Source organism: Triticum aestivum, chromosome 6D (assembly GCF_018294505.1).
Source record: "Triticum aestivum cultivar Chinese Spring chromosome 6D, IWGSC CS RefSeq v2.1, whole genome shotgun sequence".
NCBI classification, from domain to species: domain Eukaryota; kingdom Viridiplantae; phylum Streptophyta; class Magnoliopsida; order Poales; family Poaceae; genus Triticum; species Triticum aestivum.
In genome coordinates this window covers 45,393,745-45,537,067 of record NC_057811.1, presented here as the reverse complement: position 1 = coordinate 45,537,067, position 143,323 = coordinate 45,393,745, and the positions used below count along the sequence as shown (strand labels likewise).

The following is a 143,323-nucleotide window of genomic DNA, read 5'->3' as shown; positions in this document are numbered from 1 at the left end:
GTCGGGACCACAGGTGAACGACTTGGAGCGCGGTGGCTCGCCAGTTGCCACAGATCGAGTAGCCACGTTTAAAATATCGTTTTTTTAGCGGGGTTAAGAGTTCCGATTTTCAATGGCGCATTATTAGTAGTAAGTAGTTTTTAGAACGATTGGTATGGAGCGAAAATGGAATTCATAGTACTACGTACCTCCTTGGCGTATGGTTGTATGTTTTTTTGCGATGGAGGTTGTATGGGTTTATGTTGCGAGAGGTTGAACCTGGTAGTTCTAGGGCAAATACTATGGTTTAGATTTAGATGCTGGTTTTCAGTAATGAAAATCGGAAGGGGAAACTCTTCTTTGATTAAAAAAACTACTACCTCCACTCTGGTTTACTAGTCCCCATCGTACTTTGGGTCAAAGTTTGTCCACGAATTTTACTTGTAAAATGTGAATGGAAAACGAGATTTTGTTATACCCAAATAAAAAAAGACTGGAGGGAGTGATTGCTCTGACACGGACGCGACCTCTCATACCGCAGGCATTGAACCGGCGCGCCGGCCAAGAGGGCCGCACTCGCTGCAGGCCCGGCTGAGCACGCCTCCTCGCCGCGTGCAACCAGCTTAAGACTGCCCCGCCTGCCTTCATTGAATCCGCGCGTGTGCCGGCAACACGTCCTTCCGCGAGCCGGCAGGCATTTTAGAACACAAAAAATGACTAAAATATAATTAATTTACGCATGGTCTTGACTTGTTGTGCTCGCACTGGTAGCAGGAACTAGTAGAGGATTTTCTTTATTTATAACTCTCCTCACATTTTTTTGGCTTTGAAGTGAATCATGGTTGTGGACATTATGTATGAATGTGCAGATATCTGTGAACATGAGTTTGATGTGGAAGTTGAACTTGGAACGTCGGGCTTGCGCGTGAACTATACCATGTCCAATGCTTCGTCTGTTATTGTTTGGAAAGTAATTGTTGTTATTACATGACCCGGAAAAAAAACATTTTGTGCCACATCAGTAGATGCACGGACATCACAACAGGCATGCTGACTGGATAAACATTTGAACCTAGCTATTATGAAGGAAATTTTGTATTGACAACAGTTTTAGATAGCAGGAGACGCCTAGCCTGCTCTGCCTCTGCTAGCTTATTTCTGCCTTCTTCCATCTCTTCTTTGGCTTGGGTGAAGAGAGCATCTGATTGCTCTTTTCGCTTCTTCAGGAACTCAGCTACATTCTCAAGGGCTGCTGCACGCTTTCTTTCAGCCTTTACTAATGCCACGAGGACACGAACAGCTGACGACTTCACCTGGCTTGTGTGTAATCCAGTATCATCTCGGAATTTGCACCTTGTGTCTAATACAGCATCATTAGGGAACTGGCACCTTGTGTGTAATCCAGCCTCATTTTGGAAACATGATCTCGAGGTTGACCATACTTCCCTCCTCGCAGGAACTGCATCCTGACATGAAGTTAATTCTTTTTTAGATCAATACTCAGAGCAACCTAGATCCATTTAGTAGAAGCCAGATAAACAGAACTCAAAAGGAAAAAAATAAAAACAGACTACAAGGTGAGAACAACCACTTCCTACATCAAGCTAAAAACGAAAGCATTAGGACGATTAAGACTCTTCTTATTACACATCGAAGAACACCACGCTGAAGAGAAACAGAAACTACAACATATACACATCGAAGAACACGAGGCTACACGAAAGTAATTGAAAGGGTGTTACTTACCAAAGCTCGTTTTACAGGTTCGGTGCAGCTCCTCTTTAACTTGCCACGCTCCTTGAAGATGTCCCGAATATCCCGTGTTTGGTCTTCATTGCTCCTCTGCATGTTCGCACTCGTTGTTTTAAAATCTCAACATGGCAAGAAAAATATACTACTAGTAATACTCGCGCATCTTGTGGGCAACATTAAAGCACTCGTCTGCCATGTTAGAGCATCTCCAACAGAATCGCAACGCGCGGCGCTTTAAAAAAGCGTTTACAGTGCTGAGATCGAGAAGTAGATACTAGAGAGTAGAGGATAGTTCTCAGCATAGATAGATAAAAAAAAGATAATTACACTACTCCTCGTCGTCCGACTCCTCCTCGGTGATGTCCTCCTCCGACGTCTGACTGTAGGCGTGAAGATACCGATCGTCGTCGGATTCCCAGGGCGACGCTGCTCCTAGCCTCATGTTGAATAGAGCGTCCGCTTTTCGCCTACGCTTGTCCTCGCGACAGGCGGCTCGCTCCGCCCTCCTCTTATCCCTCTCCGCCCTCCTTTGCGCGTAGAACTCGCGCTCTTTGATGATGTCCTGCGGGAAGTGTTGGCGCCACAGCGCCATGGCTTCCTCGTCCATCTCGGCGATGTCGAGACGGTGCTCCCGCCTCCGTTTGTCGCGACGATCCTCGTCGGTGCTAAGCCGCAGCAGAGGCGCGAGCTCCTGCGCCCGCTCCCGCGTCGGCACGTTGGGGAAGTTCAATGTTCTATGAGGCCACCGGAGGTGCCACACCGCCGCGTCGTACGCGCGGGCGGCCTCATTGGCGGTGTCGAAATTGCCGAGGCCGAGGCGCATCCCGCAGAACCGGATCTCGGCGGAGAAGCCGCCGGAGGGGCGCGCGCGGACGCCGCGGTATCCCCAAGTTTCCCGGTGACGTGGCGGCATGGTGGCGCGGCGGCGGTGAGGCGAAAAAGAGCAGGGAGAGAGCGGTGGCGAGGCACAGAGCGGGGAGAGAGCAGTGGCAAGGCACAGAGCGGTGGGAGGGCGTTGGATTTTATAAAGCGCGCCGGACGCCGCGTGCCAAAACTAGCGCACGCCCGGCCGCTTTTTCCCGCGCGCGCGATCCTTTCCCGACGTCTCTACTATCTCTACTCTCTTCTCTACTGTTATATTTATTTTATATTTTATATTTAATATTTATCTCTACTTCCTTTACTGTCTACTTTTTTTTCTCTATACTTTTTTTCTTGCAATATAGGCCGTCCGATTTATATCTGACAGATAGGAAGGAAACAAATGAGAATTTTGCAAAAAGATACCCATACACCTCTCCAGATTTGCAAATAAGGCCTTCCCTCGTTCATCCTTTTCTCCCACAAGATAAACTACTCATACAAATGCATCTTGATGCATGCAACGCATGGGCATCTTGCTAGTTCTAAAAACCTTTCCATCATTTGCCACACTACTGGTTGCAGATGAAAAACCTACCCAAGCACAGCGCGATACAGGAGCGACGCACAATTACAAGCTGATATTCTGTTGGACAATGGAGGCTATAACCAATTACTTTTACGGGAACAATAGCACCCAGGAAATTTGAAGGGTAGGTATGAACAAAATTGGAACTGCACATGTACTGCTAAGTGAATCAATACACACATTACCAATCGAGGAGCAGAACGATGGTCGCGGCGGCCTCTGTGAGTCATGGTCGGCAACGGGAGTCAGTTCATTGTCCACGACAGTGGTACTTCTGCGCTTGGCGTCGGCTTCCGGGAAGCAGATCCGAGACCGTGGAAGACAATGCCGGGGAAGAGGCTCCGTGTACGACGACGACGGTGGACCGGCTCCAGTGCAGCGTACGAGGTCGTCGATGAGGCAGATGCGCTGCGGTGGATGAGTGCGCCGATGTAAAGGGGAGGAGCACGAAGGCTGCGGTGCCGTGGAGAAGTCTATTTTGCGGTGGGGATAGAAAATGGGGAGTATTCAGGCGTACTACTCTGGGTGCCGGGGTGGGGTTGGCTGGGTAGGGTGAACCTGAAGTTACGAAACCAGCCCCCTACCAAGCGTCATCCGTAGGCCTGTTCCGAAGGCTATGATGGTAACTTCCCACTGCTCGAATCAGGGTCGCGGGAGATTTTCCCGCCGACCTCAAAATTTTGTGACACTGGACTCCCCGTGTGGCGTGTTGAGTGATTCGGCTAAGCAACTAGCGAGTAGTAGTAGTAAACTCTGCATATTAGGTTTGACCAAAGTCAAACTTCCTAAAGTTTGACCAAGTTTATAGAAAAATATAAACATTTACCATAACAAATATGTATGATGTGAAAGTACATTCAATAATGAATCTAATGGTATTTATTTGTTATTGTATATGTTAATATTTTTTGTTATAAGCTTTCTGAGAGTTTACAAAACTTGACTTTGACCAATGCTAATACACGGACTTAAATAAAAACGGGGGGAGTACACATTTGTTTTCTTAGTTTGTAGTGAACTAATCATTTGTTGAAATTGTGAAATAAATATATTAGGCTATTGACTTCGAATGTAATGGTCTACACAATTCAATAGTTACAATTATTGTCGAATCCCAAGATGTATACAAGGTCTATAGTACTTCACAACATGCTCAAACTCACATACACACACACACAAAGTAAACTAGAAGACCGTTCTCTCATGTATACACAACGTATCGGCATCTGTCTATGTCTCACTCATGCATGATCATTTGCACATTCACACCTCTCTATGTCTGTATCACACGCACACCGTCTCCACATTGCCCTTCCGCCACAACACACATATGGACACATACACACGTTCTCTCTCAGTCACACACACAAAATCAGTATTAAAAAAACTAGGGCGCACCTAAAACGTCCAAATCCAAATAAACACGAACTGGAGCTAAATTCAAATATATGGAAATATTGCAGCGTCAAGAACTTTCACAGGAAAAAAAGTTGAGTAATATTCGAGGATTGTTTTCACACACACAAAAAGGTTCGGTGGATGTCCTTCGAGCGCGACACGGTGACGCACCGTTCGATCGACCGCGCGGCCGCAGTTCACGCGCTTGCACAGGATTCCGTATCGTGGCTGTGGTACTAACTAATAAAAGCGCTGCCTAAGTCTAATGTTTACGTGTACTAGTACGGTTTTCTTTTAAGTTTGACCAACCTTATATATAAAACTAAAGTAAGCTCCCACACGCGCACTCAACAATATGCCGCCGCCGCCGTTGCGCATGCCGGCGCCCGCCTGCTCCGGCCAACAATTTCTCGCCCATCACCGCCGTGTCGCCGCCATCCCTGTGCCATGAAGTCGAAGGCTCGCCCGCTCACGTCGTCTGCAGTCCCTCCTCGCGATGCCGCCGCGCTGCCAAGCACGCGAGTAGCTGGTGGAGCCGCGTCTATGCACGCAGTGTACGAAGAGGAGGACAAGCGCGTGCTCCAGCACGCCGGCGAGGAGGAACTAGCGTGTCATTGTCGTCTTCGCCCGCGCGGAGGAGCCGCGCATGGTGGCTGTCGCGGCAGAAGCCGGTCGCGCGCGCGTCGTGCCTGCAAACCGGGTGCGGACACGGAATCTACCTTCGAGACCCTAAATGCCACGAGGATCCTGCAATCTGAAGGAGCAATTTGGGTCAGTCGACTCATGTGAGCCGTTTGATGCAACATGGATGGCTAGAAGGGCTTCTTCCACCTCTTCTGCCGTCTTCTTCCTTCGCTCCGTCGAACTTCTTTCACAAATTGACTGACCCAAATTATACTACTAGTACGAACGTATTAAGTACAGTAGGAACACGAAGATACGAGCAGTAGTACCAACTGCAAGAAGAACAGTAGTAAGACATAGTACTAGTACTAATGTACGTACTAAAGAGTTCAAATAACGAGAAAGAACATAAACATAGTTCTGTTGGGGCCTCAGCACAACACACGCTTGAAAATAAACTAAGCAACTAGTCGGCTTGACACTGCAGTAGAACTAGCTTGAGCGACGGCACTGCCACCTACTCGGAGTCCGAGTCCACGTCCTCGACTTTGTCCTCGTGCCTCTTCCTCTTCCTCTTCGCCGACGCTTCTTTGCTTGAACCGGACACTGGGCTGTGCTTCTTCATCTAACCCTTGTAGATATTTAAACAAAGGTAGGCATCCATTGCTGCGTACAGGATGTGATCTTCATCTAATGTCTTCGACTCCCATGCATGATGAAACTCATGATGAGGTTTCTTCAGTTTAGCGTACGAAGGATCAATCATGGCTGTTGCCAGGGTCAGCATTGAAGGTTGAGAGGAGGACACCAGGCTTGCCTTCTGGAGATCGAAGGGCTGGCCTACAACGAGACCTATCCGACGCAGGACATCCCTATCGTTCTTAAAGCCTACAGTAACGAATTTCACTCTTTTGCCCTTGAGGAAGTTCTTAAAATCCTGGCACTCAACGTCGGCATGCCATATGTGGTAGACCAAGCAAACGTTATGTACGCAAACCTGGATCACGGCGGGCTTCTTCCTCTCTTCGTCCTTTAGATCCTTCTCTCGTCCCAGGACTGTGGTGTACTCAACATCTAGCCTAGCGACCCACTCATCCGTTGAACTGTTGAACATGCGTAGGAAGCGAGCAAGCCATGCTTTCACCGTCTCAGATCCACGTGTGTAGATGACGATGAACTGATTGCCGGTGATGGCTCTAACCTGGTACTCAGCGGCGACCATGGAGATTTGGGAGGCCATGGATTTTGGAGGAGGGTTCGGAGAAGTTGAACTGTTGTACCCCGCAAAAAAATTTGGGAGCGAACTAATGTGAAAGGACGGGACGACTGGGAGCGAACTGTTGTAAGGTAGAAGACAGGGACGAGTAGGGCGTGCGAACGGCGTGGGGTTGCTGGCTTGCCCGATGGATAAACGGCTGCAAGCCCCCAAAGAGTTCTCGAGAACTATGCGGGACCCACTAGATGTCATGTCTACTAGACCCATATCGTAGGCCAGACGGTATAGCTTCTGCATGTTCGCACGCCATGCCGGCGCATGGATGTAACTTCACTTAATTTCGTCAAACGTCGCGCCTCCCATGACCTTCGCCTCCCTCGCGCGGTCGCGCCCTTTGAGACTTCGACCGGCTATAAATGAGCAAATTTTTTTGCCTGTTTTTAGACAAGCAATTTTTTTGCCTACTCCGCATGCATGATACTCCCTCTGGTCATTTTTACTCGCGTCAACCGTTTGCAAAGTGTTTGACCAAATTTATACTTTTTTTGAACACCACCTTATATTAATTAACCAGCCACACCAGTACACTCATTCGATACAATATTCACCACACAGGGCGGTACGTTATTTACAAGAATACCATCTAATCTATTGTCAAAGCTATACTTAGCGATTAAGTGTGCCACCTTATTGGCCGAACGGCTAATCTTTGACAATTGAAGATTGTTGATCAACTTCAAGATGCTCAACGCTTTCATCTTCAGGCCACGCATAGCAGACCTGTCATAGTCCCCCGATGCAAGAGACGCTACCACAAAAGCGCAATCAGTCTCTAAAATTACAGGATTATGAAGAGAAATACCTATGTAGAGACCGGCAATGCAAGCCCTAAGCTCCGCTTCCTCCATGCTTTGACAGGCATCAATGAAATCCCACGACCAAATTTATACTAAAAATATCAATATCGACACTACTGATTATAATGAGTATAAGAGAGAGATGATTATAGTAACATAGGTAGATACAGTAACATAATAAATGTGATGCTACTATGTGTCATGCATGGCAATAAATGAGACCACCTATGATACTATGCACTATAGAGGTAGTAACATAGATTAGTAACATATGCATGTTACTAGTCTAAGTTACTCCCCACTATGACCAGCCTTAGAGTACCACTACCTCCCTTCTAGTTTAAAGGGCTCGATTCAAAATTTTCACCTACTCTTAGCAAGATAGTAGAGGCGGTGGAATAGTTTTTGAAGTATGCAAAAGTACTCAACTAGTGTTGTCGTTCTTCAAAAAAAATGTGTTTACCAATGCATGCATGAACACTAGTTACTCTAACCCCCCTCTCTTCTTTAATTCTTTGCCACATCAGCATGTTTGCTATTCCCGTGTGCATGATACCAGCTAAGATACCACCATTATGGCCAGCCTTAATCATCGCATGCAATAATTTAGTGCACCTTGAAATATGAACATGTGTGGGGCGTGTATGTTTTTAATGACTTGAGACTATACCTATCCCGGCATGCAAGATGACTTATTATGCACCGTTCCCCATACCTGCAGGAAGCCCGTTCGTCTCCAAATATTTTCCTCTCCATGCGTGGAAACAATATGCCTGCCAAACTCTCCTTCTCCCTCCGGCGGTCCCACCACTCCACCCCGTGTGAAAAAATCTGCATGCATGACTCTCCTCCCCCCACGCTCGTCCAATCCGTTGTGACCAGCAATATTTCCACCCCTTCTCTCCCCCGTAATTTACTCCAACAAATATGCCCACATAGCTGTTACTTAACTGCAGGTGCATTGGGTCACTGACATATGGGCCCAACAGGGGTCTGGCCCACATGTCAGTGACGCAACTGGACCTGCAGTTAAGTCAGTGTAGCTCAGTCCATATCTTACGTAGGTGTGCCATTGCTCGCTATAAATACTGCGCCTCCCACAACATCGCTATCTCCTCCCCCTAACGTTCACGTTCATCGCTATCTCCTCCCCCTCCCTCTCACGTCGACCACCATGGCATCGCCCCTCCCAAGCCCTAGGAGCCCCTCGCTGCACCGCGCGGACGGTCACGCGTCGCCGTTCCGTTCCTCGCCGCCACTAGTCGAGGAGGACGCGTCGGTGTTCCGCTCCTCGCCGCTACGCGACGCGTCGCCGTTCCGTTCCTCGCCGCCACTAGTCGAGGAGGACGCGTCGGTGTTCCGCTCCTCGCCGCGAATCGACGCGTCGCCATTCCGTTCCTCGCCGCCACTAGTCGAGGAGGACACATCGGCGTTCCGCTCCTCGCCGCGACACGTCGAGGTGGACGCGTCGGCGTTCCCAATCTCGCCAGCATGCGCGCCGGAGGACGCGTCGGCTCCCCGCTACGAGGAGAACGTCGCGCCGCCCGCTGAGCCCCCCAGCCTTGAGGAGCTTTGGAATGAAATGGATGTCGCCTTGTGGGAGGCTTTGCCTCCAGCAGAGCGCACCAAAATAGAGGCGGAGAAGAAGGCCAAGGAAGAGAAGCGCACCGTGGAACAAGCTGCCTGGGAGGCCTATGTCGCGTCCGAGAGAGTCAGGCAATTGGCTCTTTGGCAGAAGGCTCGTGCGAGGGCCATGACGGCGGCGGAGGACGCCCGTGTCGACGCCCTGAGTGCAGTCGGGCCCAAGCGCCTCATCTACGCTTGGCGGTACGTGGACCGGGTGCACGCTTCTAGCGAGGAGGAGTACCTATTGGCGCCGGATCACCACACCGGTGAGATCGCGCTCGCCCGCCGGCAAGCCGCCAATCAGCACCTCGCGAGTTGCGAGGCTGAGGAAGAGGCGTTGTGTCGGCGCGCTGGGAAACGGCCGCGCACCAGGGCACTCGTGGCGCGCCGCAAGCGCTCCTGCGAGCGCCGTGGCTTTTAGGAGGAGTATAATTTTTGTTTCGTAAGGCGATGTCATTAGTTTTGGGACGCAAATGATAAATCCCGAACGTTCAGGAATTTTTAGCGTCCTTAATTAAGTATGTAAAAGGGAAAGTTTGGAAACCTTGTGTATTCGTACGCATTTTGCAAGTATGTGCATATAGCACAAACTTTACTATATACTATCGCACTACACGTCTCTCTCGATATATGCTTGCAGACTGTGCTACTCCCTCCGTCCAGGTCAATAAGTCATCTTTGGTTGTGCACCGTGACCAAGAAGGAGGGAAGACTTATACACCTAGACGGAGGGAGTACTACTATTACTTATGTACGTGCAAATGCACGTTTTAACATTACGATGCGGTTTTTGTAAAAGTAGAAAAACAGCACTAGTCAAGCTTGTGAAACGATTCAATGCAAAACAAATGCAAAAATGCTCGTTTGATTGTTTACTTTTAGCTTCCTTCTCTGTGGTTATTTCTCTGTCGTACTTTGTACGGAGTATCTCACTGGTTGGAAAGGCATGCAAATTCCCAAACCGCTTCCTACACCCTGTATCGAATTTTTTGCCTAACAAGTTGTGCCGTGCAATTGGAATTCCAACTTGAGTACTACTACTAGTAGGAGTACCAGGGGCCAGTTCTTTTAGGCTTCTAGATTAGTAATCCCATAAGAGCAAGTACAATAGAGCTGAGTCAGCAGGCTATAAGAAATAAACTAGTATATTTCTGCTTAGTAGGAGGAAAGAGAAGAGGAGAGAGAAGGTAAGCGGGCTCATCGTGAAGAGCCAGCTCTAGCACGTGCTCCTAGGCACTTTGTGAGAATGAGAAATGGCCACATAATAAAAAAGTAGTACACTCTTTTGATCTATTAGGGCATGTACAATGGTATACAGTCAGCTGTCTGTAACATATGACACGTAGGAACATAAACTACATGGAAGAAAGATAATAGGAAAAACCAGGGAGTCCGTCTGCAGAAATAACGACGGTCTGTTGCCGTGCAAATCGCTACTTACCGACGATCGCTACTTACCGACGATCTTTTTCCCGTTGTATGGAGCGCGTCACATGTCGTGGGATCGTGGGCCTCGTGGCCGGTAGCAAACTAGCAGAATACAAGTCGTGGGCCTCGTGACTGGTTAACAAACTAACAAAAACAATGGGATTTAAGTTGGATAACGTAATTTTGTAGCCGCTGGGTGTTTATTTCTTGTTCCAGCCGCTAGTGTTATAGATAGACAAAAGACACCCTATTGTAGAAGATGTCTGTAGTTTTGTCTATAAGTGACGTGGAGTAATATTATAGACAGCGGTTGTCTGAACTGTTGTACATGCCCTTATTGTACATGTTGGCTATAAGATGGGTTGTAGATGACATGGCACTGGCTTATAGCCAGCAGCTGGCTATACTATTAACCATGCTCTAACTACTACCTCCGTCCTGGTTTATTGGTCCCCATTGTAATCTGTGTCAAATTTTGATCATAAATTTAACTAATGAAATGTTAGTGCATGTCACATGCACTACTCCATCCGTCTAGGTGAGTAAGTCATCTTAGGCTGTGCACCATGACCAAGGAGGAGGAGAAAATGAGAAACGTTAATGTTTATTTGCTAATTAATAGTATTGTATGCAATGAACTAACCACTGCATGTCGTGTTTGATATCTCAAGTCATTAAAAGCATGCACACTCTTTATCTCTTATTGGTTGATATGTCAAGAAACAAGAAACGAGGTAGAAGTTAATGCACCGCGTCTAAGTGTTTTGGGATTATTTGGTTTTCGTAAGATGACTTACACACCTAGACGGAGGGATTACAATGGTGAGGAATAAACCAGTTAAATCTTTGGTCAAAATTTAGCACAAATTACAATGGTGAGGAATAAACCAGGACAGAGTAGTAGTTTATAAGCCCAAATAAATGAGTGAGGCGCCTTATTGTTACTCTCCACTGTGACTAGTCTTGTGGGAAAATCTGGGGAAGCCGCCAAAAGAACTGGCCCTAGGAGCAGTAGCTAGGGATCGAGTGTGCGAGATGAACCGGAGAAAGTAAATGCAGAGAGATGAAATGCAAAAAAGACGGAGGGATGTGATGGTTGCTTGTCCGTTTATTTTACCAGGCCACTTATTACTGGGAGTGGTTGGGTTTTGTGATATGACGGCTTTACTGCTGCGCCACGAGCGGGGTGAGAGGTGAGACTCCCGTGCAGCGCCGCCCTCTACACTTGTACTACATCGGTCGTGGTTTATTAGTCCCCCATTGAATTTGACTAAAGATTTAACTGACAAAATGTTAGTGCATGTCAACAAAAACTATATCGTTGGATTCGTATTTGAACATAGTTTTGAATGATATAATTTTAGGTATCATGCATCAGCATTTATCGTACTATATATAATGTTAGTTCAATTTTTGGTCGTACTAATCTATAGTAGTAAGGTGCCCGTGCGTTGCACCGAAGAGTGAAATGCATTGATCGGGGAGTTGTTTATTTTGACAAAGGATGTGGGGGTCATCTCATGTGTAACGGGTATCGATAGGTTTCTTCGGATATTATTTCATCTCTAGAGCTCACAAACATCCGGGTGAAATAGATAAAAAGGTATCTTTTGTAAACAAAAGCGTTGAACTGTTCAACCTGCATCCAAAACTTGTGAAGAAATAACACTTATTGTGCTTTGCAAGAAATGATTTTTAAGAATTAGTTTTTGAGTATCGATTGTTATACATGTTGGCTACAGATGACATGGCACTTTCTTATAGTCAACAGTTGGCTATACTATTAAGTAATATTAACCATGCCCTTATACACCTAGACGGAGGGATTAAATCAGGATGACTTGCAAGCGGACAAAGGAGATGTAAGAAATGGTTCATCGTAAGTCTTTCACCAGTACTGTAGTAAAAATTCATACATAGAAGATTCTAGACTAAACCATAAACGGATACACTTTTATTCATGCGCGATACTCCAATAGAGCAAGATCCTGCATGGAAGTCTCCACATGCTTAGACAGCGGATTACATTGAGCGAAGACTAATGATCAACATTTAACTTGATAATGCGTACTTCCAGGTGAACCTCCTTGGAGTCCCCGTGCACCGCGTCGGCGGGTAAAGGAGGCCATGGGTTTTCCAAGTCCACATTGGCGGGATAGTCCTAGCTCCCCAGAGTCCAAGTCCGTTCGATGAGGCCGGTGTCGCCGCCCACGCGACCCAGAGGGGTAGTAACACTGACCACGCACCCGTACATCGGCCTCGTGTCAGTGTCAGCGTCAGCGGCGTCGCCCCTGATGCACATTACAGAGACGGGGCGGCGGCCTGCGCGGGCCTCGCCGGTGCCCACGATCAAGAGGAAGACACTGCCGTCCTCCTCCGAGACTAGCAGGCGGCGGTGATCCTCCAGCGACTCCGGCATGGTGAACGGGTAGCACGTCTCGTACTTGATGTTCTCCGCCAAGGGCCAGCAGTGACCGTTGCACGCATCCGTGAGGTGATGCACCATGTCCGCTGGCGAGCCACAAAACGGCATCGGGCACTCATAGAAGTGGACGAAGGGCTCCTTGGAGGCATCGACCAGGCCGTCCATGAAACGGGAGTGGCTGTAGGGGACGTTGCGCCAGTTGAATATATGAGCAAGTTACTACGAGATTTAATCCGAATAAGCACAAAATAAATCATGACGGCTATAACAGAGATGAAACTAATCATGTGGACTAGCATAGTAGTAGGATACAGAGTAGAAACATGAATTCTACCACGATTTCGAACAGGAAGGACAGAAACACATACGGTGCAACGGGAGCAGCACCGTTGGCGTTGAGGTTGTCGCCCATGTCCAAACACCACGTAGACACGGTCTTTGAGGACGGTTCGTAGTCGTTCCACGCTCGGGCATTGAAGTTTGTAACTATTTTAGATTAGAATATACTACTCCTCCGGTGCTAGTAGTAGAGCAGAGTCCTACTCTACTACTCTACTCAAGCAAGTTAGGGCATAGCACTGTAGGGAGTACCAGTACTGTGATCACTCAAGCAAGTTGTCTGGCATCGACATGACCCTACGCTGCTGGTATGTGTCTCGTAAGTCAAGCGGCGTGCTGTAGTCATCATCACCTGTCCACTTCCCGCAGCACATATTCACTTCTCCATCTTTGTCCGCACATAATCTCGTCCAATCTTCCATCCCCACTAACAATGGCAGAACCGAGCAGCGTCCGCCGAAAGAGTGGCTGGAATTCGCTCCCCACAGAGGTAATCAAGCTCATTGTTTCGCGTGTGGACAATCTCAGTACCATGCCGCTCGCCGCGTGCTCGTCGGGGCTGTACCGTTTACTCAAAGCCCTCAGGCCGGAGCTTTTTAAGCCAGCTCCTTGCTTGCTGATGCCGCCTGATCTTCAGAAATGGCGTGTCACGCAGCATAACGATCGTAGGGTGGCGAGCATCAACCCCCTTGACTGCGATCCGATCCCCGTCAGCCTCAACTACATTAACGGTATGTACTGGGTCGGCATGAACACGTCTTGGATGGTGCTCATCGACGGTCGCGGCAGCTGGATGCTCGTGGAGGTCTACACCCGGCGATTGATCCCCCTTCCTTCGATTAACACTGCACTGCTTTGGCACCGCGGCCCAGAATACTCGGAATCTTACAGTAGCCAACATGATACCAAGTTTGATTTCCTCAAGGTTGTAATCTGCCAAGTGCCCACAAGATCTGCGAATTATAAAGACTTCGAGCTAATTGCGTTCTTCAACCGCGGTCTCGCCTATCTGAAAGGTCACTGCGGTAAGTGGATAAATCTGCACGTCCATCGCAGGATCATACATCCTCCATGGTTCTCTGATGCCATTGAACACAAGGGCTTCATTTACGCTGTCGACTCCTTCTATGGCTGGACGTATTGCTGGCCTACTCCAGTCATCGCTACAAACGGCTGTTACAGCAGTATGTTACTTTCCTATGATATCATGATGGCTTGCTTATATTACTGTCAATATTTGCTGAAAAAATATTCATGCTCATAACATGTTGTTCTTAAGATTGACTAAATCAAGAGCCCTTTTTTATTTGACTCCAACTTGATATGATGTTGTAGGCCGCCTGGTGTCCCTACCCTTCCAAATCCCAGAACCTTTCAAAGAAAAGCGGCATGGCAGTTGCAGGTGGTTCCTGGCTCGATCAGACGACGGCGAAAGATTGATGATCGTTCGCACGTACCGGACGTGTTGTTTCGCGGAATACAATCACAGTCACTGCAAGGTCTTTGAGCAGGATCCCAGCTTCTCTGGGCCTTCGGGAATTTTTGACTGGAGGCTGGTAAGTAGCCTTGCTACACGCTCTCTGTTTGTCGGACTAAATTATCCGATTAACCAGGAGATAACCGACGGCAAGGATCATGATGGCAGCGCGGTTTCGTTCATCAGGCAAAACTGTGTGTACACAGCGTACCATGCGTCTCTGCATGCACCATACCCTGATATGTGCCGCCACGCTCTGCAGCCCAAAGTAGGAGAGAGGGTCGCAAGTATCAGACTTCGACCTGCTGGCTGGAGTTTCCCCCGTCAGGCACCCATCTGGTTCAAGCCGTCAGCCAATCTTCATAGCTTAATAAATAGTAACATCTAACTGAGCCAGTTAGTTAGATGCGTACACTTGGTGTAGTAGGATCTTTATTTAGTTTGATGCATACACTTGTTCTTTTTTGGTAGCCCTTTTGTAATGATGGCTGATGTTTGGTTTGGAAGAGAGAGCTACGTCTTCACTCTTCTGGTCTGCTTACTGCTTCTGTTGCACCCCCAGCCCTGGTTGTTGCTGCTGCTGTTTTCAATGTACAATCAGTAGTATATTTCGTCTGTTGGTTGAATAAATGTGTTGTTAGAATGACAAACACAATGTTTTGGAAGTCGTTGCACGGTTCGATCCTTCAGTGCCCCGTACCGTACGTAGCGCATACTATTTTCCGTACGGAACACATTTTCCACTTGTTGATAACATGCAGCCCACTGATGAAGGCCCAATAGAGAAGCTCATAATTAACTGGAAGGGAGGCTGTCACATGAATCCGGCCCAGGTACATGCTCATGGTCCCCTAAACATAAATAAGTAAATAAATAAATAAAGCTAAATGCTCATGCACCAGTTCTTTGGCAAAATAGGTAGCCCAGTATTTCTTTTTGAAGAATATCCAAGCTAGGCCTATTTGTTTTCTCCGAATTACTGGGCTGCAAATCTTTCAAGACGAGGAGGGATGCATTCTGGCCTGGCTTAAGAGTATGGTCAATGTCTGTTAAAAGTAATATCAAAAGGAGTTGAAAATTCTAAAAAAATTATAGCAAATGGGATATAAGTTTCTTTTTTTGTTTTTGTTCTTCACTGATATCTTATACGTATTTCATTGGATTTAACATGACATAGTACTAATTTATTTTTAAATTTATTTTAGTATGGCTATTAATTTTTGGATTAAGAATATTTCGTTCCCAGCAAAAATTTCCGACTTTTCAAAATTTTCCACATATTTAGTTAATTTTTTGACCCTGGTACTGACCAGAAAATGGCCAGCAATTCTAAAAATGAAAAACGGGCTGCAATAAATTCCATATGAATTAGAAAATGAGTAAAAATTATAAAAATAATAGCAAATGGGTTATACACGCCACAGATTTCGAGGCTGACTTGTTTACGCAAGGCTTTGTGAGTGAACACACGATTTTAGCAGCAGTGACTGTTGGATGTCCATCCAACGGCCGACGTGCTTCTTCAATCTCTGATCTTCCTGCTCTAGCCGCCTAAACTAGCGCCGGCGGGACTGCCTGCTCCCTCCTCTTGTGGCCCACTGTGATGCCGCGCAGGCTTCCCCGGCCCACCCTACTCCCTCCGCTGGCCTGGCCGCACACAATCAGCTGCCTCCTTATTACGCGAAAAAAAATGATTCCTCCCACTGACATCTGGGGAGCACCGGTTGGGAGGCTGACCTGTGGGCCTACTAAGTTGACGCGTACGCAGGGCTTGTCAACTTAGTCAACAAACGATTCTAGCAGCAGTAACCGTTGGATTTGAATCGAACGGTCCTGCTGCTTCTTCAATCGCTGCTCTTCTTGCACCAGCCGCCCAAACCAGCGTCAGGGAGACCGCCTGCTCCTGCCTCCAGTGGCCCTGTGCTGCCGTTGAGGCCTCATCGCCCCCTACTACTCCCACCGCTAGCCAGGCCCTACGGCGACGGCAGCCTCACACCGCAGCTGAACCAATGAACCCTCGTACTCCTCTCCGCGTGGGCATCCACTGCCGCGTCTTCCCCGGCTCCGCATCGTCCACTTCCTAGGCCTCGCCGTCGTCCACCGCCTTGGTGCTCTCGGCGCGGCATGATCAACGACATTCCATCGGAAGAGTACTGTACGTCGAGAGGCTGACAGCTGGGTCCACGGCCATAGCCCAGTTTTTTTGTGATTTGCCAAGTAAGTCGCTTTGTCAGGCCTGTTGGGCTGCAAATCTTTCGAGACAAGGAGAGCTTTCATTCGGCTGGCCAAGAAAATGACCCATCAGTAATGAGAAATGGGCTGTACATTTTTAAAACACATCAAACCGGCAATTAGTTTCAAATATCTTTTTTTTTCATTTCGAGATTTTAAATTACATTAATTTTTATGCGTGGAGAATTTGTTGGATTTTATATTGACATACATTTATTTTTAAAATCAGTTTGAATGTGAGTCGAAATTTCGGGATTAAAAATAGTTTGGACCGCACCGAAATATGCAAAATTTCGTATAATTTTTTAACCGTGGCCACAATATGGCCTGTAATGCTAACAAAAAGAATATGGGCTCCAAAAAAACCTTAATAATTAGCAAATGGGCTGTAAATTATTAGAAATAATGGCAGATGGGATGTATGCTGTTTTCCACAGATTTGAGGCTTTTCTAAAAAAAAGGTTGACGCACAAGCACTGACTGTTGGATGTCCATCCAACGGCCGTCGTGCTTCTTCAATCTCTGCTCTTCCTGCTCCAGCCGCTCAAACAAGCGCCGGTGGGACTGCCTGCTCCCTCCTTCCCGCGGCCGGCTCTGCTGCCGCGCAGGCCTCACCGCCCCACCGTACTCCCATCGCTGGCCTAGCCATCCCTCTACTCACCCACACCTACTGTTATTCTTCGGCGACGGCAGACGAACCAATAAACCCTCGTACAGTCGTACTCCCCTCCACGTGGGAAACAACTGCCAAGTTTTCCCTGCCTCCGTGTCGTTCCCTTCCTAGGCCTCGCCGTCGTCCACCGCCCTGGTGCTCTCGGCGCGGCCTGGTCAACGTGGTGAACGACCGACACGCATCTGAAGTGGACTGTACGTGGAGACGCCGACAGCTGGGTCCACGGCCGCACGCAAGGAAATGCCTCCTTATTACGCGCAAAATAATGATTCCTCCACCTGACATCAGGGACCCACCGAAAGGGCCTCTGTATTTCGCGAAAAAACGTTACCGCCACTGACAGCTCGGACCCACCAGCTATATCTTCGCACGCAAGGAAGTGCCTCCTTATTACGCACACAAAAATGAATACTCCCCCTGTTAGCTGGGACCCAGTATAGTGGCAGGCTGACTTGTGGGCCTACTAAGTTGACGGGGACGGAGGGCTTTGTCAACTTAGTCAATATGCACGATTCTAGCTCCAGTGACCGTACGATGTCCATCCAACGGCCGTAGTGCTTCTTCAACCTCTGGTCTTCTTGCTCCAGCCGCCCAAAGCAGTGCCGGTCGTGCCGCATGCTCCTGCTTCCCGTGGCCGGCTGTGCTGCCGCGGAGGCCTCACCGCCCCCTACTATTCCCACCGCTGGCCAGGCCCTGCGGCGACGGCAGCCTCACACCGCAGCCGAACCAGTGAACCCTCGTACTCCTCTCCGCGCGGGCTTCCACTACCGCGTCTTCCCCGGCTCCCCGTCGTCCCCTTCCTAGGCCTCACCGTCGTCCACCGCCCTGGTGCTCTCGACGTGGTGTGGTCAACGTGGTCAAGGAACGACTTTCATCGGACGTGGACTGTACGTGGAGAGGCTGACAGCTGGGTCCACAGCCGCAGCAAGGAAGTGCCTCCTTATTACGCGGAAAATAATTATTCCTCCACCAGACAGCTGAGACCCACTGGACGGGTCACTATATTTCGTGAAAAAAACGTTTCCCCCTGACTGCTGGGACCCACCAGCTACATCTTCGCACGCAAGGAAGTGCGTCCGGGAAAAAAAAACCATTCGCCCCCTGACTGCTGGGACCCACTAGCTACATCTTCGCAGGCAAGGAAGTGCCTGACAGTCAGGACCCACCTGGTCGAAGCGTACGTAGCGTTGTCATTCTGGTCGCGAACGTGTACGTACATATATACTGCTGGATGTAGAGGCGCGCACGTGTTGTAGTAGAGTTGCGTACGTGTCGTAGTAGAGGCGCGCACGTAGCATGTACACGTACGTACAGCGGCCAGGGTGCGAGAAAGAAAATACGGCCACGTATGTGTACATACGGGCGGGGTCTCGAACGCCTACTCGCGCATACGTACGGTCAGGGCTCGTGTACATGACTGGGTCGGAACGGAGAAACAGCGTCGTCGTCGTGTTCATGGGGAGCCAACCGGCTGGGTCGGAACGGAATGCGTCGTCATGTTCATCGGGAGAACTTGGACGGAACAGCCGATGGAAACGAGGTCTGGCGTACCGCAGAACGGAGGAAACGACCTTGTATTTGACCGGCCACGTTTGAAACAGGATCCTGTTCATTGGGAGGGGTCTGGCGTATCGCAAAACGGAGGAAACGGACCTCCTACGGTCGAAACGGGGGTCCTGTTGATCGGGAGGGGTGTGGCGTACCGCAAAACGGAGGAAACGGACTTGTGTTGGAGCACTACGGTCGAAACGGGGGTCCTGTTCATCGGGAGGGGCGTGGTGTACCGCAAAACGGGACTCCACGGGATACTGTTCATCTCCACCGTCGACCCCCTCCAACCTCCACGGGCTACTGTTCATCCACCGTCGACCTCCTCCAGCCTCCATCTGCGACTGTTCATCCACGGGCTCCTGTTCATCCAGCCTCCACCACGCGCTACTCCACCGGCTACTGTTCAACCAGCCCTCTCCACGGGCTCCTGTTCAACCACCCCACCACGGGCTACTGTTCATCCAGCCCTCCACCATCTACTGTTCATTCTGCCCTCCACGGGGTGGTCCTGTTCATCCTGCCCTCCACGGGGTCCTGTTCATCCAGCCCCAACCGGCTTGATCGATCGGGGTCCTGTTCATCCAGAGGCAACACCACAGGGTCCTGTTCATCCACCCCCACTGGGAATTGTTCATCCGAACCCCCCATCAACGCTCATTGTTCATCCAGAGGCAGCATCGATCGGCTTCAGTTAGCAGCAGTAGCGAAGGAATCGCTTGATCGGGTTCAGTTAACAGCCATCGATCGATCGCTCCGGTTCAGTAACGCGTAGCCTGCAGTGCAATCGCTCGGGTTCAGTTAGAGCCCAACGCCTCGCTCGGGTTCAGTTAGAGCCAACGCCTCGCACACACGCGCGTACGTGTACGAGAGAAACGCGCATCGCTCGGCCCCCGACCTCCCACCGTAACCTGGAACTCCCCGAAATTTTCCTCGCCCTCGCTTCTACCAAGTTTTTTCCATCATGGACGGCCCAAAGAATGTCATGCAGCTGCGTCTCCGGCCCGCCCAGGACGAAAAGCCCATTTTCTGTCATGATTTTTTGTCATAGAAGTAGGAGCCCACCACATCTATGATGATACCGGGTTTTGTCACAATTATCGTCATAGAAGTGTCATATGTATGACAGAAAAAAAAATTCGTTCGGCCCAAAATGTCATGGATGTGTCTTCTTTTTGTAGTGAGAGGTAAAGATTTATATATGGGAAGTCATATTTTGGGTTCCGGAAAAAGATGCAGTTTTTTTGGTATTGTACCGAGAAGCTTCTAGAAGGTTCCGGAGGATTCCGGAGGGGTCCGGAAGTCCACAAGTGGTTCCACCACGACCCAAGGGCTAGCATGGGATGTGGGGAGGCGCCCTGGCCTTATTGGGCTAGGCGCACCAAGTCTTCAAAATCCCATGTGGCTAGAGAAGGCAAAAAAGGAAGGAGTCCTAGTAGGAATAGGTTTGGACTTGGAGTCCAAGTCCTCTCCCCCTTAGCTGCGCCCTAGGGCTTGGAGGGGTTGTTTACCATGCCCCTCCACCTATATATAGAGGGGAGGGGTGCCCCAAGAGAACACACCAAGCCCTTGGCGCCCCTCTCTCTCTCCCGTTACTCCGTAGTTCCACCGCCTCGTCCCGGCGACGCTTACCGAAGCGCTGTCGGTGTTCCATCACCACCATGCCGTCGTGTTGGTTGTGATCCCATCTACTTCTCCTCTCCCGCTTGCTGGATCAAGAAGGAGGAGACGTCATCGAGCCGCACGTGTGCTAAACTTGGAGGTGTCGTCCGTTCGGCACTAGTTCGGTTGGATTGTGATCGGATCACGAAGAGTACGAGTACATTAACCGCATGGTAAACGCTTCCGCTTAATGGTCTACGAGGGTACGTAGACATACTCTCCCCTCTCGTTGCTATGCATCTCCTAGATAGATCTTGCGTGAGCGTAGGATTTTTTTTAAAATTGCATGCTACGTTTCCCAACAGTAGGCCCAAATATGTATCAGATAAAGCTTCTGTCACAATATTCAACTCTCTGCAAATACTCTCCCTGGTATGGACATTAGTATTCGGACTGAAGTATATACTTGATTTTGCATTACTGATCAGCTGCCCCGAACTAGTGCAGTAGGTCTCCAGAACTCTTTTTAAAGTACCTGCATTATGAGGATCAGCCTTCATAAGAATCCAAGAGTCGTCTGCAAATAACAAATGTGAGATTGGGGGGGCATTCCTACACACCCGCACCCCATCTGGTCCACCAATTTCCTATTCAAGAGCAAGCAGACTTGAGAGGCCCTCAGAACACAATAAGAATAAATAAGGTGATATGGGATCACCCTGCCTCAAGCCTATGGTAGGACAAAACTCATCAGTTTCGGTGTTATTAAATCTGACTCTGTAAGTTACCGAGGACACACACTCCATGATGAGCTCCACCCATTGTGCATGAAACCCCATCTGCAACATTATCCTTTCCAAAAAGCCCCGTTCAACACGGTCATAAGCTTTATTCATATCCAACTTCACCGCACAGAGTCCATTTGATCCATGTGTTTTTTTCTTGATTGCATGAAAACATTCATAAGCTACCAACAGGTTGTCAGTGATTAATCTGCCCGGTACGAAGGCACTTTGTGTTGGAGAATAATCTCAGAGAGAATCCGCTTAAGTCTATTTGCAATCATCTTTGAGATGATTTTATAGACCACGTTACAAAGAATTATTGGTCTGTATTGCGTTATTACCTCAGGGGTGTTTACCTTAGGTATGAGAGTCACGTCCGTTGAGTTCCATCCTGTAGGAATCTTTCTATTACGTATAGCATTCAGTACCTCATCTGTCAACTCCTCTCCCACAATGTGCCAGAATCTTTTGAAGAAAATAGCATGAAGTCTATCAGGGTCAGGGGCCTTCAAATCACCTATTTGAAACAAAGCCTTTCATACCTCTTCCCTGGTATACTCGGCCAAAAGCATGTTATTCATATCACTAGTCACCACAGGTTTTACAGAATTCAGCAAGCCCTGGTCTACCTCCCCCATATCTGATGTAAAGAGACCCTAGAAATAATCACGAATCAACGGCTTCAGGTTGTCATTTCCTTCTACCCAAGTATTACTACTGCTTTTTAGCTTTTTAATTAAGTTCTTCCGTCTACGAGCTGAAGCAGATTGATGGAAATAAGCAGTGTTACGGTCTCCTCGCCGAAGCCAGCTAACTTGGCCTCTCTGCATCCAGTAGATTTCATCTTGCTCGAGCACGTTTTCTATAAATAGAGACAACTCCTTCTGCTGCATACGTACGTCAGGTGTCAGGCTTGCCCTCGATAGCAGCTCGAGCTCCCTCTGTGCCTTCCTGAGCCTCGAGCGAGGCTCCTTCAGTCAATTGAAGACTTAGCGTGGAGATTAGTGGAAAGTTTTCTTTTAATTTTTTCATTCTGCGTTTTGCCATCTTGGCCTTCCTTTTTGTTTGTGCAGAAGATTGTTCAGACTGAATAAACAAAGATATTCTTCACTGGCTCACGTTTACATATCAGAGTACAAGTAAAGATCTCACATTAATCTGTAAATGCCTTCTGTATTTTCTTCGTGAGATGTACTATTCTCCACCAAATCTGCACTGCATACGTATCATGCATGGGTACTCGCACCATTTCTCAGTTCTTGGCGGTGTTTATCTTTCTAAAATATACTACTCCATCCGTTCATAAATATAAGATGTTTAGGATATTTCAATTTGGACTACATACAGACTGAAATCAGTGAACAAAGACACTAAAACCTGTCTATACAAAAGAATGTATCTATATACATTGGATTCACAAAAAATTAGAACATCTTATATTTGTGAATGAAAGGAGTATTAAGCAATACGGTTTTTGATTACAAATGCACAAAGGTGGTTTCTTGATACGCACGCACTTTGCGCGGTGTCTCTCTCATGGACATGCTGGTGTCGTACAAAGTAATTATCTCTCAACTCCATTGCTGAAATGTCAGGAGATTATTGGTGTTTTTATCTCGTTGATAGATGGGTCTTGATACATTGGCAAGTTCATGGTGTCGAGTTCTTTTTTTTTTGTTCTCGCAGTTTGTACATTTGTCCCCGTGTTCGGTGACTGAATGTGATGGCGAAGGAGGGGGTTGTGGGTTCTTCTTCATGGCGGCACAGCAGGAGTGAAAGCCAGCAACGTCCTGCCCTTGTGAGTGTGGTCTTCGAAGTTAGGACTGTGGCCACGAGCCGGTGGCTGCTCCTTTGGATGGTTGTGCGGGGATGTTTGGTCAGAGGTGATTCGAATGAAAAATTTGCTCGCATCAACGCCTAAGGGCATCATTGTCTACTTGTAAGCATTGGTCTTTGGATGAAAGCTTTGGATAAGGCTTGCCGGATCAGACGATGGCATCGTGTCCCACAACGACACCTTGCTAGCCAAGAAAGACATGCATCCTTTGTGCATTGCCCAGGCTGTTGGCATGATGACTTATGTGGAAATAAGAATCATGGCATGCGACATCACCAATGGCTTTTGTAGTCGACTACGAGAGGTGTTTGATGGGTTCATGTGCTATGTTTTCATTTCCATAACAGTGGAATTAGAGTCGTGGCATCGTCCAGGCGATGATAGGTTGCAAGAATCAGATTGACACAAGCCGTGCACATTCTTCCTTTGGAGCTCCTCTTCAAAATTGAAATTATCTATTTCTAGCATGTGGTCGAGCGGCCATGCCTTGGTCACGTCGCATTCGTAGTGGGGTAGTGAAGCGACCATGCCTTTGCGCAAATTTGTTTGCTTCTTACGCATACTTGGCTCTTCGACCAAGAAGGCATAAAGGTAGGAAGGTTGACCACTATATAAAGTGCGTATGTGTTTGTCCGTCGTGAAGTTAGGACCGCTGGTCCATGTTGAGATAGGTGACGACAATGGCATTAGTGGCGGCTCCTTTTAGTTTTCTTCTATCTATGTGTCAGACTTTGTGATGACGTGGCTATGCCGGTCTAGGATACCCTAAATTTTTTTTGGATTACTATTGAATGGTTGTGCGTACATTTTTAGGGGAGTTGTTCCCTACAGCAGTTGACAAATAAATCTGAAACCGCGTAAGAAAATCAATCATAAAAGTAAGAAGAAGAATCTGGGTATGCTGATTGTGTGTAGTGGGCTTTCTTTTAGCTGTGAGCTCTCGTGGGCTCTCTCTCGCCCGACCAAAAAGAAAGAATAGGAGTAGGTCACTCCACATCGTGGGCCGCTGCTTCGACTCCCCCACCACCATTCCCCCCATGAGCCGTGACGAGATGAGCCGCCGCCGGTGCCGCCGCTGGACGACGACAACCTTCTCTCCGAGATCCTCCTCCGCCTCCCGCCGGATCCGTCCTCCCTCCCTCGCGCCTCCCTCGTCTCCAAGCGCTGGCTCGGCCTTATCTCCGACCCCGGCTTCTCCGCCCGCTTCCGCCTCCACCACCGCGGCAACCCTCCTCTCCTCGGTTTCTTCGACCCCTTCTACTTCCTACCTACAATGGATCCCCCCAATCGTGTCCCGAATGGCCGCTTCTCCTTGTGCCCAGACGGTGAAGATTGGGGCGGCATCTTCATGCCCATGGGATCCCGCCATGGCCTCCTACTCATCTTCCACCTTTCGCGGAAGCTGCTCCTGGTGTCGGTCCCCTTCAACGTCGACCAGCACCGCCTTGCCGTTCCCCCGGGGTTCGATTTGGAGAAGGCCCCGGTCAGCGGGGCGGTGTTTCGTGCGCCCGGAGACATCCGACACTTCCAGGTGGTGTTGGTAACCACAGAGACAGACGAGCAACAGCATACACGGGTCATCGCCCGTGTTTACTCGTCGGAGACTGGAGGATGGGGCGATTGCATCTCAACACCACTTCCATCCAAACTTCCCACCAAGAGTCGTGTGGACTTTACTATCGGTGTGCTAGTTGGGCATTGCCTTTATTGGTTGCTCAATGACAGGTCGGCAACCTCTGACATTTTGGATGGCATCCTTGAGTTTGATTTGGAGAGGCAGATCCTAGCTGTGAAGCCGGTGCCAGTGGATATTCCCAAGAAAAACATGTGCCAATTCCAGGTTATGCGGGCAGAGGGTGGCGGCCTTGGCATTCTCTTTCTGTCAAATTTCAGTGCCCAGTTATGGAAGATGGCGACTGATTCTGATGGCGTTGCTTCATGGGTTCTGGGAAGAACCGTTGAACTGGACAAACTACTTTCCCTGAATACAGAAGAGGGAGAGTCCCTAGTTATACAAGGGTTTGCTGAATACAATAATGTGGTGTTCCTACGGACACACACCAACCTCTTCACGATCCAGCTCGAGTCACTGCAGTTCAAGAAAATTTTCAGACCCAACATCATGACTCGCTATCATCCGTTCGAAAGTGTCTATGCTGCAGGTAATATATGCCTTTACACTGTAGGTATTAAAAGATAATATCTTTAATTGGTTGATTGAATGTTATTCACATACTTTCGCGTTAAGCTAAAAAGTTGAAGTAGTTCCATATAAATCATTTCTTTTTGCTGCTGGATGATCTTCTCAACATATAGCGATGGAGTCTTCTTTTTGGATGTTTGTGTGGTGGCGTTCTTTGTGATGGTTATGATTTGGCACGGATATATTTTTACTGTAGCTAACCAGTTCTGCTTTTCTGGAGAGGTGATTCCGGTTGAGCATCTCCTTTGTCAAAAAGCAAAATAACATTTAGCATTGCTGTTTTCTTTAGCTATTCGCATGCTCTTGTTATGGAATTATATGGTTTGAGTCAGAGGTGTCAAATTCATTATCTGTTTACTCTCCTGTAATCCTAGAATAAAAACATGTCAAAAAGGTCAGCAGTTCTTTGTATACTAATCAAACTAAATTTTATTGTTGGCTGCCTATTGGCATATTCAAGAACTGTATAATGCTAGTATTAGTGTATAGCTGCAGTGCAAATACTTTTCAAGATGAGATAGATAACGGCTGGCAACTACTTTTCAAGATGAGATAGATAACGGCTGGCAACTGAAGACAACTACATGAAAAAAAAACTACCTTGAACCAAATGAAATGTCAAATAGGTAGATCAGTTGGCACATTTTGATGCTTTCATTCATTCAGCAGTGTTATTATTGGTCTTGCTAATCTTAAAATCCACAATAACGATTTGGTTTGTTGTTTTAAAAGCACTTGCCCTGCCAGTGGCAAGGTAGAACAATAATAAATTGAGTTTATTTCATCTTTACTGGTTAAATATATTTAAATATATGAATAGTATGATCCCTTTTATTGATAGATTTTATTAGTATGGGTATATTTTATTTTATCTGCTATGGCATGGGGCGAGCTTAAGCATAATATTAGGTAACTTCTCACTTCAGGTCAGCTAATAGTCTGAGTGTGCATATTCTTCATTTTTATGGCACCAGTGAGTATATATTGTTCTGAGAATATTCTGTTTATTTGATAGTTGATGGGTTTTTGTTTATCTACTCGCCATGATGTATCAAACCTGAGTGTTTTCTCAAACTACATATGTGAGTTTATCCAAATATCTCATCGATGCCCCCTTGTATCATTTGATATGACTGGTAGTATTAGTGCATGGCTGCAGTTCAAATGTTTCTGAATATGAGATACATAATGGTTGCAATGTCCCCTTGTAGGCACGGGCATTGGTGGTGGACATGATGGAGCTGAACTTTTGCGCAATACATAAGATGATTGGTCAGATGGATATGCTATTGTGATGTATTAACGAGTAAGTAAGCTTATCTTAAAATAGTAGCAGAATGAAATAATCCCCTTCTTTTGTTTCATTGATAATTTCTGTTTACTTTTACTGTTTGCAACATTGCATTTTCTATTTTTGTGGCTACGAATCGATGAGATCCAAGTATGATTTCTATGTTATACCCTGTACACAATGAATTGATACCCAACAATAACTGAGCATTTGGCTTTGAACTTCGTCTATTAGCTCGGGCCTATATAAATTGCCATTCCACACTGTTGTTCATTGGATTGTTATAATACCTAGTGCTCACTTGCAATTATTGAACAATCTCAGCCTTGTAGGCAGTTTGCTTCAATATTTTATTAAAATATCTTTGTTTGTCACTCTAACTCACATATTTCATCTTGCCATAATATTTTTTTAGTTGTTGATATTTTCTTGAGTTATGCACTGTCAATTGTATGATCGAAGAGTCCACATTCATCGAGGTTTTTATCCAATAACATTAAAGGGCTAGTGTGGTCGTCTGCCACTTGATAAATAAGGAAACAAATAATCCATGGTATGCGTGACAAATCTAATAAAATACAATAATCTTCTTAAGGAAATAGATTTTAATGATCTTACTTGATAAATCTGATTATTTTCAGTGTATAAAATTTACTTTTGCTCGTCCTCACTAATTATTTGAGATTGAAAACATGCAAAACATTAAAACCAAAACTTACAAATACAATTTCGAGATTGTATCAACTTATAATATTATCATTGTAGTCACCTTCAGTTTGCAACTGAATTTTACATATGGCCATATGGGATCTAAATCCAAAGTTAGAACTCTACGTGAAGGTTTTATGCTTTCATTTTTTCAGAATAAATAAATAAATATGAATATGTATAGGTTTTTAAATTTCATTTTATGCTTATAGGCACATCTCTTCTAATTTCTAAAACATTAGAAGATCCTTTCAAATCTGGAGCAGAAATATTTAAATTTCCGCCTCATATTTGATTGCAAATTGGAACTTAGTCATCACCCTTATCAATGGACTTGAAGAACAAAGGCCTATGTCCGCTGTAAAAAGCAACATTAGAGGAATCATTAAAAATAGAAATCACATCAAGCCCTACTGGAAAAGTAGCTGCACTATCAGATGAGTTCGCTTCAGAAATGAGAACTCAAAATTATATCATGTGGTGGCCAATAAAGCCTACCGAAGAAATCTCATTCCATCTCTTGCTGACCGTCAGGGATCCTCAACCAATGGTGATGAACTCAATGCATCTATCCTGGAAAACGTTGGGTAACATAGTGTCTGTCTCGGCCAACCCCCACATGTTATTTAATATTTATGAGATTGTACAAGAGGTTGAGGATATTGGTTACCTCTCGACCCCCCTTCTCTGGATAGTGAGTTGATAATGTGGTCAAGCAAATCCCCTTGGACATTTACGGTGGCCCTGACACAACTTTAACGACCTGTCCATCAATATATGTTCTCTGGTCATCAAAGAGTATCTTTACAACCAGTGTGATGATTGTTAGGAACCTGCCATCCTTCATACCAAGTCAAATGATACTATACTTGGACCTTTAGGAATTTACCAACCCTATTACCTCCAAATGGATATGGAACCTGCCATTATTGACTCTTTAGATGTATTAAATGTAATCTACTATACATGGCAGTCATCATTGGAGAGTGTTGGATTTGAGGAGGAGCGTACCAGGAGCAGCAGTGGCAATGTCTCGTGTGTGTGGCGGCTCTGAGACACAGAGCATGGACGGACTCCTCTCCCTTAGGTTAGATAGCCACTATGGGCCTGGGCCACTTGGCCCAGCAATGCATGGGCCATGAGCCCCTCATCCAACAGTCCCCCTCAAGAGGGGTGATAATCATTCCCATCTTGTCACATGCTAGATTGCATTCTTTAGTTCCCAATCCTTTAGTCAAACAGTCTGCAATCTATTGTCCCAGAACTCACATGCTCAATCTTGATGAACCCAGTGTCAAGCTTTTCTTTGATGAAGAATCTTTCTATTTCCACATGCTTGGTTCTACCATGCTGCACTGGATTGTGTGCTATGTTGATTGCTGATTTGTTATCTCACCACACGTTCATACAACTAGTCTTCAATATCTTCAATTCTTCTAATAAATTTTTGGTCCACAACATTCCACTCAGTCCCTTAAACATAGCTCTGTATTCAGCCTCTGCAGTTGATTTGGAAACAACAGGTTGTTTCTTGCTTCCCCAAGATACTAGATTTCTTCCTACAAAGACACAATAGCGTAAAGTTGATCTCCTGTCATCCAGGCAGCTAGCCCAATCAACATCACAATAACCATCTACAACAAGGTGTCCATAACTATTGAACAACAATCCTTTCCCAGGAGTACCTTTCAAGTATCTCAAGATTCTATGTACCGCCTCGAGATGTCCACTTCTAGGCTCATGCACAAGTACAACAACCTCCCAACTAATCTTTGATATCTCTACTTATTCACTGGCTCTCCTGATTGAGCTGTCACTTTGTGGTTTTGATTAATTGGAGTTGATGCTGCCCGACATCCTAGCATCCCTACATCGCTTAGGAGATCTAAAGTATACTTCCTCTGAGATATCGCAATCCCCTTGGTAGACATGGCCACTTCTATGCCCAGGAAGTATTTGAGTCCGCCCAGATCTTTGACTTAAAAGGCCTTACCCAAACACTCTTTCAGTCTTGCTATTTCTTCTTTGTCATCCCCTGTGATAATAATATCATTGACATATATGGCAAGTATAGTGATTTTCCCTTCTTTATGTCTGTAGAACAGTGTATGATCACAGTTAGACTGCCCATACCCCATACTACATACAACACGTCTGAACTTGTCGAACCATGCTCTCGGAGACTGTTTCAGACCATAAAGAGATTTCTTTAGCCTGCATACCTTGCCAACAGTCTCAGACATAGAGAACCCCGGTGGGATCTCCATGTAGACCTCCTCCTTTAGGTCCCCATGCAAGAAAGCATTCTTCACATCCAGTTGATGTACGGACCACCCAAAATTCGCTGCACAGGAGATGAGGATCCTCACAGTGTTCATCTTTGCTACTGGAGCAAAGGTCTCATCATAGTCAATGTTGTAGGTCTGGCTGTACCCCGTTGCCACAAGCCTTGCTTTGTACCTTTCAATATTCCCTTTTGCATTCTGCTTCACAGTGTATACCCACTTGCAGCTGGCTGCCTTCTTTCCTCTTGGAAGAGGTGTTAGTACCCATGTCTTGTTCATACTTAGTGCCTCCAGCTCCTCTATCATAGCTACTCGCCACATTGGATCTACTTTTGCTGCCTTCCAATCAGTTGGAAGAGACACCAGCTGAAGAGAAGCAACAAATGCTTTGTGGGTTGGAGATAATGCTTCATAGGAAACATAATTTCCAATATCATTGGCATCGAACCCATACTTTGGCGCTGGTATCCTTGCTTTTGCTCGAGTACCTTTTCTGAAAGCAATTGGCAAAGCCCTTTGTGTCAGATGAGCTTGCATTGCTTCCTTGCTGCTCCTCCTGCATCTTTATTGGTTCCTCCCCTGAACATGATGTTGTCGTCTTGAATATACTTGAGGATTACTCTCCTCATTCACCTTCTGCCACCTATGAGAAGCATCACCTTGCTTCCATGAGTACACCTTTAGTTGATCCTCTTGGTCTGCCGTCCACCTTGGTACACAACCGATCTAGGTGGGAGCACCGCCTGCCTAACTCAGCACCCCACCAATCACAATCGGTCCTTCACTCTGTGGTGTTATCATTTTCTGGGGTTGCTGCTCTCTTCGCTGTACCGGAATATCACCCTCAATTGGTTGCTGCAGCACTGAATCGGCACCACCACCACTCTCCCCGTCTCGACCTATCACAGTAGACTGGGTACGGTCAAGACTTTCAAATAATCCACTAAGATAGGTTTTTCCACCATAAAATGGTTCGGATTCCTTGAAGGTGACATCCATGCTCACAAAGGTCCTTCGTTCAGAAGGACTCCAACACTTGTAGCTGCGCTGCCCAGAAGAGTACCCTGTGAAGGTACACTTGACGGCCCGTGGATCCAGTTTCCCCACAGATGGCCTGTGATCCTTGACAAAGCAGACACAACCAAACAACTTGGGAGGAACCACAAAATCATTCCTTCCTAGAAGTAACTCAGAAGGTGACTTCATACCTGAGGGAGTCCTGGATTAGGGGGTCCTCGGCCTGCCGGCCTATCTCTCGTGGGCCGGACAGCTGGGCCGCATTGGCAGTGCTAAGAGGTCGAACTACGAGACCGATTCGTATCCGGACAAGAGTTTTTCGATGCCTTGGTGTGTCCTCCAAGTCAAGCTAAGAAGAATCGACATGTTTATCCTCTCCTTGTAACCGACCATGTGTAACCCTAGTACCCCTGGTGTCTATATAAATCGGAGGGTTTAGTCCGTAGAGGCGAGAACAACAACCATCATCCTACTAGTCTAGGGTTTAGTTCATCTGATCTCGTGGTAGATCGACTCTGTACATCCTATACACATTAATATAATCAAGCAGGATGTAGGGTTTTACGTCTTAGAGAGGGCCCGAACCTGGGTAAACACCGTGTTCTTCGTCCCCTATTCCTCATTGATCCAAGATCCATAGCTCGGGACCCCCTATTCGAGATCCGCCGGTTTTGACACCGACATTGGTGCTTTCATTGAGAGTTCTGCTGTTGGATCGCTGAAGGATCGATGGCTCACCTAATCATCAGAGATGGCATCAACACCGGGGACATCTTCGTCCTCGGGCAACTTTTCGCGTTCGGCAGCATTGTTCTGCACGCTGACTCGACCGGTCATCTCGACCAGGTCGACAGTTTCGCTCCTGAGCACCAGATTAGGTTTGGTAACTTAGGATGTGTTTGGTAGTACTCTGCTCCTTCGCGAGGGAGCGGAGCGGGCGGAGCGCCCATTTTGCCGCTCGCCAAAATTGTACATTTTGCCGCTCGCCAAAATTGTACTGGAGGCCGCTCCGCTCCGCTGCGGAGTTACGGAGCGGAGAGTTTCCGAACGGCCCCTTAGAGTACGTCGCCGACGCTCGGGGTGATATGATCTTCACTGGCTTCTCAGCCTTACCTGGGACACCCACGGATCCCGAAGTGTCGACTTTGGTACCTCTCCCCGATCCGATCTTCGGATCAACTCTTTTGCATCCAGCTTTCCGCCCTGACGCGAGTGTCGTGTCGGAAGACCAGGAGTCAACCCTGGCCGGACTCAACCTTCTCACCGCGGATCTGGCTTCGAGCCTTGGCACGAGTATGGCGTCCGAAGACCAGGAGTCACTCCCGGCCGGACTCGCCCCTTGCCTCACCGCCACACCGGAGGTAGACTCCGAAGAAATTTCATACACCAATTCGGCTAGTCTCGCCCTGTTAAACGAGGCACTAGACCGGATCGAGTTGATGACTATCTTGGATGGCCCATCCTCGGCCTACGCTTAGCAGGGCCTTGAGGCAGGCCACATGGAATTTTGCGTCCCACCCACCACCCACTTAGTAGCCACTGTCGAAGATTTAACCGCATGTTGGACTACGCCTCTAAGGAGGCCGATGACATGGACGACGACAACGAAGCCATGGCCCACGCTGACACCGCCCCTCCGGCCGATGGATGGCCACCTCAATCTATGACGTTTACATGGTGGACACCCCCATGGACAACGGTGTCGGTGTACAAAAGTAGGGTCTCTTCTTTTGACCCCTTTACTTGTGCACGGGCAGTCAGAGCCGCGCGCCGCGGCCACACTTAGCAGGGCAGAGGTGGGAGGCCGGAAGGAAGTCGGAGCGCGAGACGGTCAAAGCAACGCCAAGACCAGAAACACGGGAGAGCAAAAGGGCGAGGTGGACTCCCTCGGCAAGACCCTTGTCGGGGCGGCCTCCGCGGCCCCGGCAAGAGCCTTGCCGGGGCAACTTGCCTGATGCCAGCAGAGCAGGCCACCCTTGAGCCTGTGGTTTCCAACACCAACCGACCAACTACATTGGAACGAGGGCTCGGGAGGCGCCTCTGTGGTGGCATGCAGATCTTCGTCAAGATCATGAACACACAAGATCAGATGAGGACCAGAAGACGGCGACCCTCGGCGGGATCCTTGCCGAGGAGATCTACAAGACCCCCGGCAAGCGCCTTGCCGGGACGACTGCGACGCCACGGCAAGATCCTTGCCGGGCCCTCGGCAAGACCCTTTCCGAGGGCATCAGCGGGGCCACTGCCAGGCCCGCACCAGCCAAGACTCCACTGCCGTCCCCAAGCAGCTATTGGCAACGCCCTTACTCTGTTTCGAGTCCGCTCAACAGCTTAAGCGGCCGCGTCGAGAACGGCACGATAGCCTTCCGCAATTGGCAACGCTCTCGATTCTGACTCGAGTCAAGCACACCCGGCAGGCCATTGGGGATCCGTCCCCGAGGCGCCGCCCTGGGTTTACGCGCCGGCAAGCCTACCCGATTAACGTAGGGTGAACATACAAAGGAGAAATTGAACAGGAAAATAACATGCGCTGATTCAAAAGTACTGCAGAGTTATATTACATCACTTGTTGCCGCAGTTCTAACTAGAGATAAAAATTGTCTTGGTTGTGAACCTTCAGCAACGAGAAGAAACGGGGTGCCTAGTCCCGGCGCTGGCCCTCTACCCTCTGGATTCTATCGATGCTGCTGATGACGGGCTCGATACGCTCCCTGAGCGGCGCGAGGTCCACATCCTCTGGCAAGCTCTCCAGCGTAGCGTCGAAGTCGAGGTTGGGATTCTAGTACGCCACCTTGGTGAGAACCTTGGTCATGGCACCCCGGCAAAGCCTCCGGGCCTCATTGGCCAGGACAGTCGCTCTGGTGGAGCGGAAATGCTCCAGGGCTCCAAGAACACCCTCGAAGAACAGGTCAGCCTGGCGTTGGAGGTCGTGCTGCGATCCTGGACGTACCTCACATTTGGCATACCCATGGTGGCCAGCTGCGTGGTGATCCTGCCGGCGACGTCCTCGAGGCGGCTGATCCAGCGATTCTGCCCTCCACAAAATCCTTGTGGTTGGCGGCTTCGTTCTTCCGCTGCAGCTTCTCGGCCTCCAGATCCTTGGCCAGGGTCTCCTCCCGAGCCTTGGCCTCTGAGAGCATCTCCTCAAGGCCCTCCAGCTTCAGCTTCAGGTCCTTGATGGAGTCGTTGGCCTTGGAAAGTTGCTCAGCCTTGCCAAGGACTGCGCCCTGCGCCTCCGCCAGGGCACCGTTGAGCGTGTCCTTCTCCTTGGCCAGCTTCTGGGTCTGGTCCTTCAGCCCGTCCCGCTCCACCTCCAGCTCCTTCACCCTGTCGGCGTGAGCCAGAGCCTGGGCATCGAGTGCCTCCTTGTGCCTCTGCTCCAGCTCTTGGTCTGCTGCACGACGAGCTTCTCCACCTCCTCATCCTTGCCACGGAGCGTTGCGGCAAGCTTCTCCTCACGCGCGGCAAGATCCACCTCCTGGGAGTTCAGCGCGGCCTGGTGCTGGGTTTGAGCGGCCTCGGCTGCGGCGGCCAAGTTCTCTACCGTCTCCTGGGCCTTCTCGATGTCGGCTCGCTTCATGGTGAGCTCTACGTCGCGCTTGGCCAGGTCACCCTGGGCGACCTTCAGCTCCTCACAAGCCTGGCGGAACCAAGTCTGCGTCTCGGCGACGCGCACCTTGAGGTCCGCCTCCGCCTTGTCCACCGTTGCCATCCTGGACTTGGCCTTGTCCAGGCGGGCGCGGTGGAGCGCCTGGAGCTTCCGAAAATGGGCGCCCATGGCCTGGAGAAGCCGCTCCTCCTGAGAACCGTCGCCACCGGTGCTCGGTTCGTCAACAACCTCGAGCCCGACGGCGGTAAGCACCTCTTCGTCGAACACCTCTCCCTCGACGGGCGCCCTGGAGCTCGACGACCCTGGGAGGTGGATGAAAAGGTCGTCGTTCACCCTCAGATACCTGCCGGAGCCAGAGGCAGCGGAGGAGGAAGGTTGGTCATCAACCACCTCCTCCTCGGCAGCGGCCTTGCCGGCCTCCTCGGCAGTAGCCTTGCCGGGCTCCCCGGCAGGCCCCTTGGCGTCGTCGTCAGCAGCGCCCTTGGCGGCCTCCACCTCGGCGGCCTTGGCGACATCCTCGATGACGGTGTCTATGTCGTCCTGGTCCGCCGACGGGGGATCTGGATACCAGGAAGGGGGATGAGGCGAAGCCAAGACCAAGATTCAGAAAGAACAGAAAAAGAACAGGGACGGAAGGCGAGTGACTTACCCGTGCCGGGCTGGGAAGCAGAGGTCCCCTCCCCGCCAACATTTGGCGCCGAGGCGAAGCCACCAGCGCCCGGGTTCTCCTCCGTGTGCATGGGCTCGGTGCTTGGCGCCCTTGCCGGGGACGCCCCTCGGGGCGGCGTAGTCAATGGGGGCGGCGTGTTGGGGGTAGCCCTCTGTGGCTCCTCCTGCTGCTGTCCTCCTCCTGCAGCCACAACAAGGTCAGCACCAAGAGATCGTGCCCCCAACACACGTCGACGAGGGGTGAATGGTGAACTTATGCTGGGGGCTGTGCCGGGGGCTGCTGTCCGGGCTGCTCAACACCACCAGCGGTGTACCGGAAATCCCTGCCGGGGGCTGGCTGCTCGCCGAAGCCCTGGCCCTCTTCACCCTCTGGGCCAGTGTTTCCGCATCCCTGCAAAGATGAAGACGAATCAAGATAAGTGGCACGGTCGGGGGGACGGAGATGACAGAAAGGGACAAGATACTTACTCGTCCTCCACCTCCTCTGCTGCTTTCCTCTTCCTCCTTGGGCTGAGGGACCCGAAGTCAAAGGTGACCTCCGCATCGACGTCTGCCGGAGGAGGGGAGGAGGGCGGAGTCTGGGCGCGCTTGGATGAAGAGGAGGCAGATACTTTCTCCTTCGCCACCGCGGCCTTCACCGATTTCTTCGCAGCCGCGGCCCTCGTTTGGCGCGTGGACGCCTCCTGAGCTTGCCAGGGCTGCCTGACCCTGCCGGGCCGAACCGGCTCGCCAGAGGTGACCCGCCGCAGGACCCGCCCTCTCCTCGTAGCCGGAGGGTCGACAGCCTCGGCCTCCTCCTCCGACGACTCGTCGACCACATCTTCGACAAGAGGGGCCCCGGTGCCGGCGCTGCTGGCCTCCCCAGCGGACTCCGCCCACTGAAGCTCCTTCTCCTCCGCGGCCGCCGTAGCCTCGTCCTCTACACCGCCAGCACTGCCGGCCTGCCTGGCAAGCTCCGCCTCCACCACCCTGGCGGCGATATAGTCCAGCTCTGCCTTAGTGGTGTCCTGGATAAGCAGCGGCTCGTTGCGGACGTATATCTCCGCCAAGCCGTCAAAGAACTCCCGCACATGCTCCTCCGGCGGCGGGGCCCAATTTTGGACGGGACCATGCGCGTTGCAGTCCGGCATCATGGCAATGATGTCGGTCTGGCACGAGTTGTTGCTCAGCGGGACCACCCCCGCCGGCAACCCAAACAAGGGCCCCTTGACGACCTTGCCGGCCTTCACAGCCTTGCCGAACCTCTCGGCCCAGCCCTCGCGGTTCACGTCGAGCTGAAAGATCCGCTAGCAGAAGTGAGCGTGCCCCATCACCGTGAAGTTGTGATTGAGGCCGGGGCGAAGCCTCATGATGTCAGCCGCGTTCTGGAAAAGCCAGGCCGGCCTCCCCTTGTTGTGCAGAGGAGAGATTCGGCGGCGGAGGAAATCCGCCCCAATCATCTCCAGGGTAAGCCCGGCAACGGTGAGGCGGTGGATCCTGGTGGTGGCGATCTCGAGCTTGTCGTCCTGGGCGTCGACGTCGCCCCAGTCGTTCCTGCAGACCGGCGGCGCCTGGCGGACCCGGCAGAACTCTTGTGGATCGTCCTCCTCAATCCAGCACCACCGGCCCCGCCATTCTTCCCACCTCTCCTTCTGGGCGCCCTCCGGGTACGTCCCTTGGGACCTTGGGATCCAGGTGATGCAGCCAGAAATGGCGCCTCCCTTCTGGATGCGAGGATAAAAATAATGGCGGAAGAGCGCCGTGTTGGGAAGAACTCGGCGAAGCCCTCACAGAGGTGGGCGAACAGAGCCATGCACGCCACGGCGTTTGGAGTAAAATCCAGAAGGTGGAAGCCAAATGTATGCATGATATCATTGAAGAAATCGGAGAAAGGGGGGCAAAGGCCGCAGGAAAAGTAATCGACGAAGAATGGGTACCGATTCGGGGCGGCCTCGGTGCAATTGGCGGGGATGACACGCGTGGCTGGATGCCCCGGCGTCTCCCTCCCCCCCGTCTTGCACCCCCATAGGGGCTTGAAGCAGTCCCGGAGCTAGAACACGTCGACCGTCAAGGGGAAGTAGGCGAGCTGCGTCCGCCGCGCCGCCAACTTGCTCTCCGGCGGCTCGCTCGTCCCGACATCCTTGGCCACTCCCTTGCCTCTGCTAGTCTTGGGTGCCATGGCGGCTGCGGGGAGCAAGGGATAGGAGACAGCGAAGGCACAGCGGCGGCGAGCAAAGGCGAAAGCTTGGGAAGGAAGGAGAAGGGGACGGCAGTTCCGATATTGGAGAAGATGCAGGGGGTAAATGAGCAGCGCGCCCGCAGTTATTCCTTTTTACGGGGAAGGCGCGGGCCGCCTCTTTTCCCATTAACTGCGATGTGACGCATGCGTGCGGGAACCGCCCCACGCATGACCTCCACATCATGCACGACCCTCCACGTCGCGCGTTCAACGCGGGTCCTGGGGAAGCGCAACGGACGAAACAGTTACTGCGGTAAAATCTGCCCCACCTGCCCGCGCACCGTTCTAGGCCTGGCCCAACAACGTGTCGCGCTTATGTGTGGCCCAGGCCCGGGGGCTCCTGTCGGTGTACAAAAGTAGGGGCTCTTCTTTTGACCCCTTTACTTGTGCACGGGCAGTCAGAGCCGCGTGCCGCGGCCACACTTAGCAGGGCAGAGGAGGGAGGCCGGAAGGAAGCCGGAGCGCAAGACGGTCAAGGCAACGCCAAGACCAGAAACACGGGAGAGCAAAAGGGCGAGGTGGACTCCCCCGGCAAGACCCTTGCCGGGGCGGCCTCCGCGGCCCCGGCAAGAGCCTTGCCGGGGCAACTTGCCTGATGCCAGCAGAGCAGGCCACCCTTGAGCCCGTGGTTTCCAACACCAGCCGACCAACTACATTGGAACCAGGGCTCGGGAGGCGCCTCTGTGGTGGCATGCAGATCTTCGTCAAGATCATGAACACACAAGATCAGATGAGGATCAGAAGACGGCGACCCTCGGCGGGATCCTAGCCGAGGAGATCCACAAGACCCCCGGCAAGCGCCTTGCTGGGACGACTGCGACGCCACGCCAAGATCCTTGCTGGGCCCCCGGCAAGACCCTTGCCGAGGGCATCAGCGGGGCCACTGCCAGGCCCGCACCAGCCAACACTCCACCGCCGTCCCCAAGCAGCTGCTAGCTCAACCAGCTGGGCAGGCACCTGCGTGGCGACGGGCAGTCTCTACACCAACTCAGCAAGCACCTGCATGGTGGCATGCAGATCTTCGTGAAGGCTCCACCACCGCGCCACCTCAGCAGCTTGCCTACCTACATGGCACCGCACGCATCGCTGGCCTGGGCGCGTGTCGAAGCGAGGCGGAGCGGCGACGGACGGGACGGGCCTCGTTCCCGTCTCCGATAAAGCTAATGGACACCTAAGTAGCGCATTTAATGCGCTTTGTCCCGTAACGCCGGGTGGTAAGCTCGCGCGCTGTACACCTTTCCACCTCTTGTGTGCCACTGTGGCGACCCCTTTTGCCTATAAAAGGAGGCCCGAGGCGACCAGGAAAGGGATTTTTGCTTTTTTGGGCAAGTTACACCCCGTAGCTAGCTCAAGAACACATGAACACTCAATACATCCACCAAAGCAGGACTAGGGTATTACGCATCCTCGCGGCCCGAACCTGGGTAAACGATCCGTGTGCTTCCTGTTAGACCTGCTCTTGTCACAACCTCGCGCCCGCCAACCGTAGAAGGGATTCCAGTGATCCCATAGGTGTCGTTTCCCCGACAAACGGGGATGGCGCTAATAACAGGGATGTCACACCCAGAAGAGATAGTAACAAGCCCGGTGAGGGGCCCCCCAAATGCCGGAAACAACGCCGACGATCCAAGTGGCGTCGAGGCAGGGAAAGCAACATGGGTACTGGAGAGGACGACACCCCGGACAATATGGAAGACCTCGGTGACCCCGCCCCTAAGCACCAGCCTGATGGCTCGGAGGGACATGGGGTCAGTATAACTCGGAGGACCTTAATGATTCCGAAGATAGCAACTACATGCCTCTCTCCGAAGAGGAGGTCAGCCTTGGAGCTAAAGATTTTATCGTTCCAGAAGATCCATTGGACCAAGAACGGTTCAAACAGCAGCTCATAGCCACTGCGCGAAGCTTGAAGAAGCAGCAACAGCTGAAGGCCGAACCAAATACTCTCAATGATAGATGGACAAAAGTCCTGGCAGCCGAGGAGGGGTACGGCTACCAACAACAAACTAAAAGCTACCCAAAGCGGAAGCTGTTGCCACAATTCGACGACGAGGCCCTTGTGCTCGCACCACCAAGATATACACAGGCAAACCAGCTTGACCGCCCCCTCGAGTAAGGGATAGGCCGGCTGGAGAGACCGAACACCCACCCGCTCCCACTCGCCGTAAAGGCAAGGAGGCTGCACAGTCGGAATACCAATACGATCTCCGTCACGGCCTTGCCATTAGAGCAGGACGGACAAGATCCATCTATGGATCTCGAGATTATGCCCCGGCTGGAAGGGACGGATACCAAACTTGGCGCGACCGAAACGATAGATTTTGGGAGCAGCACCGAGCCGACATGGCAGCCGATCTCCGGCGCGATGCAGCCCGGATCAGGGGCGCCGCTCACCCGATGTGCTTCACGGATGAGGTGATGCTGCATCAGTTCCTTGAAGGGTTTAAATCCGTAAACATCGAACAATACGAAGGGACTGCAGACCTGGCCATGTGGATTGAGGATTTTCTTCTCCACATTTGTATGGCTCGTGGAGACGACCTCCACGCCATAAAATACTTGCCATTAAAACTTAAGGGACTAGCCAGGCATTGGCTGAACAGCCTCCCCGAAAACTCCATAGGATGTTGGGAAGAGCTCGAGAATGCTTTCCGAGCTAACTTTCAGGGCACTTATGTCCGGCCTCCAGATGCCGATGACCTGAGCCATGTGGTCCAGTAGCCCGGGAGTCAGCCGGCAATTTTGGAATCGGTTTTTGACCAAAAAGAACCAGATCGTCGACTGCCCAGACGCCGAAGCTATAGCTGCGTTCAAACATAGTATCCGGGACGAATGGCTTGCATGCCAACTCGGCCAAGATAAGCCGAGGACGATGTCGGCACTTACCTCTCTCATGACCTGCTTTTGCGCGGGAGAGGATAGCTGGTTGGCGAGGAGAAGCACCAACCCCGAAGACCCCGAGACCTCGGAAGTCCAGGACGAAAACGGGAAGCCACAACGCAACCGAAACAAGTGCCGCCACAATGGCAATGAAGCCGAAGATACGACAGTAAATGCCGGATTTGCAATCCCAAATTGGGACCGCGGAAGAAACCCTCTAAAAGGAACCAGGATGGACCAACCAAGTTGGACACAATTCTGGACAGGCCTTGCCAGATCCACGACACGTCTGACAAACCCGCCAACCACACCAACCGCAACTGTTGGGTGATCAAACATGCCGGTAAGCTCACAGCCGAAGACGCAGGCAAGAGCCCCCGCATCAAGGACGATGAGGAGCCTCGCAGGCCGAACAACGGGGGCCAGAAAAAATTCCCTCCCGAGGTAAAGTCGGTGAATATGATCTACGTCACCCATATACCCAAGAAGGAGCGGAAATGTGCGCTTCGGCATGTCTATGCTGTAGAGCCTGTAGCCCCGAAATTTAACCCATGGTCGGCATGCCCGATCACCTTCGACCGCAAGGACCATCCGACTAGTATCCATCATTGAGGATCGGCGGCCTTGGTCCTCGACCCCATTATCGATGGGTATCACCTCACTAGAGTCCTCATGGACGGGGGCAGTAGCCTCAATCTGATTTATGCAGATACAGTGAGGAAAATGGGCGTTGACCCGTCAAGAATCAAACCCGGTAATACTACCTTCAAGGGGGTAATCCCTGTTGGAAATATGCCCTAGAGGCAATAATAAAGTGGTTATTATTATATTTCCTTAATCGTGATAAAGGTATATTATTCATGCTATAATTGTATTGATCGAAAACTTAAATACATGTGTGAATACAGAAACAAATACCAAGTCCCTAGTAAGCCTCTACTACATTAGCTCGTTGATCAAAAGATGGTCAAGGTTTCCTGACCATAGACATGAGTTGTCGTTAGATAATGGGATCACATCATTAGGAGAATGATGTGATGGACAAGACCCATCTGTTAGCATAGCATATGATCGTTCAGTTTATTGCTACTGTTTTGTTAATGTCAAATACATGTTCCTTCGATCATGAGATCATGCAACTCCCGGACTCCAGAGGGATGCCTTGTGTGTATCAAACGTCACTTCGTAACTTGGTGATCATAAAGGTGCTCTACAGGTATCTCCAAAGGTGTCTGTTGAGTTGGCATGGATCGAGATTGGGATTTGTCATTCCGTATGACCGAAAGGTATCTCTGGGCCCTCTCGGTAATACAGCATCACTAGAAGCTTGCAAGCAAAGTGACTAAGGAGTTACTCCCTCCGTTCCAAAATAGATGACTCAACTTTGTACTAACTTTAGTACAAAGTTAGTACAAACTTGGGTCATCTATTTTGGAACGGAGGGAGTAGTTACAAGATGATGTATTACGGAACAAGTAAAGAGACTTACCAGTAACGAGATTGAACTAGGTATGGAGATACCGATGATCTAATCTCGGGCAAGTAACATATCGACGAACAAAGGGAACTACGTATGTTGTCATAAAGGTTCGACCGATAAAAACTCTTCGTAGAATATGTAGGAACCAATATGGACATCCAGGTCTTGCTATTGGTTATTGACCAGAGAAGCGTCTGGGTCGTGTCTACATCATTCTCGAACCCGTAGGGTCCGCATGCTTAACGTTCGTTGATGATATAGTACTATATGAGTTATGTATGTTGGTGACCGAATATTGTTTGGAGTCCCGGATGAGATCACGGACATGACGAGGAGCTCTGGAATGGTCCGGAGGTAAAGATTGATATATAGGATGATAGTATTCGGTCTCCGGAAGGGTTCCGGAATACACCGGATAATTATCGAATCACCGGAAGGGGTTCCGGAAGGCCATGGGGAGTTGTTGGGCCTAACATGCCAAAAGGAGGGGCGCACACCAGCCCACAAGGGGCTAGTGCGCCCCACCTCCTGGCCGCCGGCCCTAGGAAGGAAGGAGGGGCTGGCCCCCTCCTGCCTTTCTCCACGCAATGAAGAAGGAAGGGGAGGCGCCCTAGGGGCCGCCGACTCCCCTTTCCTTCCCCCATGCGCCAAGTATGGAAAGGGGGGTGCCTTGGCAGGCGCCCTAGGCAGCCGTCGGCCCCCTTGAGGCGTGCCCTAGGCTGCTTCCCCTCCCCCTCCCCCTCCACCTATATATATGAGAGGAGGGGAGGGGGTGCCACACACCACGATTCACGAAGCCGTGTGCCGGCGCCCCTTCTCCCTCTAGTTCATCCTCCGCTCTAAAATCGTTGTGCTTAGCGAAGCCCTGCGGAAATAGTTTCACCACCTCCGTCACGACGCCGTCGTGTTGCCGGAACTCATCTAATACTTCGCCCCTCTTGCTGGATCAAGAAGGCGAGGACGTCATCGAGCTGAACGCGGAGGTGTTGTACGTTTGGTGCTTGATCGGAACGGATCGTGAAGGTGTACGACTACATCAACCGCATTGATAAACGCTTCCGCTTAGCGATGTACAAGGGTATGTAGATGCTCTCCCCCTCTCGTAGCTATGCATCTCCATGGATAGATCGCGTGTAACAACAACAACAAAGCCTTTAGTCCCAAACAAGTTGGGGTAGGCTAGAGGTGAAACTCATAAGATCTCGCAACCAACTCATGGCTCTGGCACATGGATAGCAAGCTTCCACGCAACCCTGTCCATAGCTAGCTCTTTGGTGATACTCCAATCCCTCAGGTCTCTCTTAACGGACTCCTCCCATGTCAAATTCGGTCTACCTCGCCCTCTCTTGACATTCTCCGCACGCTTTAGCCGTCCGCTATGCACTGGAGCTTCTGGAGGCCTGCGCTGAATATGCCCAAACCATCTCAGACGATGTTGGACAAGCTTCTCTTCAATTGGTGCTACGCCAACTCTATCTCGTATATCATCATTCCGGACTCGATCCTTCCTCGTGTGGCCACACATCCATCTCAACATACGCATCTCCGCCACACCTAACTGTTGAACATGTCGCCTTTTAGTCGGCCAACACTCGGCGCCATACAACATTGCGGGTCGAACCGCCGTCCTGTAGAACTTGCCTTTTAGCTTTTGTGGCACTCTCTTGTCACAGAGAATGCCAGAAGCTTGGCGCCACTTCATCCATCCGGCTTTGATTCGATGGTTCACATCTTCATCAATACCCCCATCCTCCTGCAGCATTGACCCCAAATACCGAAAGGTGTCCTTCTGGGGAACCACCTGGCCATCAAGGCTAACCTCCTCCTCCTCACACCTAGTAGTACTGAAACCGCACATCATGCACTCGGTTTTAGTTCTACTAAGCTTAAACCCTTTCGATTCCAAGGTTTGTCTCCATAACTCTAACTTCCTATTTACCCCCGTCCGACTATCGTCAACTAGCACCACATTATCCGCAAAGAGCATACACCATGGGATATCTCCTTGTATATCCCTTGTGACCTCATCCATCACCAATGCAAAAAGATAAGGGCTCAAAGCTGACCCCTGATGCAATGGAATATTTTTATTTTCCATGCAACGTTTGCCAACAATCCCCGGCGTGGAAGCCCGCTGCTCGGGCACCCTGACTTTGGAAGTGGTGTTCGGTTCACAGGACAACTTTCGCAGCGAGGACTTGATCTTCGACATTGTCCCTTTCCGCAGCGGGTAGCACGCACTCTTGGGCCGAACAACGTTTGCTCGTTTCAACGCCGTCCCCCATTATGCATACCTAAAGTTAAAAATGCCTGGACCCAAGGGCGTCATTACAGTCAATGGAAACACGGAGCGCTCACTCCGGACTGAAGAGCATACAGCGGCCTTAGCAGTCGAAGTCTAAACTAGTCTCAAGGGGCCCAAGTACCAGCCCGCCGTCAAGGCAACGGAGGCAAGGAAACGGGCCCGAGATCTATCTCCGTCTGAGGAGCCTTCCCACGCTCCATGTAAATAGGGACACGCCCCCAGAGCACGCCTACCCCAGTTGCACACAACGTGCCTCATCAGCACAACTTCGCACTCAAAATACCATTGACAGCTGTGGGGCCTAATTAAGCTAAACACGAAGTGTTCGGCCTAACCGAACTATGGTCAGACACGTCTTCGGACGTCGAACAGGTACCATTAAGGATCGATCCGGTATTAAGCCAGAAGAGCACGGAGACCTCTCAAGGCTCCTTGTCAAGGGCCCATCCGTTGATTACCCCTGCCCCCCCTCTCCACGGAGTCCTTCCCCCCAACAGAAGCAAAGGCACAGACGTGCAACAGGGCACAGTAGGGACATCAACCCACGCTTCAAGGCCCTCTGTAAACCTTTCATCTGTAACACTTTTTTATACATATATATAAAGTGCCTGTAACAGATGCTTTGGCAGTTTGAATTGTACGAATAGACGTCATGAGCTTCTTGGAAATAAGGACCACTTTTTACGGTCCGCTTGTAGTCTTTTATATTGCACCTTTTTTTCGCTCTTCGACGTCACTATAAACTAGTTCAGCACAATTTTTCCTTAAAGAAGCAATCGGGTAATAGACCGGGGGCTCGACCATAATACTCGCCCTATGCTTCAAGTCCGGCACTATCTTTTCTCTATGTGTTCGCTGCCTCGGATATTGCATTATATGCATCGGTTCCGAATTATGTCTTGGGTCAATAGTTGGGTTGCCCGGCTCCTGTGCTTACCTTCCTACGTTCCGCATGTTCGGCTAAGAAGGTAAAGGGAGAACCACTGCGATTGTACTTCCGGCTAGCCTGGCTAAGTACCTCAGTGGAGAAAGCCGAAAACTGACTGTCATAATAAGCGAGAACTGGTCGACGATCCGATGACAAGTGTCAAACTAATCGATGGCGATTACCCCGTGTTATACGAAGGGTTTGTCTTTGCCAAACCGTGTGATAAAGGTGCGTACCTCGGCTCTACCGAACATCACAAAACACTGACTAGCCCCCGCAGTCAAGCTCCTATGGCTAACTGAAGGTAATAAAGCCGCATAGTCCGATTGCCTTGTTCCCCTCACGCACTACCGCCTCCGGGCACCGAGACGTCGGCTAAGGGTCACAGTGCGGAGGATGAAACACCCTCGTAGCATCTACATGGGGGCTGAAGCCGACAACTGGCAACTTTCAGATTGAAAACGGCCGCACAGGAGTTAAAATAAAATAAAAACAGATTCAAGTATGATAAACCATACAAAGGGCCGCATTATAAAAGCAAAAGGTCTAATTGTCATTACATGATAGTTCACTCAAGGATTACATCTTTGGGACATTGGTCCTCTATCGCCCGAGCACCATCCATAACGATGGGAAAATACTGCTCAGGACGACGGTGCTCCTTTCCAACAGGAGGGGGGACCGGTGGCCATCTGAACTGGCTTGGTTTTGGCCCAGTGCACCATGGTCCTCGCGAAGGCCATCCACGCTCCTTCGATGCGCACGGAGCGCTTCACAACATCAACCCGGGAGGACGCGTCGCGCAGCTTCTACACCAGGCCGAAGTAACTACTCGGTATTGGCTCTGCGGGCCATAGCCGAACACAAAGGTCCTTCATGGCTGGCTCAGCCATTCGATGCAGCTCCATCAACTGCTTCATGTGGTTGCTCAAAAGGGGAGGGTGTTCGGGTTCCTAGAATTGTGCGTAGAACAGCCTGTGTTTGGTATCACCCTCCCGAGCTGCATAATGCCTCGCCGCATCCGCCGCATTCCTCGGGAGCTCCGCAAACGCGCCTGAGGAACGCGAGACTCGTGTCAGCGACGCGAACTTGTGACCGCCAAAGACACTCTACAATAAGTACGGCTTATCGTCAGCAATTTGCTTCACTTGACGGAGCTCTTCGCGGGTGCTCCGTGTCTCCGTCCTCGCCTCCTGGACCTCCTGCTTCACCTTGGACAGCTTGAAGGCCTGATCTTTATTCTTCTACTCAAGGTCCTCACATTTAGTGATGGCATCCTTGAGCTCTTGTTGCACTTCGGCCACTCTGGCCTCGTGCTTCTCACTCATGGTTTTCACCGTCTTGAGTTCGACGGCCGCTCGCTCGGCCGCCGCCTCTTTGGCCTTCTTCAGTTCAGCCCTAAGGCCCTCGACCTCCACGACGGCAGCTGCAAACATAATTAAGCACCTCTTGCTTAGGGATAATCTCAAATACTTTGATCTACAAAAGAGATGTAAAGTCTCGACCGGGCTAACCTTGCACCTCGTCAAACCGAGCTTCCGATTCATCTCATCCAGCATCGCGGCATTAGCAGCCGCCGCAAGAGATGAGGCCTGCAATACAAAAAAACTCATGTAGTTCAGACTCCCGATTTCATGGTTTTTCGGTCCTCTGCCAGGTTTTCAACCCTGACAAAGTCTCGAGGGCTGCTATATACAAGGAGTGTATAACTTTGTTCAAAAATTCACTATCAAAAGAACATTACATGGCTTACCTCGAAGTCCGTCAGGAGGCTACTGAAGGCTTCCTTCAGTCCGCTATTAACGGACCGAATACTTTGCAACACCACGCCCATTAAGGCGCGGCGCTCCGCAACGATGGAGGAGCTGTTTAAGGCCTCCTCCATCACTTCCGGCCACCCAGCCAAAACTCGATCGCCGATGTTCGGTGCTGGCGGCGGGGCCCCGATTCCTCCTTCAGTGGAGGGTGGAATTGACGCCTCTGGGGGCCTTGGGGGCTCCGAAGCCGTCTCTCTGGAGGGCTCTGATTGACTGAGCTCCCCCTCTTTGTTCACCACGAGGGATCCCTCCTCCTGGTCTTCGGTGCCCGAGGTGTTAGCCTCGGCCATAATCTCGTCACCACCACCTCCCGTGTCCGGGCCGGGAGGGGTCCTTCGGGACAGCACCTCCCCGGTCTCCTCGACGATCGGAGGAGGTGCAGAACGTGACGCAGACCCACTCTCCGCCAGTTTGGCTGGCGGAGAGGTCCCCTTTGAGGTTTGGTCAGCGGGGTGGGCGCGCGGCGGACTGCAACATAAAGGGCAAACATGCTATCAACAGTGGAATATCAAAACAAACACCTGGAGAATATCTAAATTCATACCTTTGGGCAGGGGGCTTGACCTTGGGGTTCCTCTTCGGACGTTGCGGACTCCTTATCGGAATCTGAGCTTGGGCCTGCACTGCTTCTTTGGGGCATGAGGGGGCTGCTCCTCCTCAGTGCCATCCGACGCCTCCCTCTTTTTCGAACGGGAGGAGTCGCTCTCCTCGTCCTCTTCGTGCTCCCCCTCTAGGGCGGCGGGAGTCTGGGTGTCTCCGGATTTGCTATCCGGATGCCTTCTTGGGCGAAGGCCTTCCCTGGCCTCCGGCACCTCCTTCTTTTCCCTCTTCTCTGGCGCCTTGTACGGCGCCACGGTCAGCATCTCCTCCAGCAGAGCCGACCAGGGGTCTTCGGGCAACGGGCCAGACTGTCGATCTTCTTGGCCTTCTTGAGCCAACCCTGCGGAAGTAGGAAAACTGGGATTAAATCTCCTGTAAGGCAAACATCCGAACATAGAACGGATAGAACTTTGCTACCTCCTTTGGGGGGTGCGCGGTGTCGAGACCGATGTCCTTCTTGGTCGGCCATGCCTTCTGAGGCTTAAACAACACCTTCCACAGCTTGTTGTGGGTGGTGCCGTAGAAGTACTATATGGTGGCCGGATCCTTGAGCTTGTAAGACCACACTGGGGTGGCCCTTTGTTGGCAGGGGAGGAGGCGGCGACAGAGCATCACTTGAACCACGTTGGTCAGCTTGGCGCCCGCCTTTATCATATTGGAGACACGCTTCTGCAGCGCCTCCACATCCGCGATGGACCCCCAGTCAAGACCTTTCTTGGTCCACGAGGTTAGCCTTGCCGGGTGTCCGGATCTGAATTCGGGAGCCGCCGTCCAGGCCGCATCCCGTGGTTCTGTGATATAGAACCACTCCTGCCAAACTTTGACAATATCAATGAACGTGCCCTCCGGCCACTTGACCCGGGCAAGCTTGCTGATCATCGCCTCGCCGCAGTCCGCTTGTTGGTCGTCGACTATCTTCGGCTTGATGTTGAAGACCTTTAGCCACAAGTCGAAGTGCGCTCGGATTCGCAAGAAGGCCTCGCAGATGATGATGAAGGCCGAGATATGGAGGAAGGAGTTCGGAGCCAGATCATGGAAGTCCAGCCCGTAGAAGTAACATAAGCCCCCGGACGAAGGGGTGGAGCGGGAAGCCCAGTCCCCGGATGAAGTGAGGGATGAACACCACCCTCTTGCCTGTTCGAGACGTGGGGACGGCTTGGCCCTCTTTTGGGGCCCGGTGAGCGATTCCGGCCGGAAGATAGCCAGCGCGCTCAAGTCCTCAATGTCGTCGTTGGTGACGGTGGAGACCTCCCACTTTCCTCCCGCGCCAGATCCGTCCATGGCTGGATCCAGGGAACGACTGGAGAGAAGTGCTGAAGGAGAAAAAATTTGGGGGCGCTGGAGCTCTGCTGATGGGGAAAGCGATGGTGAGAGAAAGGAGAAGGCGTGCCCAAATTAGCGGGGCCGTTCCACTTCTATAAACAACCGTGAATGCCGACAGTTCTTTAACTATGTCACGAACCTTGCCGCTTCCCGATATAATCGCGGCGTTATGCGCGAAAGGGGGAATTTAAATCATTGATCATATCCCTTAAAAAAGGGCACGATCTCCACCTCGATGGAACGTGCCAATGGAAGCATTGCCTCGAACCGCGAATCGAGCTTTCACAACGGTTCGATGTTTATGACCGGGTGCAACCCTTCGCCGAATAGTTGTCAGGCGAGGGCACTGTTCACATTTGGGCGATTGGCCTTTGAGGCTAAGCAATATCTGCAGTTCGGATTCCGAACATTACTTGGTTAGCACATGGCCGTATTCTAGCTTAACAGCTCTGGGAACCTGGTTAAAGAAGGTGTTGCAGAACATGGAGGAGAGGAACTCACCCCGCAAGCCAGAGACATCGGGTACATGAAGATCTCAAGACACGATGAAGCACCGACATTGGAGGCTAGTTTGGGGGCCACTGAGGGAGTCCTGGATTAGGGGGTCCTCGGCCTGCCGGCCTATCTCTCATGGGCCGGACAGCTGGGCCGCATTGGCAGTGCTAAGAGGCGGAAGTACGAGACGGATCCGTATCCGGACAAGAGTTATTCGATGCCTTGGTGTGTCCTCGAAGTCAAGCTAAGAAGGACCGGCATGTTTATCCTTTCCTTGTAACCGACCATGTGTAACCTAGTACCCCTGGTGTCTATATAAACTGGAGGGTTTAGTCCGTAGAGGCAAGAACAACAACCATCATCCTACTAGTCTAGGGTTTAGTTCATCTGATCTCGTGGTAGATCAACTCTGTAATCATCCTATACACATCAATATAATCAAGCAGGATGTAGGGTTTTACCTCTTAGAGAGGGCCCGAACCTGGGTAAACACCGCGTCCTTCGTCCCCTGTTCCCCATTGATCCAAGATCCGTAGCTCGGGACCCCCTACCCAAGATCCGCCGATTTTGACACCGACAATACCCAGTACTTTCGATGATGTGCGATTGATCAAGTGTGTTGCAGCCATCACAACTTCAGAAGAATTTCGGCACATTCATAGTAAACATCAGTGATCTAGCAACCTCCAAAATATGGCGATTCCTCCTTTCTGCCACCCCATTCTGAGGAGTGTCCGGACATGAGGTTTGATGCAAAATCCCATGCTATGATAAGAAAGTCCCAAACACTTTGTTCACATACTCAGTGCCATTATCACTTCTTATCACTTGTACCTGAACATTGAAGTGATTTTTCACATAGGCACATAAAGTGTTGAAGCATTGGAAAGTTTCATCCTTGTGACGCATCAAATAGATCCATATCATACGTGAATGGCAGTCAATAAAGGTCACAAAATACTTTGAACCACTTACCGACACCACCGGACTTGTCCAAACATCCGAGTGAAACAAGCATGAATGGGGATATACTTCTATGTCCCTTACTCACATAAGACGTCCTTGTGTGTTTTGCAAACTCACACGCATCACATTTCAGCTTGTTCTTATCGACTCCATGCATTACATCAGGAAACAACTTGAATGTTTTATCAAAGAATACATGCCCCATCCTTCAGTGATGTTTCATCGCCTCAGACGTCTCTTTCTTCCACAATTGCCGCAAGCACTGGGCTGCCCGTCAGACCAAGCCCCTCATGGTCCATGTACTACAACCCCATACGCCTTATTCCAGTCCCAATCCTCCTTCCAGTCGGCTTGTCCGCAATCAGGCACATTTCTCAGTCAACTGTCCACCTGGTCATTAGAGCACTAAAAGACAACAGATTGACCGGGAAAGATGGCACATGTAGGACTGAAGATAACTTAACTTAATATCAGGTGTACATTGAACTGTCCCAATGCCCTTAATATGCCGTGACATCTCGTCAGAAGTACATATCGTGTTACTTTGAGAGGGAGTGAGTTGATCATATGACTCAAACTACCCGAAGTCACCTGCAACATGTTTAGAAGCACAGTCTAGAACCCACTCTAGATCAGTCCTATGAGCAGCAATTGTGGCCTTTTCAGTGCCATCTTCATCAGTGTTCGCACACGAACACGTCACGTGTACCCTCGACGCCAGGGGTGATGCATCGCAGCTCACGTCGAAGGAGTCTCACCGGAAGCGCGATTCGCAAGTCGACCAGCGAGAGCTTTTGGCGACCCGAAACCCCACACTCCCGGGAGGGACCCCGTCGGGGAGTGCGGCGGCTATGGGCTGCCGTAGGTCGGTCAAGCCGCCCCTAGAGCCTCGGTATTCGCAGCTCTCCAACACGAAAAACGACGAAGAACGAAGGAGCAAGAACGAGGGAGGGACAAAACGTAGATGAAAAAGTAGTAGATGTTTTTTTTGCGATTTTTGTTGTTTAATCGGCCGTCACCTCTCATCTATTTATGAGGCGGCTGGACTTCCCGTACAAGAAAAGGACTAAAAATTCCGTCCAAAACATCAAAAACCCTAACCTAACTCGGACAGGAATCTTTGGTAATTTCCCGGATCAACTCGGTCCCACCGATTGGTTCGTTTCGGTCCCACCGAGTGAATGTTGCCAACTCTCTGTATCCTTCTGTAATTTCTCGGATCAACTCGGTCCCACCGATTGGTTTGCCTCGGTCCTACCAAGTGAACATTGCCAACTCTGGTAAATTTTCGGACCAACTCGGTCTCACCGATCAAAACAACTCGGTCGGTTCGAAATGACTCCGCAGCTTTTGTTTCTGACCTTGGTTTGCCTCCACAGGTTGCATACGACCTCGGATTAAGATGATTTTTATATCAAAATCGATTGTTTCGATGAGACGAAGACAATTCATGTAGATCATTTTTCCATACGAGGCAGTCCTGGGGGCGTAATCAGCCGAATAGTGTTCTGAATACAAAATCTCGGTATTTCGAACACTACTTCGGTCTTCGAGATGAGATCGGATGGCGATGGCCCAAACTTCAAAGATGTTCATATCGACTATACGAAACTTTTTAATGTAGATCACTTCTCCATTTGAGGCCATATTAATTAAGTTCTTGATCGTGCCAAAATCTGGTGTCAACACATGCCCCCCTGTTTTTCGGCAAAACTTGCGTGTCGAAAAATAATTTGCAATGTATTTGTTCTAAGGACGATGTCAACACTCCATCGGCCATTTATTTTTCTCAAGACGATACTTATGTATCGGCCATGTTTATGCTAAGGGCGATAGTTATTTATCGGCCATGTCTTTGCTTAGGACGATAGTGATATATTGGCCATTGCCTATCTAGGCTTCTTGCCACACACTTGGGTGATATTTCTTTAAATATTTGCCATTGAGAGCTCGAGGTAATAATGTGCCTTGTACAGATTCCACCAAATATGAGTTTCCGGGAACCACTATTGTAATCCTAAAAGGACCTTCCCAACTTGGAGACCACTTCCCGAATTTTCTGTCTTTCGAACCAATTGGTAAAATCACCTTCCACACGAGATCGCCAACTTGAAAAGTCTTCAACTTGACCTTTTTATTGTAAGCTCTTGCCACCCTCAACTTATCTCTCTCTATGGCCTCCAAAGCAACCAAACGTTTATCGGCGACTTCATCAATATTGTCCATCATCAAGTTATAAAAGTCCACCGCCGATAAATCATTTTGTTTGGCTATTCTCAAAGCATTCAAATTCACTTCCACTGGTAAAACAGCCTCTTGACCATATACGAGCTCATATGGAGTTACCTTTGTAGCACCATGCCTTGAGATTCTGTGTGCCCACAAAGCTTCGGACAGTAGCTCATGCCATCTCCTTGGATTATCCTCAATCTTTTTCTTGATGAGCTTGATCAATATTTTATTGCTAGACTCAGCTTGTCCATTGGCTTGGGCATAATATGGAGAGGAATTGAGCAACTTTATCTTATATGACTCGGCAAATTCTCTAACTTGATGTGACACAAAGGATGAACCTTGGTCTGTAGTTAATGTTTGAGGAATGCCGAATCTATGAATAATGCGCTCAGTTATGAATTGAATTACCTCTGTATGAGTCATATTTTTGAGTGGTATTGCTTCAGACCATTTAGTGAAATAATCAGTCGCCACCAACACGAACCGATGCCCCTTTGAAGAAGAAGGATGAATCTCTCCAATAAAGTCCAATCCCAAACCTCTAAAAGGCCACGGCTTGATAATAGGATGTAAGATAGCAGCGGGAGCTAACTGAATATCACCAAACTTTTGACAAGCTTCACATCCTTTATAGTATCGGAAGCAATCATTAACCATTGTCGGCCAATAAAACCCAGCACGTCGTAGTAACCATTTCATCTTGGGAGCCGACTGATGAGTGCCACAAATACCTTCATGGACCTCTCCCATAGCAACTCTCGCTTGGTCCTCGTCCAAGCATTTTAAAAGAACATCATCAACCGATAGGCGATAGAGACCATCATCTCTCATTGTGTATTTGAAAGCCATACGCCGAATGGTCCTGTCCACCCTTTTACTAGGATCACACAAATAATCAATAATGGGCTTCCTCCAGTCTTGATTTTCTCCTGTATTAAATATTTCATTAGTGGCCGAAACGGTGGGCTTCGGTTCGGCCTCCCCTATGTTGGTAAGACTAGACATTGGCCTTTGAGAAATATGAAACATCCACGATCAACATGATAGCCGGATGCTTGTTGTGCCAACTCATTTGCTCTCCAATGTCATGTCTAGATATATGAGCAATGCTAAAATAGTCCAAAGTAGAAATTATATCTAGACATTTATCAAGATAAACATTAAGTGATTCGTCCAAACATTGAAAGACTTTGGATATTTGTTGCACTACTAATAACGAATCACCAAAAGCCTCAATATGTGTAGCACCTATGGCAAGCAACATCTCTAAGCCGAATAACAATGCTTCATATTCGGCTTGATTATTTGTGCAAAAGTATTCTAAGCGGCATGAGGCTTAAAAAACAGCACCATCAGGAGATATATAAACAATACCAACACCTTGGCCATTACTACAAACTGAAGCATCAAAATATAATCTCCATGGTACTAATGAGACAAGGTTTATATCAATATCATGTTTGTCATCAATCCGATGCTCAACAATAAAATTAGCAACAATTTGGCCTTTCATGGATTTCAAAGATTCATAAGCCAAATCATATTCAATTAAAGCATAAGCCCACTTGCCAATTCTACCACTAAGAATTGGCCTATGCAACATGTATTTGATGACATCGGTTTGATAAGCTATAATGCAAGTACTAAGCACTAGATAATGTCTCAATTTTGTGCAAGCATAATATAAGCATAAGCATAATTTCTCAATAAATGTATACCTTGTCTCGGCGTCCAATAAGCGTCGGCTCAAATAAGTAATAGCATGCTCCTTTCCTTCGGTCTCTTGAGTCAAAACGGCACTAATAACACCTTCCTCCGCTGCAATGTAAAGTCTAAATGGCTCCCTGTGCCTGGGCGCTTTCATAACCGGAGGAGTGCACAAATATTTCTTAATCATATCAAATGCCTCTTGCTGTTTTGCCCCCCAAGTAAAATCAACATCATTCTTTAACCGAAGGATAGGAGTAAATGCATCAACCTTCCCTGATAGATTGGCTATGAACCTCCTCAAATAATTGACCTTGCCAAGGAACTTTTGCATATCTCTCTTGCATGTTGGAGCCTCTACTTTCTGTATAGCTTCTATCTTTTTGGGATCAATTTCCATGCCATCTTCATGAATAATGAAACCCAGAAACTTCCCAATCGATACACCAAGGGCACACTTCAAAGGATTCATTTTCAACCCATATTTCTTCATTCTTTCAAAAGCTAAGCGCAAATCGGCTAGATGGGATTCGAAAGCATCCGATTTGACAACAATATCATCAATATAAACCTCAAGTATAAAAACCTCAAGTATAACACCAAGTAAATCATGAAAAATTAAATTCATAGCCCTTTGATACGTGGCACCGGCATTTTTTAATCCAAAGGTCATCACTGTCCACTCAAATAAACCAAGGAAACCGGGACATCGAAAAGCCGTTTTGGACATGTCCTCTTCGGCCATAAAAATCTGATTATACCCCGCATTACCATCAAGAAAGCTAATGACCTTATGTCCAGAAGCATCATTAATAAGCATATCGGCTATTGGCATTGGATATTCATCTTTAGGTGTAGCTCTATTCAAATCTCTGAAATCAATGCACACCCTCAACTTGCCGGAGCCCTTCTTCTCTACTGGTACAATGTTAGAAATCCACTCGGCATACCTGCAAGGTCTAATAAAATTAGCTTTAAGCAAACGACTGATCTCTTCCTTGATCCGGTCATACTTTTTGGATTAAACTTTCTGGTCGATTGCTTGTATGGCCTAAAACCGGCCTTTATAGGTAACCGATGCTCCACTAGCTCTCGGCTTAAACCTGGCATCTCATGATATTCCCATGCAAAGCAACAAACATATTCTTTTAATAGCTCGATCAACTTAGCCTTATGATCGGCTCTTAAATTTTTGTTTACAAATGTCGGCCTAGGAATTGAACCATCTCCTATATCTATCTCTTCTAATGGATCAGCTGATGTAAAACCTTGTCCTAGTTTATCCATATCATCTAACTCTTCTATGGACTCATACATATCGTTCTCATCGGACCGATATTCTACAAGACGTTTCTGTAACCACTCTTGAGTTAGGATCCATTTAAATACATCATACCTTGGAGCCGATTACCACCAACCGGCTTTAAAGAAACGGGCACAAAACCACTTTTCGTGGCGCTAAGAAAATCATATTCTGATAAGTCTCGCCCCGTCAAGCAAGTAGCATTGGGATGTTGCCAATCCACCGATGCATCGGCCAAAGCAACACAAGCCGAATTATCCGCATGAATGACTTCTACTTCATCATCAACCCATTGAATTAAAAACTGGTGCATAGTAGATGGCACGCATTGGTTTGCATGAACCCAATCGCGGCCTAATATCACATTGTAGTTACCTTGCACCTCGGCGACAAAGAATGCGGTAGCCAAAGTTTTGCTTCCCACCGTAAGCTCCACATACATTACACCTTTGGCTTCAGTTTTCTCTTTGCCTTCAAATCCATTAAGCACCACGTTGGTCTTTATTAACTCTTCATCACGCAGCCCCAACTTTTTGAAGACCGAATATGGCATAAGATTCACCACAGCACCACCATCGACAAGCATTCTAGCAACCGGCGATCCATTAATATGACCTTTAAGGAACAATGGCCTCAAGTGCGTCACCGGTTCTTTTGGCTTCTCGAATATAGCATTTTTAGGACCAAAATCTAGCTGAGCTACTTCCCTTTCTTCATCTGTAGCACGAAATTCAGCGGGTAAGTAATACACCATATTAATATACATACCTTCATGAACCGGTGTAGACTCATAATCAAGCATTTCATCTTCTTCCGCAAGCATGTTCACTGACTCCGAAATATCTTCAAGGGAAGAGGAAGTAGTAGGCAAAGTGGATGATGTAATAGTAGCCGCATCGTCCTCCGTTGGTGGTGTAGGTGTTACGATGATCAATGCAGAAGCTGCTACGTTTTCCTTTTGCTTTGGCCTCCACACTTGTTTTGGGGGTACCATGGGACGGCTTTCATTGAAATATTTATCCCTTAGCTTTTCTGCTTCTTATTCCTCCTTCTCATGACTCCTCATGCGCTGCAATCTCCTTTTTTGTGCCTTGGTCAGACTGGAAGGACACCACTTAGGCTGAGTATATTTTGGATCCCTCGACATGGCCTTGCTTGTGCTAGCTTCATGATCATTAGCCATGGGACCCTGCTGGACAGCAGCCACACTCTTTATTAGAATCAACCGGATTATCACCAATAATCGGCTCTTTGATTGTTAATTCTTTAGTGCCTATCATAATAATTTCAGCACTAGTATTCTTCCCCTTTTGCTTGCCAGGCTCTGAAATTTCAGTACTTGGTGATTTAGCACGCCACACTTGCTTGCCAACCCTTCCATGGTTATCTTGCATTGGCCGATTGACACCGTTGTTCAAACGGCCTCGTGTGGGATAAGAAAGCCTCTCATGAACGGGCCTCCTTGGTTCAGCCCAACCCGGATGAAAAGCATAAGGGGCCATTGGGGGCTGCCCCCATCCTCCATTGTAGCATCCCATGTAGTATGGCGCATAGGGGGGTGGCGCCATCCATGGTCCCGGTGCCCATGACCCATATGGCCTTGCATGATGCTGAAATTCTTCCCGAGGAGGTGACCTTGAGCGCTTCAAATTAATGCCCGGTCAGAGCTAGAACCGGCCGCTTGATTGGCATACTTGGACAACAACATATCAAAAGTTGGCTTGATTCTCTTGCGCTGCACTTTAGCTTCATTCGTCTTTCACTTGCCAACCTCTGGACTCTTGGGCTTAACAAATTTGACATGAGTGTTCTCTTGCACTTGTGGTTGCCCCCCGAGTGTAGGATTCTTGATGGTGCTCTTGATTACCTCCTTGCCACCGGGTTGCTCGTCTCCCCAAGACCTTGTCGCTCTCCTTATTTTTCCTGGGCTCACCAATGACAATATTATTTTTATTAGCTGATTCGGCTATATTGGGCCGAATTAACATCTTCTTCCCCTCCAAATCCATGGTGTTTATTGGGAAAGGCTGCTTATCAACTTGCATCTCAGAAAAATTCAATCGTCCGTCATTAATGGTCGATTGTATCTGTCGTCAAAAACATTACAATCATTAGTAGCATGAGAAATAGAATTATGATACTTGCAATAAGCATGCCATTTCAGCTCTTCGAACGGCGGTAAAGTATGAGATATTCTATCTTGGCTTGCAACAAAGCATCAAATATTTTATCACACTTAGCAATGTTGAAAGTAAATTTCATCTCTTCATCACGATTCTTATGAATCGGCTTTAAATCATTGCAAGTAAACGGTTTGGCCTTAGATGGCCAAACAAATTCAGCAGCATAAATATCACCCTCATCGTCTGAGTGATCACTATCATACTCAACCATATTCATCTTAGGACGATCAATTTTATATCTATGCACCTCTTTAAGATCTTTGCTTCGGCTTTCCTGAGCCAAAGCCCTTTGCAAGACTTAGTTGATATTTAAAAACTCATGTCCTTCTAGCCTTTCTCTAATGTGAGTTCTCAAACCACTAAGCACAAGATCAGCCAAATCTCTCGGTTATCACCAAACTATAGCACCGGTTTTTTGTATCTCTAAATCTTTTGACATAATCGGAGACCGATTCATCATGCTTTTGCTTAACCGATGTAAGATGGGATAGTTTAAGCTCATTGTCACCACTGTAGAAGTGATCATGAAACTTTTGCTCCAATTGAAACCATGTAGTAATAGAACCGGGTGGTAATGCAGAAAACCACGAGAAAGCAGTACCAGTTAAAGATAAAGGAAAATAACGTACTTTCCACTCGTCTCGTGAACTTGCCTCACCTAATTGTGCCAAGTATTGACTAACATGCTCCCATGTAGTCTTTTTTCCCTCTCCGCTAAACTTCAAAATCTGGAACTTTATATCCGGGAGGACATGGCATGGCATAAAAAATTTCTAGATATGGTTTCCTGGAAATTCGTGATTTAGGTAGTTCAATCCAACAATGCTCTGGGAACACCCTAGATATTTCCTCTCTGACATTAGCCAAAATATCACTCGTATTGAGTGACGTTGCGTGTGGTTGTGGCGCATGGTGAATATGATTTCTAATAGTTGGTACAGTGCTAGTCGGAAGAGATGGTGGTGTGTATGTTGTACCATAGTTCGGCAGCAATCCACTTGGACTTGCCGAACCGTAACCTAGCAATGCAGTTGGATTCACTGAACTTGGTATGTTCATGGCAGGATTAAAGGGTGGAGCAACAAGTTGGTTTGTTTGACTGGGATAAGAATTCAACGGCACGGGCGGCATTGTCTATGATAGCTTGGTAAATAAGATCATTATTCTGAGCAATAAGAGTAGTAATTTCAGCCGACTGTTTAGGAGAGAAGATTTTGCTTACAGCCGGTTCTACCTGCTCATTGTGAAGAGGAGGAAACTTGATTTCTTTAATTGAAGTGATGTTGCCTTGGCGATCCTTTTTGAACTTAGCAAGGAACTCCTGCATCTCCTTCTCTTCACGCGCCTTCTTGTACTCCTCAAAAGCTTGGCGATGTTCTGCCGATAATTCCTCAAAATTGGGCTTGATGATGTTATCGGCATCCACTTCAGATGGCTTGGGAAGATCGACCATGATGGATGATGATGATTACTCTTTTTCCCCAGCGGAGTCGCCAAAAAGTGTGTTCGCACACGAACACGTCACGTGTACCCTCGACGCCGGGGGTGATGCACCGCAGCTCACGTCGAAGGAGTCTCACCGGAAGCGCGATTCGCAAGTCGACCGGCGAGACCTTTGGGGACCCGAAACCCCACACTCCCGGGAGGGACCCCGTCGAGGAGTGCGGCGGCTATGGGCTGCCCTAGGTCGGTCAAGCCGCCCCTAGAGCATTGGTATTCGCAGCTCTCCAACACGAAGAACGACGAAGAACGAAGGAGCAAGAACGAGGGAGGGACAAAATGTAGATGAAAAAGTAGTAGATGTGTTTTTTGCGATTAGGTGTTGTTTAATCGGCCGTCACCTCTCATCTATTTATGAGGCGGCTGGACTCCCCGTACAAGAAAAGGACTAAAAATTCCGTCCGAAACATCAAAAACCCTAACCTAACTCGGACAAGAATCTTTGGTAATTTCCCGGATCAACTCGGTCCCACCGATTGGTTCGTTTCGGTCCCACCGAGTGAACGTTGCCAACTCTCTATATCCTTCTGTAATTTCTCGGATCAACTCGGCCATCGATTGGTTTGCTTCGGTCCTACCGAGTGAACATTGCCAACTCTGGTAAATTTTTGGACCAACTCGGTCGGTCCGAAATGACTCCGCAGCTTTTGTTTCTGACCTTGTTTTGCCTCCACGGGTTGCATACGACCTCGGATTAAGATGATTTTTATATCAAAATCGATTGTTACGACGAGACGAAGACAATTCATGTAGATCATTTTTCCATACGAGGCAGTCCTGGGGGCGTAATCAGCCGAATAGTGTTCTGAATACAAAATCTTGGTATTTTGAACACAACTTCGGTCTTCGAGATGAGATCGGATGGCGATGGCCCAAACTTCAAAGATGTTCACATCGACAATACGAAACTTTTTAATGTAGATCACTTCTCCATTTGAGGCCATATTAATTAAGTTCTTGACCGTGCCAAAATCTGGTGTCAACACAATCTTCATTAGTACATATAAAAAAGGCCGAACTTGTCCTCTCCTCGATGACCTCCGTGTTCCTCATGTGAGCCACCCTTGCCCGTGCAGCATCAAATCACCCGAAAGGCATCACACTTCCAAATCAAGTTCCATCACCCAGTCAGGGAATCCACGTCGCCCAGCTTCTCTTGGCATTGTAGACTTCAGTTGCGACTCGCTCCGGAAGCTTTGCGCTCTAGCGGAGCGCCAACTTTGCGTCCTCCGAAACCTCCAAGGCACTTCAGTCAGCAATCCAGAAGGCAATTCGAAACATAACAGATGGATCCGAATGCCAACTGTGATTAACACCTAGAAAAAGGTGATCTACCCCTAGATTACACTCCACAACATTCCAAATGTATTTTGCCAAAGGGCGCCGGAAAAAAAAAGGTGATCTACCAACTCTTTTGCCCACAAAACAAACAATCGGGTTAGAATGCCTTTTCTTAACACCAACCAGAGGAATATCCTGATTTTAGGAGGTATCTTGACCTTTCACAGGAATCTGTAGGGTACTTTACACCCAATTTGCATAGCAGAGTAAAAAGATTTCACACTATACCCTCCAGTTTTGTCTAAAATCCAGGACAGCTTGTCCTCAGAATAGACAATACTACAGGAGCACAAAGCTCTATCATATCAGACCACAACAACAACTTTTTCTCCAGCCAAAGCTCTTCTAAAAGAAAGACTTGAAAGGCCTACAGACAAGGCTTCTTTCGCTGTAATATTGTGATTCGGAAAAATCCCATATAGTCTGGGAAAAGATACAGAAAGGCTTTCATTTCCCAACCATCGGTCCTCCCAAAACCTGGTTTCCTCCCCATTTCCTACACAAAATTTACAACAAGACAAGAATAGATCCTTAAATTTCAGCAAGCCCTGCCAGAAATATGAATCACCTTGTTTGAGTTGTACCTGCCCTAGAGTACTTCCGTTTATATATTTAGCCCATAAGAAATCCTGTCATAAACCATGTTCATTAAAGAGTTTCCAAAGCCATTTTGCCAGCAAGACCACATTCATTAATTCTAGATCTAAAACACCGAGACGACCTAAATCTTTAGGTAGATAAACAGAAGGCCAAGCAACTAATTGGTATTTCCTTTTCTCTTTCTCCCCACTCCATAAGAATCTAGGTCTGGGTCTATCATAATTTTTCTTGACTCCTTTGGGAAGACCATAAAAGGAGAGCATGTACAAAGGCAAACTAGGATAGTGAAGCATTCACCAAAGTGGTTCTTCCAACTATGTGTAAAAATCTGCCTAACCAACAACCCATCCTTTTCTCCATCTTACCCACAGAGGGATTCCAATCACTATTTTCCAATCTCTTCTCATCCACTAGACTCCCTAAATATTTCATTAGCAAGCAACTCACCCTTTTTACAGGTGAACATTTCTTCAAAGAGATTAATTCTGTCAGCATCTAGCTCTATCCCAATAACCTCACTTTTATGAAAGTTCATTTTCAGACCAGACATTAGTTAAAAAAGGCAAAGCAAATACTTAAAATTTCTAGCTTGCTCCAAATTATCTTGGAGCAGTAATATTGTGTCATTTGCATATTGCAAGATGGCAACATCATCCTCCTGCTTATCTGTAGCAAGACCAGAAACCAAACCCTGTTACACAACCCTGTCTACAAGAATTGTTAAAACATCTACAGCAAGGTCAAACAGTAAACGTGAGAGGGGGTCCCCTTGTCTCAGCCCCGATGTGTTCTGAAAAAGGGACCTGCCTCTCCATTTACTTTAATTCCCACACTTTCCCTAGGAATTGTTTTCATAACCCAATCATTCCATTTGTCTGGGAATTTTTCATTTGCAGAGTTTGAAGTAGAAAAGGCCATTTTTTCGAAACGGAAAAGGGGGCAAAAGATTAATTAAGAAGAGAATTGTCGAGTTAATTAATGGAAAACTGGGTGAAAACCGATACAAACACCACCTGGGGACTACTCACTAAGCATGGAACTCCAAGACCGCACGACCGACCTAATAAACATATCCAGTGCGCAACAATCCAAACCCTCACACTTCAACAATGCAGAGGAAACCCAAATGAAAACACCTCGGCTGACGACAAAGGGCACCACCAAATCCTCGGAGGCGAGTCCAACAATGAGGACGGTTCCAGAGACTAGAGATTATCCATTTAAGCAGCTGCGAATGCCTTTCCCTATGGCGCTACACTTCTTGCCTTTGCTCCTAAGAGCATTCTCCACCTTCTTGATTTTGTCTCTCTTAGCCTTCTCAACCAGGATGCAAGCAATCACCATGCTAGATCCAGGGCTAGCCGCTTCCAAACTGGCAACCAGTCGCAAAGCTCTTGTGCAAAGAGTCTCTGAATTAGGTGTCAACGCACCTACCTTATCAACCTTGTCACCCATAGACACCACCTGCCAAATGTCCACATGAGAGTGAGTTAGCATTCACACCGTAGTCAACAAAGACGAGCTTTTGGCTCTGATCCAACAGTGCTGGTGGCGTCGTGGGCATTGTCAAGGCCCCTAGAGATTCCATCTCTTTCGGAAGCAACATTGATAGAGGCGAAGTGGACTTCCCACATAGCTCGTGCATCTCAGGCATAATTTGCAGAACGTGAGTTGCGACATCATTGGTAACTTCAATCTCAGAGGCAGTCGTCACCATAGGCATTGGCGACGGGCATGGTCTAGCACGAGGGGACAAGTCTCCACAGAAGCATGCATCCTCCCCATCCGTGCAACCAACTTGAAGCTCAGGCAGCGAAGGCATAACTGGGACAACCTGGAGTTTGTCGAGAGTTGTCTCCGCTCTTGCCAAAACACTCCCAACACACAGAAGACAGTCGTGAAGCTCAGCGTGAAGCAACTCGGCCTGCTTAGCGAGGCTGGTTGCAATGGCACGTCAACCGGGTTGGTATTGTTGGCAGGTGCAGGTGGTGCGGTAGGCAAAGGAGCAACACGTCGATGCTTTGCACGACAAGAACGAGAGATGTGGCCAAAATCAAGGCAGCTCATGCACCTGATTGGGTCCCAACACTCGCGGGTGCGATGACCCTTAGAGGCATCGGAAGCAACAGTCCCTTGGCAACACCGAAGGGGTCAGACGAACGACGCAAGCAGGCCGACAGAATGCCGCAGATGGCAGCGAGCGGCGCCCTGTGACGAGATGCCAGCCACTCAAAGGATCAACATGCGCATCGTCCTGAGTGAAGCACCCAAGCAAGTCACCTCAGCCCAGACGCACGGGATGGGCCTCTGGAGTAGTCTCGTTGACCTCAATGACAGACGTATGCGACAGACTGACAGGGATGACCGGCGCTGAAGATTGCAGCAACTTCTTCGGAGCAGCGGGCAGCCTACCTCGGAAGAGGCCACATGCGGGGCTAGCAGGGGCGCCCAGGGGGCGGCAACGCGGACCAAAGTCCCCCTTCCATGGCATGCAGCTTCCTGCAGGGAAGGGCCTCGAGCAGTACATCCATGGCAACCTCAACATCATGCGCACGGATACAACTCATTTGAAGCAGTGGAGACAACGTGCAGGCGAGTTCCAGATCCTCCTTATCTAGAACCATTGCGGCTAGAATTGCCAGGCATTGTCGTCGAGGGCGGTGTAGCGCCGGCAGGTGCAATGGATGCGGTCAGCGTCGTAGCAGTAGCGGTCACCGTGAAAAGCTTCATAACTCTTAGTTCTCCTTCCTAAACCTCTAAGCTGGAGGCGGTGGCTGTGAGCAAGGTGCCGGAGCGGGCACTGCTGGTGAGTGTTGAAGGGCGGGGAGGTTGCCGGAGCACATGCCCCAGCGGCAGGGGATACCGATAGTGGAAACGAATCCGCCGCGGCTGAGCGGAATGAGGACAGATGAACTCAGCAGAGGGAGGAACTAAGAGAGGACCCCACGGGGCTTCCTGATTCGGGCCAGCCGGAGGCAGGAGAGGTCGTGGCAAGGAGATCAGGCCGGCGGCGTTACGGGCCGGGTAGCCACAGGCGTGTCCGTGAGACCCATGCGAGCGACTTAGTCAAAAGCTTTTTCAAAATCAATATTAAAAGGAACCCCAATTTTCATTGTTTTATGCAGAGTTCAAAGTTTCACGCAGAATTGAAACACCTTCTAGAATGTATTTGCCCTTCAAAAAAGCAGTTTGAGAATTTCTGATCACCCCCCTAATGACAAAGATCAGCCTATTCACCAGAATTTTGGTAATGATTTTGAATAACACATCCAGGAAACAGATTGGTCTGTACTTTTGAATCTTGTTAGCATCACTACCTTTAGGTATAAGTGTGACTACCCCATAATTAATTCTGTCAATGTCTAGCATATTTTCATAGAAATCTTCCAATAATGCAAAAAATCAAACTTAACTGTATCCCAAAATGTTGGTAAAATTCAATGTTAAAGCCATCTGGGCCAGCTGTTTTATTAGTGTCCATTTTAAAAACAACTTTTCTCAGCTCATCCATTGAAAATGGCTTGGTAAGGAACTCCTGTTCCTCCAAAGAGCGTCCACCCGCACACTATTCATGTTCAGGGAGGTAATCTCTGGTTCTCCAAACAGATTCTTGTACAAGTCTGTAATGTAAATCTTGAGATTTTCCTACCCCTCAATCACCCCTTCATCTTGTATGAGTCTAGTAATCATATTTCTCTTATGTCTCCCATTGGCCTTAGCATGATAGTATTTAGTATTGGAATCTCCATCATGCAACTCAACCTCATGAGATCTCTGCAACTATTTAGCATCTTCCTCCTTGAGGATTTTTTTTCAAGTCACATTGGCATTGTAACTTGAAGGCTTTATCTGCAGAGTCAAGAGTAGCATCTTCCTCTAGTTTATCCAACCTATCAATTTCCTCAATTAATTTTTTTCTTATGTCTTCTATAGACTGATTCAATATTCCAATTCCACCCCTTTAATACTTTCCTGAGCTCCACCAATTTAGCATGCACTTGGTCCAATGCTGACTTCCCAGGAAATTTTTTACACCATACTTTCTTGACAACTTCATCTAAATCAGCCCTTTGGAGCCAACAATTTTCAAATTTGCAAATGTATGGTATTTTGGGCTTTTCTCCAGATGAAATAAACAAGGGTGTATGGTCAGACAGCTCCCTAGACAAGGCATTCATATGAGCTAAAGGGAATTTATCTTCGCAAGGTGATATTATCACCCTGTCCAACAGGGCAAAGGTGGGTTCTTCATGATTATTTGACCAAGTAAATTTTCTACCCACCACAGGAAGTTCCAATAATTCTCCATAAGATATGATAGAATTAAATAGAACACTCCATTAATTATATCCTCCAGGATTATTTTTATCACTTGCTTTCCTGGTCAAGGTTAAATCCCCAGCCACCATAATAGGTTCTTTAGTGCTGATCAGGAGATGCACAAATTCAATCAGGAATTTTGTCTTACTTGAAGCTTGGGCATCCCCATAAACAATCACTAAACTCTGCTGAAAGCCACTAGCAACATTTGTTTAATATAGTATTGCCCAAATTCCTGACTTATCGTAGTCAAAGAGTCATTATTGATCCCAACTAAAGTACCTCCAAATCTTCCTCTGGGAGGTAAAGAAGTCCAATCAAAATTGTTTTGCCCATTGAGAAAAGATAGATCAGAGATTGAGAATTCTTTTTTCACGGTCTCTTGTACCCCCACAAAGTCTAAACTATTTCCAGCAATTTGCTCTTTAATAGACTTCCTTTTCTCCATAATCTCCTAACCCTCTGCCATTCCGAACAATTCCCCTCAACATCTTTCAACAAAGGAAGTCTTTCACCGGTCAAACAAGATGTAAGACTTTTACTAGAAATAAAGCAGACAAAGAACTATATAAAACCACCAACTATAAAACTTTCCTTTTCATGCTCTTTCTTAACACTGTTTTAACATGAGTCTTAATTGCAACAGCCTAAAAATAGGTCTGTCTGCAAAACCTAAGGACTCCCTAAAATCAGCCGTGTTTAAAATAGGTAAATCATGAAATTCTTCATCTCACCCATCATCCTCACCCACATTCGTCATTTCTAATAAAACAGTCTCTAAATCCTCAGGATCTTGATCTTTTTTCTCAATTTCTCTTTTATAGCTAGAAAGAGCTCCCATCTGGCTTTTTCACTACTGTTAATGAGCCCAGTATTATAGTCAAACCATATCTAAGGAAACCCGCAAATCCACCCCCAGCAAATTAGTCATTTCCGGTAAACTAGCATTGTCTGTATCAAGGACAGAAACCTTAGATGTCATACCTTCAGTTCCCCCAAAATTCTTAGCTCTGGCCAGGGCCATGGCCCTGTCAAGCATGGGAATATCATCATTTTGCTTAGAGGCGATTCTTCCACTGAATCTTTGACTCCCAGTATCTTCACTTTTGTTATTCTCATTCCCCTCTTTGTTCAGCACCACCTGTTCATCTGTAATGCTAGTACCCAGTTTTGCCCCCAGACTGATAGATTTGTTAAGAGTTATATTGATGATACGCCCGCCGCTGCTGCTTGTGATTTGATCCCCGTTGTCGTCCAGATCGGGCCGCCACTCCAGGTCGTTCGTCGTACCACCATCTCCAGGAGGATGCCGTCGACTTCCAGGTTGCAGGCCCCGCTGCTCTCCCCCGGCGGGAGTTCCTAAGCCGTTGCCCGCCGCTTGAGTTCTACCTGGCTGCCGCTCGCGGTATTTCGGCCTCCGCCTGTCCTCCGGTTGTCGAGGCGCCGCGTCCTCCCCTCCGTTTGGCAAGTTCCTCCAGGCCGCGTCCGCCCCTTCGTTCGGCGAGGCCCTCTAGGCCGCGTCCGCCCCTTCGTGTGCTCGCGCCGACTCCCTTGGTCGGGTGTTGAGTGCGAGTTATTACTCCAGATCAGCTTGTGATTCCCTTAAAAAATAGAAAAAAAGAAAGAAAAAAATAGAGGGAAGGAGTCAAAAAAGGGCCATGATGTTTCCGCCGGGCCTGCATCTCCGTCGCTGCGCACAGACTTCCGATGGTGTTCCCTGTATTGATCCCGTCACGCACATGCACTGTCGCTCGGTGCTTGGTGCTTGTCCGTCTGGACTGTCCCCTATGGCGTCTTCAGCCCGCGGTGATGGTGACCGCTCTACGTCGACTCCTCTCGCGGCTTCCATGCGTGGCGTTGATCGCTCTATGTCGACAACCTCAGTGGCTTTCACATGCGACTCTTTTGTCGTGTCCCTATCCGCGCGTGAGATTGCGCAACTGCAATGCCTGCTTGCTGCCTGGGAGTCTTCACCGACAGGTTCTGCAGTTTCCGTGACCGACTCTTCTAGCACTAAGAAACCACCTTTCTACTCATTCAGGTACATCTGCATGGATTCTTCATACCGGAGCATCTTTCCTTATGACTTATGATTCTTCTACTTTGACCTCCGTTCGACCTGTTGAATCTCTTGTTCGTGTTCTTACGGCTGATGGCACTCCCCTTGCTGTAGCTAGTCGTGGCACTCTTAGCACTGCTTCATTTCATGTTCTCTCTGTCGCTCATGTTCCTCGACTTACAATGCAACTCATATCTGGTGGTCAGATTGTTGACTCTAGTTGTAGGGTCATTCTCGACTTTGATTCGTGTTCTGTTCAGGATCGTCTCACAGGCGCTCTACTTGGTGTTGGCCCTCGACGTCCTGATGGTCTCTAGGAGCTTGACTGGCTTTGTCTTCCCTCTACTGCCACTACTGCCAGTATCGCAGCCCCTGTTGCTGCATCTACTAGCTCTTTTCAGCAGTGGCATCATCGTCTTGGCCATTTATGTAGTTCTCGTCTCTCATCTTTGGTTCATCGCGGTGTTCTGGGGTCTGTCTCCGGTAACACTTCATTGGATTGTCTGGGTTGTAGGCTTGGTAAGCAGGTTCAACTTACCTATCCTCAGAGCGAGTCTGTGTTTGAGCACCCTTTTGATCTTGTCCACTCTGTTGTTTGGGGTCCGGCTCCCTTCGCTTCGGAAGGGGGTCATCGCTACTATATTATCTTTATAGATGATTTTTCTTAGTACACTTGGATCTATTTCATGTCTTCTCATAGTGAGGTCTTATCTATATACAAAAAAATTGTTGCCATGGTTCATACCTAGTTTTCCACTCCTATTCGCGTTTTTCACGAAGGTTCAGCTGGTGAGTATATCTCCCATGCACTACGAGGTTTCCTTGCCGAGCAAGGTACCCTTACTCAGTTCTCTTGCCCTGGTGCTCATACTCAGAATGGTGTGGCTGAGCGCAAGCATCGTCACCTTCTTGAGACGACGCGTGCCATGATGATCGCCGCCTCTCTTCCGCCTCACTTCTGGGCTGAAGCTGTTACCATTCCACCCATCTCATCAACATTCAGCCATCTGCTGCTCTATAGGGTGGTATTCCTTTCGAGCGTCTTTCTGGTCGTTCTCCTGATTATTCGGCGCTTTGTTTATTTGGTTGCGTTTGCTATGTTTTGCTTGCCCCTCGTGAACGCACCAAACTGACCGCTCAGTCTGTTGAGTGTGTCTTTCTTGGATACAGTGATGAGCATAAGGTTTACCGGTGTTGGGATCTTGTCGGTCGTCGGATGCGTATTTCCCGGGATGTGACCTTTGATTGAGTCTCGTCCCTTCTACCCGCGCCCATCCTCCTCGGCCTTTTCCACGGAGGACATCTCCTTTCTTTCGTTTTCGGATACACCTCCCTCTGTGCCTAGTATTCCTACTCCTCGCCCCGCTATTGCAGATATGACCCCGTCCTCTCCTACAGTTTCTTCTCCTTCCTCATCGCATGACTCTCCACCTTCATCACCGATACCTTCCCCCTCTCCACCTTCATCATCGATACCTTCCCCTTCTCCACCTTCATCACCGGTACATTCCACGTCACCACCTCCAGTGGTTCCACCTCTTCCCTCCTTTCCTTTCCATTATACTCGCCGTCCACATATTGTGGATGAGTCTACTAATGTACCTACTACTTTTGGTGTGTCGTCTTCCTCCTCTCAGCTGACTTATGGTCTTCAGTCTCGGCCTTGTCCACCGCCTGATCGATATTCTCCTTCTCGCTATGGTCTTTCGACCATTCTTGAGCTAACTTCTTATCGAGATGTTCATCCTGAATGGCAGTTTACGATGGCAGAGGAAATTGCTGCCCTTGAGCGCATCGGCATGTGGGATTTGGTTTCTCTTCCTCCCGATATTTGTCCCATCACTTGTAAGTGGGTCTATAAGATAAAGACTCGCTCTAATGGTTCTCTTGAGCGTTATAAAGCTCGTCTTGTGGCTCGTGGCTTTCAGCAGGAGCATGGCCGTGATTATGATGAGACTGTTGCACCTGTGGCCCATATGACCACTGTCCGCACACTTCTTGCCGTGGCCGTTGTTCGCCATTGGTCTGTATCTCAGCTTGATGTGAAGAATGCCTTTCTAAATGGTGAGTTGCGTGAGGAGGTTTATATGCAGCCACCACCTGGGTATTCTGTTCCTGATGGCATGGTTTGTTGTCTTCGTCGCTCTCTCTATGGCCTTAAGCAAGAGCGCTTCGCCTCTGTAGTGACCACAACTGGTTTTTCGCCCGGTGCTCATGATCCACCGTTGTTTGTCCACCTTTCTCCTCGTGGTAGGACTCTTCTTCTATATGTTGATGACATGATCATCACTGGCGACGATTCTGAGTACATTGCCTTTGTCAAGGCCCGTCTCAGTGAGCAGTTCCTGATGTCTGATCTTGGTCCTCTTCGTTACTTTCTTTGGATCGAGGTTTCCTCCACCTCTGATGGCTTTTTTATTTCCCAAGAAAAGTATATCCAGGATCTTCTTGCTCGTATGACTCTTAGTGATGAGCGCACCGTTGAGACTCCTATGGAGCTCAATGTTCACCTTCGCGCTTCTGATGGTGAGCCTTGTCTGATCAGACACGTTATCGTCATCTTGTTGGGAGTCTTGTCTATCTTGTTGTCACTCGTCCGGATATCTCCTATCATGTCCATGTTCTGAGTCAATTTATTTCTGCTCCCACTTCAGTTCATTATTGTCACCTTCTTCGTGTTCTACGATATCTTTGTGGCACGATCTCTCATCGTCTCTTTTTCCTCCATTCCAGCTCGTTAGAGCTTCAGGCCTATTTTGATGCTACGTGGGCTAATGATCCTTCAGATCGCGTTCACTTTCTGCTTATTGTGTTTTTTTTGTGGTTCTCTCATTGCTTGGAAGACAAGGAAACAAACTGCAGTTCCCGTTCGAGTGCAGAGGCCGAGTTGCGAGCTATGGCTCTTCTGACGACAGAGGTGACTTGGTTGCGATGGTTTCTGGAGGATTTTGGTGTTTCTGTTACTACACCTACCACTCTCTTGTCAGACTGTACAGGTGCTATCAGTATTGCGCGGGATCCCATGAAGCATGAGCTTGCAAAGCATATTGGTGTAGATGCTTTTTTTGTGCGTGCCGCTGTGCAGGATCATGTTATTGCTCTTCAGTATGTGCCTTCCGAGTTACAGCTAGCAGACTTCTTCACGAAGGCCAAGACTAGAGCACAACATGGGTTTCACCTCTCCAAACTCAAGGTTGTCGATCCACCATGGGTTTGAGGGGTGGGTGTTGATGATGGCCTTTGGCCTTTTGTATTCTAGACTTTTGGCATCCTCTTGTACATGTATATATTTTGGCTTTGGCCTCCTAATAATACAAGGTTGCATATTTCCTTCCACGTCATCATCAGACAACTGAACTTCTTTTGCTCCTTCAACAGCCACAGCATCACCTCCATTAACTGAGGCAGAGTCTGAAATGGGGTCCTTTTCAACTGGTGCATCTTTTTTGTTTTGGTATTGTAACAGATCGGCTTCATCCCAAGCCTTCAAATCAGCAGCCCTCTGCTTTTTTCGATCTCTAGCAATATCTTCTTCCTGGAAATCCATCCAGTCTTCAAAACCTTGAGATAGCTCATCATCATCTTTAACCCAACCTTCTTCCACAACTTCCTCTAGTTCAAAAAAGATCCTATATATCATCAATTTTGGAGTTGTGAGCTTAGTCCATCTTGGGATTTTATTGTAGTCAACCACTTCCACCTTGATCTTGACCATGCCAGTCTTCTGAAGGGTGTCCATGTCTACTTTCTGGGTTAATCCAATTGTTGATCCCACCTCAAAGAGACGATGGAAATTCTTTAGGGTTATGGGCACCCCCTTTGCTTTGACCCAGACAACACACAACTTCCCTACAGCAAGAGAGTCATCATTCCAAAGGTTAACATTGACCATCACTGTCCCACCTTTGAGAGGGACCCAATCATACTATTGCAGCTTCATTTATCTTAGCAACTGAGGGGAAGTTAACCAAGAATGCTGCGTCAGAAACTTTTTTTGCTTTCCAGTCCCACCTCCAAGGATAGGTTTTAGCCAGACATCTAACCAACTTTTTTTGCTACCGACTATCTGCTCATATATATATTTATAAGTTTCAAAAGAGTATATGCCTATTAGGTTCAAACTCAATGCATCTGTTTTATGCATTTTCCTCTGATGGAGGTATTTGAACTATTGGTCATCTTAGCTTCTGATGTAGCCAAAGAACCCAGAATATGTCAAGAGTAGAACCTGAAGGCTTTCCGATAAAAAGTAGACCATATTCAAACTAAACTTTGGAGCCTTCAGTCCAGTTTCCACGAAGGTGAAGCGGATGTTGTGTTTGAATCATACAAAACTTGTGAGATATAAGGAATGGTACAACACCTTTTGACCAATGACATTGATTATTGCTCTGCAGGTATTATCAAGTGGTGCACTGCAGACATGGCTTGATGTTTGTGGGTTCTTCCGTTCTATGTGGTTGAGATGCAGAAATGGTTTGTTGGGGCGTCCTTTTGGCGTGCTCCAGTTGGAAATTGACCCTATTCATACTGCGTAGCGCACACCGGTTAACTGTGCAGTGGGCTTGTAGGAATTTAACTGCGTAATTTGCTAACCCGCATATGTTATGTTATGTTGAACTTTTATCTGGTGCTGATTAATGAATATTGAACTGCAACTGCCTTCCTGGTTCTACTTTCCTTTTCTTTTTCTTTCGGATGCGGTGACTGAAAGAAGTGAATCCTGTTTCTCTGACACCAGTTGCCTCTGCGACGGGATCCGCTCGCCTTGGTGCTGCTCGCCGCCCTGGAGCTCGACCGTGTCTATCTGTCTATAGTTCTTGTGTCCCTCTGACATGGCACAAGAGGTACGAAGGTTTCATTCATGGTATCGGACTTCAGAAGAAAAGCATTGTTGGTTAATCCTGTCGCACAGTATCTAGGTTCAGTTCGTTGAGCTAGCTAGTGTCAGGTTTCAGTTAGTTAGCTGACGTCGTTTTTTTTCAGGTAGGTTCAGATAACTCTGCACGAGCTCACGATGCCATGCGTGCAATTTATGCAGCACAAAATCAACCGAAATAGTCGGCACATTATTTGTGTTTCAATTGTCGAGCTCACACGTCATGGAGAAGGAAGAAACGATCTTCTAGTACTGTACTGCCGAAATGAAACGAAGATACGTTCGCTACTGCCTACTGCACGCTGCAGATTGAACAATGGCCGATGAAAACAAAACCAACCCGAATTCGGTTGTAGCTAGGATACTACAGTACAAAATTTTAGACCAAATAGGATAATTCACACATCAAGAACGATAACAGCAAAAGACAAATTCCGCCAGCGTCATCATACTACCCTCCTGTGTATACGAAGATTGTTCAGACTCAATAAGAGCATAATAATTAAAAAATATATCACATTAATCTAGACGAACTCTTGAAAGGACTTAACTCCCCCAAAAAAAAATCCCTTTTGAGTAGTTATTAAGCTGCACGTAGCCAATCTCTCAAAAGTTTTAGCTGCTCAAATTTTTTAGGAGAAGCATCCGCAGATTTCTCCTCTCCAATTTAAACAACTAAAACACGTTCTCTCAAAGGATTCCCTCTTTCTCGCACGGCCTCCTCTCTCTTTTGCTCAGATGCCTCCATGTGGACGCCGCCCCCTCCATGTTCCTTGGCTCCGGCGACCACCCGCATGCTGGTCTGACACCCCCGCAGACCTCCAGACGTCAAATTCCAGCGAGAATTCGATGATTTTTTCTTCACTTTTTGTGTGTGTTTTCCATTGTCTCCGGCCACGTCGACGCTCCTCCTCATCGTCCCTGACCATGAACAAATCTCAACACGCGTGAAGGGACACCTAAGAAGCAAAAGCTCACCTGCATGAAGAATCCATAGAGATAAAAGTGGTCGCTGGCCATCTTCGACGATCCCCATGAATCATTGCATTCCATACCACACCATCGCACCACTAGGAGAAGGATAAGGGAAGAACCCATTCACAAGAAGAAGTGCCCAAGCCATAGTCCGTGGAGGACGAATTTTGCCTACTTTCTCGACTACTTCATCGCATGCTTACGCCGCACACGGTGAGCCTCTATCAAATTACTTTTGTGGAGCATCAATCCTAGGTCCTAGCTACCCCATGTCCATCAGCTAGTATTCAGAAGTCTTCGTTAACCGCTTGGAAGGAAGAATAAGATGGAAAGAGCCTTAAATGTGGGGTCCAGTTCATTTGAGGAGTTAAGTTTGAGAGTTCGTTAGGTTTGAGTTTTCTTTAATTCCTCGAATTCAAGGAGTTAAGGTTCGAGGAGTTAAATTTTAATAGTTCGGTTAGAGATGCCTTGAGATGTACTATCTTCCACCATATCATCACTATATATGTGAATCATTCATGCATGGATACTCACTCCGTTTCACAATACTCCTATCTTGCGAAACTCACCGTCCAAATTTTTTTATCGTCTAAATACATAAGACACAAGCTTTACACACCTATCTTGCGAGGCTCATCATCCAAATTGGAATATTTGTAGCATGGCTTGACCTGCGTGCATTGGAATAAAGATTATCGTCCATCTCACTCTATCATGAAGTTAGAGTCACTGGACAGCGATGCGGTGGGTGGCGATGATGACGCTGGTGGTGGTTCATTTAAGTTCTCTTCTTTTGTGTGTCGGACTTTGTGATGGCGTGGCCGTTCAAGTCTATGGTGCCTCCGGTCCAAATCGATCATATGAAATATTGAACTACTTGTATTGCTCATAATAGCATACCACTATTAGTCATTATCTTTCTACTAATGGTAGAGTCCAAAATAATACTGCCTTATGGGAGATTTGGTGGGAAAGGAATAAGTGCACTTTCAGGGAGCATTGGAGCTAGGTCGCGTGCGCACACGAGATTTTTACCGCAAATCAGACGAGCAATGGTGCCATGAAGCCTTGTTGGAGCAAAATGCATCGAGTTCCCTTTTAGGGGAATCGTCGTGAGAGATTGTTTTCTCTAGCAGCCAATAGGGCTACATTTTTCTTTATTTTGAGTTCCTTTCCTTTCTCATCCTTGATCTTAAGTCCACCATCATGTTATCTTCAGTTGCTTCTTACTAATCATCAATCAAAGCCAGCAATTTGCCGGATGTTTCAAAATAAATAAATAACGTACTTAGTATGGCTAGGGTTTGGACCGAATGACGTAGAAACTCTTTGTCACCATGACCGTAAACCTTGATTTTTGAGCAATACAAGAGTTTCCCCGCAAAAAAAGTATATGGTGCCCCGGGTCTAGCTTGTCACTGTACATTTTCCTTAGCTTCAGAAAAAACGAAAAAAAAGGTACTATAAAGGAAAAAAACTGCTTACGCTGGTTGTATGTGATGGGCTTTCACCTCTCGTGGGCTCACTCTCTCCCGAAAGGAGTTTTGGGCTTCAAACTCACTGGCTGCGAGACTCTACAGCGCTTCACTCCACATCGTGGGCTGCTGCTTCGACTCCCCTTTCCCCGTGAGCGAGTGTAACCTAGCCGCCGCCGCCCACGCTCGCCGCCGCCGGTGCCGCCGCTGGAGGACGACAACCTGCTCTCTGAGATCCTCCTCCGACTCCCCCCAGATCCGTCCTCCCTCCCTCGCGCCTCCCTCGTCGCCAACCGCTGGCTCGGCCTCGTCTCCGACCCCGGCTTCTCCCGCCGCTTCCGCCTCCACCACCACCGTAACCCCCCTCTTCTCGGTTTCTTCGAGAGCTCGCACTTCGAACCTACAATGGATTCCCCCAATCGTGTCCCGGAAGGTCGCTTCTCCTACGAGCACACCGGCAACGGCTGCTTCATACCCTTCGGGTGCCGCCATGGCCTCCAACTCATCTTCCACCAATCAGGGAAGCAGCTCCATGTGCGGGACCCGTTCAACGGCGACAAGCGCCGCCTACCCGTTCCCCCGGGGTTCGATGGCTGGGAGACCCCGATCAGCGGAGCGGTGTTTCGCGCTGCCGGAGACATCCAACACTTCCAGGTGGTCTTGGTAGGCACCGAGAGAAACAACCAACATCATACACGGGTAATCGCCCGCGTCTACTCATCGGAGACTGGCATATGGGGTAATCTCATGTCGACACCGCTTCCACCCAAGGCTTCGAGTTCTATGGACCAACATCCCACCAAGATTAGAATGTGGTTTACTATCAGTGTGCTAGTTGGGCATTCCCTTTACTGGTTGCTCACTAATATATCGGCAGCAACCAACATGTTGGATGGCATCCTTGAGTTTGATTTGGAGAGGCAGACTCTAGCTGTGATACCAGTGCCGGTGGATATTGCCAATAATTGTCTTAGCCAATTTCAGGTTATGCAGGCAGAGGGTGGTGGACTTGGTATTTTCTTTCTATCAAAATTCAGTGCCCAACTATGGAAGATGGAGACTGATTCTGATGGTGTTGCTTCATGGGTGCTGGGAAGAACTGTTGAACTGGACAAGCCACTTTCCCTGAATCCAGAAGAGGAAGAGTCCCTAATTATAGGGGGGTTTGCTGAGTACAATAATGTTGTGTTCCTACAGACACCTACCAACTTCTTCATGGTCCAGCTTGAGTCACTGCAGTTCAAGAAAGTTTCCAAGAGCAACAGCTTGACTCGCTATGATCCGTTTGAAAGTGTCTATGTTGCAGGTAATAGCATATGCATATACATTGTGTGTTCGTAAAAACCAAGATATTACTTATAATTGGTTGATTGAATGGTGCTCACATCCTTTTGTGTTAAGCTAAATAATTTAAAGTAGTGCCATATAAATTGTTTCTTTTGCTACTTGATGATCTTGTCAACATATATCAATATTGCTCTAGCGTCCTCTTTCTGGATGTTTGTGTGGTGGCATTTTATGTGATGGTTATGATTTGGAAAAACATCTTTTAGTGGCTGTATTTAAGTTTACCTGATATGGCATGGAGCGAGCTTAATCATAATTCGAGGGAACTTCTCCCTTCTCATCAGCTAATAGTTTGAGTGTGTATTCTTCATTTCTATGGCACTAGTGAGTACATATTGCTTTGAGAATATTTTTCCTTATATCATAGTAGATGGGGTTTTGTTTATCTATTCCTTATATCTCATCGATGCCCTCTCGTATCTATTTTATCTGATATGAATGGTAGTATCAGTGCATATATAGCTGCAGTGCAGATGTTTCTCGCGCTGACATACATAATGGTTAGAATACCCCCTTGTAGGCACGGGTATTGATGGTGGACATGATGGAGCTGAATTTTTTCGTAATACGTAAGATGATTGATCAGATGGATATGCTACTCTGATGTTTTAACTGAGTAAGTAAGCTTATACTATTTAAGTAGTAGTATAAGAATATTTTCCCTTTCATTTGCTTAGTTGATATTTCTATTTACATTTATTGGTCGCAACATTGCATTTGGTGTTTTGCTGCTAGGATCTATGAGTCCGGGTGCTATTTGTATCTTGTACCCTCTACACAAGTAATTGATACCCAACAATACCGTACCTGAGCATTTGGCTTCGAACTTCGTTTGTTAACTCGGGCCTATGTAAATTGCCATTTCATATTGCTATTCATTTGGTATTGTTGTAAAACGTAGTGATCGCTTTCAATTTTTGTACAATCTTAGCCTTGTAGGCGGTTTGCTCAAATATATTATCAACATATATTTGTTTGTCACTCGAACTCACATATGTAAAACTCCCTTTTTTTAACCATGGCTGCCTGGATTACGGTCTTCCCCAATAGCATTGTTAAACCACTTTCAAGATTCTGATGTAGCCAAAGGATTACACTATGGTTAGTCTCCTTGGAGAGGGGACTAACCGAACTAAGCCTAATGGTGGTATTTGTGTTTTTTTGGCTTCTGATTTAGCCAAAGGATTAGAATAAATCAACAATGGAAGGTTTTCGGTAAAAAAGAAAAATAAGTTGAGGGTGTGCCACTTGAAATTAACTGTTACGTTGGTTTTGTCCAATAGCTTACATGACTATTGGTCCAGTTTCCATGATGGAATGTTTATTGTTTGAATCATACAAAAGTTGTGAGACATAAGGAATAGTACAAACTTGTTTGAACAGTGACATTGATTATCGCTGCACAGGTATTATGAAGAGGTGCAGAGATGGGTTGCTGGGGGCGTAGCTTCTTCCGTTCCGTTTAGCCGAGATGCAGAAATGGCTTGTTGGGGGTGTCCTTTTGGTGTGCTACACATGGAAATTGATCCTCTTCGTTCTACTTAGCGCACGCTGGTGAACCGTGCAGTGGACTTGTATGGATTTACATAGTTTGCCTGTCCGCATCTATTATTATGTCGAACTTTTATCTGGTACTGGCTAATGAATGTTAATTCCGAACTGCAACTACTTGCCTGGTATCATTTCATTTCCCTTTTCTTTTAGATGCGCTGGCTGATGGATTGGGTATGTCTCAAGTAAGTATTTCATGAGTTTTTATCTCATCATTCCGATGAAAAAAAGGCTAGCCTCTGATTTGAAGAAATATGATGCCCCACGCTTTTGGTTATTGCGATCCGGACAGGGATAGGCAAATCTCGATAACAGTCTGTACTTTGAGATTCATAGACTTCTGCATGGGCGGTGTTCATGTAGGAAAGCACATTTTGTAGTTGATGCTAGCTTTGTCTTAACATCCTTTTTATTCTTTCAGAAGAACCAGTTACTGTTGCTGTGACACCGGTTGGCTCTGCAATGTGATCCGCGCACCACGGTCGACGACTTGATGGCCTGGAGCTTAACGGTGACTCTAGTTGTTGTACTTGTACCCTTAGATGATACTACCTCTGAACCAAAATATAAGACGTTTTTCCTATGTCTTCCCCTCCTGGCTGCTCGAAGCTCAGGTTCAGAACCTTTGTGCCGGCGAATTGCGAAAAGAGCCGGAACACGCTGCCCTTTCTCAGATTTCAGATTGCTGGCGGCGGTGGTAGGGAGAGCCTCCAGCGTGTCCTGACATGGATGGGAGACAAGCTGGTGAGTAAGCTAGAATTTTGATATGTGCCAGTTCTGTCTGCAAAATATTTCATCCGGTTTCTGTCTGCTAAAGTGACTCGAGCATCAGGGGAGCTACTGCCATTTTGGGTGATTTTAATTTTTCAGGTTTCCAGGTGCACAAGGTATATTGTTTCTAGCAGCAGGATGGATTCTTGTTCAGGCAGTTCTTCTATCCTCTCTGCTACTAGCTCAGGCCCTGCATCTCAAAATCAGACAGTCGTTAATAACTGAATTCTAAGATGAGCTTAGCTTGCTGCTGGGCATCAGTCATGTTTTCTGATAAGCTAGGCTGGTGCTGCTTCTATTGTTTGCTTCTCAGTCTATGTGTATCTGATCTTTTCTAGATGTAGTTCATCTGGTTGACCTTTGGTCAACCTATCTTTGCTAGCATTTAACAGCTCCTTTTCTTTGGCTGTTTCCCCTTTCCCTTTCTCTTTTCAAGCCATATGTACTCTCTCTTGTACTGTTGTTATGAGCTGTTAATGATATTGGGCACCTCTTGGTGCCTTGTTCTGTTCAAAAAAAAAAGGATGCCTCTCCCAAAGGGAGTACACTTGAGAGAGGAGTGGTAGGTAGTATTATACGTACCAATATTCAGTGAGAGAGAGCCACTTCATCCGGGTCTTTGGTTTTTGGAAAACCATAATGCGAAGATATCCTTCTAAGCATTTTTTTTTGACCTGAATATCCTTCTAAGCATTGGTTCACATACTCAGTTGCGAATATGTTTCTGGGTGGTTAGCAGTGCTGAATCTGATGTCCACTTGGAGAGTTTCGAATAGTTCTTGATATAACTTGCTGGTAAAATTTATGCCCCTGCCCGAAATGATGGCAATGGGCATTGGTCATGTAGTTTGAAAACATGATCAATGAACAGTTGAACAACTTGAAGGACAGTGAGAGGTTGGGGCAAGGGGATGAAGTAGGCATATTTGGTCAGTCGATCCACCACTACCAGGATAACTGTTTTCCCTTGAGAATTTGGTAAACCCTCTATGTAATCCGTTCCGATGTGTGCCTGATACATGTCAGGAATGTGGATTGGTTTCAGTTAACCAGGGGTTTTGACATGTTCTGATTTTTGTCAATTGATGACAGGTGTGACATTCAGAGACGTACTTCTCAATGTTTGCCGTCATGCATGGCCAATAAAATTAGCCATCCTGACAATAAAACTGCACATCCTGTCATTTCGAATCGGTGAGCAATTTGAAGTATTTCTACCTACTGGTATGCTTCATTCGGACCCTGAACTTCATGTCTTGCTGCTTAGAAACCGTTCTTGTTAGAAACCAACCGAAATGAAACGAAGATACGGTCGCTGCTGCACAACTGCAGATTGAACAATGGACGGAAACAAAACAAGGCAAAAGCGTCTTATATTTAGTTACGGAGGTAGTAGTATACTACAAAATTTGATACCCGGATAATTCACGCATCAAGAACAATAACAACAGATGGAGAATTCGGTTGATGATGCGTGTTTTAACGCCAGTTGCAGGCCCTCCTTTCTGTCCGTGTTGAAGATTGTTGAGACTGAAGAAGAAAGCAAAATATTCTTCACTGGCTCACGTTTTCATACCAAGAGTATAAGTAAAGATCTCACATTACTCGCAAAAAAGAAAAAAGATCTCACATTACTCGCAAAAAAGAAAAAAGATCTCACATTAATCTCTAAATGCCTTCTGTATTTGCTCCCTGAGATGTAGTACTACTTTTTCCCCATCAAATCCCCACTCTATACATGAAATGATCATATATGGATACTCACTTCGTTTCTCAGTACTTGGGAGCGTTCACCTTTTCTAAAAGTCTATTAATTAAGCAACAAGGTTTGGATTACAAATGCCCAAATGCTGTCTCTAGACACGCAGATCGGTACACAACCCTGCATAAACCCCACACCCGACACTATACACGGCTATTATTGATGTCACTAGCATGGACTTCCCGTGTCGTACAAGGTAATTATCTCTCAACTCCATTGCAGTCCTGGTGTGTTCGCCACGACCAATGTCAGGACTCGGGAGGCTACTGGGTGTTTTTATCTCATTGATAGATGGATCATAATCCATTGGATTATTCTTCGACATTTCGGCCTTTTCTGGCGCATGTTCATGGTGTCGAGTTTGTTTTGCTTTTTGGTTCTTGCGGTTTGTACTTTTGTCCCCATGTCTGGTGACTGTGAATGTGATGGTAGAGAAGGGGGTTCTCCTTCATGGTGGCGGACCGCATTCGCGAGGGAAGGGTGTGAGTCGGCAAGGGTGAGTGCGAGCAGCACTGTAGGGTCTATTGGCATTGTGGGCGTGGTCTTCATAGTTTGGACTATGGTCGCGACCCCCAAGACAATAGCTGCTGCGGGGACCTTTGGTCAGAGGTCCTCCGAGCGAAAACTTTGCTCGTGTTGACGCTTAAAGGTAACATTGTCTACTTATAATCATTGGTCTTTGGGTAAAAGCATTGGATTTGGTTTGCCAGAATGAAGGATTGCGCCATGCCCATGGTGATACCTCCTTGGGGTAGTAATGAAGGATCGAGCATCCCTTTTGTATGTTACCTATGGGTTGGATGTATGCACAATCGTGGTTGGAAAGTGAAAGTGTAATCATGCCTTTAATCATATTTTGATATTGATGACAAATATACATATAAGAGACTCATTATATTTGCTAAGTGAATACACAAGCTCTTAGTCCACTTGGCAACTATGTGTGTGGATCTTGGACCTACTAAAATCGATACGACTCAAGTATGATAAAATGAAGATAAGAAGCACAACCTTTTCAATAAATTCTCGAGTTATAGTGATCACGCACTATTAAGAGGTGATCAAAAGGGTTTGTGATAGATTTTCTCAAGTGAACATCTGAGCACCATTCCACTCGCAGCACTACCAAAAAGTCCAATGCCAAACATGACATCCTAGCCACATTTCATATGGACAAAATATCAAAATACAAGTCATCTGCTGGACGTCTGGCCTATGGACGAACTTTCCGAGTTGCTACTTGGACGTCCGACTAACTAGCGCAAGGCAATAGAAGGATTGCTCTCAAGTTGGACCATCCAGGGATTCCTCCCACACATCCGGGGGCAGCCCGGACGTGCTGCCCGGACACTTACACATGGATCACTTTCGTTCGACATATCCCGGATTGTCCGGCCATACGTCTGGATACCCCATGCCAAACAACCGAAGGTTGTACCTTGTAGCAGGGCTGTCAGGGTTCCATCCCGGATGTCCGGGGATCCGCCGGACTGTCCAGGTTGCTACCTGGACGTTTGGACGACCCTTTGCTATCCCCTCTCTTTTCTGCCATTGGGGTTCGAAATATAGGGGCAGACGTCCAGGTAGCAACCCAGACATCCGGCCAGCATAAAAAAACTGCCAAACGGTTAGTTCTTTGGGCTATTATATATGCCCATCTTCTATCTCATGGAGAGGTTGCCACTTCACTCAAGCACATCCAAGAACACCCAAGTGCCACTCTCTCCCACCACCAAATCGGGAAATTTCACCAAGTGATAGATCCTCTCTCTCTCTCTCTCCCTCCCTCCCTCCCTCCCTCTCTCTCTCCCCCCCCCCCCCCCCCACTTTTGTCTAAAGCAATTCGTGATTTGAGCAAGTTTTGAGTTTTCCCCCTTTGGTCTTTACTCTTGGAGGTTGGAGACTCCAAGCCAGTAGCAGTTCTGTGAAGGTTTGGAGTCCACCTCAAGGTCTACCACTAGTGGTTGAGAATCGTTGAAAGATCGTGGATGTCGCCTAGAGGGGGGGTGAATAGGCGCTTTAAAATAATTACGGTTTAGGCTTGAACAAATGCGGAATAAACCTAGCGGTTAATTTGACAAGCACAAAACCTACAACAACTAGGGTCACCTATGTGCACCAACAACTTATGCTAAGCAAGATAAACAACTAAGTGATAGCAAGATATATGACAAGAAACAAAATGGCTATCACAAAGTAAAGTGCATAAGTAAAGGGTTCGGTTAAGAGATAACCGAGGCACGCGGAGACGACGATGTATCCCGAAGTTCACACCCTTGCGGATGCTAATCTCCATTTGGAGCGGTGTGGAGGCACAATGCTCCCCAAGAAGCCACTAGGGCCACCGTAATCTCCTCACGCCCTCGCACAATGCAAGATGCCGTGATTCCACTAAGGGATCCTTGAGGGCGGTCACCGAACCCGTACAAATGGCAACCCTTGGGGGCAGTCACCGAACCCGTACACTTTGGCAACCCTTGGGGGCGGTCACCGGAACCCGTCAAATTGCTCGGGGCGATCTCCACAACCTAATTGGAGACCCCGACGCTTGCCCGGAGCTTTACACCACAATGATTGAGCTCCGAACACCACCAACCGTCTAGGGCGCCCAAGCACCCAAGAGGAACAAGCTCAAGGGCACCAAGCACCCAAGAGTAATAAGCTTCTCAACTTGTAACTTCCACGTATCACCGTGGAGAACTCAAACCGATGCACCAAATGCAATGGCAAGGGCACACGGAGTGCCCAAGTCCTTCTCTCTCAAATCCCACCGAAGCAACTAATGCTAGGGAGGAAAATGAGAGGAAGAACAAGAAGGAGAACACCAAGAACTCCAAGATCTAGATCCAAGGGGTTCCCCTCACAAAGAGGAGAAAGTGATTGGTGGAAATGTGGATCTAGATCTCCTCTCTCTTTTCCCTCAAAACTAGCAAGAATCCATGGAGGGATTGAGAGTTAGCAAGCTCGAAGAAGGTCAACAATGGAGGAAGAACACGAGCTCAAAGGATAAGGTTCATTGGGGAAGAAGACCCCCTTTTATAGAAGGGGAAAAATCCAACCGTTATGTGCTCAGCCCGCACACGAGCGGTACTACCGCTCCACGAGCGGTACTACCGCTCTGGCGGAAGAAGCAGGGAAAAGGAGCAACCAAACATGAACCTTGGGGCGGTACTACCGCTTATAAGCGGTACTACCGCGCACCCCAGCGGTACTACCGCTGGAGGAGCAGAACACGGGACCAAAAAAACAGTAGCGGTACTACCGCCCGACCGGAGCGGTACTACCGCTTATAGGCGGTACTACCGCCCATCAGGGCGATACTACCGCTTATAGGTGGAACTGCCGTGCCTTACTGCCGTGCAACTACTGCAAAACTCGACACGAAAAATGCAAGACTCAAAATCGAGGCGGTACCAGCGCGGAACCGTAGCCGTACTACCGCTTATGGCCATAGGCGGTACTACCGCTTTGGACAGCGGTACTACCGCTTGGGGTGATAAGCGGTACTGCCGCTCTGGCCGCGGTACTACCGCTAGGAAACCAAAACTGCCATAACTTCTGCATATGAGCTCCGAATTGAGCAAACTCAAGCTTGTTGGATTGAGAAAGACGAGTAGCATCAAAACAGCGACTGGTTATAATAATAAGAGGCAGGGGAGGTATGCCAAAGAATAGAGGAGTGAAACCTCCAACCGAGAAGAACCGGCATAACCTCCAACATCGAAAACATCATAGAAGATGCGAGTGAACTCCGTTTTCGATGAACTCGAGCTTGTCATCAAGATGACCATAAGCTCCAAAACTCACAAAGAGAAGAACCAAACAAGAACCAACAAAGATGATGCAAGGATGCAATGGTTTGAGCTCTCTATGAACGATACGATCAAGCTACTCATCGAGAGCCCCCCTTGATAGTACGGCAATCGATCCTATAACCCGGTCTCCCAACTACCATCATGAGACCGGTAAAATAGAAAACCTATCAAGAGCAAACCTTTGCCTTGCACATGGTCCACTTGAGCTAGATGATGACGATCTTGACTCCCTCAAGTTGGACCACCTTTCTTGGTTGTGTTGGCTCGATGAAGACTAGTTGATTGCTCCCCCATACTCCACTATGGGTGAGCCACTCTTCCGCACATCTTCACAAGTCCATTGTCACCACAATGGACGGCAAGCTTCAAGCATTTGATCTCTTCATGATGCTTTACTTGAACTTGCACACCGCAACCTAACCCCACAAAGAACTCTCACGAAGATCATGGGTTAGTACACAAAGCGTAATCGACAATGCTTACCACACCATGGGATCGCTTGATCCCTCTCGGTACATCTTGTGCGCTTTGTGTGTTGATCAACTTGATACACTCTTGACTTAGTCTTGATCAACCTTGACTCTTTCCAACTCTCTTCATTTGGATGATGTCTTGAAGGTAAACATGAATGATCACACAATCTTCTTCTTCAAGACATGCTTGCAATAAGCTCTACTCTCACATGACCAATCTTTGGATAATTCCTTAATAACACCTTGGTCACCACATAAACTCCTTGAAACCAACACATGGACTTCAAGAAATGCCTATGGACAAATCCTTCAAATATAACTCAAGGCAACCATTAGTCCATAGGGATTGTCATCAATTACCAAAACCAAACATGGGGGCACCGCATGTTCTTTCAATCGTTTTCGTGGCGATATTCAAGAATAGGGCGAGCCTTCTTTGTGTCGGTGTGCCTTCGTGGTAACACTCACCCCTCTAATGGTGACTAGTCTCCCTCCAAGAAAGTGAACATTGGGATAGGTCCTCGTCTCTGGAGTTTCGGTTATTCCTAACTCGAGCTCTTATTTCCAGTTTACTTTGGTCCTCTAACCATGCACTTGTTAGCATATTGTGTTGCTTTACTCACCATATTTGTGATATCATCTATTGTTTGAACTTGACCTAAGAAATTGTTGGGCTCATATTTATATTCCCCACTTGCCAAAAATTCCTAATAAGTAATTAAAATTTGTTATTGTACCTATTCACCCCTCTTCTAGGTCCATATCGATCCTTTCAGCAGGAGGCTAGAAGGCGATGTAGGTTGTTGTCATGATGGCTTGTGTGGAAATAACAATGGTGGCATGCAATCTTTGGGTCACAACAATTAATTTGTAGTCAGCTCCACGGCGTGATTTCATTGCGTTGCGGTTGGGGGGAAGATGTTGTGGTATTGTCCAAACGGTTACGTTATTGCCAACCAGATTGATGCAAGCTTAATTAGCACGTATTTCCTTCCAAGCTCATTTCAAAACTTGAAATCTATGATGGCTCGTGGTTGAGCGGGCGTGGCTTGGCTTGTCTGCCTCGTGGCATTCGTCATTTTAGAGTTCAGTCTATGTCTATCCATTGAGGTGGTCGCTGACTATGATGGCACTAGCGGAGCCTCTTTTGATTTTCTTCTTTTTGGCAGTGTTCAAGAAAGCATTTTTAAGCGACGCTTAAGCGCTGAGCACTGGCAAAATGCTTCGCTTTGTCCCTAGGCATTAGATTAAGTGTTTCTAAAATTATTTTTGAACTACTTCTGCTTGTATGCTTGAGCAATGATGACGATGTGCCATTTATCTTGTCATTGGGGTCTGTTCAGAAACTATTTCCTTCAAATTCTAGCCACATGATCTCTATTAGGCTCTGTCTATTTGAAATGAACTGCATTTAGTTATTATTTTGCTTGCTATGTGAACATGAAGTGTACTTGTTATGATTTGAATTTGCATTTTAGATGTTATTCTACTACCTATGTGTCATGGTTTTTGTTGTCCTATCGAATTCTAGTCAACTTTTAAAAACGCTTAAGCGATTGCTTGAAGTTTTGGCCTTCCGCTTCGCTTATGCTTTCCACACACTTGAACATTGTTCTTGGTGTGTGGACTTTGTGATGCGTTGCTGTGCAGGTCTATGGTGGCCTGAGTCTAGCATGGCTCACCCTTGAATTTTATTTCATTTTTGTTGGTTATGTGTGCAACTTTTACGGGTTGTTCCACAGTTGACACACACTTGAATCTGCCGATACTGTTAGATTTTAGGAAAGGATAGCGCTAGGCGCCGGTGCGCCAGCCGAAACTTTCGGCCGGTCTGTTTCCCATCGTACAATTAAGACTACTGGAACGGTCTGATGGGAGTCGCCTTCCTCCTCCGTCCCTATCACGCAACCGAAAAAACAAATCTCGCATCTCACGCCATGTCGTACACCCGTCCTCCCCTGGCCATCACTCTCACCGCAGCTTAGGGCTCGCTGCCCCTCGCCCTCGCCCTTGAAGCTCGCCGCCCTCGCCCTCGCCATTTGTGGTTGTGGTCGTCGAGCTCCGACGAGGGTACATGATCACCACTATGGTAGCAAAAAAAGGAACTGGCTGCATCAATTCTGGGCGCCGTGGTCACCCCGTGGTCGCCCCCTCATCGCACCACCGCAGGCCAGTTGAAGCAAAAATGGTCGCCGGTGGTAGCTTTCCCCACTGCTAGTTGCAACAAAAATTATAGCCCATTATCGCCGGCCACACTTCATCGTCTCCTGGGTTGTAGCAAAACCAGTTGCCAGTGGTAGCTTTCCCTGTTGCCCATTGCAGCAAAAAAGGTGTATCGTCGTCAGCAGCGCTCGCCGTCGTCTGGTTGCAGCAAACCCGAGCGCCGGTGGTAGCTTTCCTCGTGCCGGTTGAAGAAAATTGCAGAGCCGGTTGTAGCTTCAGCACTGGTGGCCGTTACCTCTATTCCTCACCGGTTGCAGCTTCTCATTAGCCGGTTCCACCAAATTTCGCTGGTGGTCACAACTTTCTTGGCCGTCAGTTGCAGCACCATCGCGCCCATCACCGTTGACGGCCGCATCGCTTGCATTCTTCGGCCATGGCGTTGTTCGCGCTCATCATACGCCGTCGTCCAATGCCTATGCAACACCATTGAAAGGATCGATATACTTGACTAGAGGGGGGTGAATAGGCAACTAACAATTTTTAGCTTTTCTTTACCAATTTAAACTTTGCATCAAAGTAGGTTGTCTAGATATGCAACTAGGTGAGCAACCTATATGATGCAACAACAAGAAGCACACAAGCAAGCAAGGGATATAACACAAATAATCTTTCACAAGTAAAGGCACGAGATAACCAAGAGTGGAGCCGGTGAAGACGAGGATGAGTTACCGAAGTTCCTTCCTTTTGAGGGGAAGTACGTCTCCGTTGGAGCGGTGTGGAGGCACAATGCTCCCCAAGAAGCCACTAGGGCCACCGTATTCTCCTCACGCCTTCACACAATGCGAGATGTCGTGATTCCACTATTGGTGCCCTTGGAGGCGGCGACCGGACCTTCACAAACAAGGTTGGGGCAATCTCCACAACTTAATTGGAGGCTCCCAACGACACCACGAAGCTTCACCACAATGAACTATGGCTCCGCGGTGACCTCAACCGTCTAGGGTGCTCAAACACCCAAGAGTAACAAGATCCGCAAGGGATTAGTGGGGGGAAATCAAATTTCTCTTGGTGTAAGTGTAGATCGGAGCCTTCTCAACCAATCCCTAGAAAATCAACAAGTTTGATTGGCTAGGGAGAGAGATCGGGCGAAATGGAGCTTGGAGCAACAATGGAGCTTAGGGTTGGAAGAGGTGGTGGACTCGGAGAAGAAGACACCCCTTAAATAGTGGTGGGACAAATCCAACCGTTATCCACCAACCCAGCCTGCGCAGCGCGGTACTACCACGCCAGGGCCGCGGTACTACCGCAGGGCCCCGCGGTACTACCGCCCGAGTAGTGCAGACCTGGACAGCCCAAACGCACTGAAGCGGAGGGCGGTAGAACCGCTGGCGCGGTACTACTGCTCCCCCTTGCGGTACTACCGCAAGGCAGGGATGTACTAGATATGGGAAGGCACGGACATATAAAAATACATCCGTGGCAACTTCCGCTGGGTTGGAGTCAATGCAAAAATCCGACACGGTAGTACCGTAAGCCAGGGGCAGTACTACCGCGCGGGGTGCGGATGTAAAAAATAACATCTGCTCCTACTGCCGCGCAAGCTGCTGAGTCAGGCCAGAGCGCACGGTACTACCGCGCATCGGGCGCGGTACTACCGCGTAGGGCGCGGATGTAAAAAATCACATCCGCCCCTACTACTGCACCCGCAGCGGCGCCTGGTCTGAGGTGACGGTAGTACAACTCCAAGGAGCGGTACTACCGTGGGCGCTTGCGGTACTACCGTGCCAGGGCGCGGTACTACCGCAAGGGGCTGCGGTACTACGACTCCTTGGAGCAGTACTACCGCATGCCCAAGCTCAGCAAACACGACAATTTGCATAGACGTGAATAGACGGAGGATGCTCCAGAGAGCCAGAGGAAAGGAGGTGCAAAAAGGAGTAGACGTGTACGTGATGATTCCACCCAAACCTTTCCAAAGCGGACCCCCTCTTAATAGTACGGCTTTCCTACGACTCAAATCCACCAAAAAGAAACATAGAGAAACGCCGTCTTCAATAGTCTTCGAGGGGCACCAAATCGTCTTGTGCGTAGTGATGAGATGCCTGAAATACTCAACGCACACGATTAGTCCGCAAAAACATTGTCATCAATCACCAAAACAACTAAGGGATTAATATGCCCTTACAATCTCCCCCTTTTTGGTGGATTGATGACAATACGGGATTTGCATAACAGGAGATAGAATGAACATGTGCAAACCTCACATCTATAAAATATTGACGGGCTCCCCCTAGATGTGTGCTATCTAGATAAGTGCTTTGGACTGCACGGCACACATACTAGGATGAACACTCCCCCTATATTTTATAGACTAGGCATATCTTGCAACAACAAGGCTAACACTAAGCAAGATATAAACTATGAGCATAAAATAGATAGCACAAGATAGCATAAGCTCAATAGGGTACGATAGAGTGCATATGTCTTACACCATATGATAGATAAGTCTCACAAGCGCAAACCAAATCAAAGCAAATAAGGTTCAATGATCAAAAGCAAGCACATCAAACGAAACAAACGAAAACACGACACACGACTCGCAAATCCCTACACTCTCTCCCCCTTTGGCATCGAGACGCCAAAAAGGCAGAGAGGACACCTACAACACAAGTGGTGGCTCAAGCGGAGTATTCACTCGCACGCTCTTCGTCGGACTCGGCAGCAGGCATGGGCTCCTCCTCAGAATCTGTCCACTTGTAGCCTTGTTTCGCCATCCACTCAGCCTCTGGAGTGATGTGCTCCTCGGAGCCGCCGGAGACTTCCTCTCCAAAAACCCTCATGATCTTCTTGTCGCGGCGGCGACTCTCCTTGGAGGCAACATGAGTCCGGTACTGCCCCTTAGCCTGCATGCAGAACAAGGCCTTCATCTTGGCCTTCAGCTTCTTGGCCCGTGAGGGCTCAGTGGAGAGAGGGGCATACCCAGCAGAGCGGTCCTCATCCGCATCCTCCTCCTCACTCTCCTCCCCATCAACAGCCATCTTAGCAGCCGCTGCCTCAGCACGAGTAGTAGTGTTAGCCCACTGGGGCTTGATGCGAAGTCTGATGGGGTCATGACGGATCCAGTCAGGGGCCAAAAACTCATCCTGAGGGAATAGCTTCTCCCACATCTTCGAGATCAGAAGAAACAGGTAAGGTCCATAGATGGGAACCTTACGGTTGAACACCGCAAACCAAAGCTCGCACCACATGATGTGGGAGACGTCCAATGGCTGAGTCTGAGAGAGACGCGCCTCCTCACAGAGAAGCAGCATGTCCACAAGATAAGCATGCACCTTGTCCCCAATGCGTGGGAAGAGAGAGTTGTGGAAGATTCGGTGCATGATGTCAAGGAAAGGGTTCAGAACCCACGTCTTCTTGCCACTTGGAAGGAGCTTCTCAGCATAATATGGCATGAGCTTGTTCTTGTTGGTAGACTCGGGGTTGGCATGAGGGCGAACTCCAACGGCCGTGTTGAGCCCCTCATCAGGTATACTGAGCAAAGCCATGAACTCCTTCCATGTAGCAGTCAGCTGACGTCCATTGGTCATCCAGGTCATCCTCCGTTCCTCCTCAGTGTGAAAGTGTACCGAAGCAAAGAACTGGGCCACAAGCTCGGGATCAAAGTCCAGGTGAGATCACATCCTCAATGGCAAACTGCTCCACGAGATCTAAGGCCTCACCAAAGTAGGCACGGTGCTTCTCCTCCCTCATGTGATTCATATCAATCTAGTGCACGTCCACATAAGTGTTCTGCTTGCCCTTGATCACATCCAAATAAATGAGATTCTGCTGCTTGGTCCAGAACAGATCATTGCCTCTGATGTTGGCACGAGGATTCACATAAGGGTTGATCCTCCTTCGAGAGATAAACTCTGCCAGTGGGATCTCATCCATGCCCATGGAGGGCTCCTTCTGCTTGGTGGTGGTGGTCTTGGTCCTGCGTTGGGGGGCATTGGACCCCTCTAGGGCTTCATCTTGGTTGCGCAGACGCTTGGAACCCGTGTCACGGCTGGGATTGGAACGGCGAGCAGGAGCACCGGAGCCAGCACCTAAGACACGAAACACAAAACACGCACGAGAAGCGAGAAGGATCAATTCAAAGACCACAGCAAAATAGGTGAAACAAGTAGAATGTGCACTTGGTAATTGCCATGAAGAAGATTTGTCAGCAACGGTAGTACTGCTTGTTCGCGCGGTACTAAAATTTTAGTGCCGCTCCTAGTCGCGGTAGTACCGCGTGGGGGCACGGTAGTACCGGGGCTCGGAGCGGCAGTAGGATTTTAGTGCCGCGGCTCGCACGGTAGTACCGCGCCTGAGGAGCGGTAGTACCGTACGAGCGGTAGTACCGCACCTGAGATGCGGTAGTACAGCACGACGTCAGATCCGAACCACTGAATCTGAGAACAACCGTGACAACGAGGCGGTACTACGGTTGATCAAATCTACCACGGGACAACATATCAAGTACAATTTCTACGCATCACTACTCTCCTACATCCTACTCTTGCAAAGATTTGGCCTAATATCTCAAGAACAACATGCATCTCCCCAAAAACCTAGAAGCGAAAGAGCGAACAAAGGAGAGAGGGATTTGGGGAGAAACCTTGTTCCATGGCAAGAGGAGGTGGTGGGGAACGATCCCACCGGTCGAAATCCGAGGAGAGTGGCCGGAGACGGAGATTCGGCGAGGGTCTCCGGCGCCGTTCTTGAGCGAGAGAGAGAGAGAGAGAGAGAGAGAGAGACGGCGGGGAGAGAGACAGACGAATGGGTATGGGGAGTTGGAACTCCCCCTGCCCGCTCTTAACCCCCACGCTCCCTCGGCCGCGCGGTAGTACCGCACGTCATCGCGGTAGTACCGCCCGGGCGGAAGTACCACACCGTGGCGGTAGTACCGCTCCCCCAGGCGGCAGTAAAAAATTACTGCCGCGCTGGGTGCGGAAGTACCGTGCGCTCCTCACGCGGTAGTACCGTGGCAGGCCACGGTAGTACCGTGAGCTCAAGAATATGCAAGTTTCAAGAAAGGGAAAAATGAAGTCTTTGCAAGGCAACCTTCAAGCGAACAGACACACGAGACAACTCAAACAAGATCGACACGACGAAAGGAAGACAAGAGACAACAAGGACTAAGACGCTCAACACAACCTCTCTAAAGAGAGGGCAGTGGCCGGAGCCACCTATGTTTGAGTCAATTGGTATGGCACCGCGAAGAATTATCCTTGGGCCCATGACCAAAGCTCGTCTTTGAAGCACAAGTACCATCAAAAATGGCTAATGTGAAAGAGTTGATCAATTTATGCATAATGGGGGGAGGGAGAGTTCATTGAGAGAACAACACTCCCCCTATGTCCATGCCTACACCTAAACAAGATAACAAGTTGAGTATGGTGGGATGTGCAAGGGTTCAAGCAACATTGCTCGAATCAATGATATTTAGCTCATGCCTTAACTCGCGAAATCTTGCTTCATCCAAGGGCTTCGTGAAAATATCTGCAAGGTTATCATGAGTGTTGATGTAGTTGAGCTCAATCTCCCCTCGCCTAATGTGATCCCGGATGAAGTGATACCGAATCTCAATATGCTTCGTCTTGAAGTGTTGCACCGGGTTGAGAGAAATCTTGATGGCACTTTCATTGTCACACCAAAGAGGCACTTTGTCACAAATGACACCGTAATCCTTTAAAGTTTGCCTCATCCATAGAAGTTGTGCACAACAACTACCGGCCGCCATATACTCTGCTTCGGTGGACGAGAGAGACACACAACTTTGCTTCTTAGAAGACCAACTTACCAAAGAGCAACCAAGGAATTGGCACGCTCCGGAAGTGGACTTCCTATCCACTTTGTCTCCCGCCCAATCCGAGTCCGAATAACCTACAAGCTTGAAGTTTGCTCCTCTTGGGTACCATAAGCCAAAGTTTGGGGTATGAGCCAAATATCGAAAGATTCGCTTGACCGCCACAAAGTGGCTTTCCTTAGGTGCGGCTTGAAACCGTGCACAAATTCCCACACTCAACATGATATCCGGTCTAGATGCACAAAGGTAAAGCAAGGAGCCAATCATGGAGCGATATACCTTTTGATCCACCGCTTTACCATTGGGATCAATGTCAAGTTGGCACTTGGTGGGCATTGGAGTGGAAGCCGGCTTGACATCACTTAGCTTGAATCTCTTTAGCATGTCTTGAGTGTATTTGGCTTGGTTGATGAAGGTTCCTTCTCTTCTTTGTTTGACTTCGAAACCAAGGAAGAACTTCAACTCTCCCATCGAAGACATCTTGAACTTAGAGGTCATGAGAGCGGCAAATTCCTCATTGAAAGCTTTGTTAGGGGAACCAAAGATAATATCATCAACATATAGTTGGCACACAAACAACTCCCCTTTGACCTTCTTAGTAAAAAGAGTGGGGTCGATTTGCCCAACTTCAAATCCACGATCTTGCAACAACTCGGTAAGGTGGTCATACCACGCACGTGGGGCTTGTTTAAGGCCATAGAGTGCCTTATCGAGTTGATACACATGATCGGGGAAGTAGGGATCCTCGAACCCGGGGGGTTGCTTGACATATACCAACTCATTAATGGGGCCATTAAGAAAATCACTCTTCACATCCATTTGTTGCAACTTAAAGTTATGATGGGAAGCATAAGCAATCAACAAACGAATGGATTCAAGGCGAGCAACGGGAGCAAAGGTTTCACCGTAGTCGATACCCTCGACTTGGGAGTAGCCTTGTGCTACCAATCTTGCCTTGTTGCGAACGATGGTCCCATGAGCATCTTGCTTGTTCTTGAATATCCACTTGGTTCCAATGACATTGTGGTTCCCCATTGGCCTTGGCACTAATCTCCACACCTTGTTGTACTCGAAGTTGTTGAGTTCTTCATGCATGGCATTGAGCCAATCCGGATCTTCGAGCGCCTCATAGACCTTTTGGGGTTCAACACAAGAGACAAACGCGTGATGTTCACAATAGTTTGCCAATTGTCTACGAGTGCTTACCCCCTTTTGAATGCTTCCAAGCACATTCTTCATGAGATGACCCTTGGTGGAGAGCTTGGATGCAATCTTGGCGGCACGACGCTCCAATTCCTCCTCGGGGGTGAGTCGAGGAGCGGTCACTTGATCATCTTGAGCGCTTGTTCTTGATCTCGAGGAAGCTCTTGATCTTGAACTTGCTCGGAGGAGAGAACTTGACCTTGGGCATCACTTGGTGTTTCAACACCATCTTGAGATTGATCTTGCCCTTGGTCTTGTTCATGAGGTTGAGGGCCTTCACTTTGTTCTTCGGAAGCGTGTGGGCCTTGGGTTGGTGATGGCTCCACTTGAGTGGAGCATTGTCCTTCTCCTTCGGCCACAAGGGGTTCCTCAATGGGTAGGATAAAACCAACTCCCATTCTTCTTATGGCTTGAGGAGGAATTTCATCACCTACATCACAAGTGCCACTTTGCTCCACTTGGGAGCCGTTATTCTCATCAAACTCCATGTTACACGTCTCCTCAATAAGTCCCGTGGACTTATTGAGGACACGGTAAGCATGAGAGTTTGTAGCATAACCAACAAATATGCCCTCATAAGCTCTAGCCTCAAATTTAGACAAACGAACACCTTTCTTGAGAATGAAACACTTACACCCGAACACCCGAAAGTACTTGAGGTTGGGCTTGTTACCGGTGAGTATCTCATATGGAGTCTTGTTCAAGCCTTTGCGGAGATAGAGCCGATTTGATGCATGACACGCGGTGTTGATGGCTTCGGCCCAAAAGTTGTATGGAGACTTGAACTCCGCCATCATGGTCCTTGCCGCATCCATCAACGTCCGGTTCTTCCTCTCCGCTACACCATTTTGTTGAGGGGTGTAAGGTGCGGAATATTGATGCTTGATCCCCTCATCACTAAGAAACTCATCCAAGGTGTAGTTCTTGAACTCGGTGCCGTTGTCACTTCTTATTGTCAAGATCTTTGCATTGTGTTGACGTTGGGCTTCATTTGCAAAGTCAATGACGGTTTGTTGGGTCTCGCTCTTCCTCTTGAAGAAATATACCCAAGTGTATCTTGAATAGTCATCCACAATCACCAAGCAATACTTTCTACCCCCAAGGCTATCAAAGGATGGAGGCCCAAAGAGATCCAAATGAAGGAGCTCCAAAGGCCTCTTCGAGTAAATGATAGTCGTGGGAGGGTGAGCCTTTTCATGTAGCTTTCCTTCGATACAAGCACTGCAAGCACGATCTTTAGCAAAACTAACATTTGTTAGTCCACGGACATGGTCCCCCTTGATAAGGCTTTGAAAAGATCTCATATTGACATGGGCTAAACGGCGATGCCAAAGCCATCCCATGTCAACTTTATCCATTAGGCATGTCGCGGTCTTAGTGGGTCGCTCCGAAAAGTTAATCACATAGAGACCGTTCTCGACATGCCCAACAAAGTCTACTTTAAGAGTCTTGCTCCACAAGAGGGCTTCGGTATCAACATCAAAGAAAGTGGCAAAGCCCATGAGTGCAAGTTGACGAACGGAAAGTAAATTGTATGCAAGGGACTCAACAAGCATGACCTTCTCGATTGTGAGATCATGAGAAATGACAACCTTGCCAAGTCCCAATACCTTAGAGGACGAGGCATCACCCCAATCGACATTGGTGGGCATAGATGGAATCTTGTGAACGTCCACCACCAAGTCCTTGCTTCCAGTCATATGATTAGTTGCTCCACTATCGAGCAACCATGATCCCCCACGGGAAGCAAACACCTACAAGAAATCAATGCTTGGTTTTAGGTACCCATTTTGTAATGGGTCCTTTGATGTTAGTAACAAGGGTCTTAGGAACCCAAATAGACCATTCAATGTACTCATAAGAAGAACCAACAAATTTGGCATAAACATGTCCATCACTAGCACGGCATAACACATAAGAAGGGTTAAAGTCGCCGGCTTTGTTGGAAGGGAGTGTTGCCCTTCTTGGCATCACCACCCTTCACGGTGTTCTTCTTCTTCTCTTAGTAGCACCCTCTCCCTCCTTCACAAAGGTTTGCTTGAGAGGAGGAGGTCGTTTGGCCTTGTCATTCTTCTTCTTGTTCTTGGACTTGGGCGCGTACCCAATCCCTTCCTTGGCCACAACTTCCTTTTGATTGCTCAAAAGGTCGTTGAGGTTCTTCTCGCCTTGTATGCAAGCCACAAGGCCTTTCTCAAGTTGCTCCTTCAACTTAGCATTCTCCTCAACAAGATGCACATGCTCACAACACGGGTTAGTAGCATTTTCATTATCAATTAAGACCATATGAGGAAATGTGGCTTTCTCCTTGGTTAGCTTTACTTGGAGTTGATCATGAGACTCTTGAGGCTAGCATGAGCACCCTTCAAGACCTTGTGAGCCTTGTCAAGTAAATCAAACTCCTCTTTGAGTCTAGCAAGATCAACCCCAAGCTTGGCCTTCTCGGAGGTTAGCACACGAGAGACAACAAGAGCATGATCAAGATCTTTCTTTAATTTAGCATGATCATCGTTGTGTGACTCCTCAAGAGCCAAACGAAGACCACGCTCTTCCTCAAGAGCATTGGAAAGATCCGAAATCTCATCGGCATAGTCACGACTATGCCCCTCCATCTTAGAGATGGTATCTTCGTGAGCCTCGATCATGTCATTAGCTTCACCAAGTTGTTCCAAGAGAGCAACGAAGTGCTTCTTGGATTTACCCTTGATATTACTCATAAAAGACTCAAACTCATTCTTCTCCACACTAGAACCCTCGTGTTCATCAATGCAATCCGTCAAAGAAGGATTATTAATGATGGTAGTTTTGATGTTGGGGGTTACCTTGTTGGTGGCTTTAGCCATGAGGCACTTGGCGGTGATGCTCTCATTGGGTGAGTCGAAGAGAGACACCCGTGGAGTTGTCGCAATGGCAACAGAGGCCATGGCAACCGACTCACCATCTTCATCATCATCATACTCATTATACTCTTCTTGGACCACCAACGCCTTGGGAGGAGTCTTCTTGGGAAAGTTGCTCTTGTTGGGGAAAGACTTGGCCTTGTCCTTTCGGATGAGCTTGCCACCATTGTCCCCCCTCTTCTCGTAAGGACATTTCGCAACAAAATGGCTCACATTGCCACAATTATAGCACGTCCTCACTCGTTGCTTGACCTTCGTGCCACTTGAGTTACTCTTGTTGAAGTCGGGCCTTGTGTTCTTCTTGCTCCAAAATTGCCTTGAAGCAAGAGCCATGTGTTCATGATAGGCATACTTTGTATCTTCGGGGTTGCTCTCCTCTTCTTCCTCTTCTTCTTCTTCTTCCACACTAACCTTGGCCTTCAATGCAAGGTTGGGCTTCTTTGCTCTTTGAGAGCGTAGCACCGCATTGTCGGTGGTCTTGTCCAAGATGCTCATAGCCACAAACTCATCCAACACTTCACTTGAGGACAAGGTGTGGAAGTCCGGCCTTTGACGAATGACGGAGGACATGGCCTTGTGGTAAGGCATCATTGCCTTGAGAAATTTGCGCTTGATCCAATTGTCATCCGTGTCCTTGCTCCCATGATCTCGGAGTGAGACCGCGAGTTTGGTAACTCTTCGATAAAGCTCACAAGGTTCTTCATCTTCTTTCATTGCAAACTCATCGGCTTCATCTTGCACCACTTCATAGTTGGAGCGTTGAATGCTTGCGCTTCCCCAATAGAGGGAGACAACACAATGCCATGCATCTTTGGCCATGGCGAAGGGCCGAAGATGAGGGAGATCTTCGGGTGGAATTGCATCTTGGATGATGAAGAGAGCATTCTCATTGAATTGATTATCCGCGGCTTCTCTAGGGGTGAAGTTGCTTCGGTCATGCGGATAGAAACCTTCTTCAATGATTCTCCAAAGATTACTATTCACATGATTTAAATGACGCTTAAAGTGATAAACCCAAGAATCAAAGTCCTCATTTTTCACAATCTTAGGGGGAGGACCGGCATGATTCAAATGAGTGGAAGGAATCGGTCCACCATAAACAAGTGGAGGTTCCACATGGGCAAAGATGCCGGTGCCATTTTTACCACTAGAAGAAGGAGCCTTTTCACTAGTAGCTTCCCCCTTGTCGGAGTTAGCATCCGTCACCTTGTTGGTGGGATCACCCACTTTCAACGGTGTGGTGGATAATTTAAGCCCTTCAATGAATTTATTAAACATGCTTTCAACCTCGGTCGTCATGGAGGTTTTCAATGTGTCCAAAGCCACATTGAATTCCTCACGAAAGACCGCGGTTCCCCCATCGCCCGTAGACGAGACCGGATTCGCACCGGAGTGCTCCTCCACACCGTCTATGGTGTCAACCATGCTCTTCGGACCGCAAAGTCCTTAATAAAGAGACGAGGCTCTGATACCAATTGAAAGGATCGATACAGTTGACTAGAGGGGGGGTGAATAGGCAACTAACAATTTTTAGCTTTTCTTTACCAAATTAAACTTTGCATCAAAGTAGGTTGTCTAGATATGCAACTAGGTGAGCAACCTATATGATGCAACAACAACAAGCACACAAGCAAGCAAGGGATATAACACAAATAAGCTTGCACAAGTAAAGGCACGAGATAACCAAGAGTGGAGCCGGTGAAGACGAGGATGTGTTACCGAAGTTCCTTCCTTTTGAGGGGAAGTACGTCTCCGTTGGAGCGGTGTGGAGGCACAATGCTCCCCAAGAAGCAACTAGGGCCACCGTATTCTCCTCACGCCCTCACACAATGCGAGATGCCGTGATTCCACTATTGGTGCCCTTGGAGGCGGCGACCGGGCCTTCACAAACAAGGTTGGGGCAATCTCCACAACTTAATTGGAGGCTCCCAACGACACCACGAAGCTTCACCACAATGGACTATGGCCCCGCGGTGACCTCAACCGTCTAGGGTGCTCAAACACCCAAGAGTAACAAGATCCGCAAGGGATTAGTGGGGGAATCAAATTTCTCTTGGTGGAAGTGTAGATCGGAGCCTTCTCAACCAATCCCTAGAAAATCAACAAGTTTGATTGGCTAGGGAGAGAGATTGGGCGAAAATGGAGCTTGGAGCAACAATGGAGCTTAGGGTTGGAAGAGGTGGTGGACTCGGAGAAGAAGACACCCCTTAAACAGTGGTGGGACAAATCCAACCGTTATCCACCAATCCAGCCTGCGCAGCGCGGTACTACCACGCCAGGGTCGTGGTACTACCGAAAGGGCATGCGGTACTACCGCCCGAGCAGTGCAGACCTGGACAGCCCAAACGCACTGAAGCGGAGGGCGGTAGAACTGCTGGCGCGGTACTACCGCTCCCCCTTGTGGTACTACCGCAAGGCAGGGATGTACCAGATATGGGAAGGCACGGACATATAAAAATACATCCGTGGCAACTTCCGCTGGGTTGGAGTCAATGCAAAAATCCGACACGGTAGTACCGTAAGCCAGGGGCGGTACTACCGCGCGGGGTGCGGATGTAAAAAATTACATCCGCTCCTACTGCCGCGCAAGCTGCTGAGTCAGGCCAGAGCGCACGGTACTACCGCGCACTGGGCGTGGTACTACCGCGTAGGGCGCGGATGTAAAAAATTACATCCGCCCCTACTACTGCACACGCAGCGGCGCCTGGTCTGAGGTCACAGTAGTACAGCTCCAAGGGAGCGGTACTACCGTGGGCGCTTGCAGTACTACCGTGCCAGGGCGCGGTACTACCGCAAGGGCATGCGGTACTACCGCTCTTTGGAGCAGTACTACCGCATGCCCAAGCTCAGCAAACACAACAATTTGCATAGACGTGAATAGACGGAGGATGCTCCAGAGAGCCAGAGGAAAGGAGGTGCAAAAAGGAGTAGACGTGTACGTGATGATTCCACCCAAACCTTTCCAAAGTGGACCCCCTCTTAATAGTACGGCTTTCCTACGACTCAAATCCACCAAAAAGAAACGTAGAGAAACGCCGTCTTCAATAGTCTTCGAGGGGCACCAAATCGTCTTGTGCGTAGTGATGAGATGCCTGAAATACTCAGCACACACGATTAGTCCACAAAAGCATTGTCATCAATCACCAAAACAACTAAATGATCAATATGCCCTTACAACCACCCCCGTCATCTGCTCACGGCCATGCCCTGCTGTCGCCCTACAACATCACGACGTACCCCGCCATGGATAAAAAATGCTCACCAGGAGCAGCGACAGCGCGTGGTGGTGGGGGATTATACAGAAAAATGAGATCGGGAGAGAGGAAGAAGAGATAAGGTGGGGATAAATAATGTGTGGGTCCCGCGATGCGTGTCCTCTTTCCTGTGTACGAGCTAGCGCGTGTGAGTTGCGAGCGAGGCGTGACCGGCCCAATCTTCGGCCGGCGCGCCGTCCGTAAACGTTTACCTTTAGGAAATAAATCAAAAACAACTAAAAATATCAATAAAAAGGTAAAATAACCGAAATCACAATATTTTTTTTTGAGAATTCCGAAATCACTAGCTGCAGATGGTGCTTGTGTGTAGTGGGCTTTGGTTTACTTCAGCTCTCGTGGGCTCACTCTTTCTCTGTCCCGAAAGGAAAAAATAATAATTTTGGGCTTCAATCTCACCGGCAGCGTGAATCTCGAGCGAGTGTCAGGGTCACTCCACATCGTGGGATATTCGACACCACACACACTTCCGCATTCGCTGTGACCAGGGCGAGATGAACCGCCGCCGCCGCCCACGCTCGCCGCCGGCGCCGCTCGAGAACGACGACCTCCTCTCCGAGATCCTCCTCCGCCTCGCCCCTCTGCCGTCCTCCCTCCCTCGCGCCTCCGCCGTCTGCAAGCAATGGCGCCGCCTCGTCTCCGACCCCCGCTTCCTCCGCCGCTTCCGCATCCACCACAGCCGCAACCCTCCCCTCCTCGGTTTCTTCGGAGAACATTACTTCGAGCCTACAATGGATCCCCCCAATCGTATTCCTACCCCGGATGACAGCTTCTACTCGTTCCTCGACGAGGACGACGGGCGCTTCCAACTCTTCGGATCCCGCCATGGCCTCGTGCTTATCTTCGACAGATCGCGGAACCAGGTCCTGGTACTGGACCCCTTCAACGGCGACAGGCACCGCATCGCCGTTCCGCCCGATTTCGATGAGAGGGAGACCTCGATCGGCGGGACGGTGTTTCGCGTTGCCGGAGACGAGCAACATTTCCAGGTGGTCTTGGTAACCACTCAGGTATACGAGCAAGGAGATACAGCGATCGCCCGTGTTTACTCGTCGGAGACTGGCGGATGGGGTGCTCTCATCTCAATACTGCTTCCACCCAAGCATCCTACTTCCGTGATTTGTACGGGATTTCCCAGTATCCTAGTTGGGCATTCCCTGTACTGGTTGCTCTCTGACATGAAAATTAAGGAAAGATCGGATGGCATCCTTGAGTTTGATTTGGAGAGGCAGGTCCTATCTCTGTTACCAGTGCCGGTGGATGCCATTCCTACCAAACTCCAGCTTATGCAGGCAGTGGGTGGTGGCCTTGGTATTTTCTTTCTGTCAAAATTCAGCGTCCAATTATGGAAGATGGAGACCGATTCTGATGGTGTTCCTTCATGGGTGCTAGCAAGAACTGTTGAACTGGATAAGCTACTTCTCATGAGTTCAAGGAAGAAGAAGAGAGAGCCCCTATGCATAAAGGGGTTTGCTGAGTACAATAGTGTGGTGTTCCTACGGACACCTACCGACCTCTTCACGATCCAGCTTGAGTCGCTGCAGTTCAAGAAAGTTTCCAGAACCAACTTCGTGGCTCGCTATCATCCGTTCGAAAATGTCTATGTTGCAGGTAATAGCATATGCCTTTACATTGTAGGTATAACAAACCAAGATATTGTTTATAATTGGTTGATTGAATGCTGTTCACATCCTTTCGTGCTAAGCTAACAAGTTCCATATAAATCGTTTCTTTTATTGCTCGATGATCTACTTAACATATAGCTATGTTGTTCTAGCATTTTCATTTTGGATGTTTGTTAGGTGGCGTTCTATGTGATGGTTATGATTTTGGAAAAACATCTTTTACTGGTAGCTAGCTAGTTCTGCTTTTCTGGAGAGGCGATTCTACTCTACCATGATTTTGAGTTCCCTTAGTTGAAACTGGTTGTGCGTCTCCTCTGTCAAAAAAAAAAAATGCAGCAATGCTCCCCCCCCTCCCCTATTCTCATACTCTTATTATGGAATTATGTGGTTTGAGTCAGAGGTGTGAAATTCATTATCTGTTTGCTCTGTTGTCACCCTAGAATAAAACAATGATCAGCAGTTCTTTGTATAATAATCGAATTACATTTTGTTGTTGCCTGCCTACTGGCTTATTCAGAATTGTACAATGTTAGTAGTAGTGCATAGCTCCATTGCAGATACTTCTCAAGATGAGAATATGAGATACATAACGGCTGGCAACTGAAGACAACTACATGAATAAAAACTAGCTTGAACCAATGAAATGTCAAATAGGTAGATCAGTTGCCATATTCTGAAGCTTTCATTCAATCAATATTTGTTATCATTGGTCTTGCTAATTTTAAAATCCACTATAACGATTTGGCTTGATATTTTAAAAACAGTTGTTCTGAGAAATTGAGTTTATTTATCTTTACCAGTTGAATATATTTTAAAAATGAATAATCATGATCCTTTTTATTGCTAGAGTTTATTAGTATGGGTATATTTTATTTTATCCACTATGGCATGGAGCGAGCCTAAGCATAATTTTAGGTAACTTCTACCTTCAGGTCAGCTAATAGTCTAAGTATGCACGTTGTTCAGTTTTGTGGCACTAGTGGGCATGAATTGTTTCGAGAATATTCTCTTTATTTGATAGTTGATGGGGTTTTATTTTTCTACTCGTCATGATGTATCAAATGGGAGTTGTTTTCCTCAAATTACATATGTGAGTTTATCCAAATGGAAGTATTAGTGCATTGATGCAGTGCAGATGTTTCTCAAGATGAGATAAATAATGGTTGCAATGCCCCCTTGTAGGCATGTGCATTGGTGGTGGACATGATGGAGCTGAAGTTTTGCACAATACGTAAGATGATTGGTCAGATGGATACGCTATTGTGATGTATTAATTGAGTAAGTAAGATTTTCTTTAAGTAGCAGCAGAATGAAATATATCCCTTCTTTTGCTTCATTGATATTTTCTGTTTACTTTTACTGGTTGCAACATCGCACCTGCTATTTTCGTGGCTACAAATCGATAAGATCCAAGTGTGATTTGTATGTTGTCGTTTCTACACAAGTAATTGATAGCCAACAATTCCTGAGCATTTGGCTTTGAACTTCATTTATTAACTCAGGCCTATATAAATTGCCATTTCAAGTTGCTGTTCATTTGGGATTGTTGTAATACCTAGTGCTCGTTTTGAATTATTGTACAATATCAGCCTTGTAGGTGGCTTGCTTAAACATTTTATCAACATATCTTTGTTTATCACTCTAACTCACATATTTAATCTCCCTCTAGTTTTTTTAGATGTTGATATTTTCTACAGTTATGGTCTGTCAATTGTATGATTGAAGAGTATCATTAAAGGGCTACTGTAGTCAGCTGCCACATGATAGATAAGGAAACAAATAATACCATGGTAGATTTTAATTTTAATAGAAGTGTGGCCGTAATATCACAATAATGTTCTCAAGGAAATAGATTTTAATAATCTTACTTCATATATCAGATTATCTTTCACATCTCTATAATTTATTTTTGGGCGTCCTCACTAATTATTTGAGATTAAAATTGAAAACATGCAAAACATTAAAATTAAGTCTTACAAGTGCAATTTCGAGATAGTATCAAACTTTTAATATTCTGATTATAGGTGTTCGTCCTCAATTTGTAACTGAATTTTACATATTCGATTTAAATACAAAGTGAGAATTGCTTACCTTATACTATGGGATTGTTTTATGTTTTCACTTTTTCGCAAAACAATAAGTATGAATATATGGTTTTATTTTAACCTTGGCTGCCTGGACTATGGTCTTCCCTGATACCATTGTTAAACTTGTTTCAAGAATTTCACCTCAGATACATCCCTTGTGTTCTGCACAATCAAACCAAAGCCCGTAAAGCAAAGATCTTCCACCTTGAGAAATTTTGGGGTGACCGGACCACCTAGGCTTTGTAGAGGTATTCCAACAAGCTTGGAGTCTCTTTCAAAAACTGAGATGGCAGAGGCACATCTCTTCTAATTTCGAAAACATTAGAAGAGCCTTACAAATCTGGAACAGAAACCTTTCCCACCTCTCATTGTTGATTGCAAATTGGAAATTTGCGTCAACCTTATCATTGGACTTGAAGAACAAAGGCCTGTGTCTGCTGTAAAAAGCAACATTAGAGTAATCATAAAAAAATCATATTAATCTCCACTGGAAAAATAGCTCCACTATCAGATGAGTCTGCTTCGTAGATGAAAACTCGAAATCCTTTCATGCGGTGGGCAATAAAGCCTATGGAAGAAATCTCGTTCGACCTCTTTCAGACCGTCAGGGCTCTTCAACCGATGATGATGAAATCAAAGCTGCGATTATCTCGAGACCTTCGGTAACAGAGTGGCTACCTCTCGACCCCCTTCTCTGGATAGGAGGTTGATAGTGTCGTCAAGCAAATTCCCCTGGCCCTGATAGCTTTAACGGGTTGTTCACCAAGAGATGTTGTTTGATCATCAAAGAACTTTAAAATCTTTGTGATGATTGTTATGAATGTGCAGTCCTTCATACCAAGCCCTATCACCTCCAAATGGATATGGAATACGCTACTCTTGACTCTTTAGTTAAACATATATAAGTGGAACACTTACATAGTCAATTTTAGCCTTGATCAATCGGGGACTTAAGGAAGTACTCCCTCTGTAAACAAATATGACCTAAAAAAGCTGAAACTCCAGCATGCTACGGCACCTGACTGGAAGAATCCCTTGACCATCTAGCTTGTATATTCGATTTGCTACTGACTATCTTGCTTGAGGTTTTTCTGCATGAATTTTATTACTTTCGGTTTGTTACTGACAATCTAGCTCGTCTATTTCTGAAAAGTATACCTATTAGGTTCCAACTAAATGCATCTATTTAATGCATTTCCCTAAAATGGAGGTATTTGAACAACTGATCTTTTAGCTTCCGATATAGCCAAAGGCTTAGAATGTGTGAACAGCAGACGCTGAAGGCTTTAGGTAAAAAATATAAGTTGAAGGCGTGCCACTTGAAATTAACTGTTCCATTGGGTTTTGTCCAGAGCTTTTGGTCCAGTTTTTGACGATGGCGAAGCGAATCTGCAGTGTTTGAATCATACGAAAATTGTCAGATACAAGGAATAGTACAAAGTTGTTTGTCTGATGACGATGTTGGTTGCTCCGCAGGTATCTGGAGATGCGGGAATGGCTTGTGATCGAGGCGTAGGTTCTTCTGTTCGGTGTGGCTGAGATGCAGAAATGGCTTGTTGGAGTGCCCATTTGGTGTGCTCCCTCTTCGTACTACGTGGCACGCACCAGTGGACCGTGTGGTGGACTTGTAGGAATTTAACAGCGTAGTTTGCTGATTAGTGCCTACTATGTCGAACTTTTATCTGGTCCTGGCTGATGAATGTTGAATGTTGAGCTGTAACTGCCTGCCTGGTGCTGCTTTCCTTTTCCTTTTTTCTTTTAACACTAGACGCAGTGACTGAAGGACTCGTTTGGGCTGGCTATCGTCTGAAGTATTTCACAAAGTTAGCTTTCTCATCACTCCGGTGAAGAAAGGTTGGGCCCCTGATCTGAATAAATAAAATGATCTGCTCTGTGTTGCAAGTTGCTGTCATGCCGTGGGTGTCATTTGTTCGCTGCCATCTGAGAAATATGCGTCTTCCACCAATGATTCATCCCTTTGTTGCCCTCCCGGCTGCTCGAAGCTCACTTTCAGAGCTGCGCCCATGAACCGAAATACGAGCCGGCACACCCCGTTCATCCTCCGGTTGTTGCCGGCCGCAAAGTACAGGTGAAGGCGCACTTGCGCCCTCACTGCTGCCGGAGACACGGGCGAGACGGCTCGCAGCCGAGAGCAGGGCACGCAGGAGCACAGCCAGCCCGGCGGACGCGCGGTGCTTAAGGATTTCTCTTCTATTAGCAAAATGGGTTTGTCTAGGTCACATTTAAGCTCATGTTCACTCTGTTTATGGTCTATTTTTTTGCTATAGTTTTTTTTATTTCTTGTTGCTGCATTATATATTTGTGGGAGATTAGATGTGACATTCTTAAAAAACATCTAGATGTGAATTAGACAAACTGTAGAAAAATTGCCTCCAAGGGCAAGTCCGGTCCTCAGGAAAAGAAAAAAGATGTCACCACTAGCTAACAGAAATAGCGCATACTATCTGAAGGTTTCGTGGCAGTGTCAGACTTGATGAAGGGTGAATAGTGTCTAGTTTCAGTTAGTTAGCTGCCATCGACTCCAGTCTTGTGTTTGCAGGCGATTAGGCAACCCACAGCTCAAAGCGTAGAGTCTAACAACAAACAAGCAGACCGTCAACATGAGAAGTCCGGCTTCTAGTCAAACAAAATCTGTCACACACACCCCAAAAAACGAACGACTTGCACAACACAGTGGCTCTGTTTCCACGAATCTTCTGCTCAACTCCGTAACCGGCAGCAATCCTCCACCTCTCCCCGAGCCGCTTCCGGAATCAAGATCTCGGTTGGTCCATTCCCATAGGTACAGCAAATCTGATCCTCCTGGGGTCAAAAGCAGTCCAGTGTGTTCTTCTTTCCTGTTTCATGATGAAAACCCTTCCAGTCCGCTGTTGCGAAAGCGATATTGTGCCGCATCGCAACTCCTCGCCCCTCCCAAGGGTTTAAACCATGATCTTCTGTATAATGGTAATGGTTATCTGCAGATAGGGGAAACAAAATAATTGAATTAGCTAAATGTTTGAGATTGGCAAAAGAATTCTAACAAATTCTAGGTGTTCCGGCTCTCGAGCTCACGCGCCATGGAGAAGGAAGGATGGTTCACATGGTTTGTTGTCAATTTGTCATGCAGGTAAGCAACATCACACTGCATGATGAATGTGTCGCTGTTTCTTCAAGATGTGCTGGAACTTGCTCCGCCAAAACATGCTTCTCCAGTTGCCTTACAAGTTACAACTACAGATAGTGCTGTCGCGTTGTTCGTCTAGTAGTATGATCTTCAGGAGGCACCACATACCAGACCTCCCTGCTTATTAGCAGAAAACTAATAGTCGTGCTGCAAACGACTAACGCTGCAGGTAGTTGCAGAGGTGCTAAGCTCTGTGCCAGAGCAACTTCATGATTCTAAATTACAAGAAACATTGTATTGTTTTCAACTTTTAACCAATGGGATGGAAAGATGCTGGTACCCTAGTCACCATGAAAATAGCTAAAAGGAAAACTAGATAAAAGAAAACCTACCTCTGTTTCTTAGGGGTCTTTCCGAGAAGATAATAGTTAACAGGGGAAGGCAAGAAACCTCGATATCGATCAATCCTACACTGACTCTTAACAGTCCAACTCATGGAATATTTGCTGAAGGTGCAGGAGAATCATATTCAGCTTTGTACCTAGGAGAACACAATTGGATATGCTCTTGGAACATTTAAAACCAGTTTGCTTTTTTTACCAGAACTTAGAAGAGCCTGTCTCTATAGGCTACCAACATTATTCTCTATGTACATTCAATACACGATAGTGTCAAAAAACGTCTTATATTTTGACACAGAGGGATTACAAGCTAATTCAGCCAATTGAACAAACAGATTATAAGCATATGTTGTGAATGGCACTACATCGTGCTACCAAAGTTTGACACACGAGTAAGATATCTTGACATATTCACGTTTCCGAAAATTTCATCTTACATTCTGATTGATTGAACAGGCAGTATCACTCCATACAAACACAGTAGTAGTTTCAAATGCTTTTGCTTAATCAACTGTATCAAAACAAGCCAGACAATGCAACTCACTGAATCAGGTGTGAAGCAAGCACCGGCAACAGAAGACTATGGCTTATTAGCCTTCCTCGGGCCTTCATGCTACGCCTTCATCTTGCGCAGCCATTTGAGTGAGCTCTCAAGCTCACTGTACGCGGCTGCCTGCGGAAAGCTCTTGCTCTCAATCCCGTAATCAAACACCTCATATGCATCGGGAACCCTCCCGGACCGACACAATGCCCTGATGAACGTCGCGTACGCCGGTGGCTCGAGCTTCATCCCAGCCCCTACAATGGACTTGTACACCTCGAAGGCCTTGTCTAGCTTCCTGTTCCTGCAGAGCCCCATGAGCAGCGTGTTGTACGTCCGGTCATTGGGCTCGCACCCATTGGCCTTCATTTCCTCAAGCAGCTTGAGCGCGCCCAGGGCATCGCCCTTGACGCACATCCCGTTCATGAGCGAGGTGTAGGTGATGACGTCCGGGAAGAGGCCCTCGGCAGCCATGGCGTCGAGGTAGGTCCTGGCCTTGGCGACGAGCCCGGCGCGCGCGAGGCCGTAGACGAGGGTGTTGTAGGTGACGAGGTCAGGGTCCACGCCGTCGTCCTTCATCCGGCGGAGCACGCCGAGGAGCCCCGCGGTGTCGGAGTCGGCGCAGTGCCCCTTCATGAGGGCGTTGTAGACGTGGGCGTCGGCGCGGACGCCGTGGTCGGCGAGGACGGGCAGGAGCTGCCCGATCTCGCGCGGGTCGCCGCGGCGGCAGCACGCGTCGGCGAGGGCCAGCAGCGCCGGGCGCGGCGCAGGGTTGTCGGCGGAGTACGGGAGCGCCGCGAGGAGGTCCCGCGCCGCGGCGACGGAGCGGTGCGCGGCGAGGCGGCGGAGGATGAGGGCGAGCGACTGCGCAGGGAGCGGGATGGTGGGCGCGGCCTTGAGCGCGAGCGAGGCGGCCGCGTCCACGTCGGCGTCCACCGCGGCGCGGATGGCGGCCGAGAGCTCCGCGGGCGTGGTGATGGGCCTCTTCTCGGCCGGCGGCGCCGGCCGGTCCGTCAGGGCCAGGGCCCCCGCGTGCTCAGAGGGGGCCCTGGGGGTTCTCCGGGGCGGCTTGCCGTGGGGAGGTTTACCGTCAGCGGGGCAAGGCCCACGTGGTGGCGGGGGAGGGGGCGGCGGGGTGGACGCCGTGGAGGGCTTCGGGACGAGGGCGTGGCGGGGGACCTTCGCGGCGCGCATGGCTTGCGCCGGCACCCTCCCCATCGTTGGCGGCGGCGGCGGCGCGGGAGGGCGGCGAGGAATGGGGATGGGAATACGACTGTGGGGTGTCGGGTGGGCTTTGCGACGCGGGAGCCCGGATTTCAGCCCAAGGTAAGAAGATCCCATGGGCTTCGAGCGAGCAGAAACCTCCCGTGGGCCTGTTGTTGGGCTGGGCTTTCTCTCACGTGCTCGACGGGGCAGGAAAACCTGGCCCGCGTTGACGGACGGTAAACGCACAGGACACGAAGACAGGGACACGGGAAATTCTGTCGTGGTCTTTGCCGGCGTGCCCCTCCACCTTTCCGTAATTCGTGAAATCGGCCCTAGGTTGTGCTACAACATGCAGTACCGTCCGACACCTAGGAATGGGCATCGAGTGTGTATGGTCACGTCTCTGTGTTGCTATACTTTTGGTAGCGATGGCAATGTTGTGCATAAAGTTTTGTTGGACGTATGATGGATTTGCAAGTATGTAGAGAGAGATATATTCTTCTGTCCACTAGAAATCACGATTGCAATGGCTCGCATACAAACCGATGGGTAAACAAGTTTGCATTCGACTCTTGCCTAAACTTTGATGTTTGGGAGATATTTTTTCATGTCCTTCAATTGAGTTCGATTATAACTGTTACAAAATGAACCAGGTCGAAGAGATACCTGTAACAATGCTCATGTGCAGTGGCGGAGCTATGTAGCCAGAGTTGGGCGGGCCGGTACGAAATAAGACCACTATTTTTTTCCTCGTGTCCCAGTTTACTTCAGTCCCTACACTGTATTTGCCCTAAGATGGGCGGGCCATGGCCAATTTTCATCACACATAGCTCCGCCAGTGCTCATGTGTCAATACAACTTGTGACCAAAGTCATGGTTCCCAACAACACGAGCCACGAGTGAATGTTACTTGCATGGTGGTATTATCTAATGACCTAGGAAAAAAAGTATCTTGTCCTAATACAATGATTGCGATAGGATGGTGAGAATTTTTTTAATGCCATCCTCGCCCTCCACGTTTTTGCAATTCATGAAATCGGGCCTATGTTGTACAACAACGGGATGCAAAGACCATTCGACACGTATACATTTGGTCACATCCCGCTTTCCCTACTTTTGAAGCTGATAGAAGCATTTCATGTAAATACTACTTTGTGTTACATGTGTGAGTGTTTGTTATGTGGAGACACACATATCCCTTTCCATGAGATTGCGCTTGTACCGGTCGGCAAGCTTTAATGATTATTATCACGACGCTTTCTTTGCTCATCATGACCAAATTTGTCATTTTGTCAGCAATAGGCAAGCTACAAAAGGAATTTCTCTTTGCTCCTTGAAGTACCGAATCCACAACACACGAACAACGCTAAACGGGATACCAAGGACAAAATGCCTTTATAGAACACATAAAGGAACAAAAAACGATCAAACGCGAGGACGCAACTGGAAAGTAACAAAGCTACATGCGGCTTTTTACTTGAATTTTTTGCGCCAAGAGATTGTTTCTCCACGTACTTTTGATGCATTCGGCTATAATCATCGTAGGGGTTATATACTTGCGTAGAGCTTAGGGAGTGCATTGTATGCCGGGATGAATTTTGCCCCTGTGCCATTGCACATATTTATGCAGGCACGTATGACGTAACCCAAACTCATAGTATCAATGTCTGTCAAGACCCTGGTCAATTTGCCACGTACAATAATTTACGTCACTATGTTGCCGAAGAAAAGGGAAGCAATGCGGGCCACAAATGGCAACTCCTAGCTGTTTGTTGACCTAGCCCTGAAAAGAAAGTTGTTTGTTGACCTAGACGGCAGTAGGGGTACTTATTCATAAAACTACGCCCTGCAGGGGGCCGAATCGCAAAACGGCCGGCCAGGCCTTCCCTCTCTCTTCCCTCCTCCCTCCGCCTCATATCACCACCACTCACCCAACCGGCGGCCACCACCATTGCCAGCCACAACCGGACAGATCCCCGCATAAATTCCTCCACCCGTCGCGCCGCCCCCATTCGCCCACGCCCACGCGCGCGCGCACGCGGCCTCCCCCCCACTCCGCTCCCCCATTCGCTCCGTCCCTCCCTCCCTCCCTCCGCCGGCCGGGGACTCCGATTTGGGGGGAGGAGATGGGGTACGTCGGGAGCCACGGCGTGGCGACGCTGCGCAAGTACAAGTACAGCGGCGTCGACCACTCCATCGTCGCCAAGTACATCCTCCAGCCCTTCTGGTCGCGATTCGTCAACGTCTTCCCGCTCTGGTTCCCGTAAGCGCGGCGCCCTCCCTTCCCATCCCCTCCCTTCCTCCCTGCTCCGCTCCCCGCTCCGTATGCTGTTCTCCACGCGCGCTCCCCGCCCGCGCCCGCCCGCTTGATCCGTTCCGTATCAAGCTCAATGCGCGAGTAATGCGCTGGTGCTCGTGAAACAGCCCCTGTTCGATGCAAGCAAACGCGTCCTGTTTCCATGTTGCTTTAGCGCGGATGATGGTAGCGTTCTGGCAGCCTGCGTTGATCCGTTAGGCCGAGACACGAGCTATGCCCCCATGTGTGTGTGATTTGGAACGCGCGCTTTGTTTCAACGAGGAACCGTCTTTAGCCTGGGGAGCATCTTGCAGGCACCTGGTGCAGACAACGCGAAAGCAGTCTTCAGTCCCGGCTTTTGCTTAGTGGAGTTGCTAATGAGGCGCTGGAAAGCTTGCTTTGCACATATTCCGTTGCATATAAATTAATACTGGATTAGTTACTCGCTTTCGTCACATGCTAGCGGGGTGTTCTTTAGTTTCTCTAAAGCCAGTGATTCGAAACTTCAATGTGGTCGTTTTTTAATTCCGGTAGGGTCGGAGTGATCCACATCCATGTTCTTAAAGAAGGATTCTGCTGTACCGGGTTATTGTGAACCTACGACACAACACATTATGCTTGCTTAATCATTGTTCACTGCTGTTTATACAATACAAAGTTTAGCTCTGGTAAATCGTATCTTTGTTACTTGATGAAAGTAATTTTGGTTTTACATTTTATCCTTTTAACTTGTTTTGTTTGCTCAAATATGTGAATGGAGGACTAACCTTACTTCTTTTGTTTCTACGTCGAAATCATCTGCAGACCAAACATGGTGAGAATTCTGCACATGCTGCTGTCGTGAGCGATGCTATTTTGTTTGAAGGCCTGATAAAACATTGCTTCTTATTTCCAGATCACGCTGACAGGTTTCATGTTTCTGCTGACATCGGCATTCCTTGGCTTTGTAAGTACTATTTTATGTCAGTAATGTAGAACAAGCAAATTTGAAGGTTTTGCGGCTTGTTCATTGCCGCCGCAGTAATACTCTAGCAAGCTTGTAACTTAGCACTGTCATTTTGCTGCAGTTGTATTCACCTCATCTCGATACAGCGCCCCCTAGATGGGTTCATCTTGCACATGGAATCCTTCTCTTCCTTTACCAGGTATCCAACTTTGTGTGCTCACCCAACTATGCAATAATGTACCATCTTATTCTCCCTTTCCAGCATACCACAGGTGTCACGTTTTCTGCAGAACAGATAAAGATGGCATTCATCTAATGCTCGTAGAGTCATTGTCATTAATCTGCAGTTCTGGCAATATTGTTAAAGCATTTATGACCCATGCACAGAGGGCTTGCTATTAATTTTATGCATGTTAAGGTTCCTAAATGTCTTCTAAACGTGTGGACCCTTATCCTGCCGGTCTCTAAATCTCTAGATTTTCTTACGGTTCTACCATGTGTAATTTCCAGTCACTGCCAGTTTAGAATTGTAATATACATGTTGAAATATGGATGCAGACTTTTGATGCTGTGGATGGTAAACAAGCAAGGCGTACGAACTCATCAAGTCCTTTAGGCGAACTTTTTGATCACGGTAATCCCCATTCCAAATTCGGCTTGCTGAACTCAGTTTTTGGAAAGCATGCATGTGACACTGACAAGCTTCTATCCTGAACAGGATGCGACGCGCTTGCATGTACTGTAAGGATATTCATCACTTTCTTCCTTACATATGCATAGATACTAAAATTGTTGTGAACTGATTAGTTTATCTATTAGTTTGAGTCCCTGGCTTTTGGGAGCACTGCTATGTGTGGAAATGCTACCTTCTGGTTTTGGGTCATTTCGGCTGTCCCCTTCTACTTCGCAACCTGGGAACAGTGAGTTCATTTGTTCTTTCACTTCTATGTTACAGCATCAAACTATCTTAGGAGCAAGCATTGTTCTATACTCTTCTACACCTATTACCAAACAGGTTGTACTTTTGTTTGGATAATGTTACCCTTATGAAGTTGTGATTCCAAGTCCTTTGGATGCTTTATAGTTTTCAAATGATGAACATGTTTCGCAGTGCTTGTGCCATTTTTTTTTTTGATATGGTTCGTGAAGCTTCATATACCTTACTTGTACCAACTATTTTCACATGGTTTGTTAGGTTGGAAGTGTTTTAATGCTCTCATAGAAGGTGCCAACTAGGAAGCATGTTGGAACCACCCACTACCCTATTAAGGGCAGCCCGGTGCATGTAGCTCCTGCTTGCGCATGGTCCGGGGAAGGGTCCTATTAAGATTCTCGCAAATTAGTTTCCACCAGAGCATAGAAGCACTACTATTTTTGAGTTGATACTTTGTAATATTTATGATTATTCCTATATCTGTGTTGATGATACCTCAGCAGACCTTTGTTGTGTAGCTTTTGAGTATATCTTTCCATCTCACACGTAATTGTTCTCTGTGTAGCTATTTTACAAACACACTTGTTCTTCCTATAGTCAATGGGCCAACTGAAGGCCTTATGCTGATCTATGTGTGCCATATCTTCACCTTTTTCACAGGTACTATTTGACTTAAACTTTTATCAACCTTCACACGAATCAAATCCACGTCGAGCTTGTCAATCTTCATAGTTTTCTGCTGCTAATATACCATGCATATGTATCTGTCATGTATATGTGAGTCAGATCCAGCCATATAATACTGATATTAACTGCACATCTTCCCTTTCATTTTCCTTCAACAGGAGCTGAATGGTGGGCGCAGGATTTCCGGAAATCAGTGCCCCTCCTTAATTGGGTGCCTCTTGTTCCTGGTATGTGGACTACCAAGCTTATGGTTCTAATTTTGTTTCTGTATTAAAACCATATGTTAATAATTTTCTTAACATGAAGCCTGACTGTTTCATCTGTTGCCGATGAAACCGTGTGCTGTTAATACTCTGAAAACTGTAATATGAACTCGGATAGTGACAAATGCTGGCATTCCCTATGCTGAAGTCTATTTTCCATTGCTTCTTTTCCAGAAATCTCGCTGTATGGCATTGTGCTGTTTCTAATGATTGCTTTTGCTGTAATTCCGACAATTGGATCTAAGTAAGTTCTGTTTGTTATTTTGCATAGTATTTTCTGTTTTGGTTCTCGTTTCATCTGATCTGTGTTTTTCGCTTGCTCAATAGATCTGAAACACCTCTTATAGTACTACGTAGCTCTAATACTCCAGTTCAAATAATCCCAGTGCCGAGGATCTGAATTACCCTCTTATTATTTTTTATGTTTATTTATCTTGTTTATCCTCTTGTATTGATTTTGGGTGCTAGTGAGGCAGTTCTCTGAGCCTTTGAGTTGGAAAGGCACCACATTTGTTTAATTTAGAACTGGTCAAACATTCAAGTGTTAATCAAGCTGCACTAAGCTAGTGTTGTAACCTACCTACAGCACTCACAATGTTTACAAAGTCGTCGAAGCAAGAAAAGGAAGCATGGTGCTGGCCCTAGCAATGGTAAGGTCTAGATTTGTTGTTATATTGCATAAAACTTTTCTCCATGTGACTTCCCACCCTTCTTCATTTTTACCAGCTCTTCCCTTTCGGTTTACTCATGGCTGGAACTCTCGTGTGGTATGCTGTTGACCCTTCTGAGTTCTATTGTATATATCTACTCTTATAAAAAAATGAGCAATAACGTAGGAAAAAAAATCTGTTACGTCATTACTGATGGATGTTACATCAATATGCAGGTCCTATCTATCTCCTTCAGATATAATGAGAAATCAACCACATCTGCTAATCATTGGAACTGGTTTTGCGTTTGGCTATCTTGTGGTAAGGCCTTCTTCTAATACCTACATTAAATATCTTGTTGATCTGTGTTTTGATGCTGTTGCTCTTTAACACCTTTTCATGTTCGAAACTAATTCGTCATTTTGCCTGCCAATCTGGGCATTGTCACTACTGTTGCGATTCTGCTCTTGTTTTGTCTCTTTATCCAAGCGTAGTTAGATTGGTCTCTTGGTATCTATACCACGGTGACAGAATACTTCATTTTAATGTTACATATTTGGTCATGGGTAAATGACCAATTGAAACCCCATAATTTGCTCACCGAACAGATTTCAATCCAAAAATTGTCCTCTGATTTTAATTCCAAAAAGTGGAAATTGGGCAGAACCTCCCCTGCAATTTGATCCCATATCTCACACAATTCATATACTACCTCTCTCTCAGTTTACAGGGCGTGCGCGTACCCCTAGGTCGTCAATTTGACCAACCTAATACAAGTCATATATTACAAAAAATATACCAACATAAACTTCGGAGTTTCTACTTTCAAAAGATATAATTTCTGTGTTATATAGTTTATATTAGGGTGATAAAATTGGCAACCTAGGTATACGCGTAGGACTTGTAAACTGAAACGGAGGTAGTATATATAAATACAAACTGCATCACAACATGTACAACTACCAGAAACATCCATGTTCACACATACTCCCTCCGTTTCTAAATATAAGATGTTTTGGTATTTCAAATTGAACTACCAAAACATCTTATATTTAGGAACAGAGGGAGTACATCACATCCAGGTTCACATTCACCACATACATCAGTACTAGTTCACAACTACCAGTCAAGTCAGAATAAATAACCTTCTCAAAATAAAAACACTGGTCTCCTTTCTAGTTCTTTTTTTTGGGGTTGCCAAGCAATCTAATTTTCAGCACATAACTTGAATTTGGATCCATCCTGTAAATAGAAGAGAAACTTATGCATGACATTGCTACTGGATATGAGGCAATCTCCTTCTAATCCTGCATTTGGAAAGCAATTTGTGGAAGACACTCACCCTTCTAGACACGCCGACGACGCTGAACCTGAAGTCGAGCCTGCAGCCGCACCGTGGCCCAAGCCCGCATCCACGCTCAACCATGCAGCCGAGCACGCAGCCGCGCCATGGCCTGCGCCCGCAGCTGAGCTCACCGACGAGCTCTCCACAGCCGCGCTGTTACCTCCCGCCGCTGTGCCTTGGCTGCCCTCCCCTGTGCCTGGGTCGCCGTCCGCCGCTGTGCTTGCTCCGGGCCCCGCAGCCGTGCCTGAGCCGCCACCCGCAGCCACCCCTTGGTCCATGGCCCCTCAGCTCATGCCGCCACCGCCGCTACGAGTCAGCACTCCGCCGCCGCTGCTAGGGTTCAGGTTGGGTGGGGACTCAAGACAGGGACGAGAGGGATGGTTCGGTCGGGATTGTTTTTTCGGTTTGATATAGGATAGCGACTAGTAGAGGGGTATTTTGGTCCACCTGATTTTTTTTTGACAGAACGGTGTAACAGAACCAATGGTGGTTGTCACATAAGGGAAGAAATTAAGACTAGATGTCAAATAGGGAAGAGAATTTTCTCCAGGGCCAGATAAGGAACCTCATTTTAAGTTAGTGTCAAATAAGGCATTTTCTCTATAAATTGGGGGGCACATTTCTTTTGTAGATGCTGTTTTTCATAACTGTATGGACATTACTTATCTGCTTATATTGCTGCACAGGGAAGAATGATTCTGGCTCACTTATGTGATGAACCCAAAGGTCTGAAGACAGGAATGTGCATGGTAGTTGCCTAATGACCTGGTTTATTTGCAGTGTCCTTTATGGAGCCTATGCCAGTATGTTTATACTTTGTCATGTCTAAAAACTGGCTTCCTTTTGCAGGCCCTGGCATATTTTCCGTTTGCGATTGCAAATGCGTTGACTGCCCGACTTGATGATGGGTTTGTGCCTCTGAGCCTTTTGTATTACACTGTATATAATTATCATGGGCTATGATGGGTTTTGTATGACATTCTGATTTTATGGTCATTGATCGTTGCAGAAACCCCCTTTTTGATGAGCAGCTCGTTCTCCTGATATACTGCTTATTTACAGGTATTACCTTATCACAGCACATTTTGTTTTCATTGGACGAGTTGCAGAGTTTTGCATTCAATATACTAGAGGGATCATTTTTGTACTGTTGTTAAAAAGTAGTACATATTATTTTTCTGGTTTTCTATTTTAGATTAGTGAATCTGTTTATATTGTCATGTGTTTGGTCAGACATTAGATTGTTGTTTAGTCACTTGGTTGTACTTCGGTACTTGTTCTTGATTAATAAGCTTCTGACGGATCCTCCAAGTTATTCTTTACAGTAACAAATTTCACTTGACAAATATATATCACGAGACATGGATTACAGTATATCATGTGCCCATCATAGGCTGTAGTGCTAAACGTATCTTTGATCTGACTACTTTGATCAATTTGACAGTGGCGTTGTACATGCATTTTGCTACGTCTGTTGTCCATGAAATCACCAACGCACTTGGGATTCATTGCTTCAGGTTTGTCAATTTCACTGCAATTCTTTTCCACATTTTGCATCAATTGTTCTGACTGACATGATTTCTGTCTGGCTACAGAATCACAAGGAAAAAGGCGTAACTCTGACTTAGTTGGTAGTCATGGTATCTACCAAAGAAGCAAACATGCTTGCTTGTCTTCGTTATAGGGGTGATGTCCGAATCATATTTGCATCTGTCATTACAGGGACATTCTCCCCTGAAATTTACATCAGCACTAAAATTTGTGCTGATGAGAAAACAATGTATGTGAAATAGTTGGCTAAATTTTGTTGTATTGTTCATAGAGCAAATGCTCAGCAAAAACTTTCTGGAGGAAATGCTGTGCTGATTGGCAGAAGTTGCCTTTGTAACTTGTCACATTGTAACATCAGCAGAGATGCGGATAGCGTTGTTTACGCATTTTATTCGTGTCTCTTTTTTTCGACCCAATGCCTCCATGCATGTTCTGATTTTCAGAGGCGGATACCATTAGCAGTCGGTTTTGTTTCTTTTTGTTTTGAGAAAACAATCGTACTCCCTCAGTATATATCACTCTGCATCAAATGAATTCCCATGTTGATACTATTTGGGATGGAGGGAGTAGTTCTGATTTGGCTGACAGATTGCGTTTTGATTGTGCTCTGTATATACCACTGCATCAATGAATTCCCATGCTGATACTATTTGGGTGGACTTTTTAAATTCGAATCACTGATGTGTTGTGCAAGTTGATTTATTTCAGTACCATGTGATAATTGTGGCAGCTAGAACCTAGACAGTTGTGGCTTGTTTTCTCTTCAGCCTTGTGGTAGTTATCTTGGTACAATTTTAATGGAGCAAGTAACTGTAATTGGAGAAGGTGCAGCACGGTGCACTGAGCTTAGCTGGAGCATGCTGCCAGGGTTCATTTCATTCTTCCATCAGAATAAATTGGCTAGACTTGCTAGCAAAGCATCAGAAGTTGTTCCTTTGTCTGGTGACTGGAGTCCGCCATGGCCGTGCTGCGACGAGCTTCGGTGGCACTCCGGTTGCTGTTCGTGGCTGCGGCGATCCGGTTGCCGTTGGTGGCTGTGGTGAGCAGCACCGTCGTCTCCAGGGCAATGGTTCCGGCAATCTTTGTGTTCGGCGACTCCACTGCCGATGTGGGGAACAACAATTACTTGCCGGGGACCAGTGCCAGGGCTGACTTCCCTCACAATGGCGTCGACTTCCCTGGCGGCGAGCCGACGGGCAGGTTCAGTAATGGCCTCATCGGTGCCGACTTCTTGGGTGAGCAAGCCAACTGATCACATGCTTTTGAATCAATGGCGGCTCGGCTGTCTGTCTGATCAGTGGTGAACTTTGCAGCTGTCCACATGGGCTTCAGCGGGAGCCCGCCGCCGTACCTCTCTCTCGTCGCCGGCAGTGGCGAGGCATTGGGCAACTCGACGACGAAGAAGCCGGTGGCTGCTGATGCCTCCATGAGAGGAGCCAGCTTTTCCTCTGGAGGCTCCGGTGTTCTCGACTCCACGGTACGTCCAAGCATTTCTGCCTCTGTTTTTCTAGTTTACCGGACATATCTGTGGTTCAGTAGAAACATGTCGTTAATTCATTATTTTTTGTTCAGACATAAATTTCGATTGTAGTATTGGTTAATAACCCCAAGTACGTCTCAAATTTTGGTCTATATTTTAATTTTCACTGGAAGAATTTAGGTGGAGCAGATGATTCGTTACTACCTAAAGTTGTGAAAATTCTTCAATTGTTCAATCAAAGCAACAGCTTTCTCCTGTACTCCATCTCTCTTTAATGTCACGAACCACACACAATTTAAAATCTGGCATTTCCCCTTGCTGAATTAAAAGTCAGCAAGTACTACAATTGACACCCTCAGCTAGTGCCAGCAACATTTGACAACCAGATGATATATTACCAGGGAGACACGATCAACATGACCAAGCAGATCGAGTACTTCTCGGATCTCAAAGACCAGATGCTGTCAGCCAGACTGGGTGCCTTCGGAGCGTCGGCCTTCCTGTCCAAGTCCATCTTCCTCATCAGCGCGGGCTCGAACGACGCCATCGACTTCTTCTCGCAGGATACGTCGCCGGACTCCACCGCGCTCCAGCAGTTCCGGGAAGCCGTGGTCTCCACATACGACAGCCATGTCAAAGTAAGGGACCTGACCAGTGATGATCAGTTCCATCAGGCTTCAACTCAGCCAACTCACCGTGTTATGTTCAACTCTGAATCAAATCAACTGCATGGTTGTGCTGCAGACGCTGTACAACCTGGGGGCGAGGAAGTTCGCGGTGATCGACGTGGCGCCAATCGGGTGCTGCCCGTACTGGAGGAGCCGGAACCCGGCCGGGGAGTGTGTCGAGCCGCTGAACCGGCTAGCGAAGAGCCTCAACGATGGGATCCGGGACCTGTTCGCCGGCCTCATCTCCGAGATGCAGGGCATGGAGTACGCCATTGGCAGCGCCTACGAGCTAGTCTCGAGCATCGTCGAGGACCCACAGTCTGCAGGTAAAACACAGCAGTTCACCAAAGAGTATTCTGGCATGTGACTCCACACCTCATGGATCGCCATTTTGCCATAGGGGTTGGATGTGCGTGTTTGCGCTCGAGTGTATGCGCGTATATATATGATCGCTTGTGTCTGTACTGTGTTGGAAAAAAAACATAATGCATGCCATACTTGCACCAACCATGTAATGCTTTGTTGTGTGCAGGGTTGACAGAGTTGAAGAGCGCGTGCTGTGGCGGCGGCGGCAGGTTCAACGCCGACGGAGGGTGCACCCCCAGCGCCGGCTACTGCGGCAACCGCGGCAAGTTCCTCTTCTGGGACTTCCTGCACCCTACGCAGGCCACCTCCAGGCTCGCCGGCCGAGCGTTCTACGACGGGCCGGCGCGGTTCGTCGGCCCGATCACCTTCAGGCAGCTGGCCGAGGCGTAGGGTCGTCTTTGTATCATTCCACGACATGAGAGAGACTCAAATGTGGTTTTGTGTTTTGGGGACCGATCCAGGTCAATCATGGTCTTTGCCTTTCGTGGCGGCGAGAGTTTAACAACTGGCGCCAATTGTCCAAATTGGGGGTTGATTAATGTGCTACACACAATTGGGGCAGACACACACTACTTACTCCTCGATCGATTCTCGTGCACATTGACCTGAGTACTGGAGACTATCTAAATTATCCAAAATCTCTTCAACTTATGAGCTGAGGGAGTAATATAAGTAGACGACGCTCAACAAGTTAATTGAAAAATATGCAATCAATTTCATGAAAAACAAAACACTGGGCCATTAATTTGGTGGACCAAACCCTTAACAATTGTGATTCTTATGTTTATGATCCAATCGTTGTTCTGGCTCGATCTAGTACTAGCTCCGGTTCGCTAAAAGTTTCATTTCGAATATCAGCATAAATGTAACAGGCCCAACCCGAAACCCTAGTTCCTTTTGCTATCTTTGTTATATATATTTGGTGAATTAACATGTGGATTTTATTTATTTATTTTTCTTTTCTTCATTCTATTAAAAATTACAACAAATTAAAACCTATGAACATTTTTAGGAAATAATTTGAGGTTTCTTTATATTTTATTTAAGTTCTTTTCCTTTTCTCTTCCAAAGGTTTTCAAAAATCCCATGCCCTTTCTACTTCCAGTTTGGACTCCAAACTTCGCCCGCGCCATGCTTTTCTAGAAGTCTTTTATTTTAAAACTTTTTTTGAGGAAAAGGCAGAAAAGTAAATCAGGTAGTGAGAAGCCCAAGCCAGCCAGCGCCGTAGCCCATCTAATCAAAGCCGGCCCACTACAACCACATGAGCCAGTCGGCCCAACTGCCTTTCTTGCCCACCTACCCACCTATCTAAACCTAGCCCAATCCATCCACGAGAGCTATGTCTCGCATATAGCGAGACTGTAGCTTCTCCCGCGCCGAGTGTCTACAGTAACAGGGGTTTGATCCCTAGATCTCCTAGTTCCTTTGTAGAGTTGGTAGTCACCAAGCCATTGCGGAGTTCAGGTTAGATAAGAAGGACGCGAACTACTTAAAGGAAAAACACTGGTTTTCACTGGTGTTTAACTTATTTTTTATTTTTATTTTTGTTTTCCACCGGCTTTTCTCTGTTTTTCTTCTCTTTATTTTTCTTCGGGTTTCTTGATTTTTAGTGCCTTTTTTCTTTTCTTCATTTGTCTTCATTTTGTTGCTTTCTTTCTCGTTTTCCTCTGTTTTTCTTTTGTTTTCTCTTGAGTTTTCACTGTTTTCCAACACATATTTTTGGTACATTTCTAATACATTTTTCTACTACATGTATAACATTTTTCGAATACAAGTTTAACAAATTTTGAATACATGGACAACATTTTAAATTCTTGATTAACATTTTTCAAATACAAGATTAACATATTTTAATACATTGTCAACATTTTTTATATAAATTTGTACATTTGAACTTGTATTTAATATCGAATAATGGTTAAAAAGGTCAAAACCGATGGATGTCAGAACCAATTATCCCTAGAAATTTTATGTCTACTTGTGGAGCTTAATTAGCTTAACCTTAAATTTCATACAGTTTGCACATTGTTTGCATGCAGGCGAGAAATTTATATCTACGACTGACCAAAAATGGTAATCCAGGGCTCAAGAAGAATCTTCCTTTATAAACACGTATACTTCATCAGTGTTTTGTCAGTGAAGTGAGAAATATGTACGGTTATTATTGTAATCGCTTTGAATAAGTTTATCATAGACAATCAGCAAATGAAAATTGCATAGCATTACTAAACTGAGTTGCGAAAAAAAACATTTAACTCTAGTGAAAACATGCCTTATGTATGCAGAGATTGACAGTTTCAAGTTTCAACAGAAAAAATACAAAAAATATGAATAGAGGAAAACCACAACTACTAACACCAATTTTGCAAGATACTAATGGCTTCATAGTAGGAATCTCAATACAGGGAAACTTTCACCCTTAAAAAAAGTTTGCTGTTGAAATTGAAGAAAGATCATCCGACACATGAATTAGACCTACCATAACAAACATCTCAAAGTAAACAAAGCACTTGATAGTACAAGTAATAAGGTCTCAAAATTAAGTCTAGCCCATAATATCCTTTATAGAAGCGACCACGGTTGTCCCTCCTCCAAGGAAAGGCAACTAGGTTTTCTGCCTCTCGCCAAAGGCGCCGCCGATCGGCCATGTCTCCTGTGGCCTTAGCGCCATGGGCGCGTGGTGGATCCCAACCCTTGCCAGCGGGAGGGCTCCGTCTTTAGATGCTTTTTCAAGTTTTTTTAGGGTCTGTGCCCTGCTCAAGAAGACGAAACGGCGGCAGCTTCTTGAAGATGGAATAGGATTCTCTCCGCATAGCCCCCGTCCGGTGATGCGTCTAGCATCATCGGAGAGCGTGTGGGGGTGTGTCTCCGGCAGATCTCACGAGATTCGGTCGATGTTTGTCTTTGGTGGATCTGCTCGGATCCGATCTTTGTTCGTCTTTGTTCATGTGCCTTCAGGTTCGATCCTTCCGATCTAACATTCTTTTCATCGGCGACGGTTGCTGTTATGGTGCTTTGGTCCTATGGGGTCTTAGCATGATGACTTCCCAACTGTCTACTACAACAAATTGTTCCCGACTCCGGCGAGGGAGGGGCGATGACGGTGGCGCGCCTTCAGCTCGCTTCAGTGCTTGTAATCGACGCTAGGTGGTCTACGAATCTAGATGTAATTTTTATTATTTCTGGCACCGTGTGGCGCAACTCCGGCGGGCCGTGTAGTGCATTATCGAGCTATTTAAGTCGACCGACGGCACCGATATCCTACCATCCATCCACATTTTCTTCCTCCTGTCCGCCGCCGCCGCCACTTTCCACTCCACTCGTCCGCCTAGTAGCCATGCCCCCATGCCGCCGGGTGAGGAGCGAGTCCTTTCTGACGCCGGAGCGCCGGCTCGAGCTCCTTGAGAAGATCCGGGCTAGGTGCGAAGCCCAGATCCCTGTGTGTCTACCTACGGATGCTGTGGATCCAGAGGAGGAGTTGGAGGTGGAGGAGGAGGAGCCAGAGGAGGTGGATATGGGGGACACTAGTGACAGGGATCTGCAGGCGGAGCAGCAGGCCATCCTCGATTCCCTCCGGTCGGAGTCGGCTGCGGAGGCAAGACGTTGTCGCTGGTAGGAGATGGAGGCGCAAGAGGCCGTGGACGAGGCGGAGATGTTCGCCTACATGGATGAGGTCGAGCCGGAGGAGGATGAGCCAGAGCCCTCCTACTCGCCCGTCCAGCCGGCTCCCGACACCATTGTCATGGACATCTCCGACGAGTAAGAGCAACTCTAGCAGACCCTGCATTTTGCCAAACTGTAAACTGTGTTTGCATGTCGCACGGGGGCGCTTATGCAGGCTGAAAAATGCGGCGGCAGAACAGAAACCGCAAACAAACCCGTAATATTTAAAAAAAGTTGTTTCGCGGGAGAAATTTAAGCAGCAGCTCGCCGGAGCTCGCTCGCATAGATGGTTCTTCTTCGCATAAGTTCGTACATAGCACATACATACATATTTAAAGGTCAGGGATGCTAGAAAGGGCCTACGCTACCATACCACTACAACAAATTGAGCTCATCGGAACTCCTGCGGTAGCTGCCCACCGGCGGCGCTCAGTCGGAGTCGGAGTCGAGGTCGACGTAGAGCTTCGCCTGCTCCGCCTTCATCACGCCCAGGTCAGCCTCCTTTGATGCGTGCGCCTGCGATGCCGTGACGCCCGTCTGGAAGAAGAGCCGCTCGTACTCGAGCTCGCGCCGGATGCACTCTTCCATCTCCTCCTGCTCCCTCACCGACCGCTCGAGGACGAGGCGCTCGAGGAGCTCCTCCTGCCCCGGGGGGAGGTAGTCCTCGGGTCCGATGACGCCTCGGCGCGGCGGCGCATCGGGCACGGCCTCCTCCGTCTCCCTCTTCACCGCCTCCTCCGGCTCCCTCTTCACCGGAACGAAACGCGAGCTCGATGCGCCCGCGGATGAGCTCCCCGCAGACCAGTTGTCGGAGGAGGCGTGGCGGCGACGGGCGAGCTCGGGATCGAAGTCTTCGAGCTCGCGGCGATCAAAGGCCGGCGGCGGCTGGGTACCGCGGTTGAGCCACCGACGCACCCCCCGCTTGCGCGCGGCGTCGGATCTGGTGCGGCGGCGGTGCTCCGCCTCATCCCCAGAGTCGGCCATGGCTTTTGCAGGCTCGCCGGTGGCGATAAATCGAGCGGCGCGATGGGGAATTGGGGCAAACGCGGCTGCGGGGGGATAGGGTTTCGACCCGCATTTGCCCCGCAAGCCCGCAGTTATACTGGTTCAGGGGTAGCGTTTGTGGGCTGCGGCAAAAATGTTTACGGGCTGGACACCGATGCAGGTTCTAGTCTGGCCAAAATAATGGGCCGAGCCCGCATAATCGCCGGAATTATCCGGGCTCGCGCCGGATGCGGGGTCTGCTAGAGTTGCTCTAAGAGTAGTTAGGGTAGTACGTAGACGTAGTACGTAGGATTACTTTTGCATGTTTTGTATGGATCTTCTTTTTAGAAAAGGAGGATGACCCCCGGTCTCTGCATCTGGACGATGCATGCGGCCACTTTATTAATTATTCTCACAAGACCTTACAAAGTCATACAACAGCAAGACTAAAGCCACCGTCTAAGCAACACCTATCGCTACACCTATCCAATTGATGAAGGGGCGCTGATAGCCTGGGCCTAATACCAAACAGACATCGGAGCCAAACCTAAACATCTAAGACCTGAGGTCCCAACCAGGACGCCTGCCTGGTATGGGGCACCTACTAGTCCGGCGCACTCCTCAACCAGGACGCCAGCCGGGTATGAGGCCGCCGCAGCCACCTGCCATGAGTCCATCTTCAGAGCTGTATTGTTGCATCTACCGTGCTAGGTCTCTCTGCTATCGACGCCACCACGACGCCAGACCGCGTCGTCCTCCTGCGCGAGTCCTTCCTCCCACATCGAACTCTGAATCTGCACTGCACCACGCCGTCAAGATCCGTCGCCATCAATATGTAGGATGAAGCACCGCTCCACCAAAGAAGCCGTCCGCTGGTCCCGCGAAGCCGAGTGCACCTCCAAGAATGCCGCCCCAAAGGGGGTTATGCCACCTCTTGAGCACTGCGTTGGTTTTCCCTTGAAGAGGAAAGGGTGCAGTAAAGTAGCGTAAGTATTTCCCTCGGTTTTTGAGAACCAAGGTATCAATCCAGTAGGAGACCACACTCGAGTCCCACGCACCTACACAAACAAATAAGAACCTCACAACCAACGCGATAAAGGGGTTGTCAATCCCTTCACGGTCACTTACGAGAGTGAGATCTGATAGATATGATAAGATAATATTTTTGGTATTTTTATGATAAAGACTAAAAGTAAAAAAAAGCAAAATAAACGGCGCCAGAAATAGCTTGTTGTTGGGAGATTAATATGATAGAAAATAGACCCGGGGGCCATAGGTTTCACTGGTGGCTTCACTACAGGAAACATGAAATTTGCCGTCAGTATTGTTCTTTGCCGTCAGCTTTTTGTCGGGACAGACGGCAAAGACCAATTTTGCCGGCAGCTGTTGACGGCAAAGAACGTCTGACGGCAAAGCATACTTTGTCGTCTGTCTTTTTACTTACAGACAGCAAAATATGCTTTGCCGTCTGTTTTTTTACTTATAGACGGCAAAATGAGCACTTTGCCTTGTGTAAATAAAAAAACAGAAGGCAAAAGAAAGACAGACGGCAGAATAAACACTTTGCTGTCTGTGAATAAAAAAAATAGATGGCAAAGTTTTTTGCCGTGTGTCTTTTTATTTACAGACAGCAAAGCGAGCACTTTGCCATCTGTAAATAAAAAGACAGACGGCAAAGAAGAAACACAGCACGCGGATCAATCTCGTGGATCGGTGACATGGCACGATCTGCGCCGCCCGCACCAGCCCCTCCCTCGCACCACGCGTGCCCCGACCCACCCACGCACGCTCCCACCCGTTGGCCCACCACCACCCGCTGGCCCTGCCTTATCCTCTCCCCTCGTTCATCTCTGTCCTCTCCTCTGCCCACACCCCTCTCTCTCTCTCTCTCTCTCTCTCTCTCTCTCTCTCGCTCGATGCACCGGCAGCCCCACCTCCACAGGCCGCCGTCTCCGCGCGCGCCGAGCGCCGCCTGCCTCCTCCCGCGTCCGCGCACGCCGCCGCCCGCGTTCGCCCACGCCACGGGTCGCCGCTGTCTGTGCCCGCCTCAGCGCGCCACCCGCGACCGCGCGCCGCCTGCCTCCGCTCGCGTGCGCCCACACCACCGGTCGCCGTTGCATGTGCCCGCCTCGGTGTGCAGCTGTGACGCCCCCGATTCAATCGTACACTAATCATACACGCAAACGTGTACGATCAAGATCAGGGACTCACGGGAAGATATCACAACACAACTCTAAAAATAAAATAAGTCATACAAGCATCATAATACAAGCCAGGGGCCTCGAGGGCTCGAATACAAGTGCTCGATCATAGACGAGTCAGCGGAAGCAACAATATTTGAGTACAGACATAAGTTAAACAAGTTTGCCTTAAGAAGGCTAGCACAAAAGTAGCAACGAGCGAAAAGGCAAGGCCTCCTGCCTGGGACCTCCTAACTACTCCTCGAAGCCGAACTCCATGTAGAATCATCCTCGGGATCTCTAGCTCCTGGACTCCAGCATCTGGTTGCGACAACCAGGTATAGAAAGGGGAAAAGAGGAAGAAAAGCAACCGTGAGTACTCATCCAAAGTACTCGCAAGCAAGGAGCTACACTACATATGCATGGGTATATGTGTAAAGGGCCATATCGGTGGACTGAACTGCAGAATGCCAGAATAAGAGGGGGATAGCTAATCCTGTCGAAGACTACGCTTCTGGCAGCCTCCATCTTGCAGCATGTAGAAGAGAGTAGATGGTAAGTTCACCAAGTATCATCGCATAGCATAATCCTACCCGGCGATCCCCTCCTCGTCGCTCTGTTAGAGAGCGATCACCGGGTTGTATCTGGCACTTGGAAGGGTGTGTTTTATTAAGTATCCGGTTCTAGTTGTCATAAGGTCAAGGTACAACTCCGGGTCGTCCTTTTATCGAGGGACACGGCTATTCGAATAGATAAACTTCCCTGCAGGGGTGCACCACATAACCCAACACGCTTGATCCCATTTGGCCGGACACACTTTCCTGGGTCATGCCCGGCCTCGAAAGATCAACACATCGCAGCCCCACCTAGGCACAACAGAGAGGTCAGCACGCCGGTCTAAATCCTATGGCGCAGGGGTCTGGGCCCATCGCCCATTGCACACCTGCACGTTGCGAACGCGGCCGGAAGCAAACCTAGCCTAGCAGGCGTTCCAGTCCAATCCGGCGCGCGCCGCTCAGTCGCTGACGTCACGAAGGCTTCGGCTGATACCACGACGTCGAGTGCCCATAACTGTTCCCGTGTAGTTGGTTAGTGCGTATAGACCAAATGGCCAGACTCAGATCAAATACCAAGATCTCGTTAAGCGTGTTAAGTATCCGCGAACGCCTACCAGGGCCAGGCCCACCTCTTTCCTAGGTGGTCTCAACCTGCCCTGTCGCTCCGCCACAAAGTAACAGTCGGGGGCCGTCAGGAACCCAGGCCCACCTCTACCGGGATGGAGCCACCTGTCCTTTCAGCCCCCTCATCAGAATCACTTGCGGGTACTCAACGAGCCGACCCGACTTTAGTCACCACATGTGTCATGTATATAAAGTATATAGTATATACCCGTGATCACCTCCCGTAGTGATCACGGCCCAGTAGTATAGCATGGCAAACGGACAAGAATGTAGGGCCACTGATGGAAAAACTAGCATCCTATTCTAAGCAGTAGGATAGCAGGTAAGGGTAACAACTGTAGCAACAATGAGAGGCTATGCAACAGAATAGGATTAACCGAAAGCAGTAACATGCTACACTACTCTAATGCAAGCAGTATAGAGAAGAATAGGCGATATCTGGTGATCAGGGGGGGGGGGGCTTGCCTGGTTGCTCTGGCAAGAAGGGTTCGTCGTCGATGTAGTCGATCCCAGGGGTACCGGCAGCGGTCTCGGGGTCTACCGGAAAGAAGTAACGGAGGGGGGACACAATAAATAACAGAGCAATCAAAGCATCACACAGCATAACATGGCAATACGTGGTGCTAGAGGTGATCTAACGCGGCAGTAGGTGATACCAGCGAAGAGGGGAAACATCCGGGAAAGTATTCCCGGTGTTTCGCGTTTTCGGACAGATGAACCGGAGGGGGAAAGTTGCGTGTTCGATATGCTAGGGGTGTGTGGCGGACGAACAGGCTACGTATCTGGATTCGTCTCGTCGTTCTGAGCAACTTTCATGTACAAAGTATTTTCATCCGAGGTACGGTTTATTTTATATTAATTTTCAAAGTTTAAAATCATTTTTAGAATTAACATAATTAATTTAATTCGAAACTGGATTTATGACATCAGCATGATGTCATGCTGACGTCAGCAATCAACAGGGGTTGACTGGTCAACCTGACCAGTGGGTCCCACTGGTTAGTGACACATTTTAATTAAACATATTAATTATCCTAATCAAGATTAATTAGGGGTGGGCCCCACTGTCATTGACTACTTAATTAGCTAATTAGGTTAATTAGGTAACTAATGTTTAATTAGTTTAATTGGTTGTTTAGTTTAATTAATCAAAATTAATTAAGTTAATTAATTATTATTATTATTATTATTTATTTATATTTATTTATTTCTTTTTTTATAAACGTTCTCAGGGTCGGGCCCACTGGTCATAGGCACAGGGGCCTTAACGGGCATACGGGCAAGCGGTTGCGGGCGCACCCGAGCGAGCACTCGCCCGCAGGGCGGGACGAGGCCACCGGGGCACCGACGGCGGGGCAAGCCGCCGCGGCCAGCCGGGGCCACAGCGGGCGGAGGCGAGGGGGTGGCGCCGGTGCGGCCAGTGGCACGCGGGCGGCGCGGTGGAACTGCGAGGCCGGGCGAAGGTAGGGCGGGCGCGAGTGGTCGCAAGGCCGGGAGCGGCCAGCGCGGGGTGATGCGGGCGAGCGCACGGGAGTGGACGAGGGGCGCGGCGTCCGCGGCGACGGCGACCAGCGTGGTGCGGTACACGGGACAGAGAGGAGGGGAGTGGAGGCCGGGGGCCTCACCGGTGGCTGCAGGGGATTGGTAGTGGGCTCGAGCTCGAGGGGGAGGACGGGGACGCGGTCGACGACGAAGAGGATGGCGAGGCGGCGATCCGGGCGAGGAAGGCTTGGTGAGGTGGTGGTGGCGACGACGGGCGATGGCGTCGGGTCGGTGACGTGGCGAGGCGTGCGCGAGGGAGAGGAGAGGCGAGGAGGTGACGACGACGGTGGGCAGCTTCGGCGAAGTAGTGGCGGGACGAGGCGGCGACGGTGTGCGGCGGCGGTGTCGGGGCGGATCCCCCCGATCCAGATCGGGAGGAGGCAGAGGGAGTCCGGCGTGGGGGGGGGGGGGGACGAGGAAGCGATCCGGCGGGGAGGGCGGCGAGGGAGTTCCGACGGGGGGGGCTCCTGGCAGTAGCAGTCGGCGGGTAGCACGAGGGGCAGGCGCCTCCTGCACAGCGTACTTCGTGCGTATGTGGGAGGGTGGCGGCGCCAGGAGGGGAGCGAGGGGAGAGATGGGTGGAGTGGGGATCGTGGGGTGTGGGTTAGGTCACGGTGGGGGGTTAAGCAGGGGGGAACCAGCTGGGCCGGCCTGGTCGACGGGGCCGACTGGGCCAAGAGGCCCAGTGGGGAATAGGGGGCGGCCTTTGCCTTTTTATTTGTTTTTTTCTTTTCCTTTATTTATTTTATTCCTTTTTCTGTTTTAGCTTAGTTTCCTTTTATTTTTGTTTTAGAAAAATACCAAAATGGCACCTAATTTGATGTTACCAAATATACCACACCCACACTAACTTGCTACCCAAACTAAAATAGTTTCGTAATTATTTAAATTTAAAAGTATTTAGATAATAGTTTTTGCTACTGTTTTATTCATATAATAGTATTTAAATATTTTTATAAAGGTGTGGTTTCTCCACCATAATTACCTAAGCATTATTTGGCTCACCCCGAACATTTTATTTTTTAATAATTGAAAACTTTATTGTTTGCTTGATTTTAAATTTGAATTTGGATCGGTTTTGGACTAACGCGAGATTAGCAACAGTAACAGAGGTGACGTGGCATCTTTAGCAGAGGTTTACTGTAGCTTAAATATCCGGGCGTCACAGCAGCCCACCCTCGTCCGCGTCCGAGCGCCGCGCGCCACCGAGCGTCGTCCGCGACCCGTGCCTGCTTCTCCGCCCGCCTCCGCCCGTGTCCGCTCACCACCATCGGTTGTAGGACACCGAGCGGCTCGATGGTCCGTGCGGCTGCCGACGGGCGCTACCCCGCGCCAGGACAACCGCGCCCGGTGCGGTCTTGCAGCAGGGCTCCGGAGTTCCTTCTCCCCGGCGCACCCGAGCCCTCTCTCTGTAAAATTATCTGTAAAGAATGTTGTAGCAGAGTTTTGTAAATCGATTATGGGAAACGCTGATGTTCAGGTTTGTAAATTTGTTTTGTAAATCGATCTATAAACAATGTTGTAGCTGTAAAAACTATTCAGCATGGATGGTGAGCTATCTCAAAAACAATGTTGTAGCTGTAAAAAAATTATGTTAAGGTGTCCTAGGAATTGATTATGGTAAATTTGTTGTGTAAATCCAACTATAAAGAATGTTATAATATTTTGATGTTGAAGTGTCCTGCCAATTTGTTAAATTAGAAAAAAAAACTTTGCCATCTGTAAAGTAGGTTGGCTGATGGCAAAAAATCGTGTTTCGCCATCTGTAAAGTAGTTTGATTGACGGCAAAGAATCATGATTTTTGCCGTTTGTTATTTTTGTGCTGATGGCAAAGACTAAGATTGGCTGACGGCAAAGTCTTTGCCATCTGCCCGATGAAATGCTGACGGCAAAGTACCTCTTTGTGACAGCCTGATTTTTGGCCCTTTTTTTCTTTTGTTTTTCGGAGATTTTTGCTTGAGTTTTCTTTTTCCGTGACTTTGTGGTATGGAAACTGAAGAAGATGCCCTCTTCTTTGTTTCCAGAGTGGCTTATCATTCCCAAATCTTTCTCTAGACCCTGTCATTTTCATGCTAGCCCAAATCCCAATATTCTTTTTATTAGGAATATTCCTGTTCTATTAAAGGAATAACTCAAATTGCCCTAGGTTGTGAAGCAACCTTTATTTCCATCACTACTAAAATTCCCAAATAATTCTCATAAATTGTTTGGGTAATATCTTTCTCAAATATGGCAAAATATTTTATTTTTCATGTTTATCATCATGCTCAAATAATTCATTTCCTATTCTGCCCTAAATGGCACATTGTGAAGCAAGTGCTATTTTACTTTTCCCAATTGACCTCAAACTCCTTGGACACCTTTTTCTGTCCATATCATTGCCACATGACAAAATTCAACCTGATTTGCCTAGTAATTATTTAATTATGATTTTCCAAAGTTTCTATCTAGAAAGAAGCTTTGTGAAGGAGGTGCAAGCTAGGCATATCCAAATGAGTTGCCATTTTGCACGATCCCTCATATCATCATATCATAGATCTCCACCAAAGTAGAGCTCATGTCATGCCTCCATGTGAGCTCATCTTTAATTCTTTGATTCTGTACAAAATTTCAGTTTGTGAAGCAAGTATATTTTATCTTGCTCCATTATGGCTGCCAATTTTTCCAGGCCTTCTATTATCCATATAATCTACCTCCACCCATTTTGGGCATGTTTCATAAGGCCATTTTTCCTCTAGAAATTTTGCAAGTTTCTGTCCAGAGGAGATGTTTGTGAAGCAAGTACCAGTTTGGCTAGGCCAATTGGTATGAGACTTTTTGAGCATCTTAATAGTACCAAATGACTCAGCCTTGCCCAATTTGAGCTCAAGTTTATGCTTCATCAGAGTGCATCATCCTAATCTAGTTTCTGGACCAGTTTATGTGGTTGTTAAGCAACTACATTAAATCTTGATCCTAATCCTCTCCAAGTTACCAGGGTGAAAGTACTTCTTACCCTAGACCTACCAGACAACTCCATTGCTTCCAAACTCCTTCCTGTTGATCAGCAGTTCTCATCCAAGTTTACTGAAGTAAACTTGAGAGGTTAATTACCATTCAACCGGAGCTCTTTTTACCGAACTACCACCGCAGTTGCAACTTCCCCTGGATGATATATCAGCTAGACAACGTTTTGGGTGCTTTAGAGCATTTAATGCCCCGGTGCACATGGTGACCATGACAATGGCATGCCTGTGCACGCGCTCTGTGCGCTGTGGCGCGTCCAGAGCACCGTTTGTGCTTTGGCACCGCTCCCTCTCGTCGTCTTAGAGCTCGTGAGCATGTCTAGTGGCTGCATCTCGTCGTCGATGTTCCCCTGGACCCCTCTCCCCCTCCGTCCGCTTGCTCACCAAGGCTCGCCGCCGCATGACCACTAGCGAACAGTGGCCATTTGGCTCTGTTCGTCGCCGTATTCTTCCTTCCCGTGCTTCGTGGGCTCCCTATGCCCCGTGGGCTCCTCCCTGCGTCTCCTCGTCGCCTTCCCCCGAGCTTGAGTGCGCGCACACGCGTCCGCGGCGACGCCAGCGCGACACTCCCTCGCCCGACTATAAATAGCCATCCCCGGCCTCGTTCGAGCTCACCACTAGCCTCGCCTCGCTCCTCTAGTCCTCCCTAGTGCCTTGCCCGAGCTCGAGCCGGTCTTCTCGACCCCCATTGCCACCATGGCCGCCGCGGCCTCCCTCCTAAATTAGCTCGAGTCCGAGCCTCCCTCTCCCTCTTTCCACTTCCAGTAGATAGCCCGGAGCATCCCGAACCTCCTCACATCTTCTCCTCCTCCTCGGGTGGCCTGGAGTGCCAAGTCCATCATCGCCCATAGCCACCGTCCGCCGTCCTCGAAACTCCTCTCGCCTCGGTGCTCGTCCGTGGCCGTGCCCTACGCCATCAGATGCGCCGCTTCTTCCCGAGCACGCCGGTGTGCCGAGCTCCACGGGAGATGGCCGGAGTCGCCGGGACTCGCCGTCGAGGCGGCCGGCCTCGCCTCTGCCTCTCTCGAGCGCGGGAGGAAGAAGAAGGAACGAGGGAGGAGAGAGAGTCAACGGCGGGCCCCACTTGTAAGTGACCCAGGAGCCCGGCCCCGCCGCTGATGACGTGGATAAGTGGAAGCGCCCCGGGTGCGTGCGTTTTCATTTGCCCGTAGGCGTATTTCATGTTGTGCGCTTTCATCGAACGAAAGCATACTTATTTCTTTCATCAGCCCACTATACGTTTTCCTTGTCTGAAAGTGTATTTCTGATTTTGCGCCTCTGCCTTATCCACTCAGGGACCCGACTGTGAATATTATTTTTACAGAAAAGTCCCTGATCTTCTACACCTCATAACTCCGCAATCGTAACTCCGTTTGAGGTGATTCCAAAGCCCACTTATTCGTCTCGTCGAGACCGTTCTGTTGGTATCATTTTCACTATGTGTTAATATTCTGGAAATGACCTTTTTACCCTTGCACGTAAACAGCCCCTCCGGGAGAGAACTGTTTTCGGCAAATCTTTCCGCGGCTTCACCGCACTTCTTCCCGGTGCCTTCTTCACCCCCAGGCAAGCCACAATACCCACTTGCATGATAGTCATGCAGTAGCCATGGTTTTCAACTTGAATATTTATTAAATGATTGCTTATATGCTTATCGTTGTTTCGGTAATGCTTCTGGGTTAGTGCTTACTTTCTTACTATGTTGTTATGCACCTAGTTATCAGGCCTGCTAGTGCTAGTAATTCCTTTCATATGCTTATGCTTGCTAGTAGTACATGTTGATGTTGGTGATGGTCTTCGGTGCATGACTGCCGTCTGTCCCGAGTACCGTTGTTATGCATGTTCCATTACATCCAGTTGGTTAAATGATAGCATGGTAGCATTGTTGATATGTCTTGCATGATATTTATTGTTGATGCTAGTGGTCATGCTAGGTTTCTATGAGTAGTGTTGTACTTGTGATATTCATGCTCGTCATTATACTATGCTCAGTTGGATATGATTCATTGTGGATATGGTGGATAGTTATGTTGCACCCCGTGCTTATGTTGATATCATGTTTATGCATTATTGCATCATGTTATTTTATCATGGCTCAGCATATTGCATTCAAGTTTAACCGGATTAAATTGAACTTGAACAATTGTTGGCTGAGTCATGGTGCCACCAAATCAAGCTGACCAGTGCAACCACACTTGCCTTATGGGGGGTCCTAACTAGGTCTATTGTCGTGCCTCTCACCGGTGCCTCCAACTAGGGAAGGTTATGGGCATGCGTACCCTGATCAGGTAAGCAGACATAACCTTGTGTGCCCGTAGTTGGATGATAAGCGCTTTTGTCCCTGTTTGGGACGGACCACGACGGTGGTCGTTGTGTCTTTGGTAGACACGGGGCCACCCAGGACTAGCCCAATGGGGAGTGAGTCGGAGTGGCCGGGAGAGTGTCATGGCAGTAGATCGGTTTTGTCGGAACGCCGTTGGTCCACCCGAATGGGAGTGCGAGGCCATGGGTTCCGTGGTGTGGGTACAGTGTACTAACCTCTGCAGAGTGTATATTAAATCTATCGATAGCCGCGCCCGTGGATAAGGGCCCAGTTCGTAGTCGGTCCCACTGTGAGTCAACAGTATTAATAATAACTTGATTAATGACAACCCCGGTTCGATGATGAGTTAAGTTGGTTGTGATTGCCGGAAAGATCACCGTTTGAGACCAAGTGTTGGTCATGGTTGTGATCGCCGGAATGATCACCGTGGTATCGAGGATACCGAGTTGTTGGATATTCGTGATGTTGTGCGAGAATCATGGGTAAAGATCAAGCTCCTTGTGGTCATTTAATGATTACTACGGTATTGTTTATACCAAGCTTGATTTGATCCTGAGATAATCGTGTGATGTCCGAGGTTGGTAAGTGATGCATGTGATGGTTAGGTAGTAACCCGAGCAGAATAAATAGTGCATATAGTGTCATCATGTTGCATGCTAGTAGTGTCAGATCTATATGTTCATGCCATGCTCATGTTGTTCTACCTATATCATGTTCATGTTGTTCATGCCATGTTATTCTGATGATCTCATGTTAATTCCTGCTTAACCTGTAAATGCCATGCTGATGTTTGTCTTGAATGCTTCTGGTTATTGTGAGCTTGCAAGTACATTCAATGTACTGACCTGGCGTGTCATGCCAGCTTGCAGGTCGTGCCTGGATTGCTTGCTTGTTTGGTGTTGTTCCTATGTTCGCGAGCTAGGATAAGCGTTCCAGCCAGAGTCCCCGCGGAGTGGAGTTCACCACCGTTGTCGTTGTTCCGCTGCTAGAAGTTTTTCCGCTGCTTCGAGTTGTTCTGCTGCTTGCATAGAGCAACTGAGGATGGCGTAGTGTCGCCGTGCCGATGTTATTCATCGTAATATCGGAGACCTTGTATTCATATTCGTGTAATAATAGTAAGCTGGTTTGTTCTATGCTAAGCAGTGCCGTATTCCAGAAGACTTCTCCTCGATCTCTGGGCTGGAATACGGGGCGTTTCGGTTTTCTCTGAGCCGGGGTGCCACACTCTTTGCCGATTAAGCGTTGCCGTCTGAGTTTGCCGTCAGCTGGCTGACGACAAACTCTTTGCCGTCAGTAATTTGGCCTTTGCCGTCTGTATCTCCCTGACGGCAAATTACCTGTTTCCTGTAGTGCTTCTCTCAATATAGCATAAGTATTACGGTGGGTGAACAAATTACTGTCGAGCAATTGATAGAATTGAGCATAGTTATGAGAATATCTAGGTATGATCATGTATATAGGCATCACGTCCGTGACAAGTAGACCGAAACGATTCTGCATCTACTACTATTACTCCACACATCGACCGCTATCCAACATGCATCTAGAGTATTAAGTTCATAAGAACAGAGTAATGCTTTAAGTAAGATGACATGATGTAGAGGGATAAACTCATGCAATATGATATAAACCCCATCTTTTTATCCCCGATGGCAACAATACAATACGTGCCTTGCTGCCCCTGCTGTCACTGGGAAAGGACACCGCAAGATTGAACCCAAAGCTAAGCACTTCTCCCATTGCAAGAAAGATCAATCTAGTAGGCCAAACCAAACTGATAATTCAAAGAGACTTGCAAAGATAACCAATCATACATAAAAGAATTCAGAGGAGATTCAAATATTGTTCATAGATAATCTTGATCATAAACCCACAATTCATCGGATCTCGACAAACACACCGCAAAAGAAGATTACATCGAATAGATGTCCAAGAAGATCGAGGAGAACTTTGTATTGAGATCCAAAGAGAGAGAAGAAGCCATCTAGATAATAACTATGGACCCGAAGGTCTGAGGTAAACTACTCACACATCATCGGAGAGGCTATGGTGTTGATGTAGAAGCCCTCCGTGATCAATGCCCCCTCCGTCGGAGCGCCGGAAAAGGCCCCAAGATGGGATCTCACGGGTACAGAAGGTTGCGGCGGTGGAAATAGGGTTTTGGCTCCGTATATGATGTTTCCAGGGTACATGGGTATATATAGGAGGAAGAACTATGTCGGTGGAGTAACGAGGGTCCCATGACGGTGGAGGGCGCGCCTGGGGGAGGTGGGCACGCCCCCCTACCTCGTGCCTTCCTCGTTGATTGCTTTATGTAGACTCCAAGTCCTCTGGATCACGTTTGTTCCGAAAATCACGTTCCCGAAGGTTTCATTCCGTTTGGACTCCGTTTGATATTCTTTTCCTTCGAAACACTGAAATAGGCAAAAAAACAGCAATTTGGGCTGGGCCTCCGATTAATAGGTTAGTCCCAAAAATAATATAAAAGTGTATAATAAAGCCCATTAAATATCCAAAACAGAATATAATATAGCATGGAACAATAAAAAATTATAGATACGTTGGAGACGTATCAAGCATCCCCAAGCTTAATTCCTGCTCGTCCTCGAGTAGGTAAATGATAAAAACAGAATTTTTTATGTGGAATGCTACTTAGCATAATTTTCAATGTAATTCTCTTATTTGTGGTATGAATATTCAGATCCGAAAGATTCAAGACAAAAGTTTAATATTGACATAAAAATTATAATACTTCAAGCATACTAACTAAGCAATTATGTCTTCTCAAAATAACATGGCCAAAGAAAGTTATCCCTACAAAATCATATAGTCTGGCTATGCTCTATCTTCACCACACAAAATATTTAAATCATGCACAACCCCGAGGACAAGCCAAGCAATTGTTTCATACTTTTGGTGTTCTCAAACTTTTTCAATCTTCACGCAATACATGAGCGTGAGCCATGGACATAGCACTATATATGGAATAGAATGGTGGTTGTGGAGAAGACAAAAAAAGAGAAGATAGTCTCACATCAACTAGGCGTATCAACGGGCTATGGAGATGCCCATTAATAGATATCAATGTGAGTGAGTAGGGATTGCCATGCAACGGATGCACTAGAGCTATAAGTGTATGAAAGCTCAACAATGAAAACTAAGTGGGTGTGCATCCAACTCGCTTGCTCACGAAGACCTAGGGCATTTTGAGGAAGCCCATCATTGGAATATACAATCCAAGTTCTATAATGAAAAATTCCCACTAGTATATGAAAGTGATATCATAGGAGACTCTCTATCATGAAGATCATGGTGCTACTTTGAAGCACAAGTGTGTAAAAAGGATAGTAGCATTGTCCCTTCTCTCTTTTTCTCTCATTTTTTTAGTTGGGCCTTTTTTCTATTTTATGGCCTTTTTTTTCTCTTTTTTTTTGTCCGGAGTCTCATCCCGACTTGTGGGGGAATCATAGTCTCCATCATCCTTCCCTCACTTGGGACAATGCTCTAATAATGATGATAATCACACTTTTATTTACTTACAACTCAAGAATTACAACTCAATACTTAGAACAACAATATGACTCTATGTGAATGCCTCCGGCAGTGTACTGGGTATGCAATGAATCAAGAGTGACATGTATGAAAGAATCATGAACGGTGGCTTTGCCACAAATACGATGTCAACTACATGATCACGCAAAGCAATTATGACGAAACGGTGGCATAGTAAACGAAACGGTGGTAAGTTGCATGGCAATATATCTCGGAATGGCTATGGAAATGCCATGATAGGTAGGTATGGTGGCTGTTTTGAGGAAGGTATATGGTGGGTGTATGATACCGGCGAAAAGTGCGCGGTATTAGAGAGGCTAGCAATGGTGGAAGGATGAGAGTGCGTATAATCTATGGACTCAACATTAGTCATAAAGAACTCATATACTTGTTGCAAAAATCAACAAGTTATCAAAGCAAAGTATTACGCGCATGCTCCTAGGGGGATAGATTGGTAGGAAAATACCATCGCTCGTCCCCGACCGCCACTCATAAGGAAGACAATCAATAAATAAATCATGCTCCGACTTCATCACATAACGGTTCACCATACGTGCATGCTACGGGAATCACAAACTTTAACACAAGTATTTCTCAAATTCACAACTACTCAACTAGCATGACTCTAATATCACCATCTTCATATCTCAAAACAATCATAAAGAATCAAACTTCTCATAGTATTGAACACACTCATAAGATTTTCTTTTACTAATCTTGGATGCCTATTATATTAGGACTAATTTTTATGATTAAAGCAAATTACCATGCTGTTTTGTAGGACTCCCTCTCAAAATAATATAAGTGAAGCATGAGAGAACAAAAGTTTCTATAAAACAAATCCACCACCGTGCTCTAAAAGATATAAGTGAAGCACTAGAGCAAAAACTATATAGCTCAAAAGATATAAGTGAAGCACATAGAGTATTCTAATAAATTCCGAATCATGTCTGTCTCTATCAAAAGGTGTGTACAGCAAGGATGATTGTGGTAAAAAAAAGCAAAGACTCAAATCATACAAGACGCTCCAAGCAAAACACATATCATGTGGTGAATAAAAATATAGCTCCAAGCAAAGTTACCGATGGACGAAGACGAAAGAGGGGATGCCTTCCGGGGCATCCCCAAGCTTTGGCTTTTTGGTGTCCTTAGATTACCTTGGGGTGCCATGGGCATCCCCAATCTTAGGCTCTTGCCACTCCTTGTTCCATAATCCATCAAATCTTTACCCAAAACTTGAAAACTTCACAACACAAAACTCAACAGAAAATCTCGTGAGCTCCGTTAGCGGAAGAAAACAAAACACCACTTCAAGGTACTGTATTGAACTCATTCTTTATTTATATTGGTGTTAAACCTAATGTATTCCAACTTCTCCATGGTTTATAAACTATTTTACTAGCCATAGATTCATCAAAATAAGCAAACAACCACTAGTAGAAAAAGGGCAATTTGTCCCGGTTCATAAGGCCCATCTGTCCCGGTTGTGGAACCGGGACTAAAGGGTCATTACTAATGCCCTAGGCCTTTAGTCCCGGTTCTTATACCAACCGGGACAGATGGGCCTCCACGTGGCCGCTCCGGCGAGCCCAAGCAGGAGGGCCTTTGGTCCCGGTTGGTAGCACCAACCGGGACCAATACGCTTCCATGCGTCAGCATTTTAGGGGCTGGTTTTTTTTGAAAGGAGGTGGTTTAGGGGTTTTGGGGGTTAATTTAGGTTGTTATAGGTAGCTAATAGAGATATGTGTCCTCTCTTATCTCCGTGCTACTGCTATACTGCTATTTCTAAACATGACTTAGATTGAAGTGAGGCAACATGTGGTGCATGTCGAAAGTAATACTAATCCTAACTTGATCAAGTTTGGATTGTACTACTTTCGACATGCACCACATGCATGTTGGCTTCACTTCAATCCAATCCATGTTCATTTCACCCACAGATATATAATAACTCTTCATGCTCGCATCATGCATCATCATAATAACAAGTCCTACTAATCATCATCATACAACTTCTACTCGTTATTAATAACAAGTCATACGATCATCATCCTGATAGTCATCGAACCAACCCTACTTAATTGTTCTTAGCACATGATCATCAGTATTATGCAGGACCTAAATACCCTATTTAAGGTAAAATAGCATAAAACAATATAGACCCTGACTCTCCATTATGGAGAATGGAGATCATCCTGTCTCCAATTCTTGCGCGGCGCTTCCTTTTGCTTCCAAGAACCTCCTTACGACTGTCCATACATTTTTTCCATTCTCTGATTCGCATGTCTCCACTTCTTTTAGAAATACGGTATGGACAGTTGAGATTCGTAGGATGACCTGGATATATGTTCAAAACACGAAGGCTGCCATTCTGATACATCAAATGAGGCACACAGTCCTCTGGGATTCTCTGTTGAAAATCATAGTAATAACTTCATAGTTAGCAATGATGTACTAGTTTTAGAAGTATGCAAAAGATGCACGGATGTCGTAATAGTAAAAAAATCTTACCAGGGTATCTCCATGGTAGTTACCGTAGTTCAACACGTGCACTAGTGGCACGTATTGACCATAATGTTGAGGAGTTTGATTGTAGATATTGTAATTCTCAAGATCAGTACAAAATCCGACCAGATGATTTTTCTCCTGATAAGTTAACTCGGAGCCATCGGTGTAGTGGGTTTTGTCTACCATGTTCCGCACATTGTTTGAACAATCAAAATAAGCTGTCAATGGAAATAAGCTGTCAACTATTTTGAAATAAACAATATAAATTAGTTAATAATTAACTATGTTTGAGAAACTCACATAGCGGTAGAACTGGAGGCGTATCAACAAGGACCCAAATGTCCATATTGTCTTGGTCGATGTCAGGATCACCAAGATCCATGGTGACAAGCATACCCTCATCAAAACCATACATCTTGCAAAATGCTTCCCAATTTTTGCAACCAAAATGGGTTACGCTCTCAGCATTATACAGATTTACTTCAAAATCCACATCATGATGGGTCCTTAGGTGAATTTTCTTCGTTTCAAAATTTTCATGGTCTTCAAAATCCATCCTCTCCAAGACATAGCGTCTTGCATGGCATGGGATAAGCTATACTCGAATTGTAAAAGATGAAAATTACACGTTGAAATAGTTGAAGTCATGCTTAATTACGAAAAAACACTTGTCGCCGTTGCGTACCGTTTCAACATCGAAGGTCTCCTCGAGCTTAATGCTGAAGTGCCGATCATCGTCCAGGTGAGGCCTGTCGCACAAACCTCGATCGTCGTGGCACCAGCCGCACTCCCCGGGAGACTTTCGTCGTCCGATGACGACATTTCCTACGTTCATAATTCAAAGATTAAACTTGTACAATTAAATATATGTACTGCAAAAACTAAATTAGATCATTATTATTAATCACGGGTTGACTATCGGTCTGTCGAGTCTTTTCTTGAAAACTATCAGCTCACGTGGTGTATACATTCGACGGTTGGTGATGGTCGCTCCTCCATTCGTCCCTGAGTGCATCACACCAAAATGTCTAGCACACGGGAACGAAGGAGAAGCGACCCCCACGACAACAGTCGGGATTCTTCGGGCTCTCATATATATATGGTGGAGACTCGACGGACTTAAAGTCAACCCGAAATATCGTTTAATTATCTTTCTAAAAAAGGATTTGGGGTCTCACCTCGAGGTCGGAGGGGGTCGGTGACGGGGACGACGGCGGGGATGATGGAGGGGGGCTCCTAGATTTATTCGACAACAAAAACCCTATAAGCTATCAACTAATCATATGCATACGCCTTGCATAGTGCTCTCCAATTTTAGCATTCAAAGTAGGAGTAGTTTTCCAATTTGAGCATTCAATAAGCAAAACCAAATCGTAAAATAAAGTAGTATTCAAATTAGCATGCATTCAATTATAAGCAAAACTACATCATCTCTTCCATCCGTACATTGTCAAATATTATCACTAATACACCTCGAATACTATCATACATATACCATCGCTAGTACAGCTAGAACCGTAGTGCCTGACGGGTATCGGCGCGGGCGGTGGACACCCAAAGGGAAGGAACCATCACAGGATCATAGCTCCAGTGAGATCCCTGAAGAACCTGCCAGGTATTGTTGAACCTGCCCTCCAACGCAACCATGTAGCGACGGACGTGCTCGTCCTCCTCGCTGACACGATGACGTACCACCTCCGCGGTGTCCGGAAGCCTCGGCACCGTCACTGGCCCATGCGACCGCCACCAAACAAGGATCGGGTCAACGACGGGCTGGCTCCTCACCAACCTACGCCCCCCGGAAGGTAGCACCTCCCAAAACCAGCCCGGCGGAGCCCAGTCCCGCACATGCCCCCTCTGATCAAGCCGACCTCCTCCGCCGAGTCGACGACGAGGATGCGGGATAGGCATCGTCAACGTCGATGCGGGAATAATTGCTTTAACTAAAAAAATAAACTAGTTCTATTAATTTTCTTGCTAAAAATAAACTACTTCTATAGTAAAATAAACTAGTTTTATTAAATCAACTAGTTCAACTACTAAGCACTTACTATAAATAGAATAAAGTAGTACTTACTAAAAATAAACTAGTTTAACTAGTTCTATTATTTTTCTAACTAATTCTATTAAAAAACTTTCTAAGTAGTACTTACTAAAAGTTATCGGGGAGGGGGGTATATCGACAACGACATACCCGTTAAAAAATAAGAAGAGGAAGAAGAAGAAAAAAAGAGGAGAAGAAGAAAGGAATAGAGGAGGAGATCGAAGAAAAGAAAAGAAAAAGAAAGAGGAGAAGAAGAAGGAATAGAGGGAGAAGAAGAAAAAATAGAATAATATATTGTTCTATTTCTTCTTCTTCTCCTCTTTTTTCTTCTTCTTTTTCATCTTCTTATTTATTTCTCCTCTTCTTCTTATTCTTCTTCTTCTTCTCCTTCTTCCTCTTCTTATTTTCCTTTTTCTCTCCTTCTTTTTCTTCTAAATATGAACATACATAAATGACTTTG

At 47.6% G+C, this 143,323-nt stretch overlaps 7 protein-coding genes across 17 annotated transcripts; 5 read left to right on the top strand and 2 right to left on the bottom strand.

The window, feature by feature from the left end:
• The first annotated feature begins 24,223 nt into the window (after positions 1 to 24,223).
• LOC123143424 (uncharacterized) lies at positions 24,224 to 71,949 on the top strand. The gene is made up of 3 exons (XM_044562353.1): positions 24,224 to 25,410; positions 26,663 to 26,757; positions 71,689 to 71,949. The coding sequence occupies exons 1-2, from the start codon at positions 24,522 to 24,524 to the stop codon at positions 26,713 to 26,715; spliced, it is 942 nt and encodes a 313-aa protein (XP_044418288.1). The 5' UTR covers positions 24,224 to 24,521; the 3' UTR covers positions 26,716 to 26,757; positions 71,689 to 71,949.
• Positions 71,950 to 74,739: 2,790 nt separating this feature from the next.
• On the top strand, positions 74,740 to 78,799 carry LOC123143422 (uncharacterized). Of its 11 annotated transcripts, none has more exons than XM_044562350.1 (5): positions 74,740 to 75,926; positions 76,473 to 76,583; positions 77,374 to 77,541; positions 77,940 to 78,029; positions 78,133 to 78,799. In XM_044562350.1, exons 1-2 carry the CDS (start codon positions 75,026 to 75,028, stop codon positions 76,538 to 76,540), a joined length of 969 nt encoding a protein of 322 aa, XP_044418285.1. In that variant the 5' UTR covers positions 74,740 to 75,025; the 3' UTR covers positions 76,541 to 76,583; positions 77,374 to 77,541; positions 77,940 to 78,029; positions 78,133 to 78,799. The 11 variants fall into 11 exon arrangements, with proteins under 11 accessions (XP_044418285.1, XP_044418286.1, XP_044418283.1 ...); XM_044562351.1 differs by having other exon boundaries at positions 78,128 to 78,799; XM_044562348.1 differs by having other exon boundaries at positions 77,374 to 77,703.
• A 21,342-nt stretch (positions 78,800 to 100,141) lies between these two features.
• On the top strand, positions 100,142 to 105,331 carry LOC123143421 (putative F-box protein At3g16210). Its single transcript, XM_044562341.1, has 3 exons — positions 100,142 to 101,318; positions 102,515 to 102,610; positions 104,896 to 105,331. Exons 1-2 carry the CDS (start codon positions 100,202 to 100,204, stop codon positions 102,565 to 102,567), a joined length of 1,170 nt encoding a protein of 389 aa, XP_044418276.1. The 5' UTR covers positions 100,142 to 100,201; the 3' UTR covers positions 102,568 to 102,610; positions 104,896 to 105,331.
• Positions 105,332 to 105,983: 652 nt separating this feature from the next.
• Positions 105,984 to 108,771, bottom strand: LOC123143420 (pentatricopeptide repeat-containing protein At2g17670). Its single transcript, XM_044562339.1, has 2 exons — positions 107,492 to 108,771; positions 105,984 to 106,397 (listed from the first exon to the last, which is right to left on the bottom strand). The coding sequence occupies exon 1, from the start codon at positions 108,704 to 108,706 to the stop codon at positions 107,561 to 107,563; it is 1,146 nt and encodes a 381-aa protein (XP_044418274.1). The 5' UTR covers positions 108,707 to 108,771; the 3' UTR covers positions 105,984 to 106,397; positions 107,492 to 107,560.
• Positions 108,772 to 110,570: 1,799 nt separating this feature from the next.
• LOC100415883 (choline/ethanolaminephosphotransferase 1) lies at positions 110,571 to 117,777 on the top strand. The gene is made up of 18 exons (XM_044562336.1): positions 110,571 to 110,957; positions 111,795 to 111,804; positions 111,886 to 111,936; positions 112,058 to 112,135; positions 112,495 to 112,570; positions 112,655 to 112,677; positions 112,756 to 112,856; positions 113,436 to 113,530; positions 113,716 to 113,784; positions 113,995 to 114,064; positions 114,407 to 114,470; positions 114,547 to 114,587; positions 114,707 to 114,791; positions 116,502 to 116,564; positions 116,665 to 116,723; positions 116,825 to 116,877; positions 117,260 to 117,332; positions 117,411 to 117,777. Exons 1-18 carry the CDS (start codon positions 110,821 to 110,823, stop codon positions 117,430 to 117,432), a joined length of 1,170 nt encoding a protein of 389 aa, XP_044418271.1. The 5' UTR covers positions 110,571 to 110,820; the 3' UTR covers positions 117,433 to 117,777.
• LOC123143419 (GPI-anchored hemophore cfmA) lies at positions 115,506 to 116,238 on the bottom strand. The gene is made up of 2 exons (XM_044562338.1): positions 115,813 to 116,238; positions 115,506 to 115,712 (listed from the first exon to the last, which is right to left on the bottom strand). Exons 1-2 carry the CDS (start codon positions 116,091 to 116,093, stop codon positions 115,646 to 115,648), a joined length of 348 nt encoding a protein of 115 aa, XP_044418273.1. The 5' UTR covers positions 116,094 to 116,238; the 3' UTR covers positions 115,506 to 115,645.
• Positions 117,778 to 117,941: 164 nt separating the features above from the next.
• On the top strand, positions 117,942 to 120,382 carry LOC123143418 (GDSL esterase/lipase At5g55050). The gene is made up of 5 exons (XM_044562337.1): positions 117,942 to 118,601; positions 118,680 to 118,843; positions 119,248 to 119,484; positions 119,591 to 119,840; positions 120,047 to 120,382. Exons 1-5 carry the CDS (start codon positions 118,325 to 118,327, stop codon positions 120,268 to 120,270), a joined length of 1,152 nt encoding a protein of 383 aa, XP_044418272.1. The 5' UTR covers positions 117,942 to 118,324; the 3' UTR covers positions 120,271 to 120,382.
• The last annotated feature ends 22,941 nt before the right edge of the window (positions 120,383 to 143,323 follow it).

Coding starts and splice junctions, on each gene's coding strand:
- LOC123143424 (XM_044562353.1), top strand. CDS start 24,522: ATGGATCCCCCCAATCGTGTCCCGAATGGCCGCTTCTCCTTGTGCCCA. Junction 25,411..26,662: donor CGAAAGTGTCTATGCTGCAG/GTAATATATGCC, acceptor GTCCCCTTGTAG/GCACGGGCATTGGTGGTGGA.
- LOC123143422 (XM_044562350.1), top strand. CDS start 75,026: ATGGATTCCCCCAATCGTGTCCCGGAAGGTCGCTTCTCCTACGAGCAC. Junction 75,927..76,472: donor TGAAAGTGTCTATGTTGCAG/GTAATAGCATAT, acceptor CATAATGGTTAG/AATACCCCCTTGTAGGCACG.
- LOC123143421 (XM_044562341.1), top strand. CDS start 100,202: ATGAACCGCCGCCGCCGCCCACGCTCGCCGCCGGCGCCGCTCGAGAAC. Junction 101,319..102,514: donor CGAAAATGTCTATGTTGCAG/GTAATAGCATAT, acceptor GCCCCCTTGTAG/GCATGTGCATTGGTGGTGGA.
- LOC123143420 (XM_044562339.1), bottom strand. CDS start 108,706: ATGGGGAGGGTGCCGGCGCAAGCCATGCGCGCCGCGAAGGTCCCCCGC.
- LOC100415883 (XM_044562336.1), top strand. CDS start 110,821: ATGGGGTACGTCGGGAGCCACGGCGTGGCGACGCTGCGCAAGTACAAG. Junction 112,136..112,494: donor TCCTTCTCTTCCTTTACCAG/GTATCCAACTTT, acceptor ATATGGATGCAG/ACTTTTGATGCTGTGGATGG. Junction 116,565..116,664: donor TGAAGACAGGAATGTGCATG/GTAGTTGCCTAA, acceptor TTCCTTTTGCAG/GCCCTGGCATATTTTCCGTT.
- LOC123143419 (XM_044562338.1), bottom strand. CDS start 116,093: ATGGACCAAGGGGTGGCTGCGGGTGGCGGCTCAGGCACGGCTGCGGGG. Junction 115,713..115,812: donor TCGTCGGCGTGTCTAGAAGG/GTGAGTGTCTTC, acceptor TTCTATTTACAG/GATGGATCCAAATTCAAGTT.
- LOC123143418 (XM_044562337.1), top strand. CDS start 118,325: ATGGCCGTGCTGCGACGAGCTTCGGTGGCACTCCGGTTGCTGTTCGTG. Junction 118,844..119,247: donor CCGGTGTTCTCGACTCCACG/GTACGTCCAAGC, acceptor ATATATTACCAG/GGAGACACGATCAACATGAC. Junction 119,485..119,590: donor CATACGACAGCCATGTCAAA/GTAAGGGACCTG, acceptor GTTGTGCTGCAG/ACGCTGTACAACCTGGGGGC.